Below are 121,257 nucleotides of genomic sequence, written 5' to 3'. Positions count from 1 at the left end.
TATATATATATATATATATATATATATATATATATATATATATATATATATATATATATATATATATATATATATATATATATATATATATATATATATATATATATATATTTATATATATATATATATATATATATATATATATATATATAAATCTTTATACCGGTGGTGGTGGGATTAAAAGACCCTAAGTCGCCATGTCTATCTAATTCTTATATTATGTTATTACATTTGTATGTTACTATTGGTATATGTTACTGTGAAGAATATATATACACTAAAGGTGTAACAAATTTTTACATTGTTATTATATTATTTATCATTCATTTTTAATTATTATTAAATCTTAAAATAAAAGTGATACAAATGAATAACAAATGAAGTACTAACTATGTATAAGTCTTTATATTGTTGATGCATAGATATTATATTTATTATTACTAATACTTATTATATTAGACTTAGCTTCATTAATTGATATTTAAGTAAGGTTTGAATTCGAAATTCAGTCACGGCTAACTGACAATAAAAGATGTCAGACATCTGTATATTTAAAGAGGATTTGTCAGACACCTTTAAAGCCACACAATCAGTTGCCAAACACAGACTTAAATGAATTAGTTAGGTTTAATTTTACTCTTGTTTGAGCCAATTTAAATAAAATCCATATATGAATACCTGATTAATGTGGGTGATAAGTTTCTATTTAATTTAAGAGAAAAAATGCATATTCTTAGTTTAGTTTGATAAACTGTTATTTACCAAGTAAAAAATCTACCAAGGAAAAATCACATTTTAACATTGTAATATGCTTTTTTTTTTTACTATATCTGATTTCCTGAAATTGGGAGTTGGGACCTCTCTAGCACATTTCAATGTCATGCATGAGTCATGGACTGTGATCAATGTGTCTCACTGTTTCCTCTTTAAATCGCATAATATTAGGACATGGACTAATGTCTATGCTACACCCTACACCTACATGCCATTAAAAGAGAAAATGAAGACTAGTTATTTGAACCATACAAAAATAAGTATCTAATGATAGCCTAGGAAATTTTTGTATTATCATTACTGTATTAATTATGATTCATTTGTAATTACTATTAAAATAATATAAATTAACAGTTGATGTACTAGCTCTGTATATATAAATTTCATATGCTAGTGAAAATATTTTTCTCTCTTCAAACAATATATTGAAACTTTGATATTGTATTTGATGTATTTTTATCTACCTCACGTATTTTTTCATCATCTTTTTTATATATATGTTTCTCCAAAATACAGAGAGAAATAATGGACACGGTACTTTTGATGTCCATATCACATTTTCCATTTTTGAATATTGTTGAATGACTGAGATCACTTATTTTGAATGGTGTCCATAGCCAATTAAAATGTGACTTTTTGTTATTCTTTATTTTAGAATTTTTCTTTTATTCATGTGGCAAAATGTGATAGGCTTGAGACAGAGAATATGATAAGGTTGAAGACAGGTGATCCTTGTCCGGTGTTGAAAGTGTGCCTTCTCAAACAGCTATTATACAACTGGGATCTTCGGTACAAAAAAACATATTTCTCTGTCCCTAACCAATAATATTGTACCTAATAATGTAAATTTGTTAGTTTTATTTTTATGAATTTTTATTTTACATACGTGTCATTTTTCAATTGGCTGAGACAAGAAATAAGAACAGAGCTGAGGACAGTTGATCTGTTTCTGCTGTTATATGAGATGAATTTTGTTAGTCATTAATCATTTGTTTGTGAGTTGAGTTTGAAATGAGGAAAAAAAGAAAACAAAAATTATCTCACAAGTATATTTCATGAATCTAAATTTTTTTCTCTCATTATATTCCTCTCTAAAATCCAACTCAAGAATTTGTATTTAATAATAGATTACCATAACCTCTCAATATCAAATCTCCTTCCAACTTAGGTAGAAGTTAGCAAATTAGGCACATTATACATGCACACATATATATATGTGAGTAGTGTAATTTGTATAATTAAATTTTTACAAATTTCTATTGCTATAAATGTATTTATATATGCATCTAAAAAAATATTAAAACACTAACAACAACAATTGTCCAAAATGATCCTACATAAAATATTACAGTAAATATATACTATTTACATTCAATTTAATTGTAAGCTTTAATTTGAAGATGCTGAGTCAGCTATATGGTACTATACGTATAACATTTCAACATAGATTTGTAGAGTCCCTCACATTACTTAAATGTTCTTCTCCTATCCTAACATTGCTACCACATACAAAGTGAGACAAGGAAAGAGAGCAAAAAGTTAAGAAAGAAAACAAAAGGGAGAACATCAATTGTTGTATATATTACAAAACCAATCTTCTGTTGCCAATAAAATTTCTGAAGCAGCCATATCCTATCATCATAAAAATGGGTGAAGTAAGAGTTATCTTTCACATTTTTGTGTGTATATTTATTCTAAATAATTTGTTGCTTTGGAGACTAATTAGACTATGGTAGTAATTCAATATCATTAATGTTATGATATATATGTTCATGTTTGTTCTATGCATTTAAATGTAAATGTTCCATTTTTCTGTTAAAGGAGGACAAGGTAGAAGAAAAGAAAAAGGAAACTATAGAGGAAAAGAAGGAAGAAGAGACTCAGGAGATAGTACTCAAGGTTGATATGCACTGTCAAGCTTGTGCAAGGAAAATTGCAAAAGCATTGAAAGGATTTGAAGGTCATTTTTCTCTCTCTTTTCAAGTTCCTGTTCTAAGATTAGTGATATTCATAAATCATAGGAGTTTCTGCTATTATCTACTGAATTGACACCTTAACCAACATGCAACTTGTAAAGTTTTAGTTTTATGGTTTAGTGTCAGATCAGCTAGCACTTTTATTCTCTTTTCACCCCTTTCTTGTTAGAGGGATATACTATTCATGATTGATTTTGAATCTCAAAATATACACGATTGAATATATTATTCTAAACTGTTACTCATAATTTATTTTCACATGTCTATCCAAATAGAGACAAAAGTACATCATTGCATTCATGGTTAGAAAAAGATAAAGGTTTAGGTGTGAAGATTAAGAGTAAGTGTTGTTAACTATTTTTACATTTTCTAATTATTCTTTTAGGAGTGGAAGAAGTTACTGCAGATAGCAAAGCAAGCAAAGTGGTAGTGAAAGGAAAGTCAGCAAACCCTATAAAGGTTTTGGAGAGGCTACAAAAGAAAAGTGGTAAGAAAGTAGAACTCATTTCACCTTTGCCAAAACCTTCAGAGGAGAAGAAAGAAGAGATCAAAGAACCACAACCAGTGGAGAAAAAAGAGGAGGTAAATCATTAATTCTTCTCTCTCATGCTCTCAACTTGTTTCTTGTCTTGGTATAATAACTATTTTGAGTCACATCCAGCATAGCAAAATGATGTAGATATTCTTATGCAGTAATAACATGGCATTAATAATACCATAATGTGTGTGGTTTTATTGCTTTTAATTAGTGCAGAAATACCATTTCTTATTATTCAATTATATGATATTTAAATTGACTTAGAAAAAGTAATACAATAATGTAACATAACTTATGAGACAACAAATAAAATCATCTCGAGATATTTTCGATAGTAGTGTCTCATAAAATATACTTTTAGTCTGATTTATGGTTAATAGAATCATTGTATTTCTATATAATATGCTTGGACATAGGTTTCTTGTTCCTGCTAAAAGGGTTGTTAACTTATTACCACAGTGGATTGATGCTGGGGCATGAAAGTAACTAAACAAATTCATCAAAATGATAACTATGCCACTCCTATAAGGCACATGAAACGAGGTAAACTTGGAGAAAACAAATAGGTTAAACCCCACCACTACTTTGCAACTTGCAGCAAAAAATGGGTCACAAACATTTTACCCTCATGGTTAATTTTACTGTGCATGCATATATAGTACACATATTTTGAGAAGATTGAGGCCACATAAAATAGAAACATGGTAGCATAAGCATGTGATGTGGGTACATAGGGAGGTTAAAACAACAGGTGCTATCCATTATCTAGTGGATGATATCAGCAAGGTAAGGTAGCTCTCTAACACTGTTCCTCTGTGATGTCTGGTTTTTGGGGTGAGGATTGTAATGCTTTATTGCTTTTTTCATGTACAATTACAAACCCTATGGCCCATATCTGAATTGGAAAAATTGATAGGGGCACTATTGGCCTCCTCTTATTTATTCTTTATGGACCACTTCACAATAGATATGAATAATTTTTTTTTTTTTTTGGGTATAATTAAGAAGATTCTTCATTCGAGTAAAGAATTAATCTATTTAGGAGTATTTTTTAATGACCTATTACATGAATGAAATATTTAATCTTTTAATATATCTGGGGATTTAGTAAAATGTTAAATAGTATAGAATAAGATATGGTTATGGTTTAATATAAGATTAGGATAAAAACACAAATCTTAAATTAATTAAAAAGATAAATATTGTTTTAAAAATTATCAGGAGCCATTCCAAACATCATGATAACACATTAGTTTTTATCTAATTATTATGATATTTTCATAGGTATAAAAGTTCAAAAAGTAAATATGAAATGTTATGATATAATATGGAGTCTTTGATAGTGTCCAATATACATGTATGTGGTGATTATTGTGAAGTATTTGTGGTTCCTTCTTAAGTAGTAATTGTTGGATGGGATACCTGTCGTTAATGGTGTTCAATTCTTTGTCACAAGTCAATTATATATTGACACATGAATAAAAGAAAATTTTTAAAAATAAAAAGTTATAAAAAATAATACTCTGATTGATTTGAGACAAAAATTGAAACACAGTTTGAGACATGTGATCCACGTCCCACGATTCTACAACACACTATTAATCACATATAAAAGAAATTACATAGGAGATTGTTTGCTGTCTAGCACTCTAGTGCTTGAACATATAGCAAGGGTTATAGACCTATATTTATATGTAATGCAACATTATGTTATATGTGCTAATTTGTGCCTATATAATGATATATTAGTTATGTATTTTCTGATGGAAATTGAATTCGCGTGTCATGTTTTTTGTTTTCTTAAATTGTTTGTCAGGTAAGTCCTCCTCCTGTAGTAACAGTAGTTCTGAAAGTTGGAATGCATTGTGAAGCATGTGCTCAAGTTATACAAAAGAAAATCCGTAAGATTCAAGGTACAAAAATTATTCTTATCTCTCTTATTCAATTTGAATCTTCATATTCATATGTCATGCCCATTTTGTCCCTCTCACTTGTGTATTATTACACAATAACAAACATGTTTTAGATCAAGATATATATATATATATATATATATATGGTACTCACTTTAAATTATGTAAAACTTAAAAGTATTTTCATCAATTAATGGTTAATGTTATGAGAAAAACTTATGACCTATCTAAAACACATGTCTACGATGATGTCCCATCCTCTATCTTAAGCTAATCATATATTGTCACATGAATAAAAAAAATTTAAAACAAAAATTAACATTATAATTAATTTAAGATTTAGAAAATAATAATATTCGGAACAGATGATCTTCATCAGTAAAACATATCATATTTGGACAAAAATGAACATTTTCCTAGTTTTAGGGTAGTTAACAGCTTCTAGTGTAGGCATGGAAATTCATAATGACAAACATGATTGTTTATAATTTCTACTTTTTGGGAATTGTTTACTTGTTTGTATGTGTGTGTTTAACTACATTGAAGGCACTGCAGTGTGGCTCTCAGATTGTTGCAAAGGGCAATATTATTAAAAGCTAGATTTAGGAGCTTATTATTTACTGGGTTTTTCTTAGTTAAGCTATAATCTATGGCGCTGATCTCGTTCGATCCTTACAAAAACGTGGGAGTTTTCATGCAACTTTTTGACCGAAAGAACCATGATTTTATGATTCATTATTTTCCAAAGCTAAACTTTTTTACTATCTTAACTAGGATAAGATTCCACTTTTTTTTATATTAATGCAAGTATGCAACATAAAATCTCCTGTTTAGTGTAGTAAATAAATAAATAAAAAGTACATTAAGACTCATTTAGTCTATTGACTAGACTTAAATTAACTATAGTTTAAAAAAATATATGAATGTAATATCTATGCACTTTCAGTATAAAAATTTATACATAATTACTATATCATTCATGGTTCATTTGGATTGCATTTTTTGAAGAGTCAACAATGATTAAATATGAATGGTAAATACTAAACCTTTCAAAGTACATACATAGATCACAAAAGCAAATTTTGACTAAAGTAATTGTGAAACACACACTAGGGGTGGAATCAGTGGAAACAGACTTTGGAAATGATAAAGTGATAGTAAAGGGTGTGATTGACCCTACCAAGCTTGTTGATTATGTGTACAAGAGGACTAAGAAGCAAGCTTCAATTGTGAAGAATGAAGAAAAGAAGGAAGAAGAGGAGAAAAAGGAAGATAAAGAAGAAGATAAGCAGAAAGAAAGTGAAGAAAACAAGGGAGAAGATGATAGTAATAAAACTGATATAAAGAGGAATGAGTATTGGCCATCAAGACACTATGTTGATTATGCTTATGCTCCTCAGATTTTCAGTGATGAGAACCCAAATGCATGCTCTGTTATGTAACCACTGATTATAATGAGAACTATTTCTTGTGTTTATGAAATTTAAATGTGTATTTTCTTGCCAAAGGGTGGCTATAAACACTTGTGCTACTAAGTGTTGACATGTACAATGAATATTTGTCTACAATTTATGTACCTATAGCATTAATATTAATAATTTCAAGTCTTCATGTTATGCACATTTAATGGAAAAGTATAGGCTTCACTACATTAGCTTCTCATTTTTTCCTAAAAACATTAATTGGTTGAATTGTTTGTATCCGATCATGATTGAATCCTTTGATTATCAATTTACAAGGCAAATAAGCTGATATATTTTTTTTGTACTACAAAAGTATCCCCACATTTTGGTAAGAAACTAATCTCTTTCAAGATGTGCGACTGCTCCTCCCAACAAGTCTCACTCCTAAACTTGAACCTACTAGGTTTATGTATTTAAATGTTCATGAAGTCCTCACTCTACACATTCCTTTCCAATACTAAAACTTTTCACACATACACTTAACACATACTTGAATTCCCAGCATATGTCAAAGCTTGGTGGGGCTGTGATGTTAAATCAAGATATTTGGTTTGATTTGATCACAAGTATTATTCTGACTTTTGGGTTTCTAGCTATTGATGTTCAAAATGCAACTACCAGGAACATAATATGGAGAATTTTGAAAGCTTAGAAGTTAAAAAATGCAACACTCATACTACCAAAATTTCACAACTATTGTGTTCAAGATATGAATATGCTGTTCTCCATAAACTCACAAGATAACAATCTAGGGAAGACAGTGAATGACCTTAATTCTTTCTCATAGCAGCAAAACTGCTTAGTGCAGAGTCACACATTGTACAGTACATTGAAACGGTAACGTCAGAACAATTTGCTGCACCTTATCTAGAGGCTTTTGGTCATGATATGCGCCCTGTACGAGTACATGCACTATCTTGGACCACAAGGCCATGATGAGCAACATTTCACTGAAGAAAAGGTTGGGACAAACACATGCATACAGAAGGAAAAAGGAGAAAGAGGTTGATCTTAGTCACAGAGATAATGGAATTGTGGTACCATTACTGAAAACTGGATAGTGCAGAAAGCAGATTAGGTGTCAAGTAAATGTCAATGTACATTCTCTCCAACTTGAAGCACATTGAGTCTTATAAATTTTTTGGTGCATCATTACTCATCACAAAGGAAAATGATGATCTCGCGTAACTAATAATGGTAATAAAATTTACTCCCACGTCTTTTAGTGGGACTGAGACTTGGTTGTTGTTCTATCATAAAATTTACTCCCCCCCAAATATTAGTGGTATGATGATTAAAACTGAAATTCCTAGAGAGTAGCACCATCAAATGATTTAAGAATTGAGACTACAGTATGACGAATGACCATCAAGCAATTACATTATATGTAACAGAATCTTGATTTTCATGCAATGATCCTTAAGGAGCTTAGAATTTCTTTCTTTTAACTGTACTACTTGAAGCTATATTAACTAGTAAAGGCGTTGAATATTACACGGTCCACATGTCATTTATGTTTACCTCTGCAGAGACTTGTACAGCACCACGGTGACATATTTGGCTAAGAACCGATGAGTTGTACCCAGTGCAACCACTGAAGGGCTACCCTTTTCTTTCTGCATGTAGAGGTGATTGAGCATTACATGCTGAGGTTTTGATATAGGGGGCTGGATTTCCATATTTGTCGAAGGGACATTAAGAAGTGTCATTTGCAAGTATGGAGGAACCAATGGTGGATCCTTTGCGTAATCTTCAGAACTAAGCTGTGAGTTGCTATAACTAGATTCTGGCGATTTAGGAGGTTCGAAGCTAGAAATGCTTCCAATATCTTCAGGAACAAAATCCTGCATATAATAAATAAAATTCTTAGTCCTAATTTAGATATCAATGCCTTCTAGCAGAGCAAAACATAATGCAGACTCTACTTCAGATATGCATGAAATCAACTTCACAACCACTCTCCCTTTCCATGTCTATAAATCGCAAGTTTTACACATCACAAGTTCACAACATACGCTTTACTAAAGTGTGAGGAGAAAACTTCATAAATATGAAGCTACATGGCAATTAAATGATGAAAAATGGATAAATATTCTGTAACAAGTGATACAAAAGTCAAATCCATGCATAATAAGAACGATCATCCAAAAGTTAAAAGACTTACAAAGCCACTTAGCTCCAAAGTGAGGCAAAAATACAAAGACAAAGTTAGTAATGCAGATCACATGTACTGTACAAATTACCATATTCTACTTTTATCCTAGCTAGAGAATAATGTTCATGCAGCAGTATACAAATTTCAATATTTAATTTTCTTCTTTTACATTGTTTTCCCCCTTAAACTCAAATTTACTTACACCAACAGAAACTACGACACAGCCAGTCTACAGCATATGAGCCTACCGAGATCTGAACTCCAATTCGTAATGAGTTCCATGCCAATACAGTGATTGTCATGTATAAATGGAAAATAAACAGGTATCTGAATATAAGCAAAATTTAGTCTAGTACTTGTACCCACAAGATAGCCTCTCCTATGAGCCCAGTTGTATACCAGTGACATCTAGAAAAGGAACTGTGCCCTCTATGTAAGGATTAGACATACAAGTTTATAAGTTAAAACAATTTTTTCTATTAGTATGAAGAAGCATGGTCAAGCAAAAATGAGTTGCACCTCCAAAGAAAAAAAGTTCGATACCTATAAAGGAGAGAAAAGTGAAATCAATTACAAGTTTACAGAATATAATATCATTTACAATTCAATCATACAGGGTTCATTTTGTGCACAAGTCCCTTGTCAACTTGCAAAACTAATACTCCTGAAAATAAGTTAGCTATTGACAGCGGCACGTTTCTTTTCAAATTCAAACAAAAAAGTTATGGATGCATATAATCACCACCAGAGGGTGAGTCTCGGTGCAACAGTAAAGTTGTCGTTTAGTGACCAAGAGGTCACAGACTCAAGGGTCCAAATCCTGAAAAATGTCTATCCAATTGTGGGGTAAAGCTGCATGCACCTACCATCCCCAGACCCCACTGGGGTGGAAGCCTCGTGCATTGGGCCACCCTTTTTTATATAGTCACCACCATAAGTATCAAGTTTGATAACAAATGTCAATGGTAAACTGGTAAAGTACCTGTAAGTCCAGAGTGTTGTAAGCATTCCCAGCCTCATCTTGGGCCCAAGGCAAGTCAGGTGCATACCTCCACTGTCCATCCACAATAAACCTGAACTGGTAAACACCAGATGGCAGTACCTTCATTATAGTGAAGTCCTTCCCTGATCTCTGCAACGGAATTCTGATGAACAAGAATATTAAAATCTAAACAACAGTTACATCAACCTTTGAAGCAAATAGAGAAGACATTAACCTTGTTTTCCAATTATCCCATGATCCCTCCACAGCTACCTCTTTCCCTTCATAACTCCAAGTAATCATTGTTGGAATTCCGAGTTCACAGTACATATCTTCATACCCGGAACTAGTTTGCATCCAGGAAGGACTTGGAACATGCATCTCATCAGGTCTTTGTAGTGGAACCACTGGCACCTAAAACACAGAGGAAAGGTAATGAATGATTGAAAACTTATGAGAATAAAAGATTCACACAGCAGTACATGAAAAACAAGCCACAGCCAATATAACAAAATTCAGAACCAAGCTTAATAGAAACCAAATAATAGGCACATCAAATGTAATATGATTGAATTTGATTTGGACAAGAATCTAGAAAGATGCGAATATAGTTCCTTTCAAGTAATACAAATAGAGGAAGCAACTTGCGTCCCTATTACAACAACAATAAATTAGGTTCCTATACACATCACAAGTTGAAAAGCATGGAAGTGATGGAATTGTAAAATAATATATGAACAAAAAAGGTTTAGAAAGTCATAATTAAGTACCTTGTGGACTTGCATCAAACACCGTTCGTCCATAAAATATCTCAAGAAAAATAAAAAATTGCAGCCTGAGCCCACAGATTCAGGTTCCAAAATGAATGCAGTGTGACCTCACTTGTGGAATCAAGGCATGATAAGATTCAATAAGAACAAAACCCAAGTGAATTTGGTTTGACCCTTGATTATTAATTTATAAAAAAAATGAACTTTTTACAATAGGCAGTGAAAAAATTGAAAATAGTGAAAACCCATTTACCCATAAATTGTGAAAAAGTGAAATAGAGATAGAGAAGAAGGGAAAGTTAGTTACTTGAGGAGTGAACATGAATGGAGAATGAGTAACTCTAGGGCTAGCTGAAGGAACCTGACCCATCATCATCAACAACTCAGAAGGTGCAACAATCTCACATTCTTCTTCACCTTCATGGTTTTGTTGAACCTCTGAAAGAGCATCAACATTGAAAACTTGTTCTCTTTCATTCACATTTCCCATTGCTTGTTACTGAGAGAGAAAGAAGAAAGACCCAGATGGTGAAACAGAAAAATGAAATCAAAGTTTGAAACTTTGTGGGGTAATGAATGTTGGGTGTAGTGGAAGGTGGGGTATGATTGGTCACGTCATTATATTATTGATTCACGAGGTTGCTTTCTTTTGTTTTGCATTTTCAACAATAATAACTGATTTCTCTCTCTCTCTCTCTCTCTCTTTCAAGCCATTTTGTTTTGTCTTTGTATTTGTGATTACTATGATTCTTCTGAATCAACCATTGAGGATGTAGTTTGGCATTGACATTGAGGGAAGAGGGGTTACCATATTCCCCTGTCGTTTTCTTTCTCAGTGGTTAGAATAAACAGCAGAAATTCAAATAATGGAGAATTCTGGTGTCTGTTGTTTCAATTATTTGTTGTATCTTGTAGCTGTGTGTTTCTAATCTGTTTTTACACTTTTTTAAGTACTAATAAGAATATCTCTTACCTTTTGAGGATAAGAAAGTAATGATTTTTGGGTGCATGTATGTATTTCTGAATTGTAGAGGTTATTTATTGACTTTATTGTATCTAAAATTACATTTTTTCACAAATGAAAATTTCAAAAACTGATTAATGATGTTTTTTATTGGAAATCAAAATAGATCAAGAAAAAAATTAGGGTTGAAATTAGTTTTTACTTCGGTTGATTACAGTGACACTTTCTCTTTTTTAATCAATACTAGTACTAGAAAAATATTATCTACAAAAATAAGTGTATGGTAATTACTCATATTAATTGTTGTAAAATATAAAGTTGTTCCAATTGCTCATATTATTAAGAACTAATTTAATTATTTAGTTTATAAAACATAATTTCATTTTTCTCCCATATCCTAATTGTGTAAAGAACTTGTAAAATAGCATATTAGTTAGCATTGAAAAGAGGAGTGACAAATATGGTAGGTGAGTGGTATTTGTGAAACTAATGAAATAGTAATATTCTTGTGCATTACACCAAATACTGGCCCATGACAATCAGCACCAACTCAAGCAGAAAGTGGCAACAAAAGACAACGTCGGTAATTCAATTTTCATGTTCAATACAATAAACTTTTCTGACACCATTAGACGTTTCAACCTGGTTTGGCCCTAAAAAACACTTTTTGCCCATGAGGTTTCTACCGTTAACCCTCTTGTCATTTAGTTGTTTTAGGGTTTGTTTGGGAGTTGAATTTTGGAGGGGAATGAAGGGAAGGGAAAGGTTTGGGAGCCATGAAATACACTTGTGAGGTGACTCTCAAGCCTTCCCTTTTCCTTCATTCCCCTTCAAAATCCAACTTCCAAACAAACCCTTATCGTTGTCATGAGGTTTTGTTCTAGCATGACATATATAATTACTTTAGTTTTGTTACCCCTCTACTATTTTTGGTAGGTTAGTATGGTTTTATGTTTAATTGACCACTTTAATCTTGATGTTATATTATGTTACAATGCTTAATAACTTCAGAAAAGTTCACCATAATGATGATATATGGTTTGTTTACGAGATAAATTTTGGAAAGAAAGAAATGGAAGATAATATTTTGGAGTCATGAAACAGCTTGCAGTATGACTCTAATGTCTATTTTTTTATTCTTTTTATTCCAAAATTCAACTCACAAACGAATTCATAGTTGTATCTACAGGGAGAATAATGTTGTTCTATGTTTTGAGATTAATTTGTTCCATTCCCCTGTCTTAACATTTCCTTAATTATGCTTGATTGCAAATAAAGGTGAAAACATGTTATACCATTTATCCGAATGCTATTACCTAATATATACGAGATTCTACAAAGTTCAACCTTTTTGTATCAAACTCATGCTTTTTAAAAAGCCTACTTAGTTTAATAAAGTAGTCTTTAGGCAATCTATCATATTAAACATAACAAACTGACTTATTTAATTATATTATAAAATAATATAAATGTATTACTATTTTAATATATATACACATGTAATTTTAATATAAAATATATATATATATATAAATAATTTAATGGTTAAGTTAGATGGATCCATTTAAAAATATGCATATTAGCCTATTTAAATATATATACATTGACCTATTTCAAAATTTTATAAACATACATTTAAATATGTTAATAAACCATGTCAAACTAACCTCAAGCTTTGAATGTTTTTATACAAATAAATAGGTCAAACCAAGACCTTTATATACTACATTTTACATAGGTTAAAATTCTTTGAAGTATAGTTAACTTGTTTCCATTCAATTATAACTTTAACCATAAATGAACAACTAATTCATAATCAAGAGTATAAAAAAAACTTCATTCTAATGACCATTTTCTCTTTCCCTTGAATGCCAACCTTTTTCTTCTCGTGCAAATAACTTTGATATCTTATTTTTGGTATAATCGACATAAGGGTAGGATATATTTTATTTTGAGAAAAAAAATTCAAAATTTATCTTAATAAAATAGGTGGTGCCATTTTAATCTAATCTGTGTACAAATAATATGATACTTTCATTACATCAAGTTCCATATAAAATAAAATAAAAATTAAATATTTACTAATAATATAAAATTGTTTTCATACTATTACTACATTATCTATTATTTATTTATTAACTACTATCTATTTTCACCATATTAAACTCAGAAAAATTTGTATGAAAATAACAAAAATAAAAGAAAAAACTTATCTCCTAACAATTCAAGAATTTTATATTATTATATAATTTCATTTATCTTAAATTATTATTAACCTTCTAAAATAAGTAATATAAATGAATAATAAAAAATATTTTTGCATTTACCATACATAAATATTTGGAACAATAATATATAGATATTACACTAATAAAAAAGTGGTAAGAATGTTGAATTTTGGGCAGTACTTATTTACCAAGTAGGTAAGCAGCAGTAACGATATTACCATAGTTCCCATTTTGACCTTTCCAAAACCCTCGCCGCTTATTTTTTACCATCCCCTCTTTCCCTCCACCGTCATCATTCTCTTATGGACATCTTCGCCGCCGCCCACGTTTCCCCATTCCCAAATTCCGGTGATCTCATTTACGACCCTCTCTTTTCCACCACCGACCTCCTCTCCCACCGTCACAAGCTCCGCCCCATCCGCCCCCATGGTAATTCCCCCCCTCTCCACAATGCTCACTCAACTCATAACCTTCAACAGCGTCATCTTCAACCCCAAGATCCGCTTCTTCATGGATCCGGGTCAATTCCTTTCTCCATAACTCTAATGTTTATTGCTAAGTGCCAAAGTTATTTGATTTTGTTGTACTATATTTATTAATCTTTTTATTTTTTATTAATCAAATTTTAATTTTTTTTATCTTTGTTAAATGGGGGCAGAGCATTAACCAATAAAGTAACTTTTTTTCTTCAATTTTTAATAGAAGAAATGGATGTCTTATACTATAGCTTATCAACTTTTACCTTGTTTTTTTGGAATAGTCCGGAATTATGTCCCAAATCATATCCTGAATTAATAAAAACATGTTATATCAATTAAAAAATAGTAGTGATCCATTACCCCATCGTAGTCAAATCTAATGGTTTCAATTAACATGTAGATTTAAACCATTAAATATCCATAAATAAATAAAAAACTTTAACTCATTCCTAAGTTAAATATTCCATTCTTTTTTTGCTTTCTTCTGGATATGATTTGTGATATAATTTGATTTTTCTTTTGATGTAAGTGTTTGTATCTTTAACTCGTGGAACAAAGATACGTTGTCCTAAACTATATCTCAAAACAATGTGGTCATGACATAATAATGTATAGTTTTGTCCCAGCTTCACTAGGGAAAACATGGAACTTGTACAAAGTAGCTGTTACAGAATATACTCTTGTCCTTTTGATGATGCTCAATTGCACATTATCATAAACTGGCCACTAATTTGTTTCATCTTTCTTTTTTATATATGGAAGTTTGTAACTTAGATAAACACAATCCATTTACTCTCTTATACTTGGGTCTACACCCGTATCTTATAGTTTCTGCCATTTGATTATAGTTGGTTATGTCATGTTTTTTTGTTCACCTATACTCTGATTCTGCTACATACTCTAGATGTTATGTTTGGTGAGATGTGTAAATACTAAGTAGCATTTTTCTTGGGGTTTGGCATATGGAATAACATTAATTTGAGATTTTGTTTGATTCATTCTTTTATTTTTTTGTTTCAGCTCATCTTTGGATGATGATGACGACGGAAATTCATCAAGAAGTACTACAGAACCTGGCTCTAGAAAGAGAAGCAAAAAGACGGCGAGAAAGCTTGAAAATTTTGTACAAAAAATGGTAATGAAGGTGATGGAAAAGCAAGAGCAGATGCATAAGCAGTTGGTGAACATTATAGAACAGAAAGAAAGGGAAAGAATAATGAGAGAAGAAGCTTGGAAGCGCGAGGAGATGGAAAGAATTAAAAAAGATGAAGAAGCTAGAGCAGAAGCGAAGTCTCGTAATCAAGCCATCATATGCTTCATTCAGAATCTATTAGGCCATGAAATTCAATTCCCCCAAACAGCAGAAGTAAGCAGCAAAAAAGAAGAGCATGAAGGTGACACGAACATCCGAAGAGATTCCATCATGGATCCAAATAACAGATGGCCAGATGTCGCAGTGCAAGCGCTCATAACCGTAAGAACTTCCTTGGAACCCAAGTTTCGTCTTACCGGATCGAAAGGATCAATATGGGAGGAGATATCTGAAGCAATGCATAAAAGGGGCTACAGCCATTCTGCAAAGAAGTGTAAGGAGAAATGGGAAAACATCAACAAGTACTATAAAAGAACAGTGGGAAGTGGCAAAAAGAGGCGTCAGAATAGTAAAACTTGCCCTTACTTTGATGAATTGGACATTCTTTATAGAAATGGTCTCCTCAATCATGGAAATACCTTGAGCATTACCAACAATGTTCCCAAGATTGAAAAAGAGGAAAGTAAAACTCAATAATCATTAATATGGCTTATGTAAAATTTTCTTCTCTGCCATAAACTATGCAGTTTATATTCAGTTCACTGAGTTGATTTTTCTTATGGTGGCATAACATATTAAGGCCACAGAAATGTTGTAGATCAGTTTTAAGAGGCTGAAATACATTCCTCCATGAAAAAGAAAACTTCAATCAAGTATTGGGTATGGTGATGGAATCTCAAGTTTAGAAATTACAAAGCATGATCCAAACCAAAAGGAATTCTATTAACCTGAAGAGTACAAAACCATTTTAGATTTTCAAGTTCATCAAATGAACTCAAGAAATGGTCATTCCTTCTAGAAATAAAAATTAAAACGCTATAAAGATGGATTCATAAGAATTTTGTATGCATTTCAATTGTACCATGTTATTGTCTGTTGGACTTTTGTAGAATGGACATGTGAAAAGAAAATCTTACATATTGTCTGTCTCAAGTTATTTAAATCTTCAATAATATTTCTGTCATAGTTAAGGTTTTGAAATGAAAATACAAGACATTTAAAGGATCTTAATATGAAAAGGTTGTGTGTTAGGAATCAATAGATAACATCAAATTCTTTATTAGTTTATAATTAGTCCAAAGTAAAATAACAAAATACATGAAAAATGATCTCCACGTGCTATATAAGGTGTGAAACCTATATCTAGAGAATTTGTCAGCTCTAGAAAAATGCAGGGACTTAAAGTAAAATAAACTAGTTTATGACAAACCTTGATTCTTCTCCCAAAATAATGAAACAAATTATAGTGGGTAGACATAAATTAGTCAACTACATTTCTCATTAGTACATAATTAATTATATCTTATTCTGCATAACAAAAAAAGCTTGAGTAGTAAATAACTCATGGTGGATGCCTACATCAACATCAAGAGGTTACCTAACACATAGTTTTTCTAAGTTGAAACTAGCTTGTTCTCTTTCCATTGGGTGCAAACTATGAATTAAACCAAACATACTAATTTGTTAATCACTCTTAGCACCAAAACATAAAGAGTTTATGCTGCTGGAGCATAGTCATAACCACCATCATCATCATCATCCCCTTCAATGCAAGTAGCTGGAGCATACTCATTCTCTTCATGACCTTCATCATTCTTGCACCATGGAGCAATGACCTTGGAAACCATTGACATATTTTTAGTGGAATGCAACTATAAGATACAAGAGCTAAGTGGTTTATGTTGAGTTTGAGTATTGGAAAACATTTGATGCATGGTTATATAAAGGGAAGGGAAGATGGTGAACTTGTTTTTGGCACGAGGGAAGTGTGGATTTATGGTTTTTGGTGTGAGCATGACCCAATTTCAGAATGTGTGGTGCTATCTTTTGGGACAACTCAGCAAACACGTTGGAGATACTAGCCATGTATGACAGAGAATCCTTCATTGCAGCATTGGGTCATTTAAAGTGTCATATTCGTCCCTTCATTTGTAAGGGATTTTCTATATGGATGTTTTAATTTAACTAAACTTTACTTTAATAGCTTTGGTGACAATGATTCAATAGAATTGATGACTATAAGTTTATGAAGTCTTGGCTTAGAGTCGAGTGAAACTCGATTTAGTAGAATAAAATATTGTATGAGTGATATTTGTTAAGGTTTTATTTCAAAACCAATTGGCAATAAGAGAAGTTTTTTAGGCCATGACAATTGGAAAGAAGTTGAGAGCTCTGACTTCGATACCATATTAAAGTTTCATCTCAAAACCAATTGGTAATAAGAGGAGTAACCAAACAGATATTTAAACCATTCTTGAGATAACGAGATAGGCGATGTAAGACTTACTTTTCAACGATATGCTCAATAAATTCATGGGGCGAAAGAGATTGTGAAGGCTAGGTGTTACATCACTCTAGCACCTAAGCTTTCAAGATTTTTGTAGTACACCTCATGTGAAAGACAACATTTTAACTTTGTCTGAAACTTTCATCAACCTATTTAATCCCTTCCATAATTTCAGACAGTTTCTGTTTCAGGATTCTTTAGCAGCCAATGGACCAGTGTTGTGATTTGTTCATTTGTTTTCCTATTGGATTTTATTAACAATTCTTTATTATTATTATTATTTTATTTTAATTTTTTGTTTTTCTAATGGTATAGCACTGGTTGTTTAGCCTTTTGGAATCACCCAAGAGACAGATGAGTAGAAAGTAGTGATAGCATAGAGCCAATGGCAGAGGTACCTCACTTTATTTTCTTAGAGACCCTCTTAGTACCGGAGCTTCTGATACTAGAATGTGTAAGTATGAATAAAAATTTAAAATTTTAATTTATTTAATTAAAAGATCAAAACATTTGGACAATTAATTCTTTTTTTGATGTCATGTGTCAGAATTTGGATTTAATACTTTTATTTAACTATTGGTGGACTATGGAGATAATTCTACATCTACCTGCCCTATTGTCAGAACTAGATACTTTTTATGAGTTAGTTTTACCATGACCGTGTGATATGGTCATTCAAATAGGAACAAATAGTTTCAATTTACATGACTTCGTATTAAGTGAAGACGTAGAGTGTAGACTATTATTACTAGTTAGTTGTAACAAAAATTATTGAGCCTTATACTTACGGACAAAATTCGTAGGTATAAACATTTATTGTGACAGATAGAATTTGAAGGTATAGGTCAAAGTTTTATATCCACGCTCCCAACAACTGTTACTAAAACCTATAGTGACAACAAAAATCCGTAGGTATATCAACTTAAATACGACGAAAAAACGTCTGTAACTAAAAACTTTTTGTGTTATACCTACAGTTTTTTATCTTTTATCAACAATTTTTGTCCGTAGGTATATGACAAATTTCTTATAGTGGACAACATCCTATGTTTTTATATATTTGATTGCTTAAGTTTTGAATAATGAATGGTGAGTTATGATGTATGGAAAAAATTGAAGTGTTATTGTCATTATTTTTTTATCAACCGTGTAATTCAATTAAATAAAAAAAAGAGATATGATAATAACATCATTGTTTTAATGATAATCTTTTAATTTTTTTTATGTAATTGTATAAATTGGCTATAGTTGTCGAAAAGAGATATAATTATAATTTTATAACTACATCATAATGTCCCCATTAATTCCATCATATTTCTTTAAGTAGTTTAAAGAACTTATCCAATAAAAAAAAAGTGTGTAATTGGTCGACTTAATTTGGATGTGAATGCATTACAAACCAACTATCTCGATAAATACAGCATAATCATAATCTCACCCACAATTTAAAACCTACTAAAAATTACTTGTGTTATCAAACAATATGCTTTCTTCTTTAATTTTATGTAGTATCTAGCTTAAGTGGTGCACAAAGAATTCAATAATTTTTGTTACAACTAACTAGTAATAATAATCTACACTCTACATCTTCACTTAATAAGAAGTCATGTAAATTGAAACTATTTGTTCCTATTTGAATGACCATATCACACGGTCATGGTAAAACTAACTCATAAATAGTAAGACTATGAGATAAAATTGCCATAATGGACAAGCTATAAGTTTTAGCCTAATACTTACAGACAAAATTCACAGGTATAAACACTTATTTAGCTCGCGCCTGCAAATGTGTGCAAAAATTTAAGCGGGCGTGAGCATGTCTGATTGGTTAATGGACAAAATTTAATGTTCTGCCCATTTTAAAACGGGCTAACAGGCGGCCCGTGAGCATTGTTAAATAATTTAAAAAATAAAAAATTCATATAATAAATAAAATAAAATTAAATAAAGTAGTTGAAAATAAAAAATTAACAAAATTTTTGATATTTTATATGAAGTTTAACAAATCACATTAAATTACAATTTTTTTAGGGATTAAAAATCACATTACATCATAACTTATTTAAAATTTTCTTACTTTTTCCTTAAATTATGTTTATGGGTCGCCCGCATGCCTAACGGAAATGCTCGCAAACTTAGCGGGCAAATGGGCAAAATTTCTATGTCGTGCCCGTAAAAATGTGGGCTATACGGACGTACCCGCGGACAATGCCCATTTTACCATCTCTAGTTTGATCATATATATTATATATTCTCTTCCAAGTCTAAAGAAAAATTAACAAGAACATAGATTTAAAGAGTTTATATCTAATTCTGTATTAGAATATAGACATTGCTTTCAAAATTGAATGATCACATCTTTCACATAATTACACACGTAAATGTCAGTTGCACTTTACACTTTCTTCTCCCACTAGCACTATTGCATGTCCATAAATAATATTCGATGTTTGCTTTATGAGATTTAGCAAGTGATTTATAAGCATCCACCTCGTATTTTTTCACACATGTCTTACACACTCATCAAACGTTAGGGCACATTTCTCCACATGCCTTTCTCAAGAAACTTTATCCTATAAATCCTAATAGCTATAACTATTACACCTTTTAATTCATTATCATTATAATATACAAATGAAAGATTATTTGTCCAAAACTATGTCCTAACCTCTGTTATATACCAATGACAATAAAGTAAAAATAAAAAAAATAATTTTTTAATTAACATGACATATTTTTATTAATATAAGACATACTTTAGGACATGTTATGGGATAACAAATCATTATTCTTCCTATAATATTAAAACCATTATGTGAATTTTATCTCACCGTCTTACTATTTCAGACAAAGAAATATTATAACCATTATGGCAATTTTATCTCATCGTCTCACTATTTCAGACAAAGAAAACCATGTGTACACATTTGGTGCTACAGTGATTCTATTATATATAACTTGCAACTATCATAATATGAAACTCTTTGATTTGTTGTTATGCCAGTGCCAGGGTGCCAACTTGTGTTAATAAGAATCTCAATTACGAGCAAGTATCCTCTCTATTAATGGAGAGACAAATATTACAAAAAATAAAGAAAATAATTATATGATAAGACATTTTTATCTTTTTATATACAATGAAATAACACTTTTATCATTGAAAATACATGTAGAATCATATATTTGACTCTTCATGAAGAGGATACATAGTTCCTCAATTATATATTCATGCATGTGTTCACGGACGAGTTTCCCTAACTAATAATTCAAATCTAATACACCAATAAAAACACTAAAATACTTACCTATAAGCCAATAATCTAACTATAAAAACTCCTATCACTTCAACAATTTCATAACTCAAATCCATACTTAGCCATAAAACACATTCATTACTAACATAGTTGTGTGAAATGGCTTCTTCCAAGGCTTATGTTGCCCTATTCCTATGTCTCAATCTCACCCTCCTTTCTTTCGCCATGGTGAGCTCCAACTATATCCCTTCATACCCAGTACCCTTAACAGGGCCTTATCAAAAGGGTACATGTCCTATAGATACCCTAAAGTTGGGTGTGTGTGCCAAAGTGTTGAACTTGGTGGATGTCAAATTAGGGTCACCGCCAACCCTACCTTGCTGCAACCTCATTAAGGATCTTGCTGATGTTGAAGTAGCTGCATGCCTTTGCACTGCCCTTAAAGCTAATGTCCTTGGCATCAACCTTAACATTCCTATTTCCTTGAGTGCTATTATCAACAACTGTGGAAAGAATAACTCTGGTTTCAAGTGTTAATCTTAAGTTATTTTTGCTCCATGCTCATGTAGAGCATGTGTGATATTTCTTTTAATTTTTATATGTTCTTAGTCATGATTCGTGATTATTTTCTCTTTTCCTATTGATGTTTCTATGCATCTGAATTTATTTTAAGATTCTTAATTCGGTTGATTATCTATTTAATGTACTGATGAGTAAAAGCTGTGATCGATGCAAATAAAAATTTATGATTTGATTGAATTACTATTTTGATCTTTAAAATATAGTATATAGAGTACACATCTATTTGATATTAATTGAATCATGCTATAATATAAAAGTGACATGAACCTATTCCTATAAATATATAAACATCAATTTAATCTCTCAATAGTAAAAAAATTATGAGATGGAATGCAACAAAACAAAATAAAAACCAAATGAGAGCCACCCTATTAAACAAATCCAAACTAAACCCATCATAGAATTAATAAAATGAGATTTGGTTACATATGGCTTATTGGATATGTGCAAACTGTGAAATTCAGCTTACCCTTAAATCTAATGATGACCCACAAGCCCATAAATGACAAGCCCATCACATATGTTGTCCCCTAACCTATTGTGTTGACTCCACATATAAGTTGCACCCCTATTCTCCTAGATCGATTTACCATTAGTGACTGCCTCATGTTATATGGTGAATAGCTATAACCATTTCCTCAATTGGTCTACCAACACGAATACAACCACCATTACTTGTAAGTATATATGACAAACTAAGAGGAGTTAAATTAATTTTTAGCAGAATATGCAGATTTCTGCAATTCTTTAAGATAAAAACATATTAGCAACAAAAGACTTAAATAAGCAAGAATTGAAACAGTAGGAATCAAAAGACTTAAATTACTCTTTACAAATCTTACACTAAGATTTATTTCAAGATTCTCACTCCTAATCCCTCAACAAGGAGCATATCGCTTCTTGATTTACACTCTTTCCCTCGCCACTATGGTGATTTACAAGTATGAACAATTGAAGAATTTATGTCTATGGCTTTAGGGACAAAACTATTGTACACCCATGAGAGAATGCTCTAATAGAGTTTCCAAAAATCATGGAATACACACCAACAATCTTGGATCTGCATTAATGGCAACAACAAATCCCATTCCTTGGAGATTCCTAGGTAAAATGGATCCTACTCCTGTCATATTAAAAGCTACTGCTCCTTGTCATAAGAAATCATTTGCACAAGCTTTGAAGAACACTTGTGATATTGCCATATCTCATCTCCCTCAACCTTGCATAAAGGGAGATGTCATAGCCATTAAAATCTCGAAAGATGATTATCAAGAAGGTCTTCAACGATGCAAAAACTATTTACATGGCAGGCTCATCCTCTCTAAAAGGGATACACCACTAGAGTTTGTAGATCTTAAAGCAAAACTCATTGTGCTCTGGAAGATGGTCGACAAATGGAACATGATATCATTAGGAAGGAGATTTTATGAGTTCTCCTTTTCGTCTGTTGATGACATGAGAAGTGTTTGTGCAATAGGGTCCTGGAACCTGCAACCAAGTATTCTACGCCTGTTTTTATGGTCCCCTGACTTCAACCCAAACCTTCAAAGGCAATCTCATTCTTAATGTTGGGTAAAGATCTTCGGGCTACCACATGAATATTGGAGCCCTAGGATAATATTCTCAATAGCTGTGGGAATTGATACCCCAATCTCTTTAGATGAAGCAACACCCTACATGACATTTGGCCATTTTGCAAAGGTGTTGGTGGAAATTGACTTGAAAGCTTCCCTCCCTAATCAAATTTTGGTTGAAAGAGAAGGTTTTGCCTTCTTTGTTGCTTTAGAGTATGAAAATTTGCCAGATTTTTGTAGTGGTTGCTAAACAATTGGGCACTTATTATGAAGTTGTCGAAAATCCACCAAAAAGGAGGTTGCATGTGATGCTCCTAAAAAATATGTGGTTAGAGGTGAGGCTAACATAAAAAATGTGGTTAGAAAGGCTCAAGTAGTGGGTAAGCCTCCCCTAAAGGAAAAAGCAAATCCAATATTAAAGGAAAATGATTTTCATATAAACTTAGAATTTGATCCAATAGAATCTAACCTTCAAAACTTGGAATAGTTGGAGTCTAATGCTTTAAATGATAATTAGGAGACTCTTTTGTATGAGGACTTGATGGACACAGTGAGTGGTTGTGGATCTATTGACACCTTGGTTGAAAATTCTCCTAATATTTAGGACAACTTCTTGGTTCAACCAATAGAGGAAATCGAAAATACAATTGCAGCTAAAGACTTAAAAATTGTTGGGAGACTTTGGGATAATGATGAAATGGAAGAAAGAATGGAGGAAGATGAACACTTCACCAAGGTTTTATCAAAGTCTCAAAAGAAGAGAATGAAGAAGAGATGGAATTCAGGAAAGATCCATTTTACCCGTATGGGTGGATACCTCAATACCTCTCAATGAGAGTGTTCTTCTGGAATTGCAGGGGTCTTGGAAACCTTAGTACAAGGTTGGTGTTAAAAAACATATGTCTATCTAATAAACATGGCTTGGTTTTTTTGTCTGACCTATGATTCATCATGTTGATGTAAATAATAACTTTTGGTCTGAGTTGAAGTTAAAGTTGTTTGTTGTGAATGATAGAGGAAATCAGCTACCTAACATTTGGGGTATGTGCAATCCAAATCTTTCTCCTGTTGTGCTAGCTAATGTCAGGCATCATATCTCAATCTCTATGAATTATGAGAATAAATGCTTCAATCTATGTGTAGTATATGCTCTCACAAACTACATCCAAAGAAGACAACTTTAGTCTGAAGTAAATGAATTGATGTTGGAGCATAGTGGCCCTTGGTGTTGTATTGGGGACTTCAATATGGTCCTTGGGGCTAATGAGAGTAGAGGACCCAAGATTCCTCAAAGACTCCATTCTGAAGAGTTCGAAGCTTTTTCTGATAGTGCTAACCTGATCTATCTCTTAACCAGAGGCTCAGAGTTTACTTGGTCTATTAGAAGAATGGGTCATGCTCTCACTGAAAAAAGGCTTTACAGGTCCATGTGTAATGATGATTGGCTTTCTCTTTTGCATCAAGTCACTTGTTGTACTCTACTTAGAATTGCTTCAGACCATCATCCCATCTTCCTTCTGGCTTCTACTGCTACTACAAGCAGACTTGCTCCTTTCAGATTTCACCAGATGTGGATTAAGCACTTTGATTGCAAAAGAGTGGTTGAGGAGTCTTGGAGATAGGTGATTTATGGTTGTTCTATGTTTGTTCTATTTCAAAAGCTGAAAAGATTAAAGTCAATGCTGAAAACTTGGAATATAGAAGTCTTTGGTAACATTCATCATAAAGTTAAAAATTCTCTAGCTGTTGTTGAAGCAATTCAGAACTGTATTCAGAATTTTGGGCCTCAGCATGAGTTGTTGGAGCAAGAAGGAGTGGCTCAAAGTCAGTTGATGAATGATCTTCTAATGGAAGAGGATTTTTGGAAAGAAAAGTCAAGGTTGAATTGGCACATTAGTGGTGACAAGAACACTAGCTTCTATCACAAGGTAACAAAAATAAGGCAATCAACCAAAGCAATGTCTATGATTAAGGATGGGGAGAACCTGCTGGTTAATCAACCTGAAATTAGTAGTCATGTCTTAGGCTATTTCACTAATTTGTTTGCTTCTTCAAACATATCCCCTGCTAATTCCTTAATCAATGATGTGATTCCTAATTTGGTTACTGAATCTGATAATGGCTTACTAACAAGTATTCACATAGATGATGAAATCAATAATGCAGTCTTCTCTCTCAATGGTGATGGTGCCCCTAGCCCTGATGGTTTTGGAGGTTGTATTTTCCAAACTTTTGGGATATTGTTGGAAAAGATGTCTGCAATTCTGTCCTGCAATTCTTCAATTAAGGTTGGATGTTGCTAAACTTGAACTCCAACAATGTGGTCCTCATTCCAAAGTTTGTTGGTGCCGATAGAATTGAGGATTTTAGACCCATTGCATTGGCTAATTTCCAATTCAAAATCCTAACTAAGATTCTAGTTGATAGACTTGCCTCTATAGCTCCTAGAATTGTCTTAACTAATCAATGATGATTCATCAAAGATAGGCATATTCACGATTGCATATGTTTGGCATATGAGGCAGATAATCTTTTTCATCATAAATCCTTTGGTGGAAACTTGACAATTAAGTTGGACATAAAGAAAGATTTTGACACTTTGGATTGGAATTTCCTACTATAGACTCTCAAAGCTTTTGGATTTAATGACAAATTTTTACATTGGACAAAGGTAATCCTTGAATCTGCAAAGCTATCTGTATGTGTCAATGGACATAATGTTGGGTTCTTCAACTGCAAGAGAGGAGTTAGACAAGTTGACCCTCTTTCTCCTCTTCTTTTTTGCCTAGTTGAAGATGTTTTCAGTAGAGGAATTTCTAAGTTGGTTGCTCAGGGGAAATTAGGCACAATTTCTGGTCCTAATAGCTTGCACACTACAAGCCATGTTCTTTATGCAGATAATATCCTAATTTTATACAAGGGTATCAAGAAGGAATTGCATGCTCTTAACAATTTGATTCATAATTATGCTCAGGGTTCTAGTCAACATATCAACCCTTCTAAATGCAAATTTTACATTGCAAATGCTTAAGCAAGTAAAATTTCAAACCTTAAAAACATTTTAGGTTTCTTTGCTGGAGAGGGGTCTCTCCCATTTAATTACTTGGGTGTCCCTCTATTTGTAGGGAAACCCAAAAAAGTGTACCTCTAGCACATTGCAGATAAAATAACCTAAAGTTGGCTAATTGGAAAGGTATGTCTCTCTCAATAATGGGAAGAGTGGAGCTTGTTAAGTCTATCATCTAGAGTATGCTTGTGTATAGCTTTAATGTCTATGTTTGGCCATCTCAACTGATCAAGCATGTGGATAAGTGCATAAAAAACTTTGTTTGGTCAGGAGACATAAATGTGAGAAAAATGATTATAATGGCTTGACATCAAGTTTGTTCTCCCAGTATAAATGGTAGTCTTGGAATTAAATCTATCAAGCAACTAAACAAGGTTGCTCTTCTTAAGCTAACTTAGGAAATGATTTCTTCATATCAGGAATGGGCTATATTCTATAGGGAAAGATTTGGAGCCTCTTTTAATCCTTCACAAATATACTACAAGTCCTCAATATGGCCTGATATTAAGAATAATGTGCATATGGCAATCATACACTCCAGATGGTTAGTTGTCGATGGGCATAAAATAAGCTTCTGGAAAGACAATTGGCTTGGATGTCCTCTAGTGGGCTCTATGAATATTCCAGATGAATTGCACAATTCTCTTCTAGCATATGTTGCTGATTTCATATCTGGCACGAAGTGGATTATTCCTAACCTCATTGCTGACTTATTTTCTGAAATTGCCACTCATATTTCCACGACTAGGATTCCTAGAATAAAGGACAGATTGGTGTGGACCAGCTCAAATGATGGATTGTTGTCTCTAAAAGATGCCTACTCTTGTGTCCATACTCCTAATTTCACTCTACCTTGGTGCAAAACAATCTGATCTTCTTCAATCCCTCCTTCAAAGTCTTTTCTAATATGGAGATTGATAAATAAGAAGATGCCAACTGATGATAATATACAAAAGAGGGGTTGTTGTATGGTTTCAATGTGTAAACCTTTGCAAGGTGGCTTCTGAGAACTCTGATCATTTGTTTATCCATTGCAATCTAGCTAAACACATATGGCATTGTCTATGTTCCATTTTCTCAATCCAATTGGACACATTTTCTATCAACTCAATTTTAATGGCATGTAATTCAAGATGGAGCCTCCAACTGAAAGACACTCTAGTTGCTGCAATCACTCGTATAATTTCCACAATTTGGCTCTGTAGAAACAATGCTAGATTTGTGGACAAGATAATCTCAAGGTTTCAAGCTTTGGCTAAAATCAGAATGGCCACAACTTTGTCGGGTAATACATCAAAGAATTATGTTAGTGGCTCTCTAGAGGAATTCAACATCCTCAAGTCTCTCAATGTCTCAATTAAATACAACATGGCTCCTAGAATTTGTGAGGTAAACTAGAAGAATCCTACATCGGGAGTAATAAAAATAAATACTGATGGGGCTGCAAAAGGGTCCCTTGGCCATGCAGGTGGTGGTGGAATCACTCTGGTGGAATGGTGGCTTGCTTTACAAGTTACTATAGTATTCACGATGCCCTATATGTTGAGCTTCAAACAAAAATCTTAGCTATAGAAATTGGTTTCAAGCATGGCTGAAATTCAATATGGTTGGAGTGTGACTCTAGATTGGTTGTTGACATCTTCAATGGAAATGGTAAGGTACCTTGGCAGCTTTGATCGAAATGGAACATTTGTAAGCAAATTTTATTGCCAATGAACTTCTCAATTTCTCACATATATAGAGAATGAAACTATTGTGCTGATAAGTTGGAAAACTATGGCATAGCTACTAGGATTTTTTCTTGGTGGAATGATATTCCTCAATTCATAGTGGAAGACTTCAATAGGAATAGGTTGGGTCTTCCCAACTATAGGTTCTATGCTTTGTAATTCTTCTTCTTCCTTAATCTTCCTTATTAATATATTTGTGGGGTGTTTTTCCACCTTTGCTTAAAACAATGTCTATGGCTTTAAGATTTATAAATGTCATCACCTTAATGCACTCAATCATTTGTAAGACAAATATAATAAGTATAACACAGATGCTCTAATGTTATTTAGAAGCAATGAAAGTGAAGAAAAAAATTTCCTGAAAATCTATGAACTTTGAATATGAAATCTCAAATTGTGATTCAAGTTGTTGTAAATTGTGTACGAAATTTGTTAAAACTCATTCTAAGAGGTAGGAATCGATTGGGGTGACATTGGTTCGTTTGGGAAGAAATTGATTAAGTTTGAATCAAGAAACTATTGTAACAACATTGAGTAATTGGTTACTCCCTCAGAGTAATTGATTACACCAAGCTTCTATATAATTTAGTAATCAATTATTCGATTGGGTAATCGATTACTCTACTTTGTTTTGTTTGGTAACATGTTACTTAGTTTTGTGTAACCTCCTACTCTATTCAAGTAACTATTCTTCAAGTGTTCAATCTTTTTTCTCCCTGATGTTAGTGTCTTCATCAAAACCTAGTCAAGATCAAAGGAGCCAAATCTTCTTCGTATCACTTACATTTTCTATGGGATTCAAAGCATCATTGGAGGTAACTATTTTAGCAGAAGTCTTTTCTGGGACAAACTACCAATTATGGGTGTCTTGCTACTAAGTGATAACTTTAGCCAAAAGAACCTTCATGCATTTTCTACAATCAACACTTAGAGTTCATCCAACACATTTTCTCTTCATGTCGAATCTCCTATTCATTTTGACAACCACTCTACAATTGGTTGGAGCATCGATAACTCTACCACTAGAGGCAATCCATCATTTGACTATACAAAAGAGCATGACAAACCACAAAAAATGTCAGAAAATCTAAAGTGTCATTTCGTTATCAACCATATGCTCCATTTTGTCATCTAGGAGTGATGCCATCTTCAAGTCAAACAAACCTCCTTTACAACAAATGGTGGAATAATACTCCAAACTTATAATTCTCACATCTTATAAACATCTTGAATATATTTCTTTAAATATTATGTAACTCCAAACTTATAATTCTCACATCTTACATCATCCATGAACCCTTGTATTTTTTGTGCAATATAATAAAATTAACTTTTACCCATAAAAAATGTAATACATGGTGTGGCAACATAAGTTTTACCAAAGGGTAAGTATTATCAAGCCTTCCCAAGAAACACTTCAGAATCTGTACTTCGGTTTTTTTACAACTTTTTATCAGACAAAAGGGTACAAAAGATTTTGCAACCCTTATACAAAAGTTCCTGAAAATATTCTTTTTACGTTGTAAGGCACAAACACCAATCTATAAAATACAAGCATCCACCAAGATTTGAATACATCCAAAGACCATGAATGAATTTTTCACTTTGATTCTTTTACATGAAAAATATGATCCATAATTCATCCACCCATAACCTTAACTTCTATTGATAATTAAGTGGGGAAAAAGAAATCAATTTCCCAAAATACCATGATGAAATTATGAAGAAAATCTATATCATAGCCGTTCAACATTTTCATATCTTTAATTTCTTCTTGCACTATATCTGTATAATTAATTTATGTTAGGGCAAACGAAAATAAATTCAATGCAGTGGCAAATGGAAATCTTTAGGTTAAAGGGTTATCAAATTCAGACATGAAGGTGCATCAAATTAATTCCTATGAATTTAGGTTAAAGGGTTTACTTCATCCAAATTTCAAACGTTGGCCAAGCAAAATATACATTATGATCGAGAGGAAGGAAATAAATCAACAAAAATATTAATATGTGAAGCAACAAAGATCTTATAACACTAAAAATAGGGTTTCATTTATCATTATATATATGTCTTCATGAAGAACAATATCTTCAGTTCTTCACTATATCACAGAAGAGTACATTTAATACAACTGCATGTGGTTCCACACATGCTTCTTCCCAAACCTAAAATGACAAACCCTAAACATAAAAATAAAAACCCATGGCCTTATTTATAAGGCAACAACATAAAATAAACAAAAAGACAGAACTTGTATTACTTGATCATACTAGAGTAATACTTGAGCATATTTCTGTGACAATGGATGAAGAAAATGATAATCAATTGGAGAATACTATAAGAAGTATTATAACCACTGCAATAATCACTGGAAACACCAAAAGCAAAGGTATCCCTGGTGGTGAAATAGGACCCATGAACAAGGGTCCAAGAAGAATTATAGCAACAATAACCAAAAAGATTGCAATAGAACCATGACCCCATACTTCTGGTTGCTTCATTTTAACTACAAAAACAAGATTAGTGAAAATAAAATATACCACAGTGATAAGGGGTGTTACCTTTATATAGAGATTATTGAAAAGGTGCAAGTTTTGGTGATTGATGCAAAGGAAACAACCGTAACAAAAACCTTTACGTACTTTCCTACATTGTGTTTCACAAAATAGATGTTTTTATAGTCAAAATATTAGTTCTTTATTAACAATACTGTAATGTCATAAGTTAATTATATTAAATGAAAGAAATGGGTAATTGAAAAGGATACCAGTGTCAATTTGAATTAATTTTAGTAATCAGTTCAAACATATATGGAGATAACTAACAAATTAGTAAAGACAATTATGGTCGATGACTGATTTTGGAAGTGGTATGCATTAATTGATTGGTCAAAAAAATTTCTTACTAAAATTTTAACCTAATTAAGTTTTCTCCAATCAATAACAACAAGTTTCTCATGACTGATAAATAATTTTCCATGTGTATATATTCTAAAATATATTAACAAATAAATATTACTAGATACAAGAATAAAATATTTCATAATAGATAAGTTATGAGAAGGTTATAGCATGTATTTTATTTAACTATTTTTTACAAAAAGAAAATATTTTTAAAAATTAAAAATATAAAACATATATCAGTGATTTAAGAATATAATTTATACTTTATTGATCTCTTTACATATAAATGTAATATATTCAGATAAGCAAAGTTTGATTATTCCAATGTTATCCAATATAAGCAAATAGGAAGATCATATAAAATTATACAAAATTACCCTTATCAAGTATTTTTCTCCTTTTAACATGTGAGACAAATATTATACAATAATACATAAAAGACAACATGTAATGATATTTATATTCTTTTATTTATCATAAAATACATTTTTGTCATTGAAAATATAAGTAAAAACAATAACTTGCATATCTATTAATGGAGTGGATCCTCGTTAAATATATATATATATATTCTTCCTACCTCACCTTTTCAACCTAAACCCCCCAAATCATAACATCAATTTCATTCTATTTTTTTTCATATCCATGTTCTGCATCTTTGTAGTATATTATTTTTAATGGAATTTGTTGAAAGGTTTGTTAAGATGTTAAGTGAAATGAATAGAAATTGTATGAAGCGGGGATAGCTCAGTTGGGAGAGCGTCAGACTGAAGATCTGAAGGTCGCGTGTTCGATCCACGCTCACCGCAAATCTTTTCACTTTTATATTCCTAGTTTCCTACAATAATCATTCAAATTAATGTATTTGTTTCATACAACAGTCTTTTGTTTTCTTCTCCTTTTATATCCACGTCTCTCCAAATGGATCTAAAATGGTTGGGTTTAGTTTTTGTCATATGCGTTAACACTTGTTGGTCTAGTGGTGTAAGACATTACTGGATCTTTAAGGTTGATTGTTCGATTCTTGGAAACAACACTTGTTGTTAGGGGAACAACCACAAACCCTGAAAATGATTACCTAAAAGAGAATATCACTGATAGTACAAAAAAATTCATTTTCCCTATACTTTGATTGGTCTAAATCCAATATATTTCCCTAATCAAATACTTATCCCCTTTTCATGGGAGTTAAAAGAACCTAAAGAAAAATATTTCAACTTTTCACATTGTGAAAAAAAATACGTGACATTCGGTATAGGACAGAAAATGTACCCCGACCATTGGGTTGTAATTTTTTTCAGAATAAATTAACTTGAAATATTTAAAGGCCGTTTATTTTATCATCTTATTATGACCGGGGCAAATTTCGGGCTATTTGAACACAAATAATATTTTGGTAGATACATAGAATAAATAATCGCCCAATTGATTCAATATTTGGCCTTGACACTTACAATATTTCTTCTATTCTCTTTTTATAACGAATTGCTGATTTTACTGACTAGTGATTCCTCAACAATAACAGGAAAGTTCCAAGTACAAATTATTCCTGCATAAATAGTCTATTTACTCATAAACTACTAATGTATCCAAAATCCAAATGCTAAAGAGAAAAAAACTTGAGAAGCACACTCCTGCTAGAGCATCGAGATACAGATTTGTCAACAAACATACTGAAAATTATGGCAAAATTTTAAGTCTGTATGATCAGTGCATGTTGACATTCCGAGTTCTACACTCGGCTTGGTGTCCCCGGGAGAAGATATGGCTTTGGTGGAATACGATGAGCCTATGACTGCTCTAAGTTTCTAAGGTGTCGCAAGGCGCCTCATTCTTGCCACATGTCTTCTTTCGTGCAATTTGATCGTCCTTTTGTTCATTTTCTTCCTGTAATGTATCACTTGCAATTCCTTCTTCTGAATCTGCTTGACATCTTTTCCTTTGAGGGATAACTGCAAAGAAAGATGTTTTCCAATCCCTTGTCTCCAGGAACTTGACCAGTATTTCAAACACTTGATTCACAGTAAGCACCTGAAACCTCAAATGAAAACAAAGAATAAGAGATTTAAATTTCTGGAAGGTAAAAGGGTCCCTGAAGAAATAAATTCTCTGTTAGCATGCTAACTTCTCAAATTGAGAACTAAACTATAACACAACCATCCATCGGTACACATTTTGTGCTACCCAGGGTTTGAAATGACTACAATTTGCAATGCAAAACCACCAAATCTCACTTGTAGATGATAGAACCAATTCAACAAGAGAAGAAAAGTAAAGGAAAACAAAGTGTAATGCAGAAGATGTGCTATGATTCACCTTAGAAATTGACGGCCTTATTTGGTAGCGTTTGGCACAAAGACTGAATAGAATACAACAGTATGTTCTACTCTATTCCCTATGATTCCAACCAAAATGTTTTAGTTTTTAGTCTTTTTCTAGTTTACAAACTAAGAATATGATTTATGATAGAGCATTATTGAGTCATTTGATCCATGTAGCCAACCCCACCAAGTGGGATAAAGGCTTGGTTATTCTTGTTAACAAACTACATTGCATAACCTCATATGTTCTGTTTTATCTTGTTCTAGCATGTTTACTAAGTCCTATCTTTAGTTGCCATTTCCCCTTAAGCTAGACGCGGATTAAAAAAATAAAGTTGCAACATAGCCACTATAACGTCTAATTTGTGGTAAGGCTTAAGGCCTTGATCAATTTGATATAAACCTTTGTATGATATGTTGGATTAAAATAAAGGCAAAAACAGATGTTGTATTCCATTGTAAAAGGAGGGGAAAAAGGAGTAGATGAATAATACCTGGGAACTGGACATCTGGATGAAATTTCCTATTGGGAGTTTAGCTGTTTGGATTCCTTGCTCTTCTGCTTTCTTCATGGTTATCCCCTTCCAACGGTTTCTATCCACTAACCCACCAATAATATATATCTTGTTTAAATCAAGTTCTTCAACAACATTCTCTGAATCTGCTGTGAGATATACCAAATTTTCCTTACGATCTTGCAATGCTTCAATATATGATTCCTTCTCCTTCTCAATTATCCACTTATCAAATCCAGGGATCCTCTGTAATTGGTTCCCCATTTCCCCATCACATCCAGTCAGCCAAAGATGTGCAGGGGAACTGCATCTTCCATTCACTGCATAACAATACATAATCTGCATTCACACAATCATCAATTCAAGATTTCAATCTCAAGTCTCAACTATTATCATTAAATTAAATATTTTGAGTACAACATTAATCTGATCCCTAAAACTAGCACCATCAGTCAATTCAATCACCGACAGTACAGAGAACCAAATTTAGTCCATGTTCGGCAAATTTTGCTTATAGTTGTGAAGCTAAACTAAAGTTGTGAGATTGCAACTGAAAGCTTATAGCTGAGTAGCTATGTGAATCAATTATTCGCAAACATTAGACAGGAATGATTGTAAGAGCTTATAGCTTTCAAAAAGCCCATAAAGTAACTTACAAAAGCTACAACATTTCTATTTTCCCCACCAAACAGCTATACAAGTTTTAGAACGAGTCAATACGCTATGTATAATCCATAGTTACATGGTTCCCCTATTCAGCATTCGAACGGCGTACCAGATTCGGCATAACACATACATGTACCAGTTTCTTATAAAGGAAGTGCAAAAAATGTGACAAAATGAAAAGAACTAACTACCACGAACCACAATAGTGCCGCGAACCATGTAACTACGTATAATCAACCAAATAAGTTATAAGATTGTAATGCGAAACACACACTTAATGTTTATTCCCTGAAAATAACTCTAATTGGACCACTTTCAGGATCAAAATTATAATTTACTAACATCAGGAACTAAAATTCAAAAAAAAAAAAAAAACTAAAATTGATATGATATGAACAAAAAGCGATGAATTATTGGTTAATAAAACAATGAAACCCTACCTGCTGAACGAGGCTATGAATTTCGTTAGGAGTCATAAGATGAGAGAATTGGAGATCAACGACGACGTTTTGACCAAACTCTTTAGTTTTGAAAAGCCTCTCTCTCTTCTTCTCTTTCTCTTGATTCCTCTGATCCATCCTCTCTTTCCTCAAATTCTTCCTCGATTCTAGAAGCTTCACTCTCTCTTCTTCTGAAACATTGGCGAGTTTTTCTTCCCATTCCTTTCTCTTTCTCTCTGCTTCCTTCTTCTTATGCTCCTTCTCCAATGCCTTCTTCTCTGCTTTCTTCTCCTCGTATCTCTTCTGCCTCAGAAGCTTCTTCTGCGCGTTCTTCGATAGAGGGGTAGGGTTGTCGAGGGCTTTTTCGTCATTTTGGGGTTCTTCTTTTTCTTCTCCTTTAAGAATATCGCCGTCGTGCACTGTTGGGTGTGCTTCTTCTACTTCCGCCATTGGAACTGCTATTAGGGCTTCCAAGAGGGGCACTCAGATTTACTGAAAACTAAATTAACTGCTATAATAAATCAATATATATATATATATATATATATAAATATCATACTTAATTATTTTTATTATTATTTTAAAGACTACAAAATATATATATAAATGATTTATACATAATCAATATATTATTCTATATTGGTTTGTACTACCTATATTATTTAAAAAATGAATATTGAATATGAATGATAAATAAATATGGCAACAATGTACAAAACAGAATATGTAGTCAAACATGTTCTACATGTATATATAAATATTCATATTTATATACAACCAACTTAGTTTATAAATCTAACAAGTTAGAATCGTATTTGGCTCAAGTTTGATTCATCTAGTTAACGAGCTTAATTTTTAGTTTAACTTGACTTGTCTTTTCACGAATAAAATTTATCGAGCTACATAATAAGTCGAATTTTGAACAAATGTTCTCGTAGTTATAGACATTGTAGAATTATGAATTGGACCAATTACAAACATTTTTTTTAAAATTAACTTAACCGCATTTTCTTATTTAATTATTTTAAATTCTATTCATTTCCTGGGTAAATTTTGAGAGCAACTTAACAAAATCTATTAAAGCTTGGGTGAATAAGGGTTGAGTTTGTGTTTATCCTAATACGAAATTCAAAAATCGTATCTGAACTCAAATTAAGTGAGATTTTATATATGTATTTATGTCTAATTTTATAACTGTACATATATTAATCGGGTTTAGAGCATGCTATCAACTATACCAAATCTGAACCCGAAAGTTGAACTTGGATAAATTCTGAACTCAATCACATTATGTTTTCACTGTTAAATTAGGGTTGCGTTCAGACGAATATCCACATGTTCAGTTTTCATTACTATCTCTAATATTTATACACAATTATTACAAAAATTATTATATTGTCATTACAATATTTATATATATTATTTTTATTTAAAAGTTAATAATAATTAAAATGATAGTAAATTAGTTGCATGAATAAATTCTAAGTAAGCATCACTATACAAATATATTATTTTTGATGGAAAAGGAATGTAGCAATTATAACACTAACTGTAATAAACAACTGAAACAAGTTTAACTATATCACTCCATGTTTCCATTATTACCTCATTTTAATTAAAAAAAGTTGAAACGGGTAAGATTCGAAATTACGAAAAGTTAGGTGGCATCTACGCAAAACAAAACAAAAGTAACACAACACAAGCAAGAACGAAACAAACATTTTCTCTTTTTCTTTTCTTACTTGTTCACTTCTTCACTTCAATTCAAACAAAAACCAAATCTCGTAGGAACTCATGCACGCGTTACACTGAAAACGACACCGTTTTGTTTTCCTCTCAACATGGCTCTGGAACCTTATCTTCATCTTCAGGAGCTTGGATCCAAGCTTCACACTCTTCCTTCCTCCAAGGATGGCCTCATCATGCTCCTAAAGGTTTACTTTGGATTTTCTTAATTTTAACTTTTATGTGTTTTTTAGTTAGTTATATCCGTTAGTTTCAGTTAAACATAGTCAATTTTTGTAGATTAAGTTGATTTGTTTCATGCAATAACTGAATTTAGCTCAGAATGTATCAATTAGGTATTATAATAGGGTTTCTGGATACATGTTTTGTGATTATAGGTCTGTGTGGGTTGTAATTGAGGATTTTGTGAATGGAGAACATAATTTAGCAGATTTAATATGTTTTTGAAATTAGAAGGTTTACTCTGTGATGTGAAACTCTAGGTAAGTTGAACCATGTTTGTGGAGAATCTTTTCAGTTAGGTTAATTTGTGAAGGAATTTGTCATGAAGGTGATTCAGGTTTGAATATTGCCCCATGTTGGTATTTTGTTGCGACTTGTGTGTAGTCGAGCTCAATAAGCTGTCTTTGTTTTCGATAGGAGAAAACTGAGTGGAAAATGGGTAATCTACTGTGCATGAAAATGGAGTGAAAGAAGTAGAGGGAGAAATTAGCAGCTGCTAGTGCTTACATTTATTCTGTTGGGTGATTTTCGAATGAACCCTGGATTTTGTTGAACCACACATTATTGGCATTACTAGTGAAAGTGAGCATGTGTGGATGGATTAAGGGTCCTTTTCAATTTCAAAATGCATTTGAGGTTAGAGGGTTGTTTACTTGAGTTGTATTATGAGATAAGTGGAGAAACACAGTTTTATTCCAAAAAACACGACTCAAAAGATTTGGGATTGGAACTGCTGAATGTTTGGTCTGTTTGTTTGCATTGCTCTTAAAATTGAATGGTGTTGATGCATACTACTAGGTAGTCAATTGCGCCGCTATCGCGGGTGATCGCAGGATCGTAGTGCGTTCCGGGGGTCGCTGCAACGCTATTGACATGAGGATTGCATTTCTGTGTCACGGGTGGTGTGGGCCGCTATTGCAGCTACCATAGAGGGTTTCATAGCGAGATTCGTCTGTGACAATGATGATGGCTTGAAAGCGCAGCTCCTCGACCCATTCATAATCCCTAAGCGTACAACCCAATCGGGTCCCACACAACCTTGTGTGAAATACCCTTTCATGTTTCTTTATATTAAAATATTAAGTTCACTTTAAATAGTGCGTTCCATATTACTGTTATTAATGGGCTTTGGTGCGTTTTGTTTTCTTATGTGTGTGTTTTGAGTTTGTCTTGTGCATTTAAGCGGTTGGTTCTATTACTTGCCTTTTACAGTGGCTTTTGTCATATATGATGCACTTTTAAAACTTTATAGATTATGGTTCTTTTGCAACTAGATATAATATTTCGTCGGGTTTTCATCTTCTGTTTTATGTTCTCTGTCTGCGCATATTAATTATTAATTATGAATGTCTTTAATTTTGTGTACTTTTAAAAAAAAAACTGCATATGTGTATTATAAATTATTTATGATGTCTCTCTACACGTCGTTGTAGAGGCCATCCTGCTACCCCACTATAGAGTTGCTGGGGTCGGCCTCTATGCTCCCCTATCCAGAACTGACTACCTAGGTATACTATGCCAAGCATATTACCTGGTATCTTCGCCAACCATGATACATATGTGATGATATAATAAACGCTCTCTTTCTCCTAGGGTGGCTTTTACATCTCAATTTCCTTTCAGTCTTAATGCTCCTCCGCTCCGGGAAACAAAAATTGAGGACCCTGTTGAGGGAATGCCTGGTTGAATTGGCTCTATACTTGTGCGGTTGTGCCGCAAGTCTGTAATCGGACAAGTACTCTCTAGTAATATAATGGTTAAGTTTCAAAGACTTAGGTCATTGTCGAGTAAGCAATCGGCAGCACGAGGAGAGAAAGTTGAGAAACATATATTGGATTGTGAATGAGAGCTTTATTTAAGGTTTACATACTACCGTAGTACTGTTTAAGTTGGTAAAATGGACATACTAATATTGTCACAACAGTTGTTTGCTTTATAGCTAACGGGTCTTTTAATTATGACTTAACTATCAATCATCAACATAATAGAAGGTACTGATTTTGTTTAAGCTTCTGTTGAAAAAATTCTCTTTCTGCCCAAACTTACCATTCAGGGTTGACAAGAATGGACTTCACGGTAGTACATAGGATTTCCCTATTATGGATTTGCCATTTTTTCTACTGCAAAATGAATGTGGTATGGCCAAATAACAAAAACCAAGTTGACACAAGCATATAATGCTTGAGGTCAAATGTGTACACAACATTGTATAACATTAAACGGTAAATTTTTATATATATTTATGCCATTGCTTTACAGCATAAGTTTTCATTTAAAGTGCAAGGTGATTTTTCATTGGCAACTGTGAAATGTTTACTCACTCCCCTTACACAAAATATTTCTCTACCTGCAGCAAGCAACAACATGCCTTGCTGAGTTGAATCAATCACTAGAATCTTCAATATTGGGGTCAATGAAGTCGTTTTTTGATGCAATTGTTAAGCCAGAATTGCTGAAGCATGAAGATTGGGATGTCAAACTTCTAGTTGCAACTTCTCTTTGTGAGATAACTCGGATCACTGCACCTGAAGCGCCTTACAGTGATGATGTTCTAAAGGTGCCTTTATTTGCATAAGTTCTCTGATTATAAAACTTAGGTTGCCTTCTTATTTATAGCTTAAATGGCATAATCTTTTCCATTTTATTTTCAGTCAAACCAAAAGAGAAATTTAGTTGGGGACATGCTGTCTCTCATACTGATCATTTTTGGATCGCTTTGCAGGACATCTTTCAGTTGATTGTGAGCACTTTTAGTGGTCTGAATGATACCAGTGGTCCATCCTTTGACCAGAGAGTTGTTATACTGGATACTGTTGCAAAATATAGATCTTGTGTTGTAATGTTGGATCTTGAATGTGGTGATCTTGTGAATGACATATTCCGTACTTTCTTCGCTGCTGCCCGGTTAGTTCATTATAAAATGTTTTAGTTAGTTGTAGGCTTGCCAATGTTATGAGTAATATTATTTATCTGAAAGCTTCTGCTAATCACTTCCAATGTTGCAAACTTTATATTTTGTTAGTTTGTATTTAGTATTGGTTCTGGAAACTGTATCCTTTTTGCTCGTTACATAATATTACAGAATGAGTTAAAATAATTAGATAAACAGAAACCATAGATCATTATGTTCTTGGAATAGAGAGGCTAGTGCTATAATTCTGCAAAAAACAGTGAAACCATTGTCATTCTATTGCCCCCTTTGCACCTATTTTTTTCACTTTGTTTTATTTTTAGTTACATTTTGGATATTATATGTGATGCTTGGCATATTATAGTTCCTGCAACTGTGCTAGGCATAACGCAAGGTTTTGTATCGGGTTGATGGCCTCTTGATTGATTGGCCACTTTTAATCATCTTCTTATCATTTTGGCAGTTATTTGTAGTGACTAATTTTGATTTATCAATCATATGTATTGAGTAGTACTTCGGTGTGATACCACTGTGGAAGCATTAGTCATAAAGGTAGTAGTTCTATATGATTTAACTATTAGTTTTTTATTTTTATTTTATTGGTAAACATTGACTTGTATGCCACCGACTTGAGAGTTAGGTAGATATCTCGTAGTCATTTCCTTCAATTTTTTTACACTCCTCTCATTGATTCAAAAATTTCTTTTCGGTTAACGAGTGGTGCTTGTCTATTTTGTTTCATGCTCAGAGATGATCATCCAGAAAGTGTTCTGTCATCCATGCAAAATATAATGATCGTTCTCTTAGAAGAGACTGAGGATGTTCGTGAGGATCTGTTATCTATTCTACTGTCTATGTTAGGTCGTGAGAAACGAGTAAGTATTTCTTCTACATTTTTTCTTGTTATAGTTAGATAGGTGATGCTGTTGGAGGATGAGTCATATTATTATTATTTTGGTGTTATTTTATCTCTAATGGTATACAAGAAACATGATTGTCTGTAATTTTTATTTCCAGAATGTCACTGCAGCTGCGAGGAAGCTTTCTGTGAATGTCATACAGCACTGCATTGGAAAACTTGAACCCAGCATTAGACAATTCTTGTTATCGTTAATGTCAGGAGATAGCAAGCCAGTGGACAGTCAAGTAAAATACCATGAAGTTATCTATGATCTCTATTCCTGTGCTCCTCAGGTCTTATCTGGAATTCTCCCTTATGTCACAGGAGAGCTACTGGTGAGTAGTGATTTATTGCCTTTCTTGATTCTCTATGCTGTTTTGTATGATTAACATTTTTCCCATTAAATTGACCTTGTTGCTACCAAAAGATGTTTCAGTGTGTAAATTTTATGTTATGTTTTGAGGAGTTTCTGTGCTTTAGGATTTATGAAGTTCTAATATCATACTTACGAGGACTCACTGGCATATTTTATTCTGCGTCAAATTCCTTTTATGAGTTTAACAAAGGAGTTTCTTTATATCTTTCTAAAAGATCTTCCTCATGATAAATAAAGGAAGTATTAAATGAGAAAGTAAATGCATTTAATGTCTTAGCAATATAAAAGGTATTCAATACTTTATTTAGTAATTAGGAGGATTATTAGGATAACAGGTTAGGAGGATTCAGATTTATTGTTTGCAAAATTGTACTCTTGATTAATATTCAATGTTGATGCCTGGATTCTCATTTGTAATTTTCAACTTGCAGTCCGACCAGCTGGAAGTCCGTTTGGAAGCAGTGGACTTGATTGGCGATATAACTGCTCTTCATGGATCTTCCATTCCTGAAGTGTTTCAACCTATATTTTCAGAATTTTTAAAGAGGTTGACTGATAGAGATCTTCAGGTTCGCATGTCGGTCCTTGAGCATGTAAAGTGCTGTCTACTATCTAATCCTTGTAGGGCTGAAGCTCTTCAAATAATATGTGAGTGAATTAAATACATGCACATATTCAGTCTCGGCTCTCTATATTTTTACTTCATCTGCTAATTCTGTACATTATTTTAGCTGCCCTTTGTGACCGGCTAATGGATTTGAATGAAAATGTTCGAAAGCAAGTTGTGGCTGTTATCTGTGATGTAGCATGTCATGCTCTAAATGCAGTTCCTCTTGAAACTGTTGAACTTGTTGCAGAACGGCTTCATGACAAATCTGTATGTATTCCTCCAAATTCTATTTATTTTTTTAACTCATGATTTCAACTCACTGTATCTCAAGTCCATGTTTTGCTCTGCATTTCTAGCTGTTTGTTAAAAGGTATACCATGGAGCGGTTGGCTGAGATATATAGAGTTTTTTGTGAAAATAGCTCGGACAGAGTTAATCCCAATGAATATGACTGGATTCCTGGGAAGATCCTTAGATGCTTCTATGACAAAGATTTCAGGTGAAACACTGATGCTGCATGAGCAGACATTCTGTTATCATATTTGCCATCTTTAATCTTGGTCATTATTTTCAGGTTGTGCCGTTGTGGATCTATTCATTTTCCATATAAGATTTGAAGACATAGGAAACACAAACCTTTATTGTTTTGTGATGATAAAATAAGGATTAATCATTTCTTCTCAAATTATTTTTATTGTCAGAATATTGTTGTAAACTGAAAGCGCTTGTGTAAGAAATTGCTTCTATGATCACTAAACAAAGACAATCCATCTGAAGCTACATAGGGATTCATTTTAGCTCCCCAAATTTGAGGAGGATCACTACACTTATTTATCGTGGATTTTTTGTTTGTATAATACTGACTAAATTGTGTGAACAATGGAATTCAATTGGCCTCTCATTTTATAAAGTTTGTCATTTTGAAAGATCCTTGCTGTACTAAGCTTGTTGCTTCTGTAACTCCTTCTAGTTTTCCTATACGACCGGTAAATAGCACAAATAGTTGGACATCTTAGTGGTGGACATTGTTTTACCAACAGAATCATGATTTCATTTGAGTTTGTTTATTTATATTATCCCCCCCCTTGGGGTCAAGCTCTTATTATTCATGTTTCTTTCACTTCATTCTACAGATCAGATATAATTGAATCTGTTCTATGTGGGTCACTATTTCCATCAGAGTTTTCAATCAAGTATATGGTTAAACATTGGGTTGAGATTTTCTCTGGGTTTGACAAAGTAGAGGTCAAGGCTCTTCAAAATATATTGGAACAAAAACAAAGGTAAGCTTGGTTGACTCCTGTGATGGTTTGTACAGTTCCTGGTGTCTATTTTTCAGTTTTCATGGTACCACTTTTGTGCAGGTTACAGCAAGAGATGCAGAAGTATCTGATTCTTAGGCAGATGAGTCAGGTATGTGACGCAGGAAGATAAAAAGATGAACTTTTCAAAGTAAATTTCATTAGAAAAGGCATTGATCTCATTTAAATCCAGGATAAGGACAATCCCGAGGTCCAAAAAAAGATCACGTTCTGTTTCCGAGTAATGTCTCGTTCATTTGCTGACCCAACAAAGGCTGAGGAGAATTTCCAGATCCTTGATCAATTAAAAGACGACAATATCTGGAAAATTTTGACAAATCTTCTTGATACAAATACTTCCTTCCATCAAACTCGTGTATACCGGGTACTATATTGAGAAACTGATAGATATGGCTGTGAATATACTTATTTGGGTAATCATTGTTACAAGCGCTTGGGAATTAATGTTTGGTGTTAAAATGAGAATTAAATCTTTGAAGTTTATACTCAAGTCAATTCCTTTAGGATGTATTACCAATCTTAAATCTTAATAACTTGTTGCTAATATGTTATACATGTGTTTCAGAATCCTAGGGATCTGAGAAAACGTGAGAATCTGAGAGAAAGATAAAATCTGAAAATCTGGTTTGGTGACTGAGTTAACTGAATCATAGCAGCTAGTGGCTACAGTGTCAAGTATTTATGCATAGGATCTAGACCATTCTATTTGACTGACTGAACATGGAATATACCTTCATAAACTACATTAGCATAATACGCCATACTCCAACAATGTGTCTCAGGATCTGCTTTGCTGTTGCCTATATTAAGTTTATACAAAGGTATCAATAAGATGCACCAAATAGATGCTAACACTATAAGTAGTATTTGAACATCGAAGTGGTACTGTCTTATGATTCAGACTAACTCATGTTTCTTTTATAGTAAGGAAAGAGTGGAACCATATTTGTAGTTTGTTATTTACTGATTTTGGTTATTTATTTACTTTTTTGTCTTCAGGATGATTTGCTTAAAATACTTGGGGAGAAACATCAGCTCTATGAGTTTCTAGATACCTTTTATGTCAAGTGTGCCCTATTACTTTTCAGCAAGGAGCATGTAAAAGCTGTTCTTTCCGAGATTTATGTACATAAATCTGCAGAGGATTATCAGCGTATACAATCTTGCATGGACATATTGGTGGTAAGAACATACCATTTCTAATTGTGTTTGATTCCTTAACATTTGTATTATGTGTTGTCTATCATGGATCTTATCCACTTTTAAGTTATTTGCATATAAAAGTTGGAGGGTTGGTAATTGCAAAGCATTCTCTTATCTCTTAGCTTGGCTTCCAATTAATCTGTAGAATAATAATTCATCCAAAAAACTTAAGCTGTTAGGAGATGGCCAGTGATTGATTTATTGATATTTCTAACTTGTGTTCTCATGTGAAAGCCCTTTTTAAGCTTAAGGTGTGAAGCAAGCACAGTCCCACCTGTAGGTTGAGTTGACATTGAGTTTAATTTAGACTAAATGGGTGGCAAGAACTGTGCCCTTGCTCAGAGGCATTGATACCATGTCATGGAGTCTTTTTTAATGATTTCATATGCTTCTGCAATATTGCTATGTAGTTGCATGTTTTCATTCGTTTTGGTCCTTTTGGACATTTAAATTATAGATATTGGACCACCTTTTCTAACTTTCTGATTAACTTGTGATAAAATGCAGATAATTGCTCGTTTCAGTCCATTTCTTCTTGTTGACAGTGAGGAGGAGCTGGTGAATTTACTAAAGGATAATAATGATATGATTAAAGAGGGTGTTTTGAATGTTTTAGCAAAGGCTGGTGGTACTATTCGTGAACAACTTGCAGTAACATCAAGGTGCCACTGTTAAAATTTGTTAACCTCTGAACATCCAAATCCTTGTATTGTATTTTTTTTGGTTATTGTATTGTATTTTTATTATCCCCCTGTTTATGCAGTTCTGTTGACCTTATGTTGGAGAGGCTATGTTTAGAAGGTAGTCGAACACAGGCCAAGTATGCTGTGCATGCACTGGCTGCAATAACAAAAGATGATGGTCTCAAGTCTCTCTCTGTCCTATACAAGGTTTTAATTTTATACTATTAATTCATATAGTATAATTTTCTCAAATATTTTTATCGTAATGTTCTCATCTTTTATGCAGACGCTTGTAGATATGCTGGAGGAGAAAACACACCTGCCTGCAGTACTGCAGTCTCTAGGGTGTATTGCACAGACTGCAATGCCTGTTTTTGAAACTAGAGAAAGTGAGATTGAAGAATTTATAATAAACAAGATTCTTAAAATTGATAGTGTAAGCCTCTCAAATTCCTTTAATGGCGTTCTCATTTAGATAAGCATGGATGTAATGTTTTTTTGTTTACATGCTTGTTTCATTGCTTCAGAAAGAAGATCGAACAAGAGTATCTTGGGATGATAAAAGTGACCTTTGTATGTTAAAGGTGGGTAGATAGAATAGTCTATTCTATTTGTTTAGACACTTCAGATAGCACCTGTAATCTATAAGTGGATACATCGGAAAATTCTTGTAAGTTAGCTGCTTTTTATTTATTCTCCATTTCTGTACGCCATCTCTTTCTTTCTTTGCTGCAGATATATGGCATTAAAACCTTGGTGAAAAGCTACTTGCCAGTCAAAGATGCTCATATTCGTCCTGGGATTGATGGTCTTTTGCATATCCTGAGAAACATGCTATCTTATGGTGAAATATCAAAGGACCTAAAGTCAAGGTATATAGTCTTCAGAGAGCTATAGTTTTTAGTTAATTTGTCTGAAAATTATCACTTTTCTCCTTTTCATGTCAAATTTGATTTCTGGGTTCAAATACTATGTACTCATTTATGCCCTCTTGCAGTTCGGTTGATAAGGCTCATTTGAGGCTTGCTTCTGCAAAGGCAGTTCTTCGTTTGTCCAGGTTCTGGGATCATAAGATACCTGCTGATATTTTCCACTTAACTTTAAGGACATTGGAGGTGGGATCCTACTTTTGTTTACTTAATTTCTTCTTGAGATTTTATGATATTTTACCATATTTTTACCAAGACTTGTCTCTTCATATGCATTGGCAGAAATTAATTTGTCAAATTCAATGTAAAAATAACCACTTCTCATTGTATTCTTTTGGGCCTTATAGATTAGCTTTCCTCAAGCTAAGAAGGTTTTCTTGAGCAAAGTTCATCAATATATAAAAGAACACCTTTTGGATTTCAAGTATGCTTGTGCCTTTGTATTCAACATATTTGAATCCAAGCCAGAGGAATTTGCAGAGGTAATTAATAAATTATCTGATCAATTCAATCTTTTTTGAAATTGCAAAATTTCCTACCATTGACAACAATTGTGTTTTTTTATGATCACATGTGTTTTTAATGCAGGGTAAGCAGAATCTAGCTGAAATTATTCAAATGCATCAACAAGCAAAGGAACAGCAGCTTTCTGGGCAATCAGATGCAAATTTCTTGACCACCTGCCCTGAATACATCCTTCCATACCTAGTCCATGCCCTTGCTAACATATCATGTCCCAATATTGATGAATGCAAGGATGTTGAAGCATACAATAATATCTATAGGTACTATTTTACCCATACAGGACAGTTGTATGCTTGTTTCTTATTTATATATTCTTCTAAAATGCGTTGAGAAGACAGACTTAAAAGAGAATTTTCGTTTATGCATGCCTTATATCGAGTCTTAAATAACTTTAAAATCCACATTTTTGTATGTGTAGTACAGCCTTTTGGTTCCTTACACACATATAGCTTTTTTGTTTGGCTGTAACATTTAAATGTATTTGTTTTACTGATTTGTTGCACTCCACAAGTTATGCATAGGTGATGTTTTTAAATATGAATGTGAAATGCATCTTGTGCTGATAACTACATATTTACTTCTGCTAGTAAGCTTCAAAATATGGAATATGTTGAGAATTCTCATTCTTGTGGAAATTTTATTATGTCCTGAATTTTTAGGCAGATGCACTTGATACTATCACTGCTACTGCAAAGAGATGAAGGTGTCAAGTCAGAAATAGGTCCTCACAAAGAAAAGGAAGTCCTATCTACCATCACTGTTATCTTTCAAAGTATCCAGCACTCTGAAGATATGGTTGATGCTTCAAAGTCGAAGGTTGGGGATAATTTATTTATTTGTGACAACAACAAATTTTGAAAACGTTAAAAATGATAAGAGACTATAATCTTACGTTTTCTATCAATGAATGCCCAGAATTCTCATGCCATATGTGACCTTGGGTTAGCAATCACCAAGCAACTTGTACAGAAGGACATTGATTTGCAAGGATTGTCTTCTTCAGTTTCTCTACCTCCAATACTATACAAAGCATGTGAGAAGGAGGGCGACACTATGGTATTCTCTTTTCTTAGTCATATTATATAGTTTCCTTCTAGTATTCCAAGCTTCCCTTACAACAGGGGAAACACCTTCCAAATAATTTATAGCATTTCTAACGCTTGCATCATATTACCTTCATTAGTTTTAAATTTTATTTGAACACTTTGCATGTCTGTGTTTTAAGGTATAGATTTTGTTGTTATTTTGGCTCAACATATGGTAGATGGCCTTTTTAATTGATTAAAATGTTTTGATGTTACAGAAATGCAATTCCCGGTGATTAAATGGTGATAGCATCTTATTGTTTGACAATATGTGATTGGGTTGGTTTTGAGTAGGCTTTAATCTGAACATGTAGTTGGGATGGATTTTACTCATATTTATTGACACAGATTTTTAACATTTGGAAGATCGTGGGTCACTTCTAATCTTAGTCAACCCCAGATCCCAGAGCATCCCAGCCAACCCAAAAATGGGATAGTGGGATTGCCGTGATAAGGGTGTTTAGGGAAGCAAAATAAACACTTTATACTATACGCATATAAATGCTAAAAATAGAAAAATACACAAAATTGAAGACATAAGCTCAAAGTCAATGACATAACTGAAATCTAATAAAACTATAAAGTACTAAGTAGCTCAAAATTCAAATATAAGTCAAATAAGTTTAAGGAATTAAGCCTCTGTACTCTAGGCTTAAAAGTAAATACTAAGTACTGGACTTAGACTACTAGTCTATTCTAAGCATTCAAAATAATACAGTGAATAAGGTTTATGGCTGAGATGATGCTATTGGCTGATGATAGCTCACAAGGTTGGGGGTTGAGTCACCCAGGTCATTTTGTTCAAATTAGGTTTAAGGGTGTGTCAAAATGACAAAATGGTCCCAAAAAAGGTACACAGCATTTAAATATTAGGGCAAAAGGGGAGTTTAACCCTGTCATCCTTTTCCCAGTGATATCCCACTGGAAAACTGGGATGGGATCTCGGATTTGGAGTTGGGATGGAATAGCAAATCCCATCAGCGCAGTGCCAAAATTGATGGGGTCTCGGTATCCCACTGGGATCAACTAGTTGGCTTCTAATTAGGAATCCTTATTGATTCCATATTTCATCTGGCAGGAAAGCGAGGTGACAACCTGGTTGGCTGATGAAAGTGTCTTGGCTCACTTTGGATCACTTAAATTAGAAATGGTATGTCTGATGCAATGGATAAAGTCAAATAGCCACTTTTGGTTTATCTTAAATCTTGAACTATGTGATAGTTTCTTCAATATTTCAGGTTCCATTTCAATTAGCTGAGGATGATGCTTTAAAGGACAGTGAAAAGGATGAAAATGAAATTCCCCTCGGAAAAATTATGAAGAACATAAAATCTCGAGGAACCAAGGGCAAAAAAGTGAAAAAGAACAAGTCTATCCCAGCTGAAACAAAAAAGAGTGAAAATGATATTGACATCTTAAATATGGTCAGAGAAATTAATTTGGATAACTTGGGGACATCTACTAATTTTGAGTCAACTAATGGTCATGAGCATTCTTTGAGTAAGAAGCTGCAAAAGGATCCACTGTGTGCATCAAATAAAAAAAGAAAAGGTGATGAAGAAACACCCTCTCCAGTGCCTAAACGTAAGCGGACTTCCATTACTCGTGGAAAATTTAGATCAAATTGTACTTCCAAGGGCCGTCAAATATTTTCTGGGGAAGAATCCTCTGAAGCAAAATCACTAGTGGATGCAGAAATTAACCCTGATACAAATATCAAAACTATGCGGAAAAAAATAGTCAGAGGCAATGACCGCTCATTAAAACCAAAAGTTAAGGTCTCTGAAAGCTATCATAATGATAAGGCTGACAAATCTGATGAGCATGACCTGCAGGTGAATCTTATTGTCAAGTAAATTACTATCATAGCCTCATAGGGTCCTAGAGTAGAATTAATTAATGCTGTAGACTTCTGCTTATTTACTGCTTCTGTTACAGAGTCCTGTTAATTTAAAGCCAACTGGCGAGACTCAAAGTGGCAATCTCAAGTCGTCCACAGGGTCTACTAAAAAGGTGAAAAGAAAAAGTATCGGAGGATTGGCTAAGGTAAACCTGTCTACAGCTTTATAATTAGTGTTGTTCTGGACCTTTCACCTCCCCTCAATCACACACAAAAACGAACTCAATTTGTTGCAACGTTTGTGTTCTAGCAAGTAGCAAGTACTCTTGGATAATAGAGTGATTTGAGTTTCCTTTTTTAAACTATCTATAGTGCACAGCAAAGGAAGGTGAAAGTGGTGCTGAAGATCTAATTGGCTGCAGAATTAAAGTTTGGTGGCCTTTGGATAAGAAGTAAGTGCTTATGATAAATCTAGAGAGATAAGTGTAGAAGCATTGCATGATCAACTGATGTTAATTTCTGTCTGCTACTGGATTAGTCATTAGCATCTGGCTCTCTACTCTCTAGTGTACTTTCTGTATGCCATTTTTGAACCCAGAGACAAATTTCTAAAATCCCCAATGCATTCTCTTTTTCACTGGGTAGTATTACTACTTGACGTTCTCGTGTTGGTGTGTTGATCTGCAGATTTTATGAAGGCACTGTTAAATCTTACGAGCCTTTAAAGAGGAAGCATGTGGTAAGCTCACACTCTGAATTGATGCGAATTTATTATGCTAGATTACTATTTCCCTTCTAACACGCTTTTACTGTGGCATGTCGCGTGGAAGATATTATATTATGATGGAGAAGTGGAGACACTCCATTTGGAAAAGGAGCGCTGGGAGCTTATTGACGGCACTCACAAACCTTCTAAGGTCTCTGATTTTCCATCAGTGTACTTTTTTCTTCTGAAGCTGTCTTACCTTTTCTAGTATCATCATTGAAGTTTGATTTATTTCTTTACATTATTTTGTCCAGAAGATAAAGCTGACGAAAGCACTCTCTTCTCGTGAAGCGTAAGTATCCCCTTTACAATTTATTTTTTATTTATCTGTGCTTGAATGCATATGTTTCACTGTACATCTAAATATGAAAATTTTCACAATATTTTTGTAAAAGTTGGATAAACATTCATTTGCTTAAGTGTGATGTGAGTTGTATTCCCACTAGCTTAATTGACACGATGTTGCATTCAATTCTGAGTGCATCTTCTTTTTGTGGGTTGATTTTCTTGTTTTATAGGTCTACTGGAAAGAAACAGAAAGGTTCAAGTGGTTCAGCGAGTAAAAGGACAACAAAGATGTTAGTGAAAAAAGAGGTCCTTGTGGTGGTGCATTCATAAATTTGCTCTATCTTCTATCCTCATAACTTGTATCATTTTTGTGCTGTAGAGTTAATCGTAAACAATCTCGTAATAAGCACGTTAAAAATGGACAAAAAGGTGCATCAGAAAGTATTTTCCATCAAGAGGATGCCAAAGAGAGTTCTGACATATCAGACCGAGAAGAGACCATGATATCTGAGGCAGAGATGAACTCAGGTAATATATCTTAAAATACAGTTGATTATCATTAATGTTTTCCGACTGATCACATGTGATACCTGTGTGAATCAAGCAAATTTGTATACTATATTAAATGTTTCAGGAACTGCATGCACCTGGTTATACGGCTTTTTACAATAACTTATATTTATATTTTAGATCCATGAAATATCCATCCTCAACCAAAAAATTTCTTAGCCTTTATTCAGTTCTTTCATTTGCTAAATTGTGTGAATATTATTGCTGCCTTGTGGAGTCTCATCAGGTTCATACTGATATTTTTGTTGTTGCTCATTACTACTGCTTCATTGTTACGTAAGACTGTAGTATTAATTGGTTTTCTATGGTAGGTGGTTCTGAAGGGGAACGGGCTGAAGAATCTGATGAAATCATAACCAAGGAGAAGAAATCTAAGAAGAAAGTAAAATCACTTTCCCGTGGAAAGGGGGCTAAGAAAAAGAAGAGCTTGAGGTATAGGCAAGAATCAGATGAAGAGAAGCAGGAATCGGAAGAAGAGAAGCAGGAATCAGAAAAGGAGAAGCAGGAATCAGAAGAAGAGAAGCAGGAATTAGTACAGAAGCAAGACTCGGAAGAAGAGAAGCAAGACTCAGAAGAAGAGAAGCAGGATTGTGGTGAGAGGCATTCTGAAGAAAGTGAGAGTGTCCAACAAGGAGTACAAAGTGATGAAAACAATAGTTCAAAAGAGAGACATGTGGATGAATCAGGTGGATCTACAAGAGAAAATGTTAATCGAGAAGAATCAGGTTCTGAAGGGGATCAAAATAACAGTGATGATGAAAGTAGTCTTAGAAAAGAGAAAAAATCTCCTAAAGAGTTGACAAGTCCTGATGGTGCCAAAATTGATGAGGTTTCTGATCATGAGCCGCTGGTAAATAACTCGACTTTCGAAGAATTTCAGTACCTATCTGTATTTACTTTTTTTGTCTGATTTTTTTTTTTTACATATTTAAGCTAATCACTGAGAATGGCTGATGCAGAGCAAATGGAAACTTCCCTCAAGAAAGAAAAGCTCAGGGAAAAAACGGTGAGAGGTTTGGCTGATGTAGCATGTTGTGGCACTGTTTTAGTCTCTTTCAGTGCAAGTGAAGGTATCAGTGCCATTCATTGATTCACTAATAGATGTGCTTTGCATGTCTTGTAGTGTGTAGAATGTAAAACAAGAGTTGACATTGCCCATGTTTAGGATAAAAAAAGTGGTTTCAGGTTTTAGGGTTATGTTATGCTAAATGACTTTTAGTTAGTTATTCATAATAGGTTTAGCATATGATTCATGAGGATGTGGTTCATACATAATTGATATATGTTGACTGGGATAATTTGTACAGTATATGGGGATAATTGTATGTGTCTGTATCCTTAATTTCTTCATACTTCTGTAGTCTCTTAGCATATGTGACACAGATAAAACTCATTCATGTTGTTGTGTTATATACATTGTAAACCTATGGTTTTTTGGGTCTGAAATTAATTTTACAATAGTTATGCATATATCTCCTTTCTCCACACAAATAAGGACAAAAGAGTTCCTACCGATGCTAAATAATATAATCATGAGTTTTTGAAAACGCAATAAATCTTTTCAACTTATTTTTTTCCTTTGGTGTCATCTAGCTACAATTGATGGGTGATTACTTTTAAAGTGTGGAAGATTATTAAACTGAATTTTACATTTATTAACAAAGATTTTTTTCTTTCATATAATATATACGATAGATTGAATGTTAATTCATAATTAAAAAACATAGCTATATACCAATTATTACAATCACCTTGTTGATTAGTACCCATATATAACAAGTTGTATTTGACTCAAGTTTAACTAATTTATTTGACAAGTTTAATTTTTAGTTCAAGTTAGATTTGTTGGCTTATAAATCAAGTTTATTGAGCTATATAACGACTTGAATTTTAAATGAATTTCGAGTTAGTTTGGTAAATTATGTGTTAAAGAACAAGTATGCACCAATAACATTCTCCACGTAGAACATGATCTCTTGGCCCCCCAATGTTACATTGATGTTGATCTCCAATTTGATAACATTGACCTTTGCATATATGTGAGTGAATTTTCTTTTACTTTTTTGTTTATGTATACTACTATGAGATATTCATTTTACTATTTATCAAATTCAACTCCACTTTTTTTGCATAAACAGGTGGATAGGAACGAAAAAAAACAAGCACGTCTTATTGAAGTTCTGAAAGCACAACCTCATCTTATCACTTTATATCTTTCTCTTTCTTATTGGTTGTTTCTAAATGATACATGTAAGACAAAATGCTTTTCAACCACACTGATCATTATAGCATTAAATGAATGATTGCTACAATTAGATTATCAAACTGTACGTGGTTTATCATTTTTTACATTATTATTAGTTTTTCTCTATAATGGATCTGATATGGCAAATACAACCAATAGAGATAACGATAGAACACGATAACTATGCTATAGATAGACATTTCACAGTAGATATAATTTACCAAATGGTCAACATGGTACATATCAATCTGAACTGCCAACACCCCCTGTGGTAGGATGATACATCATGATGAAAGGTGACAACTCATCCCTATATATATATATATATATATATATATATAGGGATGAGTTGTCACCTTTCATCATGATGTATCATCCTACCACAGGGGGTGTTGGCAGTTCAGATTGATATGTACCATGTTGACCATTTGGTAAATTATATCTACTGTGAAATGTCTATCTATAGCATAGTTATCGTGTTCTATCGTTATCTCTATTGGTTGTATTTGCCATATCAGATCCATTATAGAGAAAAACTAATAATAATGTAAAAAATGATAAACCACGTACAAACGTGAACAACTACGTAGTAACAATATTCTAGAGAGGGAAGTGCCATTTATGTATTTGACAACCCTATATGGATGGTATTTACTATCAGCACCATAAATTTCTCTGATCCTCAATCTCAAAATAGCATATAGCTAATTCTACATCCTACCAAATTTATCTATCTATATTTTAGGATGCTCCTTGTTTTCAATGGTCATAGAAAGGTAAATAAGAGTTGGAATTAATAGGAACATACATTGTTATCTTGGTTCTTTTTGAGTTCCAACATCTTTGATTTGCAAGTACATTTATCAGGATTCTATCTGATAAAGTAAGAGAAGAAACCTTCAATCTTCTTATCTGTTTCACTCACATAAGAATATTGCATTGCAGGGCATTCCTTGCAACATTTAGCACCAAGGTTAACATCATTTATTCCTTTATGTTAAGATTTTCATGTCTAAAAGTTTTACAATATGGTGCAACATTCATACTATGAGTTTATTATTGCTATGTAGTTCATATAAAAAGACTTGTCTTCAGAGTGCTTATTGCTATTTATATTGAAGATTAAGGTTTGCAATTAAGACCGAAAAATATGAGCTTCAGAATCAGAGATCAACCTAAGGATGTAGTTTCTCCAAGGGAGATTGGAGAGATTGACACAAGGGCACCATTTCAATCTGTCAAAGCTGCTGTTAGTTTATTCGGCGACGTAGCTGTCTCCAAGGAAAGACATTCTATCAAGAGAAGATCATCAGAGGTAAGCATCAAATGTAGCTTTTCTTCAAATATATCATAGGTTCATGATTCAGGACATAGTGTAAGAAAATTACAATCTTTTGTAGTTGGCATGACTCATATGATTGTGGATTAGACACTCATAATAAAGACATAGGTCCCCTTTGTCATGGCATGGCACAGCACACAACTTCAGGAAATTCAACAATGCTACTCACATTTAAGCATGCAATTTAGTATTTTAAGTTGCGGTTACTGTGATTACGGTGTGAATTTGTTTGTGATTAAAAAAATGCTTTTTAATTCAATGCGGCTCAAATGCGACTCGATGCAGTTATGTTATGGCTTGATGCGACCGCATCGTTGTGATTCGGTGTCACATCACAATTGTGCATGTCATCTTAAGAAAGTATTGTAATGATAATAATATAAAAAGGGATGAACAACGATTCCAAATGAACCACATACTTGTATCCGTATCACCTTACTAGTAACTATGATTGGCCTTTTTTGCATTTTTTCGGGATTCAACAATAGTGTCATTTTTGTGTAGCTGTTTTCAGAATTACTAATTTTTGTAATATGCAGAACGTACTGGAAAAGGAGACACAGCTTCTCTTGGCCCAAAGAGAATTCAACAAGATAAAGAAGCAGCTAGAAAAATCTGAGACTACAAAAGCTAAAGCACTTTCTGAGCTTAATAAGGCCAATGTGACACTTAATGAATTGACAAAGAAGCTTACCAGTGTGAGAGAATCTAAGCAATTAGCAATGGAAGCGGCCGAAACAGTGAAGAACCAAGGGAAAGAACTTGAAAGGGCACTATCCAAAAGAGCCGTAGGATATCAAGCTTGGAAACAAGAACTAGAGCATGAAAGAAAAGAGTACACGATAACTGTTACCGAACTCGATGCTTCCAAGCAAGAACTAAACAAGATCAGGCAGGATTTTGATGCAGCTTTAGAGGCCAAATTGGCTGCATTCCAGGCAGCAGGAGAAGCTCAACGTTCTGCGAAAATGAACTTAGAAAAGATCAATGAAATCTCGAAGGAAATTGCAACCATGAAAGAATCAATTGAACAAATGAAGCTTGCATCTGAACAAGCACAAGAAGAACAAGCAAAGGTCATGAGAGATAGAGAAACACAACTAAGTTATTACCAAAGTGCTAAGGAAGAAGCGCAGATGAAGTTGATGGGTTTAAAGAGTGAATATGACCCTGAACTAACTCAAAATCTAGAAGCCAAACTTGCTGAAATAAGTGCAGAAATTCAGGATCTTCAAGAGAAGATGAAACAAGCACATGCTTCTGAGATGAATTCTGTGAGAGTAATAACTTTGGAGATTAAAGAAGCCACAAAGACACTGCAGGAAGTTGCTGCAGAAGAAAGTTCCCTGAGAAACCTTGTTGATTCCCTTAGGACAGAACTAGAACAAGTGAAGAAAGAGCAAAATGAATTGAAGGAGAAAGAACAAGCAGCAGAAGCTCTTGCTGCCAACCTAACCGATGAACTACAAGATACAAAAGAAGGTGCAGGACCCGAGGCTGAGGCAGGTTCTGTGGAGGAAACTGAAAATTTCAGGCATGAGACAAATTTGAAACTGGAGCAGCTAGCATTGGCGACAGAAAATGCGAGAAGAGAAACAGAAGAGATGAGAACAAAAGCTCTAGAGCTGAAGCAAGAGGCTGAAAAATCCTGTGCCGTGGCTGAAGAGTTGGAGAAAAAACTAGAGCCTGTCCTGAAACAAGCTGAAGAAGCAAAAGCAGAAGAAAGAAGAGCCATTGAGGAGATGAAGATTTTGAATGATATGGACGGGAGAGTCTCAGATGCTGAAATCAATGGCAAGATTGTTTTGACGGTTGAAGAGTTTGCGGCTCTGAGTGAAAAGATAAAGGAATCTGAAGATATGATTGAAAGGGCAGAAGCTGCAGCAGTAACTCAGGTGGAAGCAATCAACACAAGGAAAAATGAAGTAGACAAAAAGGTGGAAGCTAACTTGAAAGCAATAGAAGAAATAAAGGCTGCAACAGATATGGCTCTAAGGAATGCAGAAATGGCTGATTCTGCAAAAGTTGCAGTGGAAGGTGAACTGAATAGATGGCGTCAAGAAGAACAAAAAATGGAATCCAATTTGAATCACTCAGATAATTCTCCAAGACCGATCTCTTTCCACGCCTGAAGATGAATTCCAAGTCTCACAGATGCAGATGGGATAATCATAAGAAACAAAGGAGACCATCTTGGTTGTTGCATTGGCTTTTTGCATAATGGGAGGCTTCTTGCACTACATGATCATCTATTCATTGAAAGATATGTCAATGTTGTCATCTTTTAGAAAACATTGTGCAAATGCGAATGCTCATCGTTAACAACATCCAGAATTCTTGAGTTGCTTCTCTCTAGAACCCTCAACAGAGAAGTTTATGGTTTTTGTACATTTGAGGGAAATCAATTTAGATTTAGCAGTTGTTTAGATTTCATTATTTACATGAATACAATGCTGAAGAAGGTTGAAAGCACAGAAAATGAAGCACATCTATTTTACTTCCCCATAAACCATTGTTTCATTATGAATGTATAGCATAGATAACAGGTTTTTGTAAGTAACATGTATACTATGGTTCTGCAATACATCATCACAATCATATTTGAATTCTCCTATGGCATAACACCAACTATGCATGCCTAAATGATTTTTACACAAGTTTTGTAAAACACATTGCACAAAAGTCAGTATAAATAACATGACCCTTCAAAAAATATATTACTAAATCAGCTTCAAATTATTTTTGAACAAAATGTTTAGCTAACAGTAATAGTAATGTCATTTATTGGTGTAAGATTAATTTTAATATCAGCTGCAGTTGTCCTACCACAGATCCTACCCAAAATTTGCATCTAATTAGTGCAAATACAAGTAATTTCATTTATTGGTGCAAACTTCAATTTCATAAATGACAGTGTAATTAGATCCCAACCTATGTTAGGACTTGGGGTTGGAATCAATTGAGTTAGGTCTGCATAAAAGTTAACACATTTATATCAAAGGCTAGTTGGAATATATCAAGCATGGTAAAGATTAAACTTTGAAATGAAACACAAAGGTGAAATATTATATTTCACTTTTCTCTCTTGCATTGTGGCACAATGCAAAGATAGGATCCAGTTTATGATGACTACTACTACTACAACTACTATCTGAATCTCTCAAGCTTAAATAACAAGGCTACTAAACTAGTTCTTCAGAACCTTTGTTCTATACTGGTTTGGTTCAAATAGTTCAGAGGATTTACAGGACTGGCAAAAGACCAGATTGCCAAGTAATCATTGGCTGTTAACTAAGCAGTGCAAATCCTGAATGAAACTACAACATAATCAATCTTCAATCACCATTGATTTAAAGGCCATGTTGTAATCTGAATCCCCATTGGTGCCCTTAAACTTGTGTATCTCTGACTCTATAGTCTTGGCAATCTCTTCTTCCTCGGCAGGTGGTTCGGGAAAATCTACATGGAAAGATCCCTGCTTGATAGGTACAACAGCTTCATGGATTCTGGATTGCTGCTTCATGTAATTGTAGAGCTCTTGATGGAACGGATGATCCAAGGAATAACAATTTTGACTTCCAGTCACTGAATGTTTGGCTGATCCAGAGCCTTCTTTTTTACAGAAATGCGGCAGAGATTCGTAATCCATGACCTACATGCCAAATTTTATTTGTTAAATTCAATTGAACGTAATAAAAACAGATAATAGGTTACACTTACCCTAGATTTAGTCACCAGTTTTTTCTTACAAAAAAGAAGAAAAAAACTAATTCACATGCTTATTAACAACTCAACAACTGGATAAAACGTGAATCAATTTTTAGAAACGATACATGAACTTCCAGGAGATCAACCTGCGCTACTGCTACTTTTTATAGAAAAAATGCAAGCAAAAATATGCTAGAGAAACACAAATTGCATTAGTGAAGTTCATAGGTTTTTTTTGTAAAACCCTAACTTCTTTCGCTGTCCGTATCTAGAGTTTATGGGGGACAGGTTAAGCAAGTCAAACTATCCTAGGAATATGATAAGGATATATTTGGAAGCTGATAAACATTCAAAACAAGATTGCGAAGATCACCCATACTTCTCTAAGAAAAGGCAAGAAATAATAAAATAAAATAATTACAAATCTAACCTTCAACAGCTCATCTCGTCCAGAACCTGGCAAGACCTGCACTTTTCTTCTTGTCCTCTCTTGTAAAAGTGGCTTCACAACCTGCTAATGCTAAGTGTTCAATATTATGCCGAGGTTTCAATAGGGGCTCAAATATAACCAATACATTAAATAGAAATATCATATAGGAAACCAAGTCATAAGAATAACATCTTACCTTCCAACAAGCTGAAAATATATATGGGGCATTTACAATGTAATACGTATTTGTCTTCTCAGGGTAGTTCAGATCATCAATTGATGATATTATTGTCAGCAACTGCATCAGCACGAAAGACAACTCAATGATAAAGGAGGTTTTCAAACAACAACAACAACCAAACCTTAATCCTACTAGGTGGGGTCGGCTACATAGATCGAACAATGCCATAGTACTCTATTGTAAATCATGTTCATTGACAAAACATTAATCTCAAAAAAATTCTTAATAGTTTTGCTTATGATTTTTCTTGGAGAGGAAAATTGTTCACGAAAGTTTTCTGCCATGTGTTTGTTCATGAAGCAACAATAACAGTAATATTTTAGCCTAGACTCACAACAATGGAGTGAAACTTTGAGTATCCATACTAATTTCGGATATGCTATACTTTACTGATCTATGTACGTTAATGAATTCAACACAATGTGATACTGTCTCGATATACCAACTCTAAATGGCCATACAACTCAGGATTCAAATATAAACTAGCATGCTTCTCTTATTAATATCAAAATGCATTATTAATACTTATCAATCCACTGGTAATATGAGTATGACATCCCTGTAGATGTATGAACTCAAAAGTACCTTAATCTGATTCAGAGCTGATAACTTCAGGCCAGTCATATCCAAAACCTTTATACATGTAGTAATGGGCCGCCCATGTTTCCTTGATGCAGAAGGCTACAGGTATATATGAGTAAAAACTTGAGATAATTGGGCAAAAGCTTAAAAAAATAGGTCAATCAAGCAGTAAATCTTAGTAAACTCCAAAGACTAATACCCACCAGGATTACACAATCACGATATTCATTAATTTGAATGTGAGACTGGACATAATAATGGACCTGTAATCATACAACACTGATGTTATAAGATGTGAACACAAAAGCCTTTAATGTTTTTTGGTAAATGAGGTAGTAAGGTAATAACGTGTGTGAAATTACATCATATCTAGTTCCTACTTTACATGCAATATTCGGATTATGCGTCAAAAGTAGAAGGGAACATAGCCTGGCCATGTTGTACACCACGGTCATGTTTCCCTAAAATTCCTCAATGCAATGTGCATTAAGAGGAATCAACACCCATGCAGAAAAGAATCTTGATTTCAAATTGAAAAGATAGAGTGAAGAACTGAATATATAGTAGAGGAAGAGATTGAGATTAAACGGGGCTTAGTGGCAGATAAATAGAAAGGGAACCAGCCGCAGAAAGAATGGCGAGACCAAGGGACCGAAGCCACAAGGCAGAGTTGGAGATTGTTTTTATTTTATTTTCTTTTTCTCCTTTACTATTTCTATCATGTTTAGATTCATGTTGTTTATAGCTTGTAGGCCACACAGTTTTCTTATTTTAAGAATTGAGATTAGCCCTTTGATACAATTAGCAATGAAGTTTTTATTTTCTCTTATTAATTTTTGTGTGTTTTCGATTCAGTTATGTTATTCTTAATGCTTGTGATCGTGTTGGTACTCACTATTGGATGATCATAGATGTTCAGGGAAGAACTGAGAGGTGAACTCTAATATCTGACATACATAATTGAACTTGAGATTTTAAATCACAAGAAATATCTTAGATTTTAACAAGTTTGACAGGTTTTAATTACCACAAGAGGAGTTATGTATATCAAATATGCTACTGTATTCAGAGAGGAAATAATTGTTACCTTAGGATAATTCACCTTCAAAACTAAGCATGATATGAGAAATATCTTTATGGATTTGTTAATATTCATGGTGGTGAAACTAGTCTTTGGAATAATTCCCCTTCTGAATTAATTTTATTCTTATATTCTTCTTTACTTTAATTTATTAGGCCTGGATTCTTTTTCTTATAATTTATTTGATTTATATAATCTGTAATTAATTGATACTCAGCAGCATGTTCAACTCGGATTCGATAATTTTCATATTACTTGACAAGACCCGAACGCTTGTGGGCACATCAACTTATTTGGGAGCATCAAAGAGATGGAGCAGCCACTTTCTGGAAGAGTATAGCTTCACAAACCCCTAACTCTACACAAGGCTTGAAGATAATGCAATAGATAGTTTCCAAACAAGGGAATTTTCCCTTTTCTTTTTCTAACAAAATAAACTTACGGATGCTTTGTCAAATGTGCTAAGCCCAACACCAATTGCAAACACAGGCAGACCCTGGAAAGGAAGGGAACTAAAATTAAAAAGAAAGAAAAAGAAATATAACAAGAATTTTGCACAATTTAGATCGATGTCAATAAATGCATGTGGATATAGCATAATCTGCACATTTTGAGAAGGAAAAACTTTCAAGCACAACTAAGGAAATATTAAGTGTTAGAATGAGCACCTCCCTTGAGTACCCTGACACCCCTATAAGTTGTGAGTCGCGCACTGCTCTGTATAAATCAGGAGGGACAATTGGTTTCTGAAAATAAAATACCAAAAGACTAAACAAATAAGAAATCATTCTAATCTATAATAGATATACATATTAGTAAGGTTTAGCCTTAAATATATAAAGGAGCGGCAATATAATATAATCTAATAAAAGGGACCTCAATAAATTCCTTTTTTGGAGAGAAAAAAATGAATTGCTAAAGGTAGCGTCTCAGCAATAATATAGAAGGATCAGCAAAATGTAGACTTACGGATAATATGTTGTCAATCTCATTTTGTACTCTCCAGATTAAACAATCAACTAACTGAAGCATAATAGAGACGTTGTGTTACAAAAAAATCAGACATCATAATAAATTTACAACTATGAAGAACACATTAGCATGTCATTCCAAAGAAAAAACACATCCACCAAAGATATATCTTACCATTTTATGTGCCTTGGAAGCATTCCACTCCCTTGCTCTTAGAAACCGAACTAAGTTTTCAGTCACAAGTCCTTGATGAACATTCTGCAAATTACAGCTATTAAATTTCCAAAAGGGAAAATATAATTCTCCCTAGTGCAATTTATATATGAAATTTGCAGCCATCGTGAAACAGAAAATTTGTTCATGACATATGGTTTGTCAATATAGTTAAATGAAGAAGTTCTGAGATCAATGAAATAGAGTTGAAGAGAATCAAGTTAATAGTTATAGAATTATTCTCTTCAAATAAGTTATGAGGCTAAAAAAACAATTTAAAGCTTTGATTATATCCTTGAAGCAAGTTAATGAAGTTATACTTAGAACTTAGAAGCAAATGCTACATTGATTGAACTTGTGATACACTGATACTTGAAAATTGAAATCAGATCTCAAGATTATGGAGACATTTAGGTACATCAATTCAGAGAAATTCAGGGTTTTTAAACCAAAGTAAAGACAAACCCAAAAACCCTAAATTAAAAAGGGTAATTAACACACAGTTAAACAAAACCATTAATAGCAACTTGAATTGAAAAATTGAGAATGATTAAAAGCAAATCAGATCAGATCGGAGTAAATAAAAAGAGATAACTCACCTGAAAAGTTTTCTTCAGTGGCTCCTCAACTATCAATACCATCATTCATGAACACACACAAAAATTAAACAATTCAGAAATTGAGAATGTGGGTATGCTAGAAAAAGATGAAAATCAAAGATTAGTATGAAAAAGTTTCAACCTTGATCCATAAGAGCTTGAAGCTGGTTAAGGGCATCTTGGGAAACCACCCCCATTTTTTTTCTTCAGACAATGAAAAACACAGAAATTTACTTAACCGTTTTGTTCTTGTGTTTTATAGCTTTTTGGTCGTTGATGGGTTCCTTCAATGTTGTTAGTTAAAGACTTTTCATTTGTTTAAGAGAGAGAGAGAGAGAGAGAGAGAAATGAGTGAGTGTGTGTGAATGAGACTGAAGAGAAAACTCAACACATCATCTTCAATATTAGTCTAAATTGACTGTCATCAATTTCAAATGCTGTTGTTCAATTTTGAGTTATTCAAATTCATTTCATATTTTTACTCTTCATTCTTAGTTTTTATAAAAGATTTTGCAATAATTCTTTATCTCATGCTTTATCCACAATTCATGCCTTAATGTTAATGGCATTTAAATAAAAACATCACACATAATCTTGTAACAAATTTTATAACATTATCCCCAATTTTAATACATATTATAGAATGAGTATAATATTTACATATCATCGATGTAAAAGTTTATACATATGCAATACATTATTTATCATTTATTTGTATTATATTTTAAAGAATAAATTATAGTTAAATATAAATAGTGAATGATCTATACATCTTTTTCTCTTATAATATTTTGTTCCGTGATAATGGTAGTTTAAAATCTTGTAGTAATGACCATAATTACATATCAAATCTTAACACATATTGTGTGATAAACATAACCCAATATATACATTTATATCTTGTGTGTAATAAATATCACTATGAAGATTACATTCAGGTAGACATAACCCATCATAATCTTATGAGTGCCATTATTTGGCTAATAAATAATAATGGTTGGTAAATGATTGAGTTTCTTAAGCAAGACATTAATAATATATTTTTTCATATAGATAAAATTTATTTCAATAATCTGTATGTTTCCAAAAGAATTAGTCTTTAGCTATCGCCTACTAAGAAACATTCTAAATCGAGAATTATTGGAAATAGGAAAATATTTATATGATAAGTTTTGTGCATAGTCTTTACATTATTACTGTATTAATTATCATTCATTTTTAATACTTTAAAAAAAAGTAACTCAAATGAATAGTGAATATATATATTTTTATACTATCAATACATAAATTTAACATGATAAGTTGTTAGCTATAAAAAAAATTATGTCACTATTTTAGGGAAGCGTTTAAAGATGCTACCAAGTACCAACATAAAATTTTTATTAGAAAATTTAAAAATATAGATAATCAAGTCCAAAAAGAGAATGTATTTTAAGTTCTTTCAATTTATATGATATTTGTTTTATTTAAAATTTATTGTAAAAAACTATATAATTAAATTATTTGATATATAATGTGTACTTGTTTTTATTTTGTAATTGTCATTTGTTTTAAATCCTCAATTTTGCTCAAACTTTTATATTTAAGTTTTATTATATAGTTAAATCAGAGGACCAAATTTTTCTCCAGCCTACTAAGTTTCAAAAATAATAGTATATTTGACTCATGATTAAAAACATATTTTGATCCATGATAATGGAAACACGAGAAGTTAGACTATAGCTTTATTATTATGTTAAAATAATAGGGTTGAGATATAGAAGAAAAAAATGAATAATCAAAATAATAAATTGTGTTGATAATATTGTTAATGAGTATGTAATGATATTGTGATTATTTTTTGTTCTCAATGAATATATTGTGATTATTTTGATACAAAAGACTAACCTTCTAGTTAATAGACTTTTAGTTAGATAAGAAAATAAATCATAAAATAAAGTAATCTCAATTCTGTGTGATATTCGAAGATACCCCTAAATAAACATAATAGACTAATTGACTATATCTATGTATGTTACATCCTGCTCCATGAAGCCACGTCACGTCTAGACAAGAGTACTGAGTGTCGACTAGATCCCGAGCAAGGTAGGTTCCTCTAAGTACCTTAGGATCTTGTTCGGTCAACTGAACATATCATAGAAAGCATGTCGTTGACTAGGCAAGATCTAGAAGATGGTACTAGGACCACTATCTCTCCATCTGCATATCATGTTGTCTATACAAGATTGTCATGCTATCTGAACAACATAGGCATCTGTCACATGCCATCTACACCATGTACCCACTTTGTGCCAAACGACAAAGACAAACCTAGAATATGGCTACTAGGCCTACCACGTGTATGAGTCAACTATCTAAAGAGTATGGATTTGTCAGAGTCGTTCAACACGGATAAAGCACCCTTGCCTGTCTAGGACAGACCCAACAAGACCAGATAGTCGGCCATGCCAACAACATCTACTAGAGAATATTTCAAATACTTCTTCATTATAAATAGGGGACTCCCCCATAAGGAAGATATCTTAAATCTCGCTTATTTACTCTTGCATATTATTCTCTCTATTCTCAAACATTTTTCATATACTGACTTGAGTACCGGAGAACTTTTTCAGGCACCTCCTCAAGACTCGCAAATCAACCTCATGAGACACCTAGAAGAATTCTTATGCGGGCAGCAGCTCGTCTAGCCTGGATCTCACCACACAGAAAAACAATGTATCATTTAGATATTCTTTATAAAATAATTTAAAATATTATAATATCATATATTTTAATATACTATACTTTGTTTTTCTTTCTATATTAACTAATATTATGGATATATTAAGAGAGAGAAATTAAAGGCTTCAAACATCTTGATGAGATAAAATGCATATACATATAAGTCAAAAGGCCCTTATAGTTATAGCTTAAAACTAAAGTACTTTCATATCTTGTTTCATCAAATTGGGTGCTCTCTCATCCTCCAACAGCTGCATACGCAGGTTCCACAAACGTCATTGCAATGCATTATCATGCTCCACCGAACTTAGTGATTTGAAATCACTCAATTTGTTATTTAAAATGAATATTCATATCAATCAATCATGTTTTTCGATCTTATTAATTTAGTTTCTCAAAAATTAAAAAACTCATAATGATATTCAAAAATCTTAAATAGTAGTCAAATTAATTTTTTTAGCATATTTTACAACGTTTGATAAAAACTAATTTAACTTAAAAAAATAATTAATTGACATGAAAAATGACTAATTTGACACACGTTTAAAATTTTTGGAAACCATTTTTGGGTTTTTCAACTTTTGAGGAACCAATCGAAAGACATGAGGAACTGAAATGAGTATTTACTCTATTACTTAATTAACAAAAATAATAAATAAAAGAAAAAAAGTTATAGTAGTAGTCATGTACTTATTAGACAGAAACGTGCGATGCAATGTTGGTTGTTCTTTTTATGAACATTAAATACTCTTTGTTGTGTGCTATAGCACATATGCATGGACAAAAATTGGCTTATTGTGTATATTATATATGCATATCTACCATGTTGTTTATATAAACTAACAAAATGTCCAATGGGTGCTACAATTGGTTGGGAATATAAGTGGTTCTTCCAAGTACTTGTGTGCAAAGTTTTCTTCAGCACACTTCTTTATTTAGGAATAGGAAGAGTTGAGATTTTGGAGAATGATTTGGTGCACAACATGTGGTTGATGAAGAAAGAAACTTTGTTTTTAGGGTCTAAAGGTGATTACTTAGAAGTTATATATGGTGGAGTTAGTTTGATATTAATATGAGTCATTGTAATCTTGGTTTTGATAAAGAATGTATCTACACACTAATAGTGTAAAAATTTATGCAGTTATCTATCGTTAATTTGTATTACTTTTATTTAAAAATCAATAATAATTAAAAATACATGGTTAAATAATACAATAATAATATAAAAAACTCTTATATTGCCAATATATACGTATTTTTCTTTTATGTTCAATGCGTACCAATCTATTGCTCTTGTATTAAAACTTTCTACCTTTTTTAATAAATAAAAACTTTGGTATTGATAATGGCATGTAAAGGAGCCTTTCCACCATAAATAAATTAAAACTTTCTACCTTTTCATTCAATGACATGGGGATTTTATGGCATGTAAAGTAGCCTTTCCACCATTTAGGTGACTCAAAGGTTACTTTTCTCTAGTTAAGTCTTTCCATTATCTTACTCAAATACCTTAGAAAAGTTTACTTAAATACAATAGCAAAACTTTAATTTTACTATATAAGACCAGTTACATAGATCGAACGATATTTTAATGTTATACCATTAAAAGTCTACATCCACCAACGACTTTATTTGTATACAAGTTTGCCACCTAGAATCATAAAGCAAGACAAACACTAGGGCACTGTCATAGAAAAGTTTACTTAAATGCTGCAAAAAGTGTTGGTTAAGGGAAATTTTGTCCATAAGAGATTCTTGTGAATTTGAGATTCTTCAAGTAGACTGTTTATATATTGTTCAAGCTAAGCTAATATAAAACTAAGAGAATAATGTATCTCCTTATATAAGGAGATAACTTATCTCCTTATACAAGGAGGTACTACTCCAGCTAAAACTAATGCAACATTATTACGGACAAAATTTTGAAGAATTAGATAAGCTAATCAACAATGCACGTTTCTTTTTGGATGAAGCTTATCAGAATTTTATTATTACTATATATAATCAACCCATAACAACATACCTATTACCAACTAAAATACCAAAGCTTGTTGGTCCAAAAGATTTAAGGAACTTGGTCCCCTTAAATTAAAATTTATGCAAATCTCCAATATGATTCTAAAACAATTTTAAGACAAATGTATGTAGAATTGTGTGGAAACTTTATTCTTTTTTGACCTGGTCCATTCTTTTTTTTTTTCTCCTATCACAAAGTCTACTAACCCATGGAAGAAACAATGTTAATGTAAGCTTGAACACAACAATAGCATGTCAACAATATTATAGTACATGAGTGTAATTTGCAGTATGATTTTGATGAAGAAATGAAACTGTACTTGTTGGTTTCAGAAGATATAAGAGATGAAGATCCACTTGTTATGTACAATGCACAAGTCAATCCCCAACTTATACAATATCCAAGATGGATAAGCTTCAAAGAAAGAATTTACAAACTACTTAACAAAGAATAAATCTCAGTAACCTGAGGGTGTGTCCTATCCTGTACAGAAAATTGATGAACAATTCCCCCCAATTCAATCCAACTACAACCTGGAATTTTCTTTAACTTTTTTCCTTTCATTTTTGTCCTAACCCTTTTAACATTGTCCCACATACCCAAACTAGCATAAATATTAGACAGCAGCACATATGAACTAGGACTACATGAATTTAGCTGAATCAATTGCTGAGCTATAGGCTCTGCTATTGAGAAATTGTCGTGAATTCGGCAAGCACTAAGCAAACTCTTCCAAATCACGTCGTTGGGTTCAATGGGCATCTCCTCAATGAGTTTCTTGGCTTCTTCAACATGCCCTGCGCGGCTAAGCATGTCGACCATGCATCCATAGTGTTGCACCTTAGGTTCTACCTTGTAAACATTTTGCATGAGCTTAAAACATATCATTCCCTCCTTCAACATGCCAGCATGCCCGCAAGCACTCAACAGACCAATGAATGTGATATCGTCTGGTACAATAGAAAGCCTTTGCATCTCCATGAGAAAATCAAAAGCCATTTCACCCATTCCATGAATAGCTAGGCCACCAATCACAGCATTCCAATGATCAACACATTTGTGTTCAATACTCTCAAACACTGAGATAGCATTCTTTATGCTACCACACTTGGAATACATGTCAATCAGAGCAACACCAAGGTTACCACTCAGACAGTACCCGTTGTCCATTATATAACAGTGTATCGCGACTCCAACTTCAATGTGTCCCAATTGAGATATTGCTGTAAGAACAATCAACAATGTTGTATCATCAGGTAAAAGATTCATTGCCCTTCGCATATCATGAAATAGTTGAAGTGCCTCAACGCTATAACAGTTATGAACATAGCCAGCCATCATGGAGTTACAAGAAATGACATCTCTCTTTGGCATTTCATCAAATAAACTCCTTCCAGCAACAATATCACCAGATTTTGCATAACCATCTATCATAGCAACCCAACTCACTGAATCCCTCTCAGGCATCTCATCAAACAATGCTTGAGCATCCTCCATCTTCCCATGCTTTGCACATCCATCAATCATTGTGTTCCAAGAAACCAAGTCCCTCTCAGGCATTTTAAAAAACAAACTCCAAGCAATATCCATCCCATCTTTAGACCTCACATACCCTCCGATCATCGAATTCCAAGTAATCAAATTCTTCTCCTCCGACGACATAGCATCAAACAACTCATGTGCTCTTTCGACCAGCCCATATTTCACATACCCATCAATCATGGAGTTAAAAGAAACAGTGTCCCGATCAGGCATTCTTTCAAACAGTTGCTGTGCAAGCTCAATACACCCACATCTTATAAACAACCCAATCAAACAATTCTGCAAAAACACATCAGACCCAATATTTGTTTTGCACAACAAACCATGAACCTGCATTCCTTCCTTCAACAAACCCACATGAGAACAAGCTTTAAGAACAAGGGAAAATGAGTACTTATCCAAACAAACCCCATTTTCAAGCATCAAACAGAGGATAAAAAGAGACCCTTTTGGGTCACTACCATGAGAGTAAGACCTAATCACCGCATTCCAAAGAAAAGGATCACCTTGACGGTGTTTAACAAAACCACCATGGGTATGGTGTTTGAAGAAAACATAACGTGCAAACTCAACAAGAGGCTCATAGGGTGAGGAAATGAAAGTGAGAACGAGTTTTGTAGTAATGGCAGTGTTTTTTATGAACCCTGTTGTGATCATGTGTGCATGGATTTGGTTAACGTGTTCTATGGTAGTGCATTTTGGGAATGTTATGAGAGTGGGAATTGGTGAGAGCCATGGTTGGTGTGAGGAATTAACACACACAAACATCAATGTTCAATTAATGGGTCACTTCAAAATTGGAGACAAAATTTGTTTAGAAATTAGACAAGTTTGAGTGATTGGTTCATCCATTGGTCCTATCATTTCAAGCATCATGGGATTTGGATAACATTATCTTTGTTTTGAGGTAGAGGAATGGTGTCCTTCTCACTCTAGTAATTATTTGAGTTGTTCAAACGAACCAATTCAAACTGAGTCGAACAATTCGTGAATTTTAACCGAGTCGAACTCGAGTTAAGATAATAACGTTATCGAATTCAAGTTAGGTTTCGAACAGAACAAATCTTTATCGAGCTGAACTTTGGTTCAACTCAGTTCCATTCGTTTTCTGTCTTGGTGCTCACTGTATAAACTTGTATTTGACAATTGTATTATCAATATAATAATGTATATTTAAAAGTGTTGTATGCAAAAGTTTGAGATTTTAAACCAATTCTTAAAATTTGGGATACAGGTCAACCTCAACTAGATCAATTTGACCATAAAAGGCAGCAATCGTAAATAAATAAACAAACAAACAATAACAACCGAGTGAAATCATGGTTGCAAAGTCATAACAAGTGATGATATCTATAGTCAATGTCTCACTTTGTAAAAAATGTTTTGCTAAAATAATAATCATGTATTGCAGCACCATATTAATCAGTTGACTATGATATGTTACATTGTTAAAGATATAACCAAAGTTATCATTAGGTATAACTAGGTAAAATGGGATAGTGAGAAACCCAATATGCATATTAAATTCATCCAACGTCACAATCTACTTCCAATTAGATCAAGCATTGTAACATCTAAACCAGCAAGGCCTTGGTTGAGTAATATAAGACCTCACTGAATCTCAAAGATCGAGAGTTTAATTCTTGTTGTACTATATATAGGTGATATCTCACAAACCCCGAAATAGATTAATTCCTACCTAAAAAAAGTGTGGTCTTGATAGTACTAAAAAAACATTATAACATCTAATTAAATTGTGCTCTACTTTCATTTTTTGATAATTAAACCGTGCTTGTTGTACTATATATAGGTCCACCACTAAGATGCAGCTTGTGCAAACCATAAATAAACAAAAACTAACCCTTTTTTTGTTGATTTGGACTTAAGATACTCTTATTTTTATGCATGATAGAGTCATAGAAGCTTGATGCTAATGGATAGAGCCTATATAGGTAATAGTGTATTTTAATCATCATGTCATAAAAGAAAATAAAATATATTCAAACATGCTAATTATCAAGTCTTTTAGGGAATGTACTTTGCTGCATGCCCATATGCTTCAGTTTCCAAAATTTCATAGTCACTACCACTATTAATTTCAGACTCAAATTCCTAATGCATTGGAAAGTGTTCTTTTATGTCTTTGAAATAGATGACAGGGAAGCCATGCATTGAGTATACCATACAACAAATTTTGAAAGCAAACAAAAACAAAAACAAACATACATTTCCTCATCATTTATGTTCCTTAAACATTGAAAAAACAGTTCTTGCCCACTAAAAGAAACCATTTGCATTGCAATAAATATTATCTATCTCTAGAAGAAATCAAACTCCAGATAATTATCAGGACCTTTCTGATTATTACCTATTGACATATGATTAACAGCTTTTTCAACAGCTGATGAGGCTGGTGAAGGTACCTTCTCTAACTCGACATGCTTTGGAATCTCGGGTGGGGTAGCACATCGGATCAATGCCCAATTCACACCTTCGAAAAAGGGATGTTGCTTAATCTCAGTAGCACCTCTTTTATATGCCAATCTGTGCTGAGGTTCCTTTACGAGCAACCCTCTTATAAGATCCCTTGCTGCGAAACTGACAACAGGCCCTTCTGGAAATCGCAGCGGCTGACCTACAACATTAAACAATGTTGCTCGGTTTCCGGAACCCTTAAAAGGAGTCTTACCAAACAACAGCTCATATAGAAAAATTCCAAAAGTCCACCAATCAACTGCACTCCCGTGACCTTCACCCTTAATGATCTCAGGTGCCAAGTATTCATGGGTTCCAACAAATGACATAGACCGAGCATCGGTAGGCTCAGCAACGAGCTCGGGTAACGGACTCACTTGGTTGCCAATTTCATTTTTGGGCTTGCGTTCCTTCTTTGATTTGCTAGAGAAGAACCGCGGTGAAAAGCATGTGGTAGGAGCAACACATGATGGCTGGATGCAGGAAGGTGGCTCAATACATGCAGGCTGGACACAATATGTTGGATTCTTTCTTAAAGACTCGGAATCCATGATTGTGCTTTTTACCAGGGTTGGACTAACAGCACAACGGAGGGAAAGGTCAAAGTCGGAGAGCATAATATGTCCATCATCCCTAACAAGGACATTTTCAGGCTTCAGGTCACGGTAGACAATTCCAAGCATGTGGAGGTACTCCAAAGCTAGTAGGACCTCTGCCACATAAAACCTGCAAATAACAAGTATATTAGCAGTTGTTATGATCAAATCAAATTAACATCACGGTAAAATCATGAAAAATCCCAAAAAAGTGAAAAGCAAGAAAAGAAATCATGACTAGGCTTAAGGAGTATCAAACAACTATCTCCATTCTCCAGCTGACAGATTTTATCAGAAATATAAGTTTAACGAATTTGAGCATATAAAAGTAACCAGAGAATAGCTAAACAAGCACAAACACAAACCCACAGGTAAAAGAAACTGATATCATGATTTCAACCTGTACTCTTCATGCATGAATGGCATGGGTGGATCCCAGGCTCAAAAGTCAATGTTCATTACATATTATTATAAAGTAATAAGTTTAGATACCTGCATTGTAACCGAGATCTGCACTATGTAACCCAAGAATTATAATTAAGTTCTTTAAATAATAATGCAGCAAGGTTATACGTGTACACATGTAAGGATGACTCCAGCACTCCTCAGAAGTTCTCTATATTAGAGTTATGATTCGAGTACTTTCTTTTAAAAAAATGCAGCCATTGTAATTACAATATCCTGAAAAAACTCAAACCTAGTTTCCTTCCTTGTAGACTATAACAAGCCACCATAGCATGATTTATGAAATTGGGTTCAGTTTTCACCTTTTTTGCATGCATAGTAACACATTATCCATGAATCCATGAAAATATTCTTTTCCAACTGGATAGCTACATTGTTTCTTATGGGTTGAAAAACTTTTCATACATTTGAAAGCAAGATAAGTAAATTCTCAAACATCTACAAATCACAGACTTCCACCAAGTGATACATGAACTTTGCTTTTTGAGTCATTAGTCTTTTAAGCAATATATGAAACTTTGAATAATTAAATTGTAGAATCACTTAATTTCAAGTAGCAAATAATTAAATTGGAACTGATGCAAATCAAGGGAGGGTGACAAACACTTCAATGAGCAAGGAGGGAAAGTCAAGAGAAACAAAATGTGTTTTAACCAGGATGAATGAATCAAACTTGAGTATTAACTTGGACATACTTCACTGCCTGCTCAGGAAAATGCTTTCCTGGCTGCTTCTGCCGAAGCGTATGGAGGTCCCCACCAGGGCAGAACTCCATTACCAAGCATGAGAATTTCTCTGTCTCAAAATGGGTATACAAAGTTGGGAGAAAGGGGTGGTCAAGTGACTGAAGAATTTCTCTCTCGGTCTGAGCGCGAAGTAGCTTTTTACGACTTGCTAGGGACCCTTTGTCCATCACCTTCATAGCAAAGTGACATTTAGTTCCACTCAACTCAGAGAGATATACACTGCCGATATCGCCACATCCCAACCGCTTCAGCAGTCTAAAGTGACCTAAACCCAATACCCCATCTCTTGTTCGAACAACTTGGATAGCTTCCCATCTAATGTCGTTTGCCTTATGAGGCTTGTTTATGCTGCCACTAAAGCTACTACAAGTACTCTCATCGCTCACATCACTGCTTGTACTTGCTCTGCAAATACTGCTCTTACCACTCTCAACAAAATCAGCACGGTCACTAATCTTGGCACTTCCACTCGTCTTTGCAATACTGCAGGCCCCATCACTAATTTTAGCAGAAACAGGACTGTTCTTCACGCTTCCATATCCCGATGTCTTTTTGTCATGATCAATAGAGATTTCCTGTGAGCCTACGTTCTCATTAACAGCTTGATCTACTTCTTTGTCGAGGACGGATGAAGATGCAGACCCCTTATGGGCTGAAATTCCTAACTTCTTCATATCAGGAATTTCCACAGTATTCTGCCTTGATGAATTTTGTACAGACTTCGACATATCTTCAGGAACATATTGCTCAGGTTTGCATGTCTTCGAAATCGGCAGTGAAGGAGGCCTGATGTCTTTTGCCTTAAGGGGTTCAATCCCAGATGTGTCTGGATGCTGTTTTGGGACAGCTATTGCACTAGTTTTCGAGTCCATCCAATATGCTAAAGAGTTTTAACTGTGATCAGATTGACCAAATCCATGGCTGAGCATCCATTTATTATATCCTAAAAAATAAGAAACAACCTATCAAACTATCAAAGGCATCAACATCAATAAAGAAGTTCAACCATTTCACTATAATATTATATTAGCATAAAGGGGGTGAGCTTCGGCACAACAGTAAAGTTGCTGCTTAGTGACCAAGAGATCACGAGTTCAAGTTACCTCTCTGCTTGTGGGGTAAAGCTGCTAACATCTACCTCCCCATACCCCACTAGGTGAAAGTCTCGCGCACAGGATCGTCTTTTTTGTGGATAGAGTCATCTACCAAAGAGTAAAAACTTCAGCATCCATAAAATTAACAAATATCAAATACTAAGCTCACAATCAACAAGAAACAAATAGATCCATTAATAAGTGAAACAGTTCATACCAGTGATACATAACAATTAACATTTGCATCTAACATTGTTAAAGTATATATAATAAGAATATTAGCTTTAAAAAGACCTCAGGCTCTTTCAGAGTGAAACCACACATTATCATTCATGAACAAAAAAGTAACAGAACCAAAGACACAGTTAGTAAATGAAAGTAGCATGTATCCCTAAAAAGTGGAGATGCATGCAGACCATAATCAAAATAGTAAAGCTCAATAGTGATGAGTAACCAGCAACATAAAAATCAGTTTTTTTCTTATTAAATATACAAAAATATAAATAAATTTCACAAAACTACTATAAGGGGTTGAACTTGGAGGACCAATAGAGAGAAAGGGCATGAGTAAATGCAGGTTCTGAAGTGAGACAGGGGCAATTAAGGGAATATGAAAATTATCAAAACAAGTAAGTGTTCCTGAATGAATTGAATAAAAAATGAATTTTGATGAAGGAAGCATGGTTATGAGTTGAATCTGAAGCAGATCGGAAAGAAGAGAGGGACCCAGATGAAAAAAACAAAACTTGGAAGGTTAATGAGCAAACCCAGCATGAGAAAAAAAATGGAAAAAGCTAAAAGGAAAAGTAAGATGAACCCAACAAAAAAAATACCTAATTTGAAGGATAATCAGTTTCAAAATTCAGAGAGAGAGAGAGAGAGAGAGGTACTGTAGATAGGGAGTTGCTGGTAATGGTGAATGGTGGTTTAGAGAGAGAAAGAGAAATTACACTGACAAGGTCTGTGCTTGTGGTGTGGACTATTAGGCAGAGAGAGAGAGAGAGAGAAAGGGTCATAGGTAAAGCAAAGTTTCTTTTTTCTTCAATCAATAATTTCCATGCTATTTTCACTATTTTCTATATTTTCTCTCAAAAATCAAGAAAGGTCCAAATTACTAAAACTCTAAATTAGGTGTAGACATATGTATATGTATGTAAAGACCAAAGACCAGTAAATATGAATGGAAACGGGCGAGTCGAGTTTACATATACCCAACCCCGAACCCGAAATTCAAAACCCGAATCCAAACTCAACGGGGTTGAAAATAAAAATATCATCCCCGAACCCGAAACAAAACCCGAAAATGATAAAGTGTTAAGGAAAATATGATATTATTTTCGTGTAATTTTACTCTAACATTTCTATTTTCTACTGTATTATTTCATTTCTTTTATGTTTGAAGATCCAATAGTATATAAAGTAACATTAGAGATTAAAAACAAATGACAAATGATAGAAATTTCAATTTTAAATTGAATTACCTTACTTCGGGGCGGGTTCGGGTTAGAGTCTTTGCTATACCAAACCCGAACCCGAAATTTAAACCCGGGTAAAACCGAACCTAATCACATCGGGTTTTTCCCGTTAAATTCGTGTTCGGTTCGGGCGGGTACCACGGGTTTGGTTTTTATTGCCATCCCTACCAGTAAATTTTGAAAACACATTGAATATTTAATTTTAATTAAATTTTGTCACCCAAAAAAATATAAATATATTTGTATCTAACTATGATATATTATATATGTTTATATATAAGTTTTTTTCAAACAATAGTATAGGATCCTCTCCTTTAATATCCGAGACAGATACTTCAAAAAACAAAGGTAAATATAATTTTTAATAATAATTAAAAATGAGTGATGTAGTAATAGTGTAAAATACTCTTACGATATTGATTGTATACATTTTTTCCCCTCTAAAAATAAAGTAAGAAATATGCACATGTCTCTCCTTCTATTCCACCTGTCTCTTCCTTCTATTCCACCTGTTTGCCAAGCCTTTGCCCAAACATTTCTTTAATCTTTCCTTGATATTTTTTTCTTTCAATTTCCTCCTCTCTTTTTTTTCTATTTTTTAAGCTATTTAATTTTAAGAAAGAGTTTTTATTTTATAAGATGATTTTAAGAAAGTTGCCTACCAATTTTGGTCTTGATTTGTAAGTGAAAAGAAACTAATTTTACATGAATTCTATCTATACTATCAACAAGATTTTGAGGCAGAAGATTTACAACTTCTTCTATTATTTAATCCTTCATTTTAGGATGGGATTAAATGATTGTTCTTCAATTACGCCTTTATAAAAAGAGTAAATTATAATAGATAGGAACAAAGTTTAAATGGTAAAATAGAAAACTAAATACTATCTTTTAAATTGTAACAATATTAATTTCTTCATGAAAAATTAGTTTGGAATGAGAATAGAAATGGTTTTCCTATAGAAAATAATAATTACTATGTTTGCATGAAGTACTCATTAGATGGAAATAGAAATTCCCATCACTTAAGCAAACATCAACACTTTTGGTTGCCTAAAATGGGTGCCTGCTTTCCATTATAGTCAATAAAATCACAAAGTAATGGACCAACGGTCGATGAGAATGTTTGGTTTGATCCAATGAAAATTAGAGGATGAGTATTACTCAACCATCCATGCTATATAGTTTTGGTGGACCATCTATTACAATCACTACAATGCCCATTATGAAAGCTTTAATTTTGATTATGTATATACTCCAAAGAAGTGCCTTCAATTTCATTGTAAAATATCAATGGTGCCACTACTTGCCAAACGTAAGATACTTCGCTCCCAAGTGAATTGTTTTTTAGTCGTTGGATTGAATGGTTTTCAATCTTATTTGTTAAATTTGTGTCCGGTCACCCTTTTTGTATAGAAGTCGTGATAACACAATATGAGTTCTATTTAGTTCAGAACTCGTGATAACAAAATATGAGTTTTGTTTAGTTCAGAAGTCGTTATAGGTCATCACGACTTCTACATTGAAGTTGTTATAGGTCATCACGACTTCTGCATTGAAATCATTATATGTCATCATGACTTTCACATTAAAGTTATATTCACTTAAACCAAATTAACTGTCACCAGAATTTGTATTACACTATCACGACTTCTACACTGAAATTGTATAATGCCACCACGACTTTTAAAAGGTGCACAAACAATAACAAATAACCAAATTTTTCCATTCAACGACTGTGACGTAGTTCGCTTTTAAACAAATTAATATGCGATTCGCATTTTAGCTTTTGCCCAATATCAATTATGTTAATTGGAGGATGCAAAATAAGAGAGACCCTTTTCATTTTTTGGTATCATTATCCATGCAATCACGTTCATGGTGCTTAATGTCTTTACTATACATGCCAACAAGGGCCCAACTTCTAAATGCTATATTGTTGTGATGGGACAAGGGATTATTTAAGGATCACTCAAACCTTTTGTGTGAGTAAGTGATAAAGAGAGGTTCAAGGCTGCATTAATAAATGAGCTTTTAATCCTATCTGAAATTGATATAAAAGAATATAGAAGATTTGGTATATGAGTTTATTTTCTGAAGATATATAAGTGGTTTTGCTTTTGCAGTTTTGCATCACTGTATGAGGTCCCAATTGAGTATGAAATCTCATAAATAGATAAATAATGACAATCAAAGTGGTTGGAACTCATTTTCCCATTTGAAACACCCTCCCCCAACTTGGCCTTAATCTTTTGTGTTCTGTTATTTGTTATACATCTATCTTTTTCATTCACCATTTTTTTATCTCTTTTATAAAATACACTTAGGAAATTAAGGATATATCACTTCCTGTTTTATTTTGTTCAATATGAAATGTACAATAAACAACAACAATAACAAAAATCGAACTTTTATCTCATTTTCGACATGAAATATAATGCTAATGTTTTTCATATTATGTAATCCAGATATCTTTCTTTCCAAGAAAATATCCACATAATTAATCTTGACATATCTCACAAACATATTTTATTTCCTTTTCTTCTTTTGACAACTATAATGAGATATGCAAGCAAGAAGCTAATCAAACATATACATCTTATTTTTATGTGTCCAAATATAAACAACTAATCTTTAACCTAAAAGCATGAATTTCTGTGGGTTAAAAGAAGATGTAGATTTATTGAGAGCTACCAATAATTCTTCCTTTTAATACCCACCACACAAAAATCAATACCTTTCAATAATACACAAAAACATGCCCCTCATATAAAGTTTACTTAGGATATGACCAAACATGTCTCCCTCACCAAACAACCGAAGAAGTTGGTTCAAATGTACATGTTTGATTCCCCTTCAGCAAGATCTCGGGTTTGAGTTTTGTGGATGAAAAAATGTCTGCTGGGAGAGTTAGCCCCACATACCTATGGATGTTCCCGGCTCGGAAAAGATTGCCTCTAGTGTGATGATACATGTGTCAAACCCAAAAACATGTCTCCCTGAGACATCTGCAAAATGTTTCTAAGCTTTCTTTAATATATATTTTTCTATGCCCTATAATATTTTATATATGTAACAGCAAATTGAGAACCAAATGGGAAAATCCTAATACCTAATAGAGAATCCAAGTGTCTCATAAAACGACAATAAATCAACTTTGGACTGTGACTTTATTTACAAAAGCTTTGTTTGATTGTTCATGTCGTTTGGACAACTTTCTTGCTTCTAGTCATTGTCTGGAGTCATGTTGCAATAGTACGTGGAGCCATGAAATGAAGGGTATGTGACCTTCAACTTAAGGGTTAACATTAGGACTAGTGGTTTTATATTTGACTCAGCAATATAGTACCCAAGTTTGGTCCCAAACTAAAAGTAAAGTTGGGTACTTCACTCTTCTTTGGTCCTCACAAACAGACACTTTGTTTTCCTAGTTGCTTTCTTCTTTTCTTTATAGACCCCCCATTTTAAAAAATTATTTTTCAGGTCAAAGGAAAACTTTATTTTGGCCAATGCTATCCTTTTATATACAGGCTCTTTTCATTATCAGAAAATGTTCAATGATGATAAGATTTTTCTCTTTGCCCTTTTTTTCTGGTTTTGATAAATGCATGTGATGTCTTGAGAGTGAGTGAAACCAAACTAAGGTACCTTTTATCAAATGCAAAACTAGCTTCACTTTTGTATCATGGGTTTTAAGCTGATCAATAAATTCACAACTTATTCTTTGAAAAGTAATATTATTCATCTATTTGGTCACAAGTAATTTATTATTATTATTGATATTTCAGTATATTTTGCAGTCAAAGTTATCAATACTTATTATTATTAGCTGAGTTATCTATGTTAATTTCTTGTCCAGAATTCATAACAAGATTAACAAGAATTTCAGTGAGGTGAATTATTGTGAAAATAGTGAATTTTATATTAAGAATCATTTTGACTTTAAAAGTAAAGATATAGCATTATTGTTTACATGCATGTTATGATTTATGACTTCTGAGTCTTGCCCCTATATATAAAAAAAAACACCTATGATATCTGTCAAATGAGAGTTCATAATCAACCCTTAAGAAAATGGATCACAATCTCATAAAACGACACAAACTTTAAAGTTTTGGTACAATGTATCTGAAACAGTATGCTAATTAATAAATTAGTGATACCATTATGTGAAGAAAAAAACTCATTTTCACATTCTTTTTTTCTTTCGAGTTTCATGACTACCCCTTCCAACAAGTGTTACTCCCAGAAATCAAATCCTTGATCTTGACATTTCAGTAAGGCCTTACACCATTAGACCAACGTGTTGTTAGTCATTTCGACCTAGTAAAAATATTAATGTGGCCTTCTAAACTCATGAAGTCTTTGCATATGATGCCACTTATTACTTGAGGCAATGAACCAAATTGAAAGATATAGGAATACTAAACAAATGCTTAAACAATTCAAAGGGAAAATTATGTGTATAAAGATAAGACCATAGCAGATCTACAAGCTCCATGCATAGAGGTTTGAGCTACTTACACCATACCCACATGCAGCCCTAATTTATATTATTCTTTTTCTAATCAAAACTAGAAGTTATATATAGTGGTCCTCTCACACTCTTTCATATTAAACTCAATACTTCAGTTACTATATGATAAAATATTCATGATAATATGACATCAACCAATGGTAGCTAGCAGCAGTAAATTACATTTTTTGACATGTAGCATGCATTTAAATCTTGGGCCCCTAAACATTATTTACATAAAATTATTTATTTTTCACTTTGGGTCTCTACAAAATTTGAATCTGTTTTTGTTTTACTGGTACAAGGGAATATATTCCTTCTAGAGGGAGAAAAAAAAGCTTTTGGAAAAAGCTTTGGAGATGTGAGATTTGGATTTTAGCTTCACTTTTGCTTTTCTTTTTAGTTTCTTCTTATGTCAAAATATCTACTATAGAAAGTGTAAATTTTTTGGCTTTGGAAATTGGTTGAATAAATTTTTTTTGACTGTGAACCTACAATATAGTAAGAAGGAACAACTCATAGATTTGGCATGGCTACAAGGTCCATACTTTTTTCTTTAATGTCCTTTTCTCACACTTATCATTATCTCCATCCTACTATTTGCCCTGTAAAAATGTTTGGAAAGGAAGAAAAAAAAGAAAATGTACACCAAACTTGGTATTGAAATTTCTTTGATGTGGATTACTACATTGAAATAATGGAATTTTAACAGCTACTAGGGAGTAATAATATAATAATCATGCAGGTTTTGCAATGTTTATTATCAAATATTGATAAGCTAATTATTTTACTGTGTTGATTATAGTGACACCATGTGAACAATAAGTAAATGTACTGTACAACCACATGAAAACAATAAGATCATTTATTGGAGCCACTACCAAGGGATGAGAGATTGTAAGAAATGAGTGATTATGATAGAGCATATAATGAGAATATTCCTCAAATGGGACAAATCATGAGAAAATATAAGAATCTTTAGCTAGAGATTTATCTAGGGATGTCAAAAATACTCACCCCGTGGATATTTGCTAAAATACCTATAACGAGTACCTATAAAAATAGCTTATGGGTGAGAGCATATATCATGATACCCTCTCCGCGGCCCGCGGGTACCCATATATTTATAATTTTTTTTAATTAAATAATTTATATATATATATATATATATTACATTTTTATTATTGATTTATAATTATATATTATCTATTTTTGTATTATGTTATAATGAATTTTAGTGATTAAAATATATGATAAATTTAACATGTATATAAATTTTATTATTCATGTAACAATTATTTTATATGTATTAATTATTATAAAATATATAAATATAAAATGAAACTTAAAAACCCGTGGAGTACCCGCAAATACCCGTGCGGGTACCTGTAAATAGTGCAGATATGGGTACGGGAAAGCACTCCGCCCCGTTGTCATCCCTAGTCATTCATCTAAGTATCTAATTGCATTTAGAAAAAATGTATATACTAACAATATATGAATTTTTACACTGTTATTATGTCATTTGACATTCATATTTAATCATCATTAATTATTAAATTGAATATGAATAATAGACGATATATTAATTATATGTAAATATTTACATTAACAATATAGACCCATGGTGGAGAATGAAGGATAATTAATACATTAATGTAAATATTTAAATATAGACCCAATATTGCACTCATATTGCATCTTGCATCCCAACTCAAACATGGGCCCATTTGCATTTTGGGTTTTATCACAAAAACTGGCCCACAACCCAATGACCCATGGTGGAGAATGAAGGATATCCTAGAAGCTAAAGATGTTGAAAGATACAGTTGAAAATCTTTGATTAATTTTACAATAGCCATGATCCATTGTGATTATGGTTGGGGCTTTATTCATGTATGCTTGTATATTTTACCTCTTATGACATTATACTTTGGTTTAGTTTAAGACTTGTGAGTAAGTAGTTAATAAGTATTCTGAATACCCAATTTTGTCCTGCCTAAAAGTCAATTTAAAAAAATAGCAATAAGATAAACATTTTGGGTTTATATAAAAAATAACATTTTTTATGTGTTCCAAAATAAAAATGATTTAAATTTGAATTTATGACTTTTATTAATTTTGAATTTTAAACATCATCATAGCATAAATCAAAATTTTGAATTTTAATTAAAAGCAAAAATCAGACTCTCCTTAACTTTCTCTTGAAAGTTAAGAGGAGATTTGATTTGATTTTCAAGCATGTGTCAAAATTCAACTTTAAATAGGCATATGAGACATGAAATTAGGGAACCATAAAAATCTCATCCAATTTTTTTTTCCATTCATCATCTATTCCCAAGAATTCTCAACAACCCTCTCAATCGAAATTTCATTTTTCAATTATTTTCTTCATTCTGTAGACATTATCTTTCACACATAATCATCTAACAAAAACCTAAAAGATCCACAATCCAAAAAATGTCTCATACACAACAAATCTATATCATTTATAACAACCTCAAAATCTCCTATACACATGTCGTGCCCCGATTTTCGGCTGCACGACTTTGCTTAGAGTCGCCACTAAATTTTATAGTTAAAAATGTAGAAATTTTTTTAAGCCCAATTACCTTGGGCTTTTGGATTTTTGATATCCAGGTTCGGGAGTCGGTTACAAGGTAGGGAAGGTATTAGCACCCTACCCGTCCGCCTTAAGCGGTACCCTTCACTAAAATATATAACTTTATTATTATTATTATTTATTATTAAATTATCTGGTTAATTAATTAATTATTAAAATGAACAAATTATTTATTTTTATTATTGTGCTGACAAGATTGACCTTGGTCTACATATCCCTATTAAGGGAATCAAGGCTTACATAGTTGTTTAGTAGAAAAACTTTTGTCGGTTGAGTTTTTTTAATTAAGAAAAGAAGCGGCATAGTGCGACCTTCCGAATGATGAGTGGAGAGAAAGAAGTCCCATAACGACCATCCCTCCATCCTTTATGTGATTGTCAGTTTTTATTTTTTTGCAAAATATTGATTTGAGTGTTCATTTATTAGAAGAAAAAATGTTATATGTTGTTGGTTATGTTAAAAGGATCTTCTCACTCATTATTTATTCCATAAAAGTATTATTTATTTATTTATTTTTACTCTGATTAGAGCAATGTTTGTTATTATTATACAAAATGTTATATTTCTTGTTGGTTACATAATTATAGTTTTAAGATATGCAAATAATATGAATGAGTAAAAAAATATAAAAGAGTGAAAAAGAGAAACCTAACTATGTAGATATGGCACACAACAAATCATCCACATGTCAATTCTATATTGGCCCGAGAAAAGGATGGGTCGCCTTGAGACACGTGTTGGATCGGGGTTGTCTGTAATATGGGTGCATGATGTGTAACTATATACTCACACACATGGGATCCTTTGTTGCCATAAAGGCTCAAATCTGGTGCGAAAGGGTGTACCAAAGCGAGATTGCGTGATGTCGTCTTATTGGCTGAAGCAAGGGTCAAAGCCGATGTCAGCAATGATGATCGACTCAACAGTGAGAAGCGCGAGATCACAATGCTTCGAATGAACTCGAACGCACGCGATCAAAACGCAAGTGAGAAAGCAACTTTTTACTTTGTGGAAGATTTTTTTCTCTCTCACACGCAGAGCTTTTTTTTAGTGATTCTTTTGTTTAGAAATTCTTTTTCTTTTTAGTGCTTTTTGTAAGATAATTTTTTGAGGAATCCCTTACTCTTTGGCATATGCTACTATTTATAGCCTAAGTATATTAACATATACAAATCTATTCATTTAATTTCTTTGAGAGAATAAAGGTGGAATCTGATTTGTTTTTATTAATTGAAATTCAAATTCTAATTCTCGTCATTATGGTTTGGAGGAAGTTAAAGAAAAAAAACCAGATTTCCATTTAATTCATATCCAAAAAATCAGGGTTTTCCTGATTATGACATTTAATACAAAAAATTCGAATTTAAAAATTAAAAGTCCAAATTGAATGTTAATACCCTGAGTGATTAATAATTTTTCTAAAGTCCAAAATCGTTGTAATACCCCTGGTGAGTACAAATAAATATTTGGCTCTATAAAACATAAAATTAGAAATCATTTTTTCGTAGATAATATTTTTAATCGATTCTAAACCATCTTAACATTATTGCATTACTTAATGATAGGTGAAGATAATATTTTTAATTGATTCTAAATCTTAATATTATTGCATTACAATTTGATATGATTTGTGTTTTTCATAGTGCATTCTCTAATTTGATTTTTGAGTCCTTAATGATTTACTTTTTTATCAAGGTGATTCACACAACTTAATCAAATTGATATGATACGATTCAAATCACATATTTCAAATCTTTAATTTATCTGATAATCCAATTAAATCTTTAATTCATTCGCCTTTTATTTTTCTTTATAATTTATTGTTATTATTTTTAGAATAATTTTGAAAAAATCATTTTTGAGAATTTAGTTACTTTAAATTTGAATTTTGGTTAATCTAATCACTTAGATTTTGGAACCTTATCATAACTGGTTTGACCTTTTTATTTTGGCTTTGTTATTTTGGTTAACCTAATCATTTAGATTTAGGATCCTTAACATAACATGTTTATTATTATTTTTATAAAATCATCTTCGGAATTCTATTATTTTTTATTTAAAAAGTTTTGGGCTTTTATGGGCTTAACGAAAATGGGTGTTCACAACTACCCCTCTTTACTTGTTGCTTACATGATAGCAAGCAAACTGAAGTTTGAGAGGTATCATGGTAAATAACTAGTAAATAAATGAACGTTTTGTTGTCAAGGTTGAGAAAAAGGCCTTGAGGATATTTGATGAAGAAGATCAATGCTCTGCTGGTGGATTAGGGATTTGTTGAGGCAGTTCCCGCGTTTGATGTGATGAACCAGGAATTTGTTGGGGCAATTCCCGCGTTTGATGTGATGGACCAGGGATTTGGTGAGGCAGTTCCTGCGTTTGTCATGATGGACCATGGATTTGTCGAGGCAGTTCCCGCGTTTGTCGTGATGGACCAGAGATTTGTTGAGACACTTTCCGTGTTTACCGTGATGGACTAGAGATTTGTTGAGGCAGTTCCCGCGTTTGCCGTGATGAACCAAAGATTTGCTGAGGCACTCGTGCTGCCATAATGATTTAGGGATTTGCTACGACACTCATGCTGCCAAAATAATTCAGGGATTTGTTGAGACAATTCCCGCGTTTGCCGTGATGGACTAGGGATATGTTGAGGCAGTTCTCGCGTTTGCCGTGGACCAGGGATTTGTTGAGGCAGTTCTCGCGTTTGCCGTGATGAACCAAAGATTTGTTGAGGCACCCGTGCTGCCAAAATGGTTCAGGGATTTACAGAGGCACCCGTGCTACCATAATGAATCAGGGATTGACGCTTTCATTCAACTTTTTCTTTCTCCATCATATTTTTCGTCGATGCATTTCCGACAAACTCCCCCCTTCTTTCCGTGGTACTAAGAATTGGCACATGCAGCCAAATGGTGGGCATTTCGAGAACAGACACCAATTCTCAGTATTGAGTGAAAAGAATTGGCATAGGTAGCCATATTTTGGGCATTTTGAGAACTGACACTGGTAGTTAGTATCGAGGGAAAAGAATTGGCACAAGTAGCCATATTGTGAGAATTTCAAGAATTGGCACTGGTAGCCATATTGTGGTGGTGTATTCGAGATCGGTTCTTACTGTGCAATAAGAATTCGATAATATAGATATGGGTTGTTTTATCCTGGGGACGGCGTGATTGATAGTCTGCTTGCACATTTTTTACAGTGCCACAAAACGTCTTAAAGAGAGTATTATTTCGTGACTCAACCAGTAAGTATTATTTCGTGCCATTTATAATTATTTCAAGCTACGATAAAAACGTTATCATATCACTAAAAATGTAGAAAGAATACTTTCATCCTCCTCATAACTAATGTTAAAGCCATATCCTAAGAGCAACTTACTTTAAGATGCAACTTTACTAGCACTTTATAAGTATAGTAATTGTTTTCAGAATTTGAGGATATGATAATTTGTTGAAATAAGTGAAGAGAATAATAATTTGTTGCAGCAACTATTCAATCTGCTTTTTTTTGTTTCTCTTTTACCAAAAAACCAACATTTTATATTTTCCTACACTTATACTTAATTTTGATTTTATATAGATTTTGATGAAATTATGGTTTAGGTTCTTCAAAATCATTCAGTCCAACATGTAAAATATAAATTTCAATCACTCTTTTACTTGAATATGGGGTATATATTGATTTGATAATTTATAATCTTTTTTATTTAAAAAGAAATGAAATTTTGTACTACTAAATCTTTTGGAAGGTCACATGTTACCTCTCATTTCGTACGGAACCCTCAGGAGCAGTCAAATAAACACTTTTTTGGCAAGTCAATCATATTTCATACAAGATTATCTTCATCATCATCACAAATAGAAAGAACAAAAGGGGGAGAAATGCACTTACCCAAAACGAAGAAAGTGTTGGTTTGATGGAAGAGGATGGAGGAGGGTGTGAACAATCAGGACAGATGTGTGGTGAAGGAGGGTGTTGATGACTGTTGAGGAGAGGAGGGCGTGGAGAAGGAGGGTGTGGAGGAGAGAAGGGTGTGGAGGAGAGAATGAGGAATTAGGGATTTAGAATTTTAGGGATTTAGAATTTTAAGAGAGGGTAGCGTTTTTTGCTGTGTGTCTGTGTGATATATTTGGGTTAAGTTAATAATATCGGTCCGGTCTGGATCGGTCTGGATCCCAGACGTGAAACCGAAGACCGGACAGGACCGATCGGTTCTTAAAAAATAAATCCAATATGATCCGAATACATTCGGTTTTTGCGGTTTCGGTCTACTTTGGATCGGTTTGTGGTTCTTGTTTTGGACCGGTCTGGATTTGAACACCCCTACCTTGATAGTAGAGAGTATTAAGTTACACATCTAAGTATAAGGAAAACTTTAATTGCAATTGAACAAGAGAAAAGTACCACTTCACCCACCTCAAAAAAAGATGAAATCAATTTCAATTTTCAAGCTTAAATTCTGATTGTGTTTGATTAATTTTAAATCAAAAGAAGAAAAATGTTTTTGAACTCTTTAATATTTTTGTAATACACTCTTTAATTTGCATTTAGAAAGGGCAACCTAAAAAATTGCCAGGGAAAGCTCTTCACACTCATATGGGTCGTATGTTTTATTTAACAACCTACTTTATTTTTAATTGAGAAGTGAAATATTTATTTTTTGAAAATTCATATAATTAGTTTTTTTTGGAAATCAAACTAAAATTAAATTAAATTAGGGAAACAAAAACATTTATACCTATATTTTTATTATTAAAATTCGTTTATCTTAAAAGAAATAGAGAAAAAATAAAATAAACATGTTACCTTTTTTTGCTTATTTTTTTACTTATAAGTTTTCTTCATAAATTAAACTTATACAGCAAAATAAACAAAAACAATCTCAATGAAAAGTTAGAAGTGTTAATGTCATATGGCCAAGGTATTAATATTATGGTATAATAATTTAACTAATAGTTCACTAATTAAACTACATACCAGTAAAGTTATATATATATATATATATATATATATTATACTAATATTAATATTAAAAAATAAATAAATAAGACAATAACTAATTTTATTTGCACAAATTGTTAAAACAAAACGTATAACTTGTTGGTATGTCATATTTTAGAAGTATAAACAAATGTAGTAGTTGTGTATATCCTCTGTAACATATTTTGGTAAAAATTAAGTCATCACTTTAGTATGTTCAGTATGATTACATAACCAATATAATTGTTATATCATATATGTATAGGGATGAATTCAGTCATTTTCTGGTTGAACAAACAAGTAAGATCCTATTTATACAAGTCACTTTGGCACCCAAAAGAAGTTACAAGTCACTTTGGTACCCAAAACGAGAAGCTAGAAGTCACATTAGTACCAAAAAAGAAGTTAGAAGTCACTTTCCATTTAGGCCATTACCAAACAATAGATGAGCATTTCCTCTCATCATAAATTTATTGAATTAAGTACATACGTCAAAATGAGTTATTCGGATGGATTTGAGTTAGCACATATAAAGTTGAACTAACTTGTCCCGACTAAAAAGTTTGGATATAATTTATATATATAAAATTGCAGCTCAAACATGTGTCTTGAGCAAATTGTGAGTTGTGACAACCTGACCGGTTTGATATTAAAAAAACATTTATTTAAACTTTAACATATTTAATCTATGTTTATTAAAAAATACATATAATTTAATATTATGTATAACATTTTTAACACATTTGTTATGCTCAATTCAATCAAATTCATATATCTTATGTTTGTGTTAAAACGTAATGTCAAGTTTACTTATATAATTTTTAAAATAATTCATTTATTAAATCTCTATTCATACTGGATTTCACTTCCTAACCCAATATAATATGTGACTTCACATTAATATATAAATTTTTGGACATTATCAAAAGTAATATCATGTCGGTTTGATTATTGTAATGTAAGTATTGACTCAAGTTTAAAAGTAACTCTATATATCAAAGTATAATCACCATTGTAATATAAGATTATTATTCTTTATTTTATGTACCAAAATATTTTGTATGTTCATTATCAACACCTTTATTGTGATTTGGTACGAGTTAAATTTGGTTTTGGGTAAAGTTCTCAATGATAATCAATTATGTTGTATTTTAATTTTGTTGGAAAATTATTATTATTTTTTATATTTTTTTAAAAGTTAAATCTAATTAAATAAAGAAAAAATGAAATATATATAGTCTAATATCTCTTTTTATTTGATTGGATATAATATTTTGTTATTGTGCTTAAAATGATATTTACAAAATAGCACGAATAATATAATGATTCACTTTATAATATTATTGTATTTTACAAATATTTATGCTATAAATATGACTATTTCTTTTTTAAATTCATAATATCAATATTTATTATATATTTTTTTTATAAATTCGTTGTATCATTATGTTATAAAAGATTCTTCATTAAGGCTTATTATCAAGTTAAAGGTCTCAAAAAATAACATAAAAAGAAGAAATGGGTAGCCCGAATCTGCTCTAATAAACCCGACTTGAACGTAATTTTAATATAGTTTGATCGGTCTAGGCTAAAAAATCCAAATTAAATAAAAAGTAATATGGTATCCAAACCGTATAAATTTTTAGAGTTTTCTCTATTAATTTTTGCTACCCTTGCTCTCTCTTTCTCGATTATATAAACAAATTCAATAACCACATTTATGTTGTAACATTCATTCTCATCTTTCTTATTCACTTCCTCTTAGTCTTCTGTACTGTGTTCTTTGTAGCATTCTCCTTCTATTGTGTCAATGGCAGATCTCAAGTCTAGTTTCTTGAAAGTCTATTCTATTCTCAAATCTGAGCTCCTTCATGATCCTGCTTTCGAATTCTCTAATGATTCTCGCCAATGGGTCGAACGGGTATACTATATTCCTTTGAATTTTCATAATCATAACCACACTCTCATTTAACAAATCCTAAGCTATTTTAACTTTGTGCTCTCCTTTCTGATTATCATCTAATAAAAACACTCAAAAAGTAGTTTTTTTTGTTTCTCGTTCAAACTTTCACACTAGTACTACCACTTTTCATAGGTACGTGTACATTATATTGCATGTGCATGCATATATTTTTTTTTATTGACATAGTATTACTATTTTTGTTGTGGGTGAAACTATAACTTAAAAACTTCTTCATTTCATTCTTTAATCTTTTCACTATAACTCCGAGATCACCTTATGAATCCCTTGCATGCATGTACTTGTCTCCACTGCACACATGATCTCATGCATATGCATGCATCATGTTTTGTCACTTATTGTGTTATGTACTCTTTTTTGTTTCAGATGGTGGATTACAATGTGCCTGGAGGTGCGGCATGAGAATTTCATCTAACCTTTGTGTTTATCTGTCACTTACAGTGTTATATGTATACTCAATCTTATTCTAAGTTCTAATTATTCCACTCTAAGAAAACAAGGGTGGTTTTATTCAGAAAGCATTTTAAAAAGAGAAAAAGCTTTCTATATATATATATATGAGATAACAATCATTGACTAAATGATGGATTATAACTTGTATTGCAGGAAAACTGAACCGTGGAATGTCAGTTATTGAAAGCTATAGATTGTTAAAAGATGGACAGGAACTACATGATGATGAAATTTTCCTTGCTAGTGCTCTTGGTTGGTGTATTGAATGGGTATCACAATAAAAAACCTTTACTTTTATAGTTTGAATGATAAGAATAGTTCTATTATTAACTTCACTAGTTTGAGGAATTTTACAATCTTCTTCTGTCAATGAATTTTCCAGTTGCAGGCACATTTCCTTGTTAGTGATGATATTATGGATAACTCTCACACACGGCGTGGTCAGCCATGCTGGTTTAGAGTACCCAAGGTATCAAGCAAGAATAGAGATATGCTGATTCAAATACTCTCTCATACGATACGATGTTCTGTGTCAATGAAAAGATTTAAATATTTGTTATTTTTACTTTATTATCAATGATAGACACAACATATATGAGACAGAATCCGGGACAATAGATATGTGTTCATGAAACATAAGTAAACATGTGTTATTATATGTTTTTTTTACCGGTATTGGGATAAAGTAAATGACCTCTATCTATTTTGTGGTGAAGGTTGGACTTATTGCAGCAAATGATGGGTTGTTGCTAAGAAACCATATTCATCGTATCTTTAAGAATCACTTCAGAGGAAAGCCATATTATGTTGATCTTCTTCATCTGTTTAATGAGGTTTTACAAATATCAAGGTTTTGAATTAAGTGGATTACATCTTACTATATATATATATATATATATATATATATGTGTGTGTTATCTTTTGTTAGGTTGAGTTTCAGACTGTTTCAGGACAGATGATAGATCTGATCACTACACTGGAAGGAGAAAAAGACTTGTCTAAATACACATTATCACTGTAAGTATGGAGGGGAAAAATAAAACAATTTAGCAATATTATCAACACAAATTATTGAGGAACATTCCACTGTCCTTTGAAGTAAGAGTTATCGTCTATGTCGTTCTTTTAAATATGGTTTAAATACTTGTTAGATTACTAATTTTAATATTTTAGTTTTGAGATAGAACTTTAATACGATATCAAAATCATAGTCTTGATTTCTTTTCGACTGTCATGAGCTAAAAGATATCTTTTAATTATAAGTGAAATATAACCTTCTTTTGGTATGCTATATAGTGGTATATATCAATATCAATAACTAACATATATGAACATATCCTTCAGGCACCGTAGTATTGTTCAGTACAAGACAACCTATTATTCATTTTACCTCCCAGTAAGTGTAGTATATCTTCTCACATGTTGTCTTGCCTCTGAAATTTAGGTTTCTTACTTGTCCTTATTCCATGAGATACTGATCACAATTGGTTCTTTAGTGACACTGAATGCTAGAATTGTATATTATTTGGTGCAACAAGAAAAGAGATAATGTAAGAGGCATGTAATGTTTTCTTCAGTTTGAAGGCACATATTTTCCTTTTTTCTCTCTTTCTGATGAGTCTTAACAAAAAAGATATTATGTTATATTTCTATGTGATTCCATTTCAACAATTCTATTTCTTTGTCACCTTTATATTTAGATTCACACTGGAATATATGATCTGATCTGTTATTTACTTTTGAATATCTCTAATTTTCATAGGTTGCATGTGCTTTGCTCATGTTGGGTGAGAATCTTGATAACCATATTAATGTGAAAAACATTCTTGTTGAGATGGGAACATTCTTTCAAGTACAGGTAGTTTTTGTTTGATTAGATTTTTCCTCATCTTTCTTTAGGACTATATATATATAGGTTCCAGCATGCTATATGTCTATACTTGATGTTATTATCACCTTGATTTCACTTTCAAAACTTGTACTCAAAACTTTCATTAATTGTTGTTTCCCCCTTTCTTTTTAGGATGATTATTTGGATTGCTTTGGTGCTCCTGAAACAATTGGAAAGGTTTGCATACTAACACAGGAAACATAATATGTAATGTCATACTTCGAATGAGACAGTAACTTACCTGAAAATCGAATATCTTACTCTACTTAGTTTTCTCTATAACTGTGTTTTTGTGCATCTATAGAAGCCTCTTGTAAATTTTTATACCTCTGATACTATAATAAAATCAACATTTTTGGCAACCAAAACAATTTCTTTTTAACCTAATTCTAGTTATGTATGAAACCAGATAGGTACAGATATTGAAGATTTTAAGTGCTCTTGGTTGGTTGTGAAAGCATTGGAACTTAGCAATGAAGAACAAAAGAAGGTTTTAAATGTAAGTGCTTGTGATATAATTTCCCTATCACTTCTTTATTGTCTTTTTCCCATGATTAAACTTAGGATAAGTTACATATATGTACATTTTTGTGGTTTGCAGGAGAATTATGGGAAGCCAGATCTAGCAAATGTTTCTAAGGTGAAAGCCCTCTATAACGAGCTTAATCTTCAGGTTTGAACTTCATTTATAGCTAGTTCTCATTAATAATTTACGGGCATTATAACACTACTTGATTCATATAGTCGATCTCACCTAATAGGATAAAGGTTTGTGAGAACAAAACTGAGATACTAAAATAAAACAAAGCATTTCCACACACTTTGTAAGAAATTCATGCAAACAAGTATAAAACATTGTACTCATCATTGGAATCAATAGGGTGTATTTGCTGAGTATGAGAGCAATAGCTACGAGAAGCTTGTAGCCTCCATTGAAGCTCATCCAAGCAAAGCAGTTCAAGCTGCATTGAAGTCATTTTTGGCTAAAATTTACAAGAGGCAGAAGTAGAGTAACTCCAACATGAAGGCCCAAATGGTTGAAGTTGCATTATAATCTTGAGTTATGATTGTTATTTTCATGGCTTGACTTTTTTTTATAAATAATATCGTTATGTATTGTTTTATTTTCTTTTTACTTATGTGTGAAAATATGTTGTATTTTATCTTGTGATACTTGCTTGGCTATTTGTAACTCTTATGAATAATTTTGGTTCTTTAATATTATTGTTGTTGTTCTCATAGTTTTTGTTATTAAAAGTATTTTCTTATGTTAATTCCTATGTATGAAATTAAGTCGTTAAGATTGTTTCACAGTCCTCACTCACAGTAGCACTAGTCATGGCTCACGTGAGTTGTAGGAGCATCCTCACATGAATGGGAGGGTATAACTTGGAACATTTTACTGTCATCTTTGATGTTTGGACCAATACTATAGAACATAATCAAATTCAAGATCTAATATGAATCAAATTTATAAGAGTAAATTATATTGATACCTCCTGAGTTTTAGTGAAATTATACAAACCACTTATCACTTTTTCTAAACTTACACAAACCTCCTATAGTTTTATACTTTCATTACACTGACCACTGTTCGTTACACTATATTATAAGAGCGATTTAAACAATATTTCTTTAAAATTGTTAATGCATTTTGTAACAAAAAATAATAAAGATACATTGATTTGTATATTATTTAGACTTGTCTACACAATATATCATGTTTTGTTTAACTTAATTGCATTTATCACATTTTTTGTTTAAAAGATTACACTTATTTCTTATACAGGGGTGGTCAGTGTAATGAAAGTACAAAACTAGGGGAGGTTTGTGTAAGTTTAGAAAAAGTGATGGGTGGTTTGTGTAATTTCACTAAAACTCAGGGGGTGTCAGTATAATTTACTCAATCCATAATTTGAACATAACTAAGCTCCTTGGCTTAGAAAAAATTCTTCATTTCTCATGAGCCAAATCAACCACAATACAATAAACTATAACATTCTCTAACACTTTCTACCTTTTATTGATTTAAAAAAAGACTCATGCAACACCAACATATCAAAACTAGTATTAGGAAAAAGAATATGAATCTCGAGCCTAGAGTAAAAACCTTTCGAGACGGATAAGGCAAAACACAAGATAATAGAAGGTGATCAATATAATTGACTCATTTTGATCCATGCAGGGGAGTCATAAGGTAATCAAGTGATAAGAGTGGATGACTTACGGAGTAAAGTATTAAGGAAGTTGATGGTCCAATTTTACACCTACCACAAAACTACTAACATATCTTTTAGATATCACTAGTCAAACCAGATATCATACCAGAACGATGTTAACGAACCATCTCCAATTTTCTTCCAAACATGAGTATCCAACCAACCACTTTGAGAGTCATGCAAGGAGTCAATCCTACCCAAATCCCTTCACCATCTCGAACCCGGATATCTCAATAAAAAATATTCAACTTTGTTTCATATTTCGAAGATACCACTTTTACCTATGCTATTCTGTTGGAATTTGTTGTAAGAATATGATTTGAAGTGGTTTTAATGCACATTAATGAGACTATTTATGGTGACTTTTGAGTGTGTGAAATGGAAAAAACTCACTAATCTCATATTGTTTGGAGGAGAGAAGTTCAAAGGCTTTATAAGCCTTAAGTTTCATCCATGTGGTGTGCCCTAAGGGGTATAATGACTCACAAACAAAATCCCTCACACGCATGCACCACCACCATCTCTGCCCGGCTGGCGCGGGTTGTGGCTAAGGCCAAACATTCTTTTTAAATAAACATTTATTTATTTATTTTTATTTCATTGGGCTTGGACCGTGTGTTGACCAAGTCAAGACACGCATGTCACACGTGTGTGACTTAGTCCACACGTTTGGAAATTGAGAAGTGTGGGGGAGTGGATTTCAGATTGAGATTGTGATCCGTGTGATCAACGTTTCCAACCATCGAATCATGTGACCTTTGAGGCTTGACCATCTTTTTCGGTCGTCGGATGAGGGAGTTGTTGGAGGTCTCGGGCTATAAATAGAGGTCTCCTCCCCTCATTAGAACTCGCACCACAAGTTGAAGGCATTTCCTCTCAACTTTTCTTTCCCCCTAATATTCCGCACTACAATATTTTTTACCTACGATAACACCTCCATTCTCTACGATTTTAAAACTGTGGTCTTAAAGTACATTAGGCCACAGTTTTTAGCGGTGTTGTCTTATTTGTTAATTTGTCACATTTATGTACTACGGTTTTAAAACCGTGGTCTTAAAGTACATTGACAACAATTTTTGAACCGTTCTCTTATTAGTTATACAAAAACCGTTCACTATTATATGTGACCACAATTTTTTAAGCTTAGCTTTATCAATTATACAAAAATCATTCTCTATTTTATTAGACCATGGTGTTTAAGTGTTACCTTATCTATTGTACATAAAAACCATTCTCTATTAGGATAAATACTTTTATTATTTTTGTGTGAATTAAATTGTCTATCCACAAACACTCAACCACTGCCACACAAAATCATTGCCTATTTAAATGACCAAATGCAACGGTTTTAAAAAAATGTTGCCAAAAGTCAAAAAATTGTGGCATAAACAAAAGGCAACGCCTCAGACTACCACAGTTAAAAAATCGTTGCCTATGACAAAGAGAACGATTTTTCTACATTTGGCAACAGTTTTTAGCCGTTGCTATAGGTTAAAAATATTGTAGTGCACCGACACATTTCTGGCAACCTTCTCCTCCTTTCTTTTCGTGACACTTGAGAATTGACACAGACAGTCAAAGTGGGAATTTCGAGAACTGACACTAGTAGTCAGTATTGTGGGAAAAGAATTGGCACGGGTAGCCATACCGTGAGAATTCGAGAATTGACAGTGGTAGCCATAGTGTGAGTGTATTCGAGAGCGATTCTTACAGTGCAGTAAGACATCGTATAACAGATAGTTTGCTTGCATAATTTAGCAGTAGCATGAAACGTCTTAAAGAGAGCGACCTAGTCGTAACTCAGTCAGTAATGATTATTTTGTGTCATTCAGAATTGTTACAAGCTATGCAAATAACAATTAATTCTCACAATCTTCTCCATTTCCACTTCCCCACCGCGTTGTTAAACTTGAATAAGTCTTTGACACCCAAGTCTCCAAACTTCTTTGGTTTAAAAACCTCAGCTTTCTAAATAACTATACTGTGATTTGATTTCTTAATTACATTGTCTGATTAATTTGTCTAAAAACCAATGTATTCCAACATGTTAGTTTCTGTTAATCATCCTTTAATTTGATGAAGATGATTTACAAATAACTCAGGTGTTACTTTTTTGTTTTTTAGATATTAAAGTAAATAAATTTCTAATTTAAAATATTAGAATTGATGATTCAACTAGGGACAATAGGACATTGATGGAAACATAAGTCAATATATTTATACTTATATATCATATTTTGCCCTAACTAAGTGTAACATTCTGGGTGGTCACTGCATGCAATGCTTAGAAATTAGAAGTAATAGGCCCATTGGTAATGGAGTAGTATAGTTGACTATGACCACCTGAATCTAGGGTTTCAAAACTATACTCATTACTCACCACTGTATTCATTTATCAAAGGTTACACGTATATATTTGCATGTCATTGCATTATTAATAATGTCTAGACCAATTCATGTTTCATGTTTGACCATGTCTTATGAAAAATTGTCCAAAGCAACACACATCATGATTCTTTTCATGAATGCCACCTTTCTTAAATTTCAAGACTTAAACTCCCACTTCACTAAATGTAAACATAATCATCAATGTTAATTGCATAAGAGATTTTAATCGTTTGTTATAAAGCATGCCTATATTTGAATCATTTTCAAAGATATAGATAATCATTTCATGTAAATATGATACTTAATCTCTTAGAAAAAATAAATTTGTTTTAAGAAGTCAAGCTCTTATTCTCTTAATCTTATAGTGTGTTCTTCAATTTTGTTTTTTGTCTTTTCATATGTATAATGATAACTTTATTGAATAACTTTAACCAGAAAAATGATCAGCATTATTACGCTCAAACTTTTTACATAAAAAACAAGTTTTTAAGGGTCTAAATTTTTATTTATTTTTGAATTAAATCATTTAAGAGATTACAAAATATTATTTACATCACATTAGCAAATATATGTCCCTGGCATGAAAATTTTATTACCATAAACTCGAAATGCATTACTCTATTTGTTTTTTCTCATATATTGAGATTATACACCAAGTTTAAAAAATTATGGTAGAAATTTGATATAATTTGATTAAAATAATTTCATTTAATTCACATTGGAAATTATATTAAATATAAATATATGAAAGAAGATGAATAATAAATAAGAGTACAATTGAAAAGTAAAGTATAAATATGTATTAAGTTTCTAAAATATAAAAAATTGAAAGAAAAAAAAACATTAAAAAAGTAAACCATATATGAACTGAAATGAGTAGTATATAAGAAAATCAACAAATTTCATGACCAGTTTTGAGAAAGATATTCTGCTTTCTGTGAATAAAACCATTAAAATAATGCATCTATGTCATATGAGTCTATATTATATGACTTAATATAATCCTGAATCAAAATATATTTGGAAATATTTCCTTAAGAGCTGCATGCAGAATAAACAAATGGGTTTGGTATTAGATTCATAGAAGAATGACACTATCTTCATGAAAAGGCATAGGGTCGGTTGAAAGATTAGCTTGGACACTGCATAATAATAACAAGATCTTGTTATGAAGCTGAAAGAAATTGATTATAATGATCACAATTATCATGATCATGTTATTGAGATCATGATGCTCATCATGGCCATCATCAGCTACTGGTCACAACATTATTTAAAGATTGTTTTGGACCCAAAAAAGTATAGTCAAGGAAATTACTCTCATCTTATTTATATACATTTTGTTATAAGATTGACATTAAAAAAACAAACCATTATTTTTCTACTTTTCTTGCTGCTTAGTTTAAAAGTCTCTTCAGTTAATAGTTAATATATCCTCTTTCAGCTGAAGGGACTGGTAGAGGGTCCCTTGTCTACCTACCTTATGCATGAATATCACTTTTTATCAGAAAAGCAAGGATTAAGGCTCCAATATAATATCTTGAATTATTTTTGTAAAAAGTTTAGCAGGTAAATATGACTAATTGACATAAATAAATTTATCAGATATCATCAACCTATTCTCCCTATAATGAGATAAATGTTTGGTTATAGTTGTATATATTATTCTTCTAGATTTTTACAACTTTAAGTTAATGATTAAGAGATTGAAATAATTATGTTACAATGAGAAAGTAAGTGGATCAGGGAGATTTATTGTTACTAAGACATGTGAAAAGTGGAAAAAACACAAGTGAGATAATCCGTCTTTAATTAAAACCTTAAGACAGTGATTTGATAAGCCTTTTTCATTTATAAACTTTTTCATTCATCTCCTCATATTCAACATTGAACTTTATACTTAACTAAACCCAACATTCTTAAACACATATTTTCCTATGAAAAATATTTACTTTGAATCCTAAGAACCTAAGATAACAACACCCATTTTTATATATCTACTAGAAATAGAGAGAAGTGAGAAGAATCACATGAGGGGTGATGTAAGAAACGACATAGGGAAGGAAACGTGGGCAGCATGCATAGAAGGGTTGTCCAAGCATAAGGCTAATAGAAGAAGAATTTTGATGAGTTTAGTGGGGTGAAGCATCATGACTATTGCACAGTGGTTCTATCAGTATAGTAAGAGACTTGGACCCACACACAAGCTTCTTTTCAATTAGTATAGAACCACTCCACTCCAATGCCTTAACCCACTTGCCTTGCATGCTTTTTCAGAATCAATCATATATCACCAATTTTCAAACCCTTAAGAGTGAACACCCCTTTTTCAACTTTCCTATTCTATTTCCTATGCCAAAACAAAATTTAGAGTGATGTTTAGTTCTATTTGTTAAAGCTAGTTAGATGCTTATAAGTTGATTAGAAGCTTATAAGTTTACTTAAAGTATATAACTTAAGAGTCGAGATAATAAGAGAGTCATAAAGTTGTCAAGTGGTAAAAGTGGATGGCTTAGGGAGTGGAATAACAAGAAAGTTAAGGGTTCAAATCTTACTCACCACAAAATACTAATATAGAGTCGAGATAATAACTTGGCTGGTATCATATATTCGAGCTAGGTATTTGATATATTTATTATTTACTTACTTTTATCTTTTACTATATACACTTTTGAAAAATATATAACAAAAATAAAGAAACATCAATGATGTCACAATGTGATTGTAGGAAAAAACTTTACTCTTCAAAGAAATTTATCATAGCATGCTTTTGATATATTACCATGTTGACTAGTCCCAACAAAATACTCCTCTTTCTTTTCCATGCTGTACCCTCTAATAATCTAGGCTAGGAAACATTGTGGTACACATTTTTTGTTTAGTTGGTACCCTCCCTAGTTGTTTCTAACCAAAGCTTATTAGCTATAATTGCTTATTCTGCCTTTCTATATTCTGTAACTTTCTTGCATGAAACTGCTAAAGTATTCACTTTCCAGCTTCACATGTCAATGCATGTATATGCTTGTTTCTGATCTTAGGCCACCATATATGTGACCTCACTTCTAATATTGCTGCTTCTGCTTCAATCACTTTCTTCAGTTTGTAAAGTTACTTCAAGCTTATGCAGCTTTTCCACTTCTGAATACTTTTCTGCTCATTCAAGTAGCATCAATAATATGTTCCCTGGGTATGTTTTCTTCTCTCTTTACTTTTTGAACTCTTTAGGCTTTTCCAATGCATTTTTTAGATTTTTGATGAAAGGCTTAATTTTGCTAGCATAGGGAGATAACTAGGGGCTAGAGAGAAATTTGATTAAATTATTATGTTTGACTTATCACTCTACAACAAGTTAAAGCTTAAAGTGCTTTTTTTTTCTCATTCTGTTATAAAGATGAATAGCACTTTTGTCAGATATATTAAAAAGCAATTGTGAGAAAAGCAGCACAATGAAGGTTCTGCTTATAAAAGTTTAAGAGAAAAGGAAGAAAAAGAAAATGATAAAAACCTTCAAGTGGAGGGTGGTATGAGGGTAATAACTAGTAGAGAACTTCATCAATTCATGAAGAGAATTTTCATCATCCAAGAATCTTATAGGCATGTCAATGATTCTTATGTCTTGTTGAAAGTAATAGGTGTGCCACAAACATTGTTTTTTGCTTTATCATCCACATTTGTCTGGGAAACCAAAGACCAAGTTGCATGTCAGATTTCAACAAATGAATGTTACATAATATGTTTGAAACAAATCTCATAAAAAACATGTCTAGTGTGTTGTTTTTATGAAACTAATGTGGATCTCTTTCAGTAACCAAATGAATAAAAATTGGAAGGAAAAGAGAAACAAAGGAACAAAGATGAAAAGTTTGCTTTCAAATTTCATTGTTTTGACCATACTTTAGCATAGGACCACTGCTAACCAATTTTAAGCTAAATTGAAAAAAAGTGTACATTAGTTTATATGTTAAAGTTCATTGAACACAGAGAAAGTGATTTAACAAAGTAACCTCACACAAACTTTTTAATGATATTTATCTTCTATTAGGAAGCTTTTGGTCACAGACTAGCTCTTTGCTTAGTGCATTACTTTCTCTAGGATTTCCATAGTCATGTATCCTTATCCTATATATGGGATTAGAAGTATCTTATAAAAAATTGGATAAGCAAAAAACTGCACAAGATTATAAGAATTTGACACAACATATTGAATTAAACCCTTAAAGCATTAGGTTTATGAGTCTTTTTCATATATAAAACGTTCAAATCGTTCATTCATTTCCAATGTGAGGTTTTTTCATCCGCGTCTCACACACTAGAATACCAACATTTTTTTATCTAACTGTGAGCTACTATAAAGACTCCAATAGTTTTCTGTCTCATTTAAGAGTTGATTTCCAACTTCTAAACACATAATAAATATACTTCATTAGTTTGCTGCATTATACTTTACAGTAGTTTTTTTATGTTTGTATCTTTACCCTTTTGGCCAAATAACATTGAATAAAACATGAGTATGAAAACATTCTAATTCATGCAATAGTATAAATACTGTTTAAATCATGCTTCTGCTTTATAGAAGAAATAAATATATTCATTGGTAATAGAGTTTGGTACAAAAACCTTATGAGTATGAGATATTTTTAGTCAAGGAACTGTATTGAACAGTTGACAAGTATAAAATATATCTTCAGAATGATAGTTGCATTTTTGACATGGCCTGCACTACCTTACCCAAGTTTAATATTATGTATTATGGATTGCCACATAAAAAATCACTCTGATCATTTGGATAATTTTCCAAATGGAAATATATAATTTAAGGCTAAAGCTCCTATGATCAAATCACTTAAGAGACTTAGTGTCACTTAAACTAGAGGTCTTGGAAAATCATATGCTATCAACTATTAAGATTAGGAGCATAAGAAACTTCATTTCTAACCATTGTGAAATGGAATTTGCACTGTTGGCACAACGGCAAATGCATGGCTTTATGTAGAAGAAATGGTATAGACTATTGATATTAGCATTTACCATTATCAGTTTCCATGTCCTTTTCCAACTTTTGTTTTACTTTCCCAAAAAATTGTAACAAAACAATATATATGAGTTATGTCTCATCACTCATTAGTTCTCAATTTCTCATGTTCTTCAGTTTTTTGTTACATGTCAGAACCAGAAACATATAAGTCAGTGAAAGTAACCTGCAATAACATAATTTCAATTAGGTACAGGTACTAGAGTAGAGACAAATCCACATCATTGCATGGCATCTAGCATTACTCTCTAAGCAGTTAATTACTATTCTGCAGATTCTTTCTCAGTCCATGATGGCAGAAACTCTAACTTATTATTTTTCTTTTTCCTATGAATTCAAAGGCTTTCAGATTTATATGTTGCTAACCAATGAGATTGGAGGAGCCCTTGTTTTGAAACTTGAGGTATGGCTTTCTTGCCGATTTCTGTTTCAATTTACTGGATTTTTTCATACACATATTATAAGCATGATGAGGACATGACATGATGTTGTGATCTCTTTTCTTTCCCCTCCACCTCTTTTTTTGCTTGAAATCTATGTTACTTGTGCTATGTTCTAGTGCTGCATGGCCATGTCGTAAACCGTACTAATTTGTCGAAACATGTTCATCTATGTCCTGAGCTACTTGATAACACTTTTGATTCACATGTAATAGAGTAACCATAACCAAAGCCATGTCCTTATGGAATCTGTGGAGTATCATTGAAGTTGCAGCAATTAGAGTTTATGCAGGTTTTGAAGTAGAGGTTATTCTTGATCATTGGGCTATAAATAAATAACAACAAATAGATATGAAGTTCATGAAACTTGGTACAAGGCCAGATACTTTCTACACTGAACAAGCTACCAGGTACAGAATAACAGTGTACAACTTATTTTTCCTTATCTATACACACACGCAAACACACATATATCTCACAAATTAGCATGTTTTGTCATATATGCAGAACTGTGGTTTCAGATTTGCCTGTAGACCTTGTGATAAAAATCGACGATATTACTTATCTGCTACACAAGGTATTGGAATTATATTGAGTGTTGAAATAAAATCAAAATTTAGTATAGGTTCATCTATAATTCTTCTTTTATTAGCTGCAGTCTCCACTTCTTTCAAAATGTGGCCTTCTACAAAGACTTTGCTCTGATTCAAGGGATTCCGAGAGTGTTTCTATAGAGCTTCATGATTTGCCTGGAGGGGCAGATGCTTTTGAGCTATGTGCTAAGTTCTGCTATGGAATTTCAATCAATATTAGTGCTCATAACATTGTATCCGCGCTTTGTTCCGCTAAGTTCCTCCAAATGAATGATTCCACTGAGAAGGGAAACTTTGTCGGAAAACTTGAGGCTTTCTTCAGTTCATGCATTCTTGAAGGTTGGAAGGACTCAATTGTAACACTGCAGACCACTGATAAGTTACCCGAATGGCCTGAGAATCTTGGCATAACAAGAAAGTGCATTGATTCAATTGTTGAGAAAATTCTTACAGCCCCATCACAGGTTAAAAACCAAAGAAGATGGACATGCTTGATTTAACAAAATGTTTTCTCTTTTCATTTTCTATTTGTCGTTAATAATTACAAGTATAAAGGGCAGCCCAATGCATGAGGCTCTCACTTAGTAAGGTCTAGAGATGGTAGATGTATGTATCATTTCCCTCGCAAGCGAAGAGGTTGTTTTCGATTTCAAAGATTTGTAAAAGAAATGGTGAAAACAATAAAAAAAATCTTAAACAAAACACGCCCTATGTTTTTCCGTTAGTTTTAAAGATTGTTACTTAGCATATTTCATACTTTTTCTAAATAATGATGATGATTTTGTGCAGGTTAGATGGTCCTACACCTACACTAGGCCTGGTTATACACAAAAAAAGCATCATTCTGTCCCAAAGGATTGGTGGACTGAGGATGTGTGTGATCTTAATATAGATCTTTTCAGGTGCATCATAATGGCTATTAGATCAACATATGTGCTTCCACCACAGCTTATTGGTGAGGCTTTGCATGTCTATGCCTATAAGATGTTACCCGGCGTCACAAAGCTTAAAAGTTCAGGAACTTCAGCATCATCACAAACAGAAGAATCTAAGAAAGATAGAAAAATTCTTGAAACAATTGTAAGCATGATTCCTGCAGATAGAGGGTCAGTTTCAGTCGGCTTCTTGTTAAGACTTCTCAGCATTTCAGGTCATGTCAGTGTCTCTCCATTGACCAAAACAGAACTAATAAAGAGAGCCAGCATACAGTTTGATGAGGCAACAATGAAGGACTTGCTTTATGACCAGAATGTTTATGATATCGAGTTAGTTCTAGCAGTATCGGAAAGTTTCTTGAAGCTTTGGAAAAGAATGTTCTCTGGTGCAGTGGATAACAGGAACTTTTTGAGATCAATTAGAAATGTTGGCAAGCTCATTGATTCTTACCTTCAAGTGGTGGCAAGGGATGATAATCTGCCAGTGTCGAAGTTTGTAGCTCTTGCTGAAACTGTGCCCACAATTGGTCGGTTAGAGCACGATGATCTGTACCAGGCAATTAACTTCTATCTTAAGGTGAATTATACAAAACCTCCAGCTTCTTAAACATTGTCTGTTTAGAAATATGAAAACCATTCATGACCCTTTACCAAATGGCTTAATCGCTTAGGAGAGATGGCTTGTGTCATGATATAATATCGGAGCCTCTATGATCAAATGATTTAGAGTTGTCTTTACCTGACAACTTCAACTTCTGGAGAGACAATTTATGAAAACTTGTTGAATTTTTCGTAAAGTCTCTTCTCGGATACCGGACAAATGCAAATGAAACAAGAGTTTCAGCACTTCTTGAGGACCTTGAGATGCTAAAATTATAAACTTGCTAGACAGTGTTCACATCAAAACACAAATAATAAAATCACCTGAACTACTTCATTATAAAGAACTTAGGGGTAAGCTTTTACTCCATAGCTACTTTTGTGGTACCTGTCCATGATATGGTTTATATTCAATGCATAAACAGGTACATCCTGATCTTAGCAAGGCTGATAAGAAGCGCATGTGTCAGATTCTAGACTGCCAAAGACTATCCCCGGAAGTGCGCGCACACGCAGTCAAAAACGATCTTCTGCCATTAAGAACAGTGGTGCAACTTCTCTACTTTGAACAAGAGAAAAGCTCTAAGGTAACAACCACTAGCCACAAGCTGCAAAAACCACATGAGCTAGTTAAGAAAACACCAGCAACAAGAGATAGCCTTGGTAAGCAAACTTTAGAGCTCGAAAAAGAAGAACTCGATAGAGAAGAAGTACTCACAAGAAAAACCTCTCTTAATGAAAGCAGAGAAAAGGGTACACACAAAACAAAAAGATCAGATGGTAAGTTAGCATTGGAGTTAGAAAGAAAGATGGTTATAAGAGGAGAAACTGAGGAGAAAAGGACAGAAAAGGGAAGTGGAGTTAAAGAAGAAGGTAACTTGGATCCTAAGAAAACTATGCAAAGGGTAAGAAGTAATAAATCAGAACATGGCCGTGAAAAGGGAAGATAGATATAATAGTAGTAAGAATAATCTTTGAAGAATTCAAAGAAAATCTCATCTTTTCTATGTGTACTTTGTAACCTTAATTCTTATGATTTCTATTATACATGTCATAAATGTAAGCAGGGTTGTATTTATTATTATCAAGGATGACATTGCACAAATGCAGTTGAATTTGACAGAGTATAAGGCTATATGCATCTACATGGAAGAAGGTTATGTGCTCAAATCTCGGAAATCACTGGGTCGGAGTCTCGTTCACTAGGACGCATTTTTATTCAATTTTTTACATCAAAGTTTCACAAAGTTAATTATGCAGCATAAATCCATTTGATTGAAAGTATTTGGTTGATGTTGTGCTGTATAAACATTGGTTCGTTATATTAATAAGATGTATTCTACACATATAAATCTCTATCATGTACCTCAGAATACACATAAAAATGAGTTGAGAAATGTTACACTCTTATGAATAGATAGGATAAGAATGTGATGGTGTATGAAAAGTATTACAAATAAATGATAAACTAATTGTGTATAAATCTGTAAACTGACAGTACATATGTCAAAATCTCAAATGGGTGAAAACATTAAAAACATTGACTTTAAAAATACCACTATGGGTTCTCTAAGTAGGATGTGATATTATCAAGGAGCTAAGTGAGGAAAAATGTTTCCTCATGATTCACTCTCTTAATTGATTCTTATAGTGTTATATGTTCTTTTTTTGGTACATAAAAAAAGAAGAACATATAGCTTAATTTTCTCATTTTGAATTAAATAAAGAGTTTTCTTATTAATAACTAATTAACGAGGTGTACTTAGTAATCAAATAATCAATTATTTAAATTATTGATCACTTCTAATGAGAAAATTTCATTACTAAAGTACCAACAATAAAAGCATAAAAATTTCATATGGTATTACTAATTTATACAAAAATAAAATGTGTTTTTTAACACTGTCAATAAATCTATATATCATTTATATATTAAACTCAACAAACGAATCCTTTCTCTTCAGACATTAAATAAAAATCCACTCTTGTTTTGGGTATCTCACTGAATTTACCTCTTTCTTCTCTGTCTTCACTCGCTTTGTAAGTGCAACTCAAAACTTCATTTTGAATTTAATGAGTGACCCATGTTTCTGTTCTTCCCCAAATCAACGCATGTCAAACAAAAATCATTTCTTTTCAACATATGAATTTGAGATGTTTATTTTACATATGAATTTGAGTTGTTTATTGACTATTATAATAACACTAACAACCCTTGAAATCAATGAGTTGTTTAATTTACATGCATTACTCTCAGCATCAATTTTTGCAGGCTGAACCAGGTTTTGACAATGTCAGACAAAACAGCTTCGATGTTAAATAAAGGTCTGCTCCTACATCCATAGTTCCAATTTATTTATTTTCTTCATTTTCCCATTTTCTTAATTTTTTTAATCTCATTTTGGTGATAGGGTTGAATTTATTGTTAGAGTGAGTGGTTTATTCTTTTGTTGCATCACAATGTACAAATTTTCTTTTAGGGTTGGGTTGGGTTTATTCTACCACTTATAATCTTTCAGGATATGATATGGTAAAGTTGAGTTTTTTAATTATAAATGCATGTATATATGTATATATTAAGGTTAGAGATGTCTTTGATTAATTTATCCTTTGATTTGCATATGCTGCTTAAAGCCCATACCTTAAGTAGTGTATGGTAGATGTGGTAGAGGCCTAGAACGGGAAGGAACATAATATATGAGTTCTTGTCCATGTTTGTCATATTGTATCTTATAAATAGATTTGACCATGTTATGAGGGTTAAAAAGTGGGTGGAACCAAAGAGAACACCTTTGTCGGATTCTCTTCTGTTGGCACACCAAATGGAGTTGGTCTAGTGTTGTATGGCACTGTTAGATCCTTAGGATGACCAAAAGGTCAAGGGTTTGATTCCTGGGAGCGACACTTATTGGGAGGGCAACCACGCACCCCGAAAGTGATTAGTTCCTTACTCAAAAAGGATGAGGGGATACCCTTGGTAGTACCGAAAAAAATTACTCATATTAGATTTTGTGTTGACACCTTAACATGTTTGTTTATCGTCTTGCTATCATCGACCAGTGGAACTTGGCAGCTGCTCATGTTTTAAAACAGTTTTGTGATTTAAGCAATTGATTGTCTTGTTTTTCTCTGTTTCTTTCTCGGTAGGAGGCCTCAAAGGGAAAGATGACAGTGCAACAAAATCAGCAAAGGGGAGGAGGGTTCAGTTTTCTAAAGAAGGTTAGCATAGTTTTCCACTATCTTCTTACTGCTTCTCAGTTGTGTATGCAAGTACTACACCATGTTTCTGATGCATCTGGTGCTTGAACTGAAGAGATTGGGATATTTATCATGTTTACAATTAGTTGTGCAATTGCCTTTCTGAAATTATTTGGTTGTACATTGTAGGTCCATTTGAATCCATGATGAGTGATTCACCAAATGCTGGCGGCAAAGGTAAGGATGTGATTCCTAAAGTTATTATTGTGTTCATCTTTTTGGCGACTTTAGATTCTCATTTCTGACACATGTACAAATAGATTGCTCTTTCTTTTCTTTCCTCCTAAATTGTGTTTCTTTGCTTGAACTATTTTCCATTCTCAAGGTGATTTTAGCAAAGGAGGAAAGGGAGACAAGGTTGCAAATGGTAAAAAGACTTCGGCGTCAAAAGAAGCACAGGCTTCAGATCCTAAGATTGGTCAAGGTTGTGCTTGCCTTCATTGTCTCTTATTTGTATTTTGTGTGATTTTTGTAAATCATATATTACTAAGTGGTCCCTATATTTAAGTGTCTTGGGTCAATCATACAACACAGTAGAGAAATTTAGGGTAAATATAAACCATAAGATTCAAGCAGGGTGGATGGAATGGCAGAGTGCATCAGGTGTCATATGTGGTAGAAAGATGTCACTCAAGCTCAAGGGGAAAAGTTACTGCACAACTATAAAACACACAATGTTATATGGACTGAATTTTGTGCAGTAAAATGTCAATAAGAGAATAAACTCAATATAACATAGATGAAAATGTTACGTTGGACGGCTAGACATACTAGACAAGATAGGATTAGGAATGAACGCATTAGGAAGGAAGTTGGGGTAGCTCATATTGTAGAAAATATGGTATTTGGGCATGTATGAAGGAGACTGTCGTTCAATCCATGTAGCCGACCCCACATTGTGGGACTAAGACTTGGTTGTTGTAGTACTTGTATGTTAACTGTTAATTAGCCATCTGGGTTAAGTCACTCTACTAACATAATTTTCATTATAACTTTGAATATAATATTAACGATATTAATTCTATTTGGTGATATATGCAGAACTTCCAGAAAATGTCAAATGCCTGATGGATTGTGAGGCTGCAGATATCTTACAAAGAATTCAGGATCAAATGGTCAATTTATCTAGAGATCCATCTATCAAAATCCCTGTGTGAGGACACTGAGCTTCTCTTTTTATTGAAAAGGATACATTGTTAATTAAGGTTTATGATAATATCTATTTGAGTGATGTGAACTTTTTCTTTATTTTCCACCTACTGGGACTAAGGCTTGGTCGTTGTTGTTGTTGAACTTTTTCTTTATCTTCTGTTGTAGGTCATTTGACAAGGGGCTGCAGTATGCCAAAAGCAATAGTAAATATGCAAAGCCTGAGTCTGTTGGGCAGAATCTTCAGTATCCTAAATCTTTCAGTTTGTTGTGTTTAAACGTGTGAGCGCACTTGTGTGTGCCCTCTATCTGTGTCTAAATGTGTTTTCATGGATAACTGGCGTAATTGTTTTTTTATATTGACTCTCCTCTCTTTATGTCCATTATGTTCATCTCTTAACTCAAATATTATTATAATAGACATCTTGCAGGTTATGGTGTCTCTGATAGTGAGGTACCATTCTCATTCCACCTTCCTTTCTTCTTACATATTATGTAGCATTCTTGACATCATTATCCATTGCAGATATGTGTGATTGGTAATGCTTGCCCCGATACTGCTGATGAAGCTTATGCCCTTATCCCATCATTAAAGGTATACATGCAGCATTTTGTTTTCATCCATATAAACCACAACCGAAAAAGTACGGTTTTTGGTGCTGAAGATTGTTTTCCTTTGTATAAAATATGTATTCTTTCCTCATTTGATGATCAAACATTAATAGTACGGTTTCTGAAGCACAAACACACCCTTTCAGACACACAATAACTAATGTATCACTCTGTATGCGTCCAATTAAAAAATAAAGCTCAATTACCGTTTAAAAAAAGTAAAAAAAAAACAAATTAACATGCCGAGTTACCAATTACCTAAGCTAGAGACTTGTTTGAACATCCTTCCTAACCAAGGCCACTAACTTATTTTGGTCAAATAAGATCATTGATTGTCTTATAAGATCCTCAAAGATGTTGTCAAACACTAGGCATGTATGTGTCATGTTTTCGTCCTACAGTTTTTAGTTTTTTGTGTGTCCATTTGATCCAATGTGTGAATGTATGTACTTCATAGGCCATTATCAAGCAATTGTTATCTTCCTTGGATAAATTATAGAAAACTTTGATGTTTTACTTATATGATCATATGACCTAACGTTTTGGTTACTTCAGTGATAAATTAACTTTGCATTTTGTATGAGAAAGTTATTTGAATAATAATTACTTCATGGTCCCCTATTATTCCATTCCTATCCCCTTTTAGTGTCTTTTTCTTTTGTAGTTAACATAAAATTAGGGCCATTATAAAAGTGCATGGAAAAAATTATTAGAACACGACTTCTGTAGTTTGATAGAGCATTATGATATCGTCTTTAACTGACCCCATGTAGTGAGTCTAAGGTTTGGTTGTTGTGTTGTCTAGTGTAGTTTGACCCTTTTGTCAGCCCAGGTAAGATAAATTTTTCCCACTAGTTTCCTGATTAAGATACGGCTAGACTGGTACCCAATGTTATATCATCATACATCACTTGTCAAGAAAAGATATCATTGGAAAGGAAAATATGCCAAAACGATGATGCCGACTTTTCATATTGTATGTATTTATTCCAGGGTAAGAGAAGCCTGACCGGCGAAATTGTTGAAGATGCATTGACTGAGCTTGCTAAGCTTAGACAGCCAATCTGAAGCCACATAAAGAATGAAAGTGCTTGCTGGTGAGTTTTCTTGTTTCTTGTTTAAGCTTTGACTCACTATCTTTCCTTTCTGTCTGCTTTACTAGTTTTTATATAAGTCGAATTTTATTCCACTGGAGTACAAGGGGTACTCTCCCTTACAAGGCTAAAACTATCATATCAATCCATGTTTCTACTACAGTGTAAGGGACTCAAACACCAGTCTGAGAAGGAAATGATATCTAACAATTCCACTGCATCACATGATTTCTCATTACTACTAATGATGGCTTTTCTTGCATTCTGAGTGCAGGTTTGCCTTTTAGGAGAGGTAGAAGTACATGTTATGGAAACTGTGACTTATGCAAAACACTTTATGAGCTGACTAACTGAGACAATGTAATATCAAACTTGGTTAATGTATGTTTGTTTGAAGTGTTCAGTTATATTCTATTATGCTTTATAAAGGTCTTATGTGGATGAAAAGAAGTTGAATTTTGTATGCACCAGACCATATATATTGTACATGGTAGCAACAGGATAACTTGGTAACAGTAATTGGTGATATATTTTCGATTTCCTAGTTGAAGATTATGTCATTACCTCTACATTCCAAAACCATGAAAGGATGTTTAGTCATTAGATATTTGACTAGAAAATACATAATGTAATTTATTATTCAACATGGTATATATTTCTCTCTATCTATAACTCACTTTAAAAAAACTGAAGGAACATCTTTGAATACACGCCTTGGCCTTTTATGCATTATATAATTGTATTCGGGTTAACAGTGATGCTTCTAGGTGGTAACCAACTCCATGTCCTTAAGTAATGTGACATGAAGTATAACTAAACCAGCTATATAAATTTTTTACATCATTAGCATAAATATGCAATTAACCACTTTATATAGCTGATCTAACCACACGATATATCTCATTACTCTTATAGAAGTATGTAGAATCACCCTTGTTTCTTGTTTTGCAATTCTGTTTATGAATTGCTCAAATGCTAGAAAAGACATGGACTTAATAAACACAAGTTCCTTAGTACTGCAATACTATCTCATTACACTTCCTACAAATGCATACTGTAATGCATATCCTCCTTCAAACTTAGATAGAAGTTGAGAGCATATATGAAATTAATATGTGTAATAATGTTCAATACATAATGTTCAATACATAATGTTCATACAGTCTCTTATATGATACAATGACTGAATCATATGATGGGTTCCTACAAACTAAGAATGCTTTTGGATATTTCTAAGATTAAATAAATAGTATATGACAAGCTATTCTAGTTTTAACAGTCTCAGAAGGGGGACAATGAAAAACCCACTTATGAAACCTCTTAATAACATTCAAAGCCAAAATGTTCCATGTAAAACTAAAATTAATACTAGAACCCACCACAGATATGTTGTTCGAGATGTAGATGAATGTGAACCTTTATCTGTAACTCCTACAAGAAAACGACAATCACCAACCGAAGGGTCTAGGAATGTAACCATACCAAGGCCATCAAAATCACAGCTTCTTGAATCTTGCATTTGAAGCTGATAGTAGCTGTTAAAAGCATAAGAGATGTTACCCTTCTCCCCGATTTCATTACACGAACCACCATAGTTAAGAGTGGTGCAGTCGGCAATACTGCATGCAAGTCTCATGTGATTAACTACATTGGCCAAATCACTGGTGGGGTTTGCCACACACCATCTAGATGGAAGATACTGAACATTCTTTGCATTTTTCAATTCCTTGTTTCCAAGTCCAAGGTTCAATGCATACTTAGCCTGACCATCAAAAGAGAATATCCCCCAATGTCTTTCAAAGTTTCCTGGAAGAGTGCTCTTAGCTCCTTCATCAAGCAGACTGAAAAGATAAACATCCATAGGGGGAGTTTCTGGCCTCAAGGGGGTCCCTTTGTTACCTAAGACATGGTTAATAAGTCCTTGATTGAAAACCCTTGCTGCAGTGATATTAGCGCCAACGGCTCCGTCTGAGGGCCAACCAATTTCTCCGATCACAATAGGCATCTGACTGTATCCGAGTTTACTGAGGGCTGCAACTAAAGTGTCATAGTTTCCATCAAATGCGTTGGTGTAAACATTTGCACCATCTGTGACAGAATGAGTAGTGCCCTCGAAGAATGCGTACTCTTGGGGGAAATCTGCATTGCCATAAAGGCTGAGAAATGGGTAGATATTAACAACAAATGGTGAACCATTTGAGTTGAGGAACTGAACCAGTTGAGTCATGATCTGGGTCAGTTCAGGACGGAATGCCCCTTGGGAAGGAAGTGCCGACTCATAGGCATCTGCGTTGCACGGGACGACTAGCTTTACATAACCAGCAAGATTTGCTTTAACTAAAGACTGTTGTATATTGAGTAACGCGGGCATGACCAAGTTCTGAAATTGACCATTATAACTCGAAAGGAATGGCTCATTTCCAACAGCAACATACCTTCAGTAAAAAATTAAAGGATGAGATCCCTAAAGTTTATAACATGGACAAACATTCCTAATCATTCATAATAGCTTTGACCAACTTAAACTTGCAATTAAGAACTGAAAGATTAAAAGTTAAAATTTATAACAATGCAAAACACTCCTCGATCTTGATTGAATACAACTTTTGATTTGAGTTATTGAATTCACCCTTGGTTCCTCATTTTTTATGACTTAGATCCTCAAAATATTTAAAAAAACTTTGACATATATCAAAAAAGAAAATTCAATGCACGATGATATGGTTTTGCATATCTTAACCAACTGAATTCAATGAAACATAAGTACCTAGTGTTTGATGCAATCAACATCTTCAGTGTAAAATAAAGCTAGTCATGGTGAAATAAGACTTGTATAAATAAAACATCCCAAAATTGTGAACACTCTCCAAAAAGCTAATTGAATAAACACTTAAGTAAATTGTTTACCCAAAACAGAATAGCATACATATTAAAACCCGAAACATTGTTAAGGTAAAAGGTTGGATTTTGAAAGATATTCTTGACATTGAAGAGAGAGAGAAAAAGAGAGGAATAGGAACCTGATATCAGCACCACCTTTACCCATATAAGAAGAAACATTCTGATGAACCCAAAAATCAGCAGCAGAAGATGAAGAACTTAAGAGTGGTAACATCTCATTAGGGATCCCAACCATAACTTGAATCCCACTTCCCATAAGTGCCTTTAACACATCAGAGTCAGCCTCAAAAAGCTTCACTTTTTGGATCTTGTTCTCTCTTAACAGATCAACCACAGTGGTTGGTTTCAACCTGTGGAATGATATTGCACCCCAGTTAACCCCAATGGCTGATTTCACTGCAATGGGACATGCCACAATGACCCATGATAGGAAGAAGAGAAGAGTGGTTAATCTAGGTTCTAACATGGGTTCTAACAGTCAAAATTATGGTAAAGATTGAAACTTTATGTAGTCATTAAGAGGTTTTTTGAAGGTGGTGGAGGATGATGATCTTACACTGTGTCAGTTCTTGTGTATGAGTAAAGATGAAGATAGCTTTAAGTGTGGTTTGATTTAAGAGCTAGCGGCAAGTGATGTCAAAAAACTAAAGAAAATGTGATATACTTTTACATTTATATTCTTATGTTTTATTATAATAAGACAAAAAATTTACAGTTCAAATTAAAGGAAAAATTGTACTTGTCTCTCTCATTAATGAAGTCCGACCCAAAAGGATTATAAGTAACCAAAATTCCTTATTTTTCTAATTTCTTTTATGTCGGTGTCAATTACTCACGATCAAACAAATATTTTGTATTTTTCTGAACAAAAAACATTATATCATCACAACAATACTAAGTAGTGAATAATATATCCATTCTATGTTTTGTTATATTATAACTTCTCCATGTGCAAATCCATTCATATTTTAGAAATACAATATATAATTATACTTTATTTTTCAATTATATCATGATTACTAATCATATTTTATATAATTTATATATTGACAGTGTAAAAATATATACACAATTAATAAATCATCTATCATTTATTTGTATTATTTTTATTTGAAAGACATGATAATTGAAAAACATTGTCAATGATATAGTAAAAGTATAAAAAAGTTACACTATCAACACTAACATTTTTCTCTCTTTTTAATATGTATTAAATGATGTTATTTTAGTTAAATTACATTAAATTTCTTAGATAATAAGAATAAGATATAGAAGCACAATCATATAGTTGTTGGTAATTGGTATGATAAATTATTGTGATGTATTCATATTTTAAGATTTGATTGATAATAACAAAAAAAAAAGGATTTGATTGATAATTTAATGAGTATATAAATAATTGCATGACATTTTATATTTCAAAAGAATGTATCACTCTAAATATAGTAAATTATAGTTGATTATAAAAATAATTAATTATTAAATTTTAAACTTAAATATATTTTTTAATCGATCATTTATCATATAAACGAATAGGTAAGATGATGCTATCACATGAAGGCAGTGCTTGATGCAATCACAAAATATTAAGGTCCTCTTATTCTCACTAATCAGTACACTAGCTTGGCTTTATTATATGACACTTGTGGGGCAGAGATCCTCAAGAATATAGGACCTATGCCTTTCTATCCTCCACTCTAGGAGATGCTTCCATGTTTAGTTCACTTTAAATTCAATTTATTTAGACTTATATATGTTTTTGGTCTATCTAAATATTGATTGTTTTGAATTTCATTTCCACATTTCATTTATTCTATGATAATTTGTAAAAAAAATTCTAATTTGTTTTTAGCTCTAAAGTATGGATATGTTGAATAATCTCACTGTTGGTGTTGTATTTGTGAATGATACAAATTTCTAGAGTATCAAAAAATTAAAAATTAAAAACATAAAGATGAAGATCTATATATATCTGATACGTTTTCAACAAAGATACATTTTATCAATTTTATAAATTATTCTACTATATTTTCTAGTTTTGGTACTTGAAATTTTGGAGGACAATGATTTATGATTTTCATTATATTTTCTATTTTTGATATTTTGATTTACTTACAATTATATCATACTTTATGTATTTTTTACTATTTTATGCATGTATCCCAAAATGAATTATATACTATATTTTATAAAAAAATATGTGTTGACATATCGGATACGTATCATATTTGACACGTGTTGTGCTTACCTAACATAAGTTTGAATGAAAAATATTAACATACTCTAACAAAAGTCCTATTAGCAAGGACATAAATGAAAAAAAAGTTATTTTTATACTACTAATTAAGGTTATTCCCTCATCATGGTAAGGAATTAATCTTTTTCACATTCGAGATTGTCCCTCTCAACTAGTGTCGTTCTCAAGAATTGAACTTTTGATATTTCAATCATTTTAGAATCTAACGAGTTTTATATCACTAGACCAACATTTCGTTAGTAAAGTTATACATTTTGAATAAAACCAAAATTCTCTTTCTTAAAAAATCTTGATTTGAAAAGACTTAAAGGTGGTAAATGGGAAACATGTTAAGCTTCCTTTAACACTAAAGAATTAAAATAAATTTAAGGCTTTTTAAACCAAGATACTTATTCTATTCCACCCAAGTGTGATAATTCTAAAGCAGTTGATTAAATTAAACATATTGCTGATAGTGATTATCAATGAGGATTAGAATCACTTTCTATAATAAAGTTTTTTGTATCTTGCATTCCAAGTCATCTAAAGCTCAATTTTTTATTACAGAAAGAGAGTTATCATCTTCTCACTCATTCTAACAAAATTCAATGTACAACAAGAGTCACATTATTATAACATTGAAAAATATTTTAATCCATAATACACACATGTCTTTTTTTCTTAACTTCTGTAAAAAAATATTTTTTTTATCAAAAACTCACTCTATTTTTTATGAAATACAAAATAATATAATGAGGTAAATCTCGATATAACAGAACATTACTTACTTTTTTTTTTGGTATTATCAAAGATATTTCTTGTTTTTTTGTAAAGAACTAATCTCTTTTATGGTGTGTAACTACCCTTTTAATAAATGTTGCTCTCATGGAGTCGAATCTAACATTTTGGAAATTACTTACCTTTTCAAAAAATACTATTATATAAAAAGACTCACTTCAAAGAAAATTAGTACTGTAATTGATTATTGCTGTTTATCTTATTCTATGATATATTTTTACTATGTTCCCAAATAATCTTGTCTAAATCTTTACTTACTAAAGGGAGAGAGATTTATACATGTCCCTTATACCAATATTCTGTGGCTGCACACAGATTGACCAATATTTTGTTGAGTCCACAAATCCTTCAATTGTGCAGTCACAATTTTCATATTCTAAAGGAATCTTACACTTTTCAGTATGTTATTATGCCTTATATATTCTATCCAAAGTTTTATTTTGTTGAATTTATTGAAGTACGAAGTCTCATATTGGATATAAAGGGAAGAGTGTAAGAGTTTATAAGTAGAAAAAATTCATAGAACTAATATTGTAAAGTTTTGGTTCAAAATAATGGAACAACCCAATAGTTGGAGGCTCTCTGATTGGACTATGGTAGAACAAATTTTAATATGTTAATAGAAAATTTGTATAAACATGGGCATTAACAGAATGCCATTCCTACATGTAGGGATCATGGATTGGTTTTAGTGCCCCTTTTATTTTATATTCAAAATAACTTTACTAGCTTTTGAAGGATTGTAAAAGGAAACATATCTTTTTCTAAGGTTAAAGTAAATCCAGATATTGATATTCTCAACCAGCACAAAAAGGCTTAAAAAAAGTGCTTTTGCTAGTGTCATGAGTTATTTAATTAAAAGTCAGCACTGAAAAGCAAGATTATCTGAAATTCTTCATTCAGCAAAAAAAACCATTGGTGATTCCTCATTTAGAGACACCTTATCTTTCCTCTCTTTATAACTCAAAGAATCCAAACAAAAATTGGGGTGGTTGGTATATACATTCTTTCCCCAGTTTCTCACATGTATTCTTGCATCGTAAGCAATCCAATCCGAGTGGGGAACATCCACAGGTATGTGAGACTAATTCTCCCAATGAGTATTTTTTTCATCCACAAGACTACCCGAAACTTTGCTTAAGGGGATAAGTATGTACCACTTGAACAAACATCCGTTGGTGGTTGGTATATAATATAGAAAAAACTTATATATCACACTTTCACTACTCATTGTTGAGTAGCTTTTGTCTGCCATCTCATAAAAGAGTGAGATAAGGCAAAACAATATTTGCATATGCTTATCACTTCCAAGCTCTTTTTTGCATCAACATTGCACCAAGACTATGCAATTTTCTATAGAATCACAATTGCTAGAGATATCTTCACTACTTTAGTCACTCAATATTTTCTTAGACTTATCAGAAAGAATGTTGCATGATGCACATCATTCCAAAACAAACTTTAATTTCTTAATTGGTATCATTGTGTATTAATTAATCATAATAAATATTTTCTATGGTTAGAGCACACCTCATTTGTGTTGGTTTAACAAGGTTGTTTTATATATGATATCACATATAACCTGTGTTACAAAAAATGTAAATTGATGTCATAATAAATAATTTCTATGCAGTACTAAGCAACAATCTTACTGTTGTGCCTAAAAGTGGAAACATGTTAGGTTAGACCAGAATTTGCCTTAAACATGCACAACCTATATAGCACGTATGAGTTTGGGTTTGGCCTGTTTAAAAAAAATTCAAAGTCTAGGTCTGACATATTTAAAAGTCTGGCATGATCTGTTAGTCTGTTTAAATGTCTGTTATACTATATAATATTAAAATAGGTCATTATGTCTACATTTAAATAGGCTAATTTTCATACTTTTAATTAGACTCTTCTAACCCTAACAATTAAGTTATATTTTTATATTATATAATATACTAAAATTGTATAATAAGAAGATATTATATAATTTAACTAAATAAGTTGGTTTGTTAGGCTTAATAGGACTTTTAGATGACCTAAAGTGTAACGGTTAGTAAATAGATTTTTCAAAAAACCTGAGTCTGGTCTGTTTACGAAACAAATCTAGTCTGATCTAACCTGTTATAGGCCAAATAATAGACACCTGATAGGTAGTTTAGCCTATTTCTACCCTTAGTTGCCCCAAACTCATCCTATATAGTAAAGAAGTTTGATATACCTTAAAAAACATATTAATCTAACTCACCATCTTTCTCACTGTATGCATCAAAACCTATCATATATTTAGGACTAGACTTCAAATCTCATATTATAAATTGATTAACTAGAAATGAATCATAATATATGTGTTGATAGTTTCAGTCCAATGGACTTAACAGGTAAGCTTCCACCATATCATCATAAAGCTTTCCATTCATGAAAAACAGAAGACCTTCTGTGCCACTTGTTAAAGGAAACAAGATAATATTGTTTACACAAACATAGGATAAATAATCATAATTATGCACTGGACTAATCACTCATCTCTTCTTTTGTAAAAGTTTGTCCAAAGATGAGAAAATAAAAGAGGAGGGAAGAAAAATAAATTAGTAAAAAGAAGACCCTTTAGGCCTTATAAGTATACCACTTGCTAAAGGAAATGAGTTAAAGAATTTACATAAACAATCATAATTCTTGTTTGGACCAATCCATGCTTTTGAAAGGGTTATCCAATGAAAAGAAAATCACACTACTTAGAGAAAAAATACTTGAAGAAAAAGAAAGACAGAAGGTAAAAACATCAATATAAAGTTTGTGCTATGTTTTGTGATTGGATTTGTTTTTGGCACACACATACTTTTATTTATATATATATATATATAACTATAACTCTTACAATTCAACACCAATATCTATATGTTACTGATTAATTGATCATCAATATAAAGGTTGTGCAAATACAAATAAGTTAGAAACTTCAGCAGAAAATTAAACAACAAACTTCAACTACATATGCATTCATATATAACATCAAAATATGTGGATTAACAAATATGGATTCCAAGTACTTGAGAGGTTAATTCACTCCAAGTGATTTGAAAGAAATAGAGAGACAAAATAAAAACAGATATAAACATAAGCAATTAATCATGACCATGGTTTTCATTTTTCATTTGGCTTCAACCTTTGAAACACTTATAAGATCAGTGTAGCCAACTTTTCTCCTCATGCAGATTGTCAAATTTGCAGCATCAACTTCATCCCCAACCACCACCACTCTATCTTTATCTTCCCCTTCTATGCCAACATATTCCACACCTAAACATAAACCAATATCAAATTTCACTAAACATACTTATTATGTTAATTAAGTCTTAACGGAAACAACCAATGTTTTAAATTGCAGTCACGTTGCTTTTATCACAATTGCAAAAACTTGGCCGCAATTACAGTTGTGATATCATTGCAGACACTTCATTATGGTTGAAGAGTGCAATTTAAAACATTGTAAATAAGTATAGAACCGAGAACAACGGTGTGATGAAAATTAATGGCGACTAACCACGTGTTCCAGAAGCAATCTTTAGTACTCTACTCCTGCACTTCTGGCTATGCATTTCCACCTTCATCACAATTTTTTGCTGCAATTATAATCACATGCAGAAAGGGATGAGCACATTTTATATGCATGCATATAATGTGCAACAAAAAAACTATACATTTACCTTCATGTTTGTTGAATTAATTAATCCTTGGATGTATGTTTCTAAGAGCTAAGTAAGAATCAGCCACTTTGTAATGCATACACCACTCTCAGCTATACCCCTTCTTTATATATATATATATATATAGGTCAAGGGAAATAATTAGGATTGTAAAAATGTACCTTAAACTTTCACTACAAGTATTCTAGTATAGGTAAATATGGATCATATGAAAGAGTGGTTTTCACCAGAGTTTGTGTTAAATTTGTGTGAAGTGGTTGGTTTTTTCTTATTGTGAAACCTTTGACTAGTTGTGGCAGGGTCTAAAATGGTAACAGCACATGTAAGAAAATGACCAGATCATGGAATGATGTAACCGAAGATTGTTGAGGGAGATAAACTTGCATGTATTTTTTTATAGAATAAATGAAATGGAACCCTTTATTATATGTTTAATTTTGATGTTTTATACCATAGGTTTGAGTTTAGAGATGATTATTATTAGAGTTAATCTTTTTTAATAATGTAGTGAATACTAATAGTAATATTGTATAAGTATAAGAAGTTTTATACTATCTATTACCTATATAATAAAAAAACTCCATCATGACATGTGTCAACCTCTCATCAAAACTAAGGTCTCTCATGACATGTGTCAATCTCTCAATGACATGTGTCAATCTCTCAAGAACTCCCTCATGACATATGTCAATCTCTCAAGCCCTCATGACATATGTCAATCTCTCAAGCCCTCATGACATGTGATTTATTTAAAAATAAAAGAAATATGATTACCTATACAATATTAAAATATAATGTTACTATAGCAATATTAAAATAATAATAATAATAATATGAATCATAACATATTATTATTTTAGAGTTAAATAATATTTATTTTTATACTAATCTTATTTTAGAATCAAATAATAATGAAATTATAAATTTATTGATGCTTTTTTTTTATTAATAGGATACTACTAACTATATCATATCATGTTATGTATGTGTAAAAAACAATGTTGAGAAAGTCAAGCAAGATGTTAAAACCAGTAGATGATAGGGATGGCAAAAAAACCCGTACCCGTGGGTACCTGCGGGTAAAACCCGTACGGGCACGGGTACGGGTCACAAACGGGTACCCGCGGGTATTATAAACGGGTTTTTAAAAATACCCGTAGTACATACGGGCGGGTACGGGTATTATGGTACCCGTTATTATGGTACCCGTACCCGCGGGTACCCGTTATTTAGATGATTAATATATTATATTTAATTAAAATAAAAAATACATTATTCTAACATTTATTACACTATGTATATTTTTTTCTTTTACTTTATTTACATATTTTAATGAGTTTGGTGGTGAAACACCCTACAAATATTATTACATGTATAGAAAGTATATAAACACACATGTTTTACAAGGAAAGTATATATTTTTTGTTAAAAAATGAGAACAAAAAATCACAC

At 32.7% G+C, this 121,257-nt stretch overlaps 14 protein-coding genes, 2 long non-coding RNA genes and 1 other non-coding gene across 41 annotated transcripts in view; 9 read left to right on the top strand and 8 right to left on the bottom strand.

The window, feature by feature from the left end:
• Positions 1-15,657, bottom strand: part of LOC109329807 — a 25,977-nt gene extending 10,320 nt beyond the window's left edge. The window contains exons 1-2 of the long non-coding RNA XR_002105584.1: positions 15,648-15,657; positions 12,638-12,639 (exon numbers count right to left, since the gene is read on the bottom strand). This is a non-coding gene — a long non-coding RNA (uncharacterized LOC109329807). The remainder of the gene's footprint in view (positions 1-12,637; positions 12,640-15,647) is intronic.
• Positions 2,239-6,812, top strand: LOC109329805 (heavy metal-associated isoprenylated plant protein 7-like). Of its 2 annotated transcripts, none has more exons than XM_019563642.1 (5): positions 2,239-2,429; positions 2,596-2,734; positions 3,136-3,332; positions 5,105-5,201; positions 6,315-6,812. In XM_019563642.1, exons 1-5 carry the CDS (start codon positions 2,421-2,423, stop codon positions 6,641-6,643), a joined length of 771 nt encoding a protein of 256 aa, XP_019419187.1. In that variant the 5' UTR covers positions 2,239-2,420; the 3' UTR covers positions 6,644-6,812. The 2 variants fall into 2 exon arrangements, with proteins under 2 accessions (XP_019419187.1, XP_019419188.1); XM_019563643.1 differs by lacking the exon at positions 2,239-2,429 and adding an exon at positions 2,488-2,506.
• Positions 7,979-11,257, bottom strand: LOC109329804 (SNF1-related protein kinase regulatory subunit beta-2-like). 2 transcript variants are annotated; one of them, XM_019563640.1, is made up of 4 exons: positions 10,879-11,257; positions 10,037-10,215; positions 9,802-9,964; positions 7,979-8,508 (listed from the first exon to the last, which is right to left on the bottom strand). In XM_019563640.1, exons 1-4 carry the CDS (start codon positions 11,059-11,061, stop codon positions 8,182-8,184), a joined length of 852 nt encoding a protein of 283 aa, XP_019419185.1. In that variant the 5' UTR covers positions 11,062-11,257; the 3' UTR covers positions 7,979-8,181. The 2 variants fall into 2 exon arrangements, with proteins under 2 accessions (XP_019419185.1, XP_019419186.1); XM_019563641.1 differs by lacking the exon at positions 10,879-11,257 and adding an exon at positions 10,572-10,753.
• On the top strand, positions 13,944-16,459 carry LOC109329803 (trihelix transcription factor GT-2). Its single transcript, XM_019563639.1, has 2 exons — positions 13,944-14,283; positions 15,263-16,459. Exons 1-2 carry the CDS (start codon positions 14,066-14,068, stop codon positions 16,029-16,031), a joined length of 987 nt encoding a protein of 328 aa, XP_019419184.1. The 5' UTR covers positions 13,944-14,065; the 3' UTR covers positions 16,032-16,459.
• Positions 21,232-21,656, top strand: LOC109329518 (14 kDa proline-rich protein DC2.15-like). Its single transcript, XM_019563204.1, has one exon. It carries the CDS (start codon positions 21,255-21,257, stop codon positions 21,630-21,632), a length of 378 nt encoding a protein of 125 aa, XP_019418749.1. The 5' UTR covers positions 21,232-21,254; the 3' UTR covers positions 21,633-21,656.
• Positions 29,799-35,387, bottom strand: LOC109330373 (tRNA (guanine(9)-N1)-methyltransferase). 2 transcript variants are annotated; one of them, XR_002105663.1, is made up of 4 exons: positions 34,894-35,387; positions 33,767-34,126; positions 32,690-32,982; positions 29,799-29,809 (listed from the first exon to the last, which is right to left on the bottom strand). XR_002105663.1 is itself a non-coding variant. In XM_019564552.1 (3 exons), exons 1-3 carry the CDS (start codon positions 35,341-35,343, stop codon positions 32,752-32,754), a joined length of 1,041 nt encoding a protein of 346 aa, XP_019420097.1. In that variant the 5' UTR covers positions 35,344-35,387; the 3' UTR covers positions 32,416-32,751. The 2 variants fall into 2 exon arrangements, 1 of the variants encoding a protein (XP_019420097.1); XM_019564552.1 differs by lacking the exon at positions 29,799-29,809 and having other exon boundaries at positions 32,416-32,982.
• On the top strand, positions 31,688-31,760 carry TRNAF-GAA. The gene has a single exon. It is a non-coding gene; the product is annotated as a tRNA-Phe (tRNA).
• Positions 36,597-52,305, top strand: LOC109329735 (sister chromatid cohesion protein PDS5 homolog A-A-like). Of its 7 annotated transcripts, none has more exons than XM_019563507.1 (34): positions 36,601-36,827; positions 39,215-39,418; positions 39,584-39,765; positions 40,521-40,647; positions 40,790-41,008; positions 41,481-41,697; positions 41,781-41,926; positions 42,016-42,158; positions 42,793-42,942; positions 43,024-43,072; positions 43,154-43,345; positions 43,981-44,163; positions 44,692-44,846; positions 44,948-45,074; positions 45,154-45,303; positions 45,395-45,451; positions 45,603-45,739; positions 45,865-45,982; positions 46,144-46,278; positions 46,385-46,581; positions 46,981-47,137; positions 47,237-47,377; positions 48,485-48,556; positions 48,645-49,241; positions 49,345-49,452; positions 49,619-49,698; positions 49,934-49,985; positions 50,077-50,163; positions 50,267-50,304; positions 50,531-50,590; positions 50,680-50,828; positions 51,182-51,338; positions 51,444-51,720; positions 51,830-52,305. In XM_019563507.1, the coding sequence occupies exons 1-34, from the start codon at positions 36,735-36,737 to the stop codon at positions 51,878-51,880; spliced, it is 5,007 nt and encodes a 1,668-aa protein (XP_019419052.1). In that variant the 5' UTR covers positions 36,601-36,734; the 3' UTR covers positions 51,881-52,305. The 7 variants fall into 7 exon arrangements, with proteins under 7 accessions (XP_019419054.1, XP_019419052.1, XP_019419051.1 ...); XM_019563506.1 differs by having other exon boundaries at positions 51,423-51,720; XM_019563505.1 differs by having other exon boundaries at positions 51,182-51,357; positions 51,439-51,720.
• On the top strand, positions 53,521-57,068 carry LOC109329736 (WEB family protein At1g12150). 2 transcript variants are annotated; one of them, XM_019563511.1, is made up of 4 exons: positions 53,521-53,891; positions 54,061-54,088; positions 54,237-54,430; positions 54,997-57,068. In XM_019563511.1, the coding sequence occupies exons 3-4, from the start codon at positions 54,266-54,268 to the stop codon at positions 56,587-56,589; spliced, it is 1,758 nt and encodes a 585-aa protein (XP_019419056.1). In that variant the 5' UTR covers positions 53,521-53,891; positions 54,061-54,088; positions 54,237-54,265; the 3' UTR covers positions 56,590-57,068. The 2 variants fall into 2 exon arrangements, with proteins under 2 accessions (XP_019419056.1, XP_019419055.1); XM_019563510.1 differs by having other exon boundaries at positions 54,186-54,430.
• LOC109329737 (SEC14 cytosolic factor-like) lies at positions 57,420-62,608 on the bottom strand. The gene is made up of 11 exons (XM_019563512.1): positions 62,426-62,608; positions 62,284-62,312; positions 61,646-61,729; positions 61,469-61,522; positions 61,168-61,245; positions 60,942-60,995; positions 59,622-59,681; positions 59,422-59,517; positions 58,792-58,893; positions 58,596-58,676; positions 57,420-58,109 (listed from the first exon to the last, which is right to left on the bottom strand). The coding sequence occupies exons 1-11, from the start codon at positions 62,478-62,480 to the stop codon at positions 57,786-57,788; spliced, it is 1,017 nt and encodes a 338-aa protein (XP_019419057.1). The 5' UTR covers positions 62,481-62,608; the 3' UTR covers positions 57,420-57,785.
• On the bottom strand, positions 67,406-69,499 carry LOC109330313 (pentatricopeptide repeat-containing protein At2g45350, chloroplastic). The gene has a single exon (XM_019564462.1). It carries the CDS (start codon positions 69,329-69,331, stop codon positions 67,451-67,453), a length of 1,881 nt encoding a protein of 626 aa, XP_019420007.1. The 5' UTR covers positions 69,332-69,499; the 3' UTR covers positions 67,406-67,450.
• On the bottom strand, positions 70,636-74,964 carry LOC109329865 (serine/threonine-protein kinase D6PKL1-like). Of its 5 annotated transcripts, none has more exons than XM_019563729.1 (3): positions 74,773-74,964; positions 72,795-74,047; positions 70,636-71,764 (listed from the first exon to the last, which is right to left on the bottom strand). In XM_019563729.1, the coding sequence occupies exons 2-3, from the start codon at positions 73,715-73,717 to the stop codon at positions 70,882-70,884; spliced, it is 1,806 nt and encodes a 601-aa protein (XP_019419274.1). In that variant the 5' UTR covers positions 73,718-74,047; positions 74,773-74,964; the 3' UTR covers positions 70,636-70,881. The 5 variants fall into 5 exon arrangements, with proteins under 5 accessions (XP_019419274.1, XP_019419278.1, XP_019419275.1 ...); XM_019563733.1 differs by having other exon boundaries at positions 72,795-73,788; XM_019563730.1 differs by lacking the exon at positions 74,773-74,964 and having other exon boundaries at positions 72,795-73,788; positions 73,903-74,745.
• Positions 89,277-92,941, top strand: LOC109329135 (farnesyl pyrophosphate synthase 1-like). The gene is made up of 12 exons (XM_019562811.1): positions 89,277-89,454; positions 89,881-89,905; positions 90,121-90,236; positions 90,350-90,436; positions 90,684-90,800; positions 90,896-90,984; positions 91,312-91,363; positions 91,730-91,825; positions 91,991-92,035; positions 92,268-92,357; positions 92,460-92,531; positions 92,739-92,941. Exons 1-12 carry the CDS (start codon positions 89,344-89,346, stop codon positions 92,865-92,867), a joined length of 1,029 nt encoding a protein of 342 aa, XP_019418356.1. The 5' UTR covers positions 89,277-89,343; the 3' UTR covers positions 92,868-92,941.
• LOC109330329 (BTB/POZ domain-containing protein At5g47800-like) lies at positions 99,225-105,167 on the top strand. Of its 7 annotated transcripts, none has more exons than XM_019564490.1 (7): positions 99,225-99,328; positions 99,504-99,652; positions 101,839-102,347; positions 102,445-102,514; positions 102,590-102,994; positions 103,320-104,042; positions 104,491-105,167. In XM_019564490.1, exons 3-7 carry the CDS (start codon positions 102,289-102,291, stop codon positions 105,013-105,015), a joined length of 1,782 nt encoding a protein of 593 aa, XP_019420035.1. In that variant the 5' UTR covers positions 99,225-99,328; positions 99,504-99,652; positions 101,839-102,288; the 3' UTR covers positions 105,016-105,167. The 7 variants fall into 7 exon arrangements, with proteins under 7 accessions (XP_019420035.1, XP_019420039.1, XP_019420037.1 ...); XM_019564494.1 differs by lacking the exon at positions 99,225-99,328 and having other exon boundaries at positions 99,340-99,652; positions 101,847-101,900; positions 102,230-102,347; XM_019564492.1 differs by lacking the exon at positions 99,225-99,328 and having other exon boundaries at positions 99,340-99,652; positions 101,847-101,900; positions 102,219-102,347.
• On the top strand, positions 106,009-110,760 carry LOC109329883 (DNA-directed RNA polymerases IV and V subunit 4-like). Of its 5 annotated transcripts, none has more exons than XM_019563763.1 (11): positions 106,009-106,105; positions 106,338-106,390; positions 107,213-107,284; positions 107,453-107,500; positions 107,649-107,747; positions 108,365-108,476; positions 108,641-108,718; positions 108,893-108,926; positions 108,999-109,067; positions 110,078-110,181; positions 110,453-110,760. In XM_019563763.1, exons 2-10 carry the CDS (start codon positions 106,357-106,359, stop codon positions 110,150-110,152), a joined length of 621 nt encoding a protein of 206 aa, XP_019419308.1. In that variant the 5' UTR covers positions 106,009-106,105; positions 106,338-106,356; the 3' UTR covers positions 110,153-110,181; positions 110,453-110,760. The 5 variants fall into 5 exon arrangements, with proteins under 5 accessions (XP_019419308.1, XP_019419306.1, XP_019419307.1 ...); XM_019563761.1 differs by having other exon boundaries at positions 106,055-106,105; positions 106,323-106,390; XM_019563762.1 differs by lacking the exon at positions 106,009-106,105 and adding an exon at positions 106,122-106,137 and having other exon boundaries at positions 106,322-106,390.
• The window catches only part of LOC109329886, a 23,399-nt gene continuing 12,332 nt past the window's right edge, over positions 110,191-121,257 (bottom strand). The window contains exon 3 of the long non-coding RNA XR_002105593.1: positions 110,191-110,416. This is a non-coding gene — a long non-coding RNA (uncharacterized LOC109329886). The remainder of the gene's footprint in view (positions 110,417-121,257) is intronic.
• LOC109329881 (glucan endo-1,3-beta-glucosidase 5) lies at positions 111,346-113,664 on the bottom strand. Its single transcript, XM_019563758.1, has 2 exons — positions 113,199-113,664; positions 111,346-112,613 (listed from the first exon to the last, which is right to left on the bottom strand). Exons 1-2 carry the CDS (start codon positions 113,543-113,545, stop codon positions 111,509-111,511), a joined length of 1,452 nt encoding a protein of 483 aa, XP_019419303.1. The 5' UTR covers positions 113,546-113,664; the 3' UTR covers positions 111,346-111,508.

The sequence above is a fragment of the Lupinus angustifolius genome, chromosome LG16, assembly GCF_001865875.1.
Source record: "Lupinus angustifolius cultivar Tanjil chromosome LG16, LupAngTanjil_v1.0, whole genome shotgun sequence".
Classification (NCBI taxonomy): domain Eukaryota; kingdom Viridiplantae; phylum Streptophyta; class Magnoliopsida; order Fabales; family Fabaceae; genus Lupinus; species Lupinus angustifolius.
Note: the sequence above shows the minus strand (reverse complement) of the source record. Positions and strands in the feature narration are given on the sequence as shown.

What these genes read in the sequence shown, in the direction of transcription:
- LOC109329805 (XM_019563642.1), top strand. An exon ending in AGCATTGAAAGGATTTGAAG is followed by an intron (nt 2,735 to 3,135) that starts GTCATTTTTCTC and finishes TTATTCTTTTAG; the next exon opens with GAGTGGAAGAAGTTACTGCA. An exon ending in GAAAATCCGTAAGATTCAAG is followed by an intron (nt 5,202 to 6,314) that starts GTACAAAAATTA and finishes AACACACACTAG; the next exon opens with GGGTGGAATCAGTGGAAACA.
- LOC109329804 (XM_019563640.1), bottom strand. Translation starts at nt 11,061, where the DNA reads ATGGGAAATGTGAATGAAAGAGAACAAGTTTTCAATGTTGATGCTCTT. An exon ending in CATTCATGTTCACTCCTCAA is followed by an intron (nt 10,216 to 10,878) that starts GTAACTAACTTT and finishes TCTGTGTTTTAG; the next exon opens with GTGCCAGTGGTTCCACTACA. An exon ending in ACAACACTCTGGACTTACAG is followed by an intron (nt 8,509 to 9,801) that starts GTACTTTACCAG and finishes TATTATATGCAG; the next exon opens with GATTTTGTTCCTGAAGATAT.
- LOC109329803 (XM_019563639.1), top strand. Translation starts at nt 14,066, where the DNA reads ATGGACATCTTCGCCGCCGCCCACGTTTCCCCATTCCCAAATTCCGGT. An exon ending in CCGCTTCTTCATGGATCCGG is followed by an intron (nt 14,284 to 15,262) that starts GTCAATTCCTTT and finishes TTTTTGTTTCAG; the next exon opens with CTCATCTTTGGATGATGATG.
- LOC109329518 (XM_019563204.1), top strand. Translation starts at nt 21,255, where the DNA reads ATGGCTTCTTCCAAGGCTTATGTTGCCCTATTCCTATGTCTCAATCTC.
- LOC109330373 (XM_019564552.1), bottom strand. Translation starts at nt 35,343, where the DNA reads ATGGCGGAAGTAGAAGAAGCACACCCAACAGTGCACGACGGCGATATT. An exon ending in TTCATAGCCTCGTTCAGCAG is followed by an intron (nt 34,127 to 34,893) that starts GTAGGGTTTCAT and finishes GTGTGAATGCAG; the next exon opens with ATTATGTATTGTTATGCAGT. An exon ending in TCCAGATGTCCAGTTCCCAG is followed by an intron (nt 32,983 to 33,766) that starts GTATTATTCATC and finishes TTGAGGTTTCAG; the next exon opens with GTGCTTACTGTGAATCAAGT.
- LOC109329735 (XM_019563503.1), top strand. Translation starts at nt 36,735, where the DNA reads ATGGCTCTGGAACCTTATCTTCATCTTCAGGAGCTTGGATCCAAGCTT. An exon ending in ATGTCACAGGAGAGCTACTG is followed by an intron (nt 41,009 to 41,480) that starts GTGAGTAGTGAT and finishes TTCAACTTGCAG; the next exon opens with TCCGACCAGCTGGAAGTCCG. An exon ending in TGAGGCAGAGATGAACTCAG is followed by an intron (nt 50,829 to 51,181) that starts GTAATATATCTT and finishes TTTCTATGGTAG; the next exon opens with GTGGTTCTGAAGGGGAACGG.
- LOC109329736 (XM_019563511.1), top strand. Translation starts at nt 54,266, where the DNA reads ATGAGCTTCAGAATCAGAGATCAACCTAAGGATGTAGTTTCTCCAAGG. An exon ending in TCAAGAGAAGATCATCAGAG is followed by an intron (nt 54,431 to 54,996) that starts GTAAGCATCAAA and finishes TGTAATATGCAG; the next exon opens with AACGTACTGGAAAAGGAGAC.
- LOC109329737 (XM_019563512.1), bottom strand. Translation starts at nt 62,480, where the DNA reads ATGGGGGTGGTTTCCCAAGATGCCCTTAACCAGCTTCAAGCTCTTATG. An exon ending in AGATTGACAACATATTATCC is followed by an intron (nt 61,246 to 61,468) that starts GTAAGTCTACAT and finishes TTTTATTTTCAG; the next exon opens with AAACCAATTGTCCCTCCTGA. An exon ending in GACGAGATGAGCTGTTGAAG is followed by an intron (nt 58,110 to 58,595) that starts GTTAGATTTGTA and finishes TTTGGCATGTAG; the next exon opens with GTCATGGATTACGAATCTCT.
- LOC109330313 (XM_019564462.1), bottom strand. Translation starts at nt 69,331, where the DNA reads ATGTTTGTGTGTGTTAATTCCTCACACCAACCATGGCTCTCACCAATT.
- LOC109329865 (XM_019563729.1), bottom strand. Translation starts at nt 73,717, where the DNA reads ATGGACTCGAAAACTAGTGCAATAGCTGTCCCAAAACAGCATCCAGAC. An exon ending in TTTCCTGAGCAGGCAGTGAA is followed by an intron (nt 71,765 to 72,794) that starts GTATGTCCAAGT and finishes TGTTATTTGCAG; the next exon opens with GTTTTATGTGGCAGAGGTCC.
- LOC109329135 (XM_019562811.1), top strand. Translation starts at nt 89,344, where the DNA reads ATGGCAGATCTCAAGTCTAGTTTCTTGAAAGTCTATTCTATTCTCAAA. An exon ending in TTGGTTGGTGTATTGAATGG is followed by an intron (nt 90,237 to 90,349) that starts GTATCACAATAA and finishes TGAATTTTCCAG; the next exon opens with TTGCAGGCACATTTCCTTGT. An exon ending in ATAACGAGCTTAATCTTCAG is followed by an intron (nt 92,532 to 92,738) that starts GTTTGAACTTCA and finishes TGGAATCAATAG; the next exon opens with GGTGTATTTGCTGAGTATGA.
- LOC109330329 (XM_019564490.1), top strand. Translation starts at nt 102,289, where the DNA reads ATGAAGTTCATGAAACTTGGTACAAGGCCAGATACTTTCTACACTGAA. An exon ending in TACACTGAACAAGCTACCAG is followed by an intron (nt 102,348 to 102,444) that starts GTACAGAATAAC and finishes TCATATATGCAG; the next exon opens with AACTGTGGTTTCAGATTTGC. An exon ending in TTACTTATCTGCTACACAAG is followed by an intron (nt 102,515 to 102,589) that starts GTATTGGAATTA and finishes TTCTTTTATTAG; the next exon opens with CTGCAGTCTCCACTTCTTTC.
- LOC109329883 (XM_019563763.1), top strand. Translation starts at nt 106,357, where the DNA reads ATGTCAGACAAAACAGCTTCGATGTTAAATAAAG. An exon ending in AGATCCTAAGATTGGTCAAG is followed by an intron (nt 107,748 to 108,364) that starts GTTGTGCTTGCC and finishes TGATATATGCAG; the next exon opens with AACTTCCAGAAAATGTCAAA. An exon ending in ATGGTGTCTCTGATAGTGAG is followed by an intron (nt 108,927 to 108,998) that starts GTACCATTCTCA and finishes TATCCATTGCAG; the next exon opens with ATATGTGTGATTGGTAATGC.
- LOC109329881 (XM_019563758.1), bottom strand. Translation starts at nt 113,545, where the DNA reads ATGTTAGAACCTAGATTAACCACTCTTCTCTTCTTCCTATCATGGGTC. An exon ending in AAAGGTGGTGCTGATATCAG is followed by an intron (nt 112,614 to 113,198) that starts GTTCCTATTCCT and finishes TTTTTACTGAAG; the next exon opens with GTATGTTGCTGTTGGAAATG.